At 34.7% G+C, this 144179-nt stretch overlaps 7 protein-coding genes across 12 annotated transcripts in view; 3 read left to right on the top strand and 4 right to left on the bottom strand.

Annotated features, from left to right (window-relative positions):
- LOC113503332 (stress response protein NST1-like) overlaps nucleotides 1–2755 on the bottom strand; it is an 11500-nt gene extending 8745 nt beyond the window's left edge. The window contains exons 1-3 of one of the 2 annotated variants that reach the window (XM_026885198.1): nucleotides 2478–2755; nucleotides 1763–2020; nucleotides 157–1319 (exon numbers count right to left, since the gene is read on the bottom strand). In XM_026885198.1, coding sequence (XP_026740999.1) covers nucleotides 157–1319; nucleotides 1763–2020; nucleotides 2478–2641 — 1585 coding nt within the window. In that variant the 5' untranslated portion in view covers nucleotides 2642–2755. The remainder of the gene's footprint in view (nucleotides 1–156; nucleotides 1320–1762; nucleotides 2021–2477) is intronic. The other variant, XM_026885197.1, reaches the window with a different exon arrangement.
- Nucleotides 2756–10773: 8018 nt separating this feature from the next.
- On the bottom strand, nucleotides 10774–57032 carry LOC113503428 (RNA polymerase II elongation factor ELL). 2 transcript variants are annotated; one of them, XM_026885400.1, is made up of 14 exons: nucleotides 56680–57032; nucleotides 45944–45991; nucleotides 26610–26708; nucleotides 24160–24311; nucleotides 23165–23563; nucleotides 21644–21714; nucleotides 21413–21569; nucleotides 20227–20570; nucleotides 18340–18459; nucleotides 17943–18033; nucleotides 17694–17711; nucleotides 16478–16649; nucleotides 14964–15101; nucleotides 10774–13738 (listed from the first exon to the last, which is right to left on the bottom strand). In XM_026885400.1, the coding sequence occupies exons 1-14, from the start codon at nucleotides 56812–56814 to the stop codon at nucleotides 13685–13687; spliced, it is 1998 nt and encodes a 665-aa protein (XP_026741201.1). In that variant the 5' UTR covers nucleotides 56815–57032; the 3' UTR covers nucleotides 10774–13684. The 2 variants fall into 2 exon arrangements, with proteins under 2 accessions (XP_026741201.1, XP_026741202.1); XM_026885401.1 differs by lacking the exon at nucleotides 17694–17711.
- Nucleotides 26715–45937, top strand: LOC113503430. Its single transcript, XM_026885405.1, has 2 exons — nucleotides 26715–33280; nucleotides 34217–45937. The coding sequence occupies exons 1-2, from the start codon at nucleotides 32933–32935 to the stop codon at nucleotides 34913–34915; spliced, it is 1047 nt and encodes a 348-aa protein (XP_026741206.1). The 5' UTR covers nucleotides 26715–32932; the 3' UTR covers nucleotides 34916–45937.
- A 93-nt stretch (nucleotides 57033–57125) lies between the features above and the next one.
- On the top strand, nucleotides 57126–59304 carry LOC113503429 (tyrosine--tRNA ligase, cytoplasmic). 2 transcript variants are annotated; one of them, XM_026885404.1, is made up of 2 exons: nucleotides 57126–57217; nucleotides 57566–59304. In XM_026885404.1, exon 2 carries the CDS (start codon nucleotides 57586–57588, stop codon nucleotides 59158–59160), a length of 1575 nt encoding a protein of 524 aa, XP_026741205.1. In that variant the 5' UTR covers nucleotides 57126–57217; nucleotides 57566–57585; the 3' UTR covers nucleotides 59161–59304. The 2 variants fall into 2 exon arrangements, with proteins under 2 accessions (XP_026741205.1, XP_026741203.1); XM_026885402.1 differs by lacking the exon at nucleotides 57126–57217 and adding an exon at nucleotides 57224–57463.
- A 2855-nt stretch (nucleotides 59305–62159) lies between these two features.
- Nucleotides 62160–66100, top strand: LOC113503432. Its single transcript, XM_026885408.1, has 2 exons — nucleotides 62160–63311; nucleotides 65905–66100. Exons 1-2 carry the CDS (start codon nucleotides 62920–62922, stop codon nucleotides 66065–66067), a joined length of 555 nt encoding a protein of 184 aa, XP_026741209.1. The 5' UTR covers nucleotides 62160–62919; the 3' UTR covers nucleotides 66068–66100.
- Nucleotides 66101–80846: 14746 nt separating this feature from the next.
- Nucleotides 80847–84003, bottom strand: LOC113503541. Its single transcript, XM_026885571.1, has 4 exons — nucleotides 83995–84003; nucleotides 83203–83897; nucleotides 82896–83108; nucleotides 80847–82810 (listed from the first exon to the last, which is right to left on the bottom strand). The coding sequence occupies exons 1-4, from the start codon at nucleotides 84001–84003 to the stop codon at nucleotides 80893–80895; spliced, it is 2835 nt and encodes a 944-aa protein (XP_026741372.1). The 3' UTR covers nucleotides 80847–80892.
- Nucleotides 84004–85504: 1501 nt separating this feature from the next.
- LOC113503487 (adhesive plaque matrix protein-like) lies at nucleotides 85505–140338 on the bottom strand. 3 transcript variants are annotated; one of them, XM_026885493.1, is made up of 4 exons: nucleotides 140118–140338; nucleotides 89884–90398; nucleotides 88464–88676; nucleotides 85505–86219 (listed from the first exon to the last, which is right to left on the bottom strand). In XM_026885493.1, exons 2-4 carry the CDS (start codon nucleotides 90297–90299, stop codon nucleotides 85928–85930), a joined length of 921 nt encoding a protein of 306 aa, XP_026741294.1. In that variant the 5' UTR covers nucleotides 90300–90398; nucleotides 140118–140338; the 3' UTR covers nucleotides 85505–85927. The 3 variants fall into 3 exon arrangements, with proteins under 3 accessions (XP_026741294.1, XP_026741292.1, XP_026741293.1); XM_026885491.1 differs by lacking the exon at nucleotides 140118–140338 and adding an exon at nucleotides 119397–120114; XM_026885492.1 differs by lacking the exon at nucleotides 140118–140338 and adding an exon at nucleotides 91595–91791.
- Nucleotides 140339–144179: the final 3841 nt, after the last annotated feature.

Here is a 144179-nt window from a genome sequence, read left to right as displayed (position 1 = left end):
AAAAATGAATGAATATAATTTCAAAGGTTTTGCAAGAAACACTATTTAATAGGTACATTCCAATAAATAGACTTGCCAAATTATCCTTTACATTATTATGGCAATTGCAATAATAACATAAAGGCATACACATACATGAATATTTATGATTATTACCTTGTGCTGGCTTGAAGGGCACTGTTGTATCCAATTCTTTCTGGTTCATCAATGACAATGGTGGTGGTAGAGGCATTCCTTCTGATTTAATTGAATTTCCGTCCATTGGTTTCGAATCAGGGTTAGGGAGCATAGACATTGAGTTAGGAGGCATAAACGGAGGCATAGGAGGACCGTTATTATTTCCAAAGTTAGGAGGACCATTAGGCCCAAATGGGGGTCTACCACCCATAAATGGCATGTTAGAATTGTTCATCGGATTAGGCGGCATCATGGAATTAGGCGGACCATTTGGACCCATCATTGGATTAGGGAAAGGAGGACCAAAGAAAGGAGGCATAGGACCATTTGGTCCAGGGCCTCCTGGTCCCATATTAGGTCCACACATGTTTGGTGGCATAGGGCCACAAGGCCCGCCAGGGCCATTAGGCCCCATGAAATTAGGTGGCATTGGGAAATTAGGAGGACCTCCCATAAAAGGCATTGGGCCGCCGGGAGGCATAGGCGGCATTGGGCCTCTAGGTCCCATCATAGGCCCTGGACCCATACCTGGACCTGGGCCCATATTTTGTCTAGGGCCCATATTTGGTCTTGGACCCATATTAGGCCCCTGACCCATATTGGGACCCGGGCCCATATTGGACCCTGGTCCCATATTAGGCCCTGGACCCATACTAGGACCTGGACCCATACTAGGACCTTGACCGATATTAGGACCTTGACCTGGTCCTATATTGTTTCCAGGTACTATGTTAGAACCAGGTCCCATATTGGGTCCAGACATGCCAGGAATAGGAACAAGGTTCATATTAGGAGCCATCTTTGGTCCAGGACCCATGTTGGGGCCAGGTCCCATCAGGCTAGGGCCCATTATACCAGGAGGCATGGGACCAGGTGGTAATTGCCCGGGACCGGGACCCATAGGGCCAGGACATTGCTCTAAACTAGAATCTGGGTCTTCATCAGATTTCGCAGAAAGAAGCCATTGATTGCGATCAGAATCAGAAGATTGATTATTGGGTGGCATTACAGGTATCTGCATAAGAGGCGGGATTGAGAGAGGATTTTTGATATCTACAATTTTCTTTCTGTCTTCTACCACTGGAGTCATAGGACTATGGGGCCTGTTGCGCACCCTTTCATTCCAACGCCGATGCTTATCTCTGAAAGTTTAAAAACATATTAAATTGAATGTCTTCACCAAGACCATTAACAGCAAATCATATTATTTAACATATTGAATGATGTCTAAGTAATATTAAGGCCTATTCAATAAAGTCATAAAAATATAAGAGAGCCATCTATTGATTCAAACTGCCAATAATCTATATTGGCAGTATGTATTGTATGTATGGTACTTCATTACAATGCTAGACCATAACTATTCTAATAACTGTGAAACAGAATATAATATCAACAACAATACAGAATTAGCATTTTGGCCATGATTTGTATTCAGTGAACATCACTTGAGCTACAACAGTGAACTGAAATGTAGGTATTATGAGAATCAATGCTATATTTTCCATATGAGAAATCCCCTTGCCCAGAAGTGGGAGAGTTAGGGGCTGATATTGGATTTCGATTGGCCAAGTGAAAAATTTACCTTTGGTTCCGATCTCCCGATTTCCTTCTGTCATCATTATTATTAGCATAGTCTCTGTCAAATTCATCATCAACAGGAGAGGACTCCTTAAACTCTGTTTTGATAGATTTAGCCTCATCATCACTCTGTTGCTTCTCTTGTTCTTCTTTATCCTGTTTGTCTTGTTTTTGTTTTTCTAACAATGCTTTAAACTGGTTCATGAAGCTGCCATCATTGGAGAATATATTGACTGAACCTTTATCATCTTTCGGACTAGGACTGTAAATAAGAAATTAATACATTTTTAGTAGATAGGTGACAGTGTTATTTCCTTTATCTATTTTCATATGTTAATGTGTGTGATTGGAAGGACACATTTCTTCTTGTAAAAGTTCAATTGTTGTCATGTATTTCAAACATACGAGGCAGTGATATAGTTTTATCAGGCCGTAATACAGACAAAGTGACAAAGATAGAAAGAAAACTGACCTTAAATCTTACCAAAATTGATTAATTTGTTAAAGGCAAATTAAGATTTCACAGTGTAAGTTAAAAGGTACTCGTAGTTGCTAGTAATCAAACAGATACTGTTTATGTAGCAATTAACAAAGTTGTTCTGAACATTTTTTACGACATTTTTTTTATGATTTCTTAGCTTTCTAGAAATTTTAAGCGACAAATGGGTACTGCAAAATTTAGTGAAAATGTACGTGATTATGATGCTTTGAATACTAACTTTGATAGTTTGGCTTGAGCGGCAAGCGCTGCAGCCTGCTTTTGAGCCTCCAGTTTGGCCTGTATCTCCATTTTCTTTCTTTCTATTATTTGTTCTTGCTTCGACATCTGAGCCCATCTTGTACTTAACGCTGATTTATTTTTACTGTCTTTAAAGTGAATCATTGTTATAACATGCTTTTAATAATCAGAAAGTGGAAAAATAATGAAAATAATTTCGTTCCGCTTGACTCGTACGTATACGAACTTGAACGAACTTCACTCTAATAGAGACGTCCATTAGACTAATATTGAAATTGGACATACATAAATTAATACTAATAGCACATACCTTAATAGTCGATTATAAGTATTTATTGTAGAAAAAAAATATCGAGTTTAATATTTTAAGCAAATTAAATATTATGGTAAATAGTATAAGCTAAAAAAAAAATCGTTAGACTACTTCGAATGCTTTAGTTATTTCCCTTAATTACATCATGCTTTGGATAAGTTTCTTTCTGAAGAGGTAGATCTAATTATTTTGTCTTCAGTTTTAAGTTCCTGATCATCACTTAATACTGGAAAGACTAGCATTCATTTTATCTACAGACTTCTTCTAAAGTTGATTACGGTAAGGATACTACTTATTTGTAAATAAAAAAAGTTTACATATTTTAAATCAGTTGGCTTATAAAAAAATCGTGGCGTTTTGTCGCAAGCGAGTCCCAGTCTAACTTGAATTGCCTTTTTTTAAGAAAAAAAAAATCATTTATTCAGTATAATAATATATTCATTTTAAGTTTTAATTATTATAAGTACAATGTAAGGACTTCTATATCTGTCAGTACGTTTTATTTAATATCTATACATATAATAAAATTGAAGAAAAGCGAAAACTGTACATTGAATATTTTTAAAAAAGAATAATTGCAGGGTGGTCTACTAACGATTCCGATGCCGAAAATATAATTTTTAGAATTTTTGTCTGTTTGTCTGTTTGTCTGTATGTATGTCCGGAAAGATCTCGGAAAGTACTGGATAGATTTGATTCAAATTTTCAGAGAATATCACCAAGAGGTCCGGTCAACATACTTTTTACTTATTATCTCGCTTTTCGTTACAGGGGGTGAGCAGGAGCCTTTTATATCTATAAACAAATATCAAATTATCTCATAAACTACTGAATACATTTCATTCAAATTTTGCATGAACCTTATCGTACACATGATACAACAAATATACAAAAACCAAAACGCTACTATGCAGGAGGCATGAGCAGTAAAGTTTTAAATTTTTGGACTCACCCGTAACATCGTATAATACAGTTATGAGGTGTATTTTCACTCCATTGAGTAGTAGGCAGCACGGTTATCAATTTACACAAAAAAACATCACGCTATTTATCTTAATACTTTTGACAGAGCAATAATAGGATTTTTCGAAAATAAATCATTTTCACAAAATTAGTTATTTTATTCTCTTTCAAGTCTGATATGGGCCTACCGCGACTATTTCACAAGTAAAATAAAAAAAAACATAAACTAATACATTTTTTTTATGCAATTGTTACCGTAATCAGTACATTCTTGAAAGAAAGGAACTTAAATTATTTTTATTTTTATTTTTATTGATGTACTAAAATTACTCAAGTTCAATTGTATATGTATATGTTTTTAGCTCGGTAATGTTGGCGATGCTACTTCAAGATCAAAACATTCGTAGTGACACTCAACCCAAAGTTGCATGTAGTTCACATTGATCTCATCTATAATGATGCATAACAAAAAATTACTGAACGACACAGTTAATTATTACCTTGGTTCATCTGTAACAACAAGCAACAATTTTTTTTCTTAAATTTCATAAAAAATAGGCCAAAAGTATTTCGGATAAAAAAGCCCAGAAAACTTGCATAAAAACTGCATAATAGGTATGCAATGTGAAAGATCTATAAGACCAAAGCTATCAATGAATATACATTATGTATTTATTGATAGAATAATGTCTACTGATACCTGGGATTTTTCAATATTTTAACGATTTGATCGGTCTACATCCGCCATTATAGAGACCGCACAAGTGGTCCTTCCAAAAATTCCTTTAACAATTTATTGTATTCTCTACTTATTTAAAATTTTCTTCTTTCGTAGCCTGGTAAAAACAGGGGAAGGAACGAGACTGAATAAGTCTCTGAGATCCCTAAGCCGACGAGGATTAGGAACATATTTTTGGAAATTTCCCCACTAAGGCTGATAATAGCGTGTAGCTATCAGCACTTACATCCGTCATATAATGTTTGGAAAATTCATTTTGGCTGTCGGTATAGACAGCGTAACCTCATAAATAACCTCATGTAGTCTTTATTTAAGTTCCATTTATGCAGTAGGGATGACGGTAGGTATTTTACTTCAATGATCGTCAGGTAGGTTAACGAATAAAATACGTAATTTTTCTTTGTAAATTGGTACAGTAAATAGAACTCATGCACATGAAGTCACTTTTATGTTCATATTTTGCTTTGTCGTAACATCACGAATTACACATACCCTATACTTTAGATTTTTGTCATTGTCAATTTAAAAAAAGGGGTGACTGATATTTTTTTTATTATCACGCTATTTATTTATCAACAGTTTAAAGGCAAATCATGATCAAAACATCAGGGGGCCAAGATAACACGTTTACCAACTTTTTTATTTTGGAAATATTCCAAATGTTTGTGAGGAAGATCAGTTTTAATATTAAGAGGACAATCAAACATAACGTGTTTCAGGAGACCGTTTATCTGGGTGCAATTTTGCAAAATCTTATATCTTATGACACTATGTAAAATCCACAGTTACCGAGCTCGACTCTCACTTCACTAGCTCCGTCACTCTGTCACTCCGAAATATCGTGTGTGAAAATAACAACTGTCTGGCTATCACTGTTCCTGAGAAACAGCCAGATGACAGACAGACAAACGGACACCGGGGCCTCAGTAATATGGTTCTGGTTTACCTCTTTGGTTACAGTACAATCATAATTTTATGACACCTCATAATCACTGTCATAATCCGTCTAGCAATTTCAGGTGTAGGCCGTCCCAAGAACAGACGTGCTCGAAAATCATAACCCACCCAATTAGTAAATGGAAAATTTCGAAAGTAAAACATTTTTAGCAGAAGTGCTAAGACTGTGTACTAAGTGTATAACTCAGTCTAGCTTAGCTAAGACTGAGTTATACCTTCTGTTATTTTTTCCTACTTGCACCCCCCCCCTCCCCTGATGATTTGTCAAACATGTCTAAACGAAAACTAAAATAGTTCTATTCGTTCGGAAGCTATGATGTCACAGACAGACAGGCAGGCAGATATGTCAAAGTTATAAACCCCTCTTTTTGGGATTAAATAAGAAAAAGTCATTAAAACAGCTGTGAAATATTTGACACCAGGATAGTATCGTAAGCGATGAAATGTGTTTGATTCAAACATTTGATAGTTTTTAGGCCGCTCAAGATTCATTATAATTTAGAAATAAAAAAGCAAGCTTGAAATATAAAAAAAGTGTTTCATTTTCAATATTGCATTACATTTTTACTATGATCGTTATTATTAAACTTCATAGTTTTTCACATCTTGAGTATCACGCAGACAAAGTCGCGGGCAACAGCTAGTACTTATATATATTATAGACGTGCTTCATCTTGTTCTCCGCATCGCTGCCACTGTGGTGAAGTAGTCAACAGCCTCGGACGCCCACGGTCTATCATGCAGCCGTAGTGCAGGGCGGATGGCTCGTTAAGCGAATATTAATGGCATTATCCGTCGAGCTCTTGTTGCCGTCGGCGTACCTGCTGTATTAGAACCTAATGGTTTGGTACGCGATGATGGCAAGAGACCGGACGGTATGTCTTTGTTCCCTTGGAAGATGGGTAGGCCTTTAGTGTGGGACGCCACTTGTGTTGATACTCTTGCGCCATCTCGGGTCCGTAAGTATGGTTCCCGGTTCTTCGAGCTGCGCTGGCTCTGCTGCCGCGGCTGCTGAAAACCTCAAACGGCGCAAATATGGTAATCTAGTTGGTATTTACTTCTTTGAGCCGTTTGGGGTTGAAACTTTTGGGCCGTGGGGGCCAAGTGCCAAAACGCTTTTTAAAGACCTAGCAAAGCGTCTCGTTGACACTTCTCGTGACCCAAAGGCTGGCTTTTACCTCGCTCAGAGGATTAGCATTGCCATTCAACGTGGCAATGCTGCCAACCTTTTGGGCACACTCCCAGCCGGCGGCGATGGCGATGAATTTTTTGATGCTTTGATTTAATTATTTTCTTAGATATATTATAAGTGTAGAAGAGAATTTTACATTGAAAAAAAATATAAGTTGTTTTCTTTTCATCTAATTATGTGGCTTTTTCGTGAAATTGCATCAATGTTATTTTTTGCATTTCGTTTTAAAATATGTCTTATAAACCTATTAGGGTTTGCGGACTTCTTTTGCCCACTATTCAGTTTTATGCTCATGGAATAGGCTAGACGTGCTGATACTCTATTACTCAGCAGCAGATGCAGCAGCGTCAAGGAACGGAGTCGTCTTTCCCAATTTTTAAGAAGTCCGAGAAAACAATATTTCTATGATTGTTGTTTTCACCTTACACTTTACACCATACTTACGCACTAAGCAATGACTGTAACCTGTAGATACTGATTTCACCGCATTTATCTTCCGTGCCATATTGAATGTGATCATTATTACTTTTTTGTATTTTGGCCAAGTTAGAACAAAATCTCCTTATAATTTGCATATTTATTTTATACAATATGTAAATAAAGACTCGAATAATATTCCCAATATGTATAAACTTAGTTCGTCAGGGTTCCAAGGCCTTACAAAAACTGTTTACCCCAATGCATAGCAAATAAAAACAGAACGGAAATTATTAACATAAAATGTTTAGGCCAATGGAAACAAATGAAACATCAAATATCATTGCATATTATTCTTTTTATATTTTTTTTCATCAGTTTAAATGGAAAATACATTTTCTTTTATTTATAATGTTGTCATTTATTTATTGTAAACAAATATATTATAAAAGATTTACATATTACTATCAAAACAAAATATTCACAAAATGGCAGACTAACTAAACAATTACTTAGCTGTTTCATCAAGCATGCTAACAATTGCATCGTTTTGAGCTAAATAAGAAGGAGAAAGTTTGGCACTGATCCCATTATTCAAATTAAAGTGAAGATGGCATAAATGCACATTGCAGCAACACTGTGACAGAGCTAAATAAAATTCCTTAGTGTGTACTTTGTCCCTGTCACTGTTGGACTACAAAACGGAGCAAAGCATGCACTAAGCAATATTTATTTACCTCAGCCTATCTGTCGTACAAGATAAGTTAGTCTGTTTGTCCAGATTTTGAATAGGTACCTTTTATAACGATACTCTTCACAACCTCTCTTCAGCTCATGTATTGCATGATCTAATACTGACTACCTATTTAACGTCCATAAAAGCACAGCAGACGGCTAGCGTCCGCGCACTGCCAAAGTTTTCAAAACTATAAAGGGCAACGCCAAAGAGAGCCTACATCTGACTATTGTTTCTGTGGTAACTTGACAGTTATAATAAACTAATCTGCTGCCTCATTAAATCGAAATTCAAATTGACTTAATTAAAAAAAACAACAAACTCTGGCTCCTTTCATAACAATACAAATTCCATTGAATGGATAAAAGTAACTCAATTTAAAACATTCAAACAAATCATCAATCAATTCAAAAAAAGTACCTCTTCACATTTCTGCATTACCCTGCCTTAACAAAATCATATTATACACTTAGACAGTTGACAAACAAAAAAAAGCAATGGAAGAGGACAATGAGCAAAAGAAATCACAAAATATATAGAAACATTCGACATTGTGTAAGGTTGCGTCAACAAGAGTGCTTTGATGTTCTAAGTGAACATGGGTTGTGAACTTACACAAATTATTTCGGTGTAGCAAATAAGCTAGGTCTCGTCCACTGTTACATGAAATGCCGAAAAGAAAAGTATAATTCATAAATTGTACCTATACTTTGTTTATATTCTAATTTTTTTTTACATTTTAATAATTTAAAAACAACCAGTACTTGGTCGAGAAATTTATATCCATTTTTTTTTGTGTATTTTATATTTTGATGAAATATTTATAAGCTAATTAACGTGAGCCGATGTCAGGATTCATAGCTAGTCGTCGTTCGCTCGAACCGGCTGGCAAGTCTGTATCTCTCCGCCCGACTCGAGCTTTGTATAAACGTATCTATACACATTAACACTACCGCATCGTCTCTACATCTTGACTCGTATATAATGCACTGATATTTCGAGGGGCACAAGGAATATCGCAGCATTGTTTCATTGCGCGCTGAGCGCTAAGGCCGCCGCCGCGCGATGGCTCTACACCGACCATAACCATCATTCTATATTCATATAATTTCCCCGTCATATACATTTCATAGCAATTAATAAAAAATAAAACACTAAGATTACATCCCTTAACATGTCTAAATGTCTAATTCGTACTCTATTTACATTTGACATAACACATAATATTCAAATTGTTCGGTGAATCGACAGTCTTGCGAGATCGATGTCGAGCCCGGGCTCGCGGCGGCGGCCAACCTCTGATTACTGTACAGCAAATTTACAATAACATTTGATCAGAATACGCAAACTCAAAGATCTATATCTAAAAATTAAAGTAAGGTAAGGATCATCATGTATGTAACGCCCGCCTTAAGCCGCTATAATATCAGCTATGTTAAGTAATATAACATATTAAGTCTGCACATGACAAAAATGCCACTTGATAACATACATAATAATATTGATTTAAATAAAATAGGCCACATTCATTGTAACGGTTCAAATATAGTGTTAACACAACCTGATTCGACATTTTATCGGTTTAAGTAATATTTTTATACAATTAAAACATGGCGGAAGTAATTAATGCTCGAGACAAACATTGTGGCGCATTTGTCATGCGGCAAAAAATGATACATATTTGGGAATTAGTACTCCTAATATATCACTAACTAGGATTTAAGAAGAAGATGACGTCACTAGATACTAAATATCTTCTACTCTGTACAATGGACTATGATATTTTATTGAGATATTTTTTTCCTTTGTATAAACATGACAAAATACAAATATTTCCGTCCAACTTTATATTAACTTAATCGGTAACAATCGAGCAACATTTGACATTTTATTACTCCCTTTGTGACAGTATAATTAGATATTATATTGTAATACGTTAGAAAGGGATATCTTATTTTTAAATGGTCTGTGATTTGTAAATATAGGTCTAACCTACGTTATGCAGACGTCAATATGACACGACAAGTATTTAGCAATAGAGGATCTAGTGAGTAGTGTCATATTGAATCCGGAACCGAGTTAAACCGCGTATCTCCTATGCATTTTCATTGCCTGTAAAAATATAGTATTCACATTCTTTTAACGCTATCCATGTACTAGGTGCGCCGATGAACAGTGCTAAATCAACGGTTTTGACAAATGGAATGCATTTTTTACAATATCCACTTCAATAATCAACAACCTCCCCGAATAATATTAACAGAAGAAGTTACCTACTATTAATAAACGAATGATTCAAATAATATGCAAGTTATATTCAATAGTTGTTACGAATTACAATAAAACAATCGATAGTGCTTAAACTAGTGGTAACAATAACATTTTTAACTGTTTGTTCCTATCGATTTCAATTGAGTTTATTTTATTACTAAACTTGTATAAATGACATTTAACACCGCGCGATGCAAGTAAGGGCAAGCAAAATGTTTTAAAATGAGGATTTGCATACACGGAAATCTATTTATGATGCGTCTGTCGTCTGACAAGCTGTTATCTATGCCAGGTTGGCAGTGAGCAGTAGAGGTCACTGCACAAACGCTAGATAAGTAAATTCCCGAACAAATTGTCTTACCGAAAACTTGACACAGTCACGAACAGTGCGTTTGTTGAAAACCTTTATTACAACAATAACACATCACTAAAACACTATACTCATTTCTATAATTCATTGTTTAGCAGATTCCTATTAACAATTGGACTCGTCATTAATAAATGTTTCATTTGATAACTAAATATATAATACGTTATTTATTGAATTGTAAATACTAATAAATACTATATTTATGTACATTGAAGGCCATTTTATTGTAATAACGTTTCGTAACAAATTAACTGTTGTGGTGACTGCTACGTTGGAATAATAATGAGCGAATGATTTTGAACAAATAAATAACGGAAATAAATTAAAACCCAAAGCGAAATTTAATCATCTAATATCATGACCATAATATTGAGCATTATAATGAGTAAAAAAGCGATAATAAACCACAAACTATTATCGTGAGCAACAAAAGGGCACTTACGTTTGAATTGACCAAATAACTTCACATCACTAATGAAAATCTACTGTTTCTGTATATACATAAAACAATTGACGATTATAATGAAAAATGAAATACCTATGCCTTTTGGACACATTAATTGACAAAAAACTAACAGAAGTAACGTTATCCTTTAACAAGGCTTCGTAAATCTACGAAAAATGTTCCGAGCTATACTATATAATACGCATATAACAACAAAGAAGTATACAATAGGTGAAAATTAACTTTACAATTACATCATCGAATTAAAGGACGCATATGCCGATTTAAGTTGACTTTAACAAATTGCATTTGGATTTATGTAATGGACTTGCACAAACTGACTTTGCTTTCAAAGATAAAAATCAGAATCACTTAATGCTAAATCATTTTCAAATATGGACGTTACTTTCAGGACATAATATGCAAGACGGCTTTCCATACATTGGACCAGGGACTTTGAACTAAGGTCTGCAGTTCATTTGCATGTTATAAGTCTCCATTACATCTTGTAAGTACTCAAGCTAGGGCGACGAAAATAGTCTGGCCCGAATGTATACTAAATTTACTAAGAATTTTATTGTGATCTGGAGGGTATTTCCAAAAAGGACCAGATAATTTCCTTATTTCTAGTGGATGTTAGACACTGGCCGGTTGTTGCTATCTTTCAAGACGTTATATTTGACAATAGAAAATTAACATTTACTCCGCGATTTTGGCAAACACTATAACCTCATTATGCATTTGTAACTCTGTCGTGTGATCCCCGAATCCCTTCTAAAACTACAACATTAGCCATCACTCTTGGAGGAGTTTACTTTGTGACATACGATGAGTTAGTTTAAAGCCATTACATTATTTACAAGATCTTTACACGGCAATAACACGACACAGCCAAACCTTAATAAATATGTTATTAATATTGAAAATAAACCTGAATTATTACACTAGTCATAACAAAATTTAACAAGAACGTGAATAAATTTCTTTTATAAGATACTACTATGTACAACATGCAAGCCGGGCAAGACAAATAAAATAAAATGTACGTCCAACATTAAAATATGGATGGATTGTTTAAAAGCGAAAGGGACGACATTGGGCGAAATCGTATAGATAAATATAAGGGCAATACAATTGTTATCATTAATTGATTGTTGGGCTTTAAATTGACTTAAGAATTGTCAAAGTCTAATATTAAATTATTTATTCTTTGACCACGTTTTAAGAGAATAATAAAAAATAATTCAGCATACAGTATAAGCGAACATTTGGACAACAATAACATTAGACGGCAATAATTTTCGACTGGAATAAAATGTGGACGAACATATATCTAATATTGGACTATTATATACTTGATAATTTAATTTCTTTATACATAATATACTATTTACAATATAAAAATCAACCAGCAAGTCTTCGATATGGGGAATAGATTCACGCCAATCGATTGACGACGGAGTAAAGTTGCAATTGTCAAAAGAGAATAATGACAATGGCTAATAAAGACAGTTGTAGCAAACCTTGTTTGTTTCTTATCAAATAACTACAAAAGCAAGAAACAAAAGTTAGGTCCGAAAAGAAGAATAAAATATAAATGTATTGCAAAGTATCGAACAAGATTTGATTTCAGTATGAAAACTCACATCAGTTACAGCGAATATCGCTCTGTTTAATCAGATGGTCAAGGTATCGCTCTGTTAAAATTAATGGAAGAACAATGAAACTTAATATACTATTATGTAACTTAATATTTTGTATTTATTAACTACAATGAGAATGACTAAAAACAGAACAATAATTACCTTAACCATGTGTAGTCACAACTAGTGTTCATATTGCCAAGTTGGCAAGTGGCCGGTGCGTGTACCATCGATGCATATTTCAAATACAATGTTCATTTCAAGATCGTTATTGGAGCGTTTATTCAACTAGGCAACGTGCAGCGAACTTTCATTTTCGTAGCGCTTAGAGGTCATCGGTGTACGTATAGTATTCCAATGACAATAAATTGCTGATTAGCATGAATCATGCATATTTATTAAGGTCTTTTCCTTGTAAATAAAGTGTTCGAACAAAAATATTGATTCGCATTATAACTAGTTGAATTAACGTTCTAATAGCTGACACGAAGATGAACAATTGAAATTATCCTTTGTGATCAATTTTTAAACTTGTTAAAATATTTAACAATTGGTCATAAAGAAAATTTTGCGCTTCTAAGAATCCCCAAAAATTTAACACAATATTCTTATTCAATTAATTCAGCACTCACACTTAAAACCTGCCAATTGACAAGAACTACATACAAATCTGCGATTAGTGTCCTAAAACGTTTTCATGAGACGGTAATCAAAATTCCTTACAAAGGAACGTGATCAACATGTGGCACCAAATGTAGGAACTATCAGTTCCACTATACACTATAATATTGGATGATATTTACAAAACTGCTGTGTTAGAGAAAAATATAGGTATCCACAGGTCGATCACAGATCGCCGCCTCAGCCATCGTCATAAGGACACGTCGCTTTCCAAAATCCTTGTGATAAAACGTAGTACAGTCAGCACGACTTTACCAGGACCGTTGAGAGTACATTGAAGGCCTAACGTTATATATATATAAAGCTTAACTCTGTCACTAAACGGGAGACACTGACTCGTATAAAAACTATAGATCTTATAATACAAATGTCTATGACCTGTTGAGATGCTCTGTGTAGGCGTGTTAGTTATATATCAGTACTAAAGGCAGCGAGCGGCGGGCGGCGAGAAACTCGAGTGTCAGTACGCTTGCGTTGTGCTCGCGGTAGAAACTCGTTCCGGTTTCAAGTTTCGCTGAAAAGAAAATAATATTTGTTAGATCCTGAAAATTACTCATATACTTAGTTACTTTAACCGTACTCAGCATCAGGGGCTGCGTAAGAACGAAAAGTCAATATTTGAGACTATAAACGCCCACAAATAAAAAAGTAATCAATTAAGTCGACAAAGTTTATCATTATTACATTCACAACAATGCGAAAGTATTTGCTTCATTCTGCCCTTGCCCTATATTATTCGAGGTCGGCGCAATATTTTTTTCTTTGTTCCTCGTAATACTTATTTTCGTTAACCTGGCAACGAAAGTGAACCCATTACTTTAATGTTTACATTTTTCTACTCAAACAGCTATAATTAAAGAAACATTGTCCTCGGCTGCGAATTGTTGACTGAAGTCGAACAACAGAAAGTTTGAATGGAGACAAAGTTTTAATTAAACTTACACAATACATTCATTTCGAGCAGAATTTCAAATTACACTCAAAATAATGTTCTATTGTGCTTAATGTTGCTTTGACGATAGAAACTTCGAGAAGTGAACAGGCAAAACACGAATATAAACAAGAACTCTTGCTAAAAATACTTTGTATAAAACATGCAAACTAAGTTACCGTTTAGAAACATTTACCATGCCACAGTCATTGTATGTTGATTTGTCGTCCGGTATCAATAACAATCAATTAACAAATAAATCTAATATTAAGGCCAACAAGAAACGAAAATATTAAACTAGTTCAATGTTAAAATTTAATTTTGAATTATCAACTGTTGTGTGTAAAATACTTAAGAAATAAGCCTTAGATAAATATCGCGATTATTTTGTCATTGATTTCGGATATCAGTCACTAAATGACGAGTCACACATCGAACTAAAAATATACTTTTAATCTACTGAACAACACGTGTTATCTACGGTGACATTACAATAACTTACTGGCAGGTCCCCGTAGTCCTTTAAATGCGTTACAGACTTGAAATAAACAAGTAAATTTGAAGAAAAAAAAGAGACTTCTTTATTTAAAACCGGTAGGAGCGATAAAGAAAAGAACAGTCGACGAATGTTTTAAGTCAGAACAACGCCATTCAAATAAAGAATCATTTTCTGAACGATTAGAATAGGACGAGAGGGACGGCGAGATGAAGTCCAGTCCCATAGAATACGGCTTAATAAAGCATATTACAGGGAGCGACGAAGGTAGGTATCATTTAAAAATTAAATAAATAGTTGTTTGATACTTACAAGTTGATCATACTGATAAACCATACGCTTGATGTGAGTGAGTTTACGATGCAGGTAGTTGACGCGCCGCCTCTCCTGTTTGTACGCAGGATCGTTGTTCACGCGTCGATATTCATCCACGATGCGTTGTTCTATACTCTGTGTAACATACAATTTTCATTAGATTAACTACAAAAAGTTGAATTGTATTGTTAGGAATTGTATTTACAGCTCATTCTTTAATAGTGCTTGTCACACCAAATCGAATCGGGCATAATATGTAAAAATTAACAGTTTCTTTTAAATATAATTACTTTTAATATATACAGATAGAGTAAATAATAAGAATAGATAAACCAAAACGAAAATTCTGACTGTAATGTTGGAACATTCTGGAATGTTCGTCAGCACTACAAATTAAAACCATTCTAGAAATTTCGAACACACGTACCTACATCGTAAACGTAACCTTCATTTAATTGGGTTTTAGGAGAACCGCTTATCTTGAGCTATTGATAAATCATCATTGCAATATCATTGATAGCACGTGCTATGTATTTACAATATTATTTTTCTTCAGTAACATATTTTTTGTATTTCATCAACAGCTTATGTTACTGAGTTGTTTATTTTTTAATCGTAGATGTATCTCGCAAGCTGATAGGTTGATGGATACAAAGGAGTATTCATTAATATTTCAATGTTTGCATGCGGGAATTAAGATATATCGTCATTCAAGGGAAAACCGTCGTAAGTATGATAGATTATCCTGATTATAATGTAAATTACGTCTGGGTAAATTACGTCTGGTGGATTTAAGTAAACGAAAACTAATTATTGAAGGCTTAATTTGTTTAGGGTGTCTTTCTGTTTCTGTTAATCTCAGGTGTTACGGGTCGACGGATAATCATTTATGAACGTGTTCCGATGTGTGTATTATACATGAATTGGTGTTATAGGGTAAATTAACTATAAACACTAAAGGAAAGATGTATGTTTATCTGAATTTTGTTTCATAAAAACAACAATTGAATGCACAAGCAACATTGAACTAAACCATAAGGTCACGCTGCGCTTGCAAACAAATTGCACTGTCAATGCCATTTACAAATCATAGATACTTATCATTGAATGTTAAAGTAATAATAGTAAACAATATTTATCTAATGCGATTGTACAAAATAAATTTGTTACTAATAATCATGGTTAATGGTTGAAAAACGCAACTTAATTTGGAGTCATTTTAAAGCTCATTCTATCTTTTATGCTGGATTTCGATTTTCGACCTTTTGCGCAACATCGCATATTTACGACATGCAGTGGACGGGTTTGTCTGTGTTTTGACGTCCCGAATATCACTGATGGTCCATCAGAAGCATCCCGTACCGACTCAAACAGCAGAATCCGCGCTATACGTATGCGGTTCAAACCCTTAACTGTCCTTCGTGGATTCCCTGATATCTCCGAAGCACACCGCGGCTTCCCAGCACAAGTAAGTCTGTCGGGCGTGAGCGCGAGGCCCCCGCCGCGCGTACCTGGTGGTGCGGCGACAGCGGCTGCGCGCGCTGCAGCTCGTGCTCGAGGCGCGTGAAGAGCGCGGCCACCTGCGCCACGCGCGCGTACAGCGACCGGTACTCCGTGTACAGCTCCGCGAACTCGTTCTTGTACGCGCGCCGGATGTTCGAGCTCGTGATCGGCGGGTATTGCCTGCAACACAACCGAACGTTACCACGCTGCCCCTACCGGCTAACACTCTCTAAGATCATTCAGTCGTGTAGAAGGTTCATTCGCGAAATAACCACTTCTCAAAATGACTACAGGTACCAAAATGTCCCCTTCGCACAATATCCCTTTAATTGATGTTTTGATTGACAACAAATCAGACAAACTTGGATTTCTTACCCACATTTTAATGATAAACATTAATAAGACATTTTGCGAATGAGCCGTCTAGACGGCTATACTAAACCGTATATTTGTGGCTTTATTTTTATTTGTCCTTTCTGACTTAAGTTTGTTTTCTATCATTTGAAAATCTTTAAGGGCAATTCTGAATCAAATTGTGTCCAATTTCATACAGCTATCTGTTAAATCTGTACAATATAAAATAAGAATGTAATGTATAAATACATATTGGCCCCCTTTTTCGCCACCATTCTTTTTAAGTATAATACTTATAGTTCAATGAACTGAACAAGGAATCCTATACCAATATAAGGTTCTCTGAAGTAATGACAAGTGTGAAAAGTACTAGGGTACTAAGAAATCTCCTTCGACACAAGAAAAAATAGACATCATCCAAACCCAAAGAAACCCAAATAAAAATGTAAATAGGAAATATATGTAAGCATTAAGAAAGAAAACAAATTACGATATTGAATACCAACAAGATACACCGAGCTTCAATGTGTGAATAAATCAAATATGCATATTCAGAAGACACCAACTGCATAACTATTTATCGACACGAGAAGGACCCCACCATGGCAGGTGTTTACAAAATGCTAATCGAGGAAATATAGTCTTGTATTCACAACAGACCAAACACATCACACGTTTGACTTTCCCACGCAAATTTGACGCAATCTCAGTTTAATTTTCATACAGCGTCGAATACTGACAGTAAAGTGAAGCGATCTCGTTTAGAATCAATGTCGGAACTTATTAAAATTCTCGATACGCATCGTATCGTGTGAAAGATATCGCAAAGATACGAGAACTTATTTGTATAGTTAGTTCAAATTTTGTTACCTTGAAATCCTTGATGATCTGGGGATAAAGAAAAACAAAGAATGTAGCAAATGGATACAACACATGACACATCATCTGTCATGTTGATTGCGTGGTTTAGATTCGTACGGGACACTTTCAATGTGTTATTTAACAGACCAACGCTAACCACAACATGCCTATGACACGTGATTGCGATAATATATTAGTTCGAGTTATTATGTTTGGGACCAATATGAATTTTAATGGTATTATCAATTTACTAATTACCTTTCAATCTCTTCCAAGTCAGTCATATTCTCATCAGGGACAGGCGCTAATTCTGTATTTTCTAAGGGTTCATTATTTGTGATGTCTTTTTCTGTAACACAAAATAACAATTAAAACATCTGAATAAAGAAGATAAAACAATCAGGTGTCAGTAACCTGCATTTGACATTACAATTTGCGTAAATGAATGCAGAACAAATATTAATATTTGTAAACTTGGATAACATAATCACGCTATTAGTGCAATACTAGTAATTGTTTATAAACAAAAATAGTTCAAGTACTATCATTTGTACAACAAGAAATTCAGATAGTTGTGTAACAAAACTGAATATAAAACCTCTTTGACTTTTAAGGTCTAATGTAACGTAGAATGAAATATGTTGATGATACATACCTGTGATATTAGTTTGCTCTACTGGGGGACTATTTCTAAAACCGTTTGCTTTCACAGGACTGGGGCAGAGATCCTTTACAGTATTATAATTGAGGGTGTAGCCGTTGTCCTTTTTATTAACTGTAAAATTAAAACAATTGTCATTAAGTAGCCGTTATTATTCATATAAATAAAACATAATAAGATCCAAATATTTTGCAGTATTAAATAAACATTGTAGAAACGGAATTTTTTCTAGTTAATTTAGATTCATTAACATTTTTATCAAGTTTAGTAGTGAAACAGTTAATGTTCCGGGCTAATAAAACGATGACGAAAAGTGAAAGGCTGGTACATTTTGACTAATCATTATAATCAGTTGTTACTCGTTCTAGATTCGATTAATAGTTTTTTAATGATATGATGTCGTTAACTACTGTTAATACACGTTCTACGAAATAGGTTCGTAGGAGAGCCACGAAAGCGTGTTATTACGTTAAAACCTATTTCCTTAATTCACTTACTTCTGACGTCACTTCCTACAGTTCGATACCAGGGGTAAACAGTACCGTAATTAACGTGTAACGAATTTTCACATTTAATGTTACAGTTTAATTGCTGCGGATTCTATTACCGTATGTAAGCCGATGCAAATGTTTTCGCAAGACAAATTATTCGGTAACACAAACATGTTTGTTTATTTACGCGTTGATTATCATTCTTCGACACCTTTAGATATTTGATATAAATTCATTTATTGTGACGTGTGGGTACAGACAATCGTATCGTTGTCCTTTCTTTGAAGTCACGTTATCTCACCTTTAAAAGACCTTGATCTTAAGTTTAACGTTAGTTCACGACGCGTTGAAACCTTGGTAATATTTACTATTCTGAGTACACGACTGGGTCTAGGGATCAGTGACTTTTACGTAGAGTTTATTGATCTTTAGCATCGATACGTTGAAGTACCGAAATACAGGTATCAACATACAGGATCTGTGACATTAGGGCTAACTATCGTCCGTTCACTATGAAGTTGACATACCAGTATTCTAATTTTAGGCTAAGAGTGATTTTTAATAATAATTCATTATTTCGTCGTAAAACGTCGAGGTGCGTCGGTGATTTATGCTAAACGGGGAACACAAGGTTTTCAAACTTGGCATGTATGTACGACAGTTTTAATGTTATTTATTATACTGTTCATGTTTATTTAAGATTTTACTGTAATTACGTTTAAAGTAAATGGAACCACTGCCGAGGTAATTGGAAACAGAGAAGAAGGCCATGGATTTTTGGATTTATATTATTATCTTCTCCATCAGGACATATTTTAAATAGGGGTTTTTGAAAAAACCCAGCATTTTTAATTAGGGAAAGCCACTAGTATGTTTTGAACACGACGGAAATTGGTATTATGATAAATATTAAAGATAAGATAGCATTATGTTTAATGTGTTTTGCAAATAAGTAGATTTAAGATTACTATGATTGATTACGTAACAAAACATAGGACTTTACTAATATTTAATTTCTGGTACTACTTTCGCATTCAGATATTCTATTAAGTTGTGGAGAATTTCATTATATCTTTAGGTGGTAAATATAGCTTTGAAGCAGACTTATATATATCTTGTACAACAGGTTTAGGCTGTCAGGTGCAATATGTAAAATCTACCTAATTGTAGTATTGACAGACTGTATAAGAATAGATGCTTTAATATGGCGATGTTCTCGACCACATTCTAAAATATTAATTCGGACAAAAAAGGTTTAATAACTAATTATCGTTTCAAGATGTTCAGGGCCTTCAAGAGCTTTGTACTTGAGTTTCTGAATTATTACGATTTTTTCTTCCCATTGATATTATGAAATAATAATACAAATAATAGAGGGTGTGTCATGTACCGGTGGTCCGATCATCCTCGGTGTCGGAGGCCTGTCGCTCGCCCGAGGAGGTGGTCGCGTAGCCGGAGGAGGGCGGGGACGCGCGGCGGTAGTGCGAGATGCGCTGCTTCTTGACGGCGGGGCCCTCCTCCCCGCCCGCCGCACCCGCCACTACTCCAGCTACGCCAGGCACACCAGCTACGCCGGCTACGGCCCCCGCTACGGCCGCGGTCGCCGCCGCCGTACTGCTAGAGCTGAGCCCGCTCGCACTGCTCGGTCTCTTGCTGGCGCTTGGTGACGCTCGCGGTGATAGAGAGTTTGCTGAGTCACTGCTTAGCGGTGGAGTTAGGTTTTGAGGTTTCCGCCTGGATAACAGAAAATTGTTTTTGTCAAATTTCGATTCCGATAAAGGAGGCAGAGAAGAATTAAATAAAATTAGATATGAAAAAAAAACTGTAGACCATTCTTTAGACTTTAAAGTCTAAAGCTTGACCTGCTTGTCCTTGGTTCAATGATCAAAGCTGAACCTTTCTCTACATGATAAGAAGCATTTGTCTTGCGCAAAACTCAAGTTTTGCATTGATAAAGAATACACATTACTGGAATACTGGAAAATTTCACAATATTGGAAACTCATTCAAAATGCATGCGCCGCAGGTATGGCGTGCTTAGGTATTTTTATCGCCTAAATGGTTTTACAGGTAGCCTAAGATAAAACTGGAGATCTAGACAATATTACACATAATATCAGCGTGTTACGTGATTTTCAGTTTTCAAGATAGTGTCATTTTTAAGTAAACAGATTATTATCTGTGTATAATCAAGCTTAGTTATATCTTTTAAAGGTTATGGCTTTATATTCAGAAATGTATAAATAACAATTGTTACCATATTTAAATCGTTTTAAATTATAATTAATTAACATCAATGTACAGAGATCCAACTGAGCTATTATTTACAAGTTCCATTTGACACGATTGTGGTTTTATTCACGAACATTCGAGAATAACTTTGTGTTGTTCGTTTAAGTGGATAGCTAACCTGCAATAAATTATTAACTCTTCGCATTCAAAAGCCTTTTTAGGACTTGGCATGTCTATCATTAGTTAACTTAAAATGAGTCACTTGGTGCGAATATGACAAATTGTTAAAATGTTTATCAGCATGACTTCGATGTTATTGTTTATAAGGTTTGTGTCAGACATACCTCTTGAGCATACGTTTTTCCTCCTCAGTATAAAAGGGCCAGTCCTCGTTGACATCGTTCCACATGTTTCTACGTAAGTGGTAACAGTTATCCTTGAGCGTACTGATATGAGGCAAAATCTTGTTCACCAAACTGCGCTCCTTTTCTTTGATACCCTCTGTAATTGTATGCCGAGTATTAATCAAGTGGAGTTTGCGCGAATGCACAATGTGCTTGAAAATCTCGACTTACCACTATGAAGCCTCGCGTACAATTCGGGCTTCTTGAAGGGTTTCAATGCTAATAACTGTATAAGTCTTTCTCTGGAATAGAATAAACGTTTTTATGTTTAGTTACACGAATATCAAATACTTTTTTCTATGTCTGTGATGTTGGTTACAATAAGAACAGGCATAGAAGTATAGTGCTTAGGTGTGATATAAAAAAAATATGGATAACTACTATATAATATCAACTGAACCATTAAAGGAAACGCAATGAATGTAACATATTAAGATTAATAGTATAATGATGATAGATTATGATTTTCAAGGAAGTATGATTGGGTATTTTACACTTTGGAAAAGGGTATCTCCCTCGGCGATTAATGATTTCATGATCAAATATTGAAACAAACGACAAAAGCGATAGAAAAGACATTTCTGAAACTCGTTTCTCTGTTCGGAGTATTCTATCGTATTATATGACGTCAAACCATTATATATGATACATGTATACATTTGTATAGAAAGCATTATGTAACAGATACGTGATAGGTAAAGAACTAATCTCTTGAATATGGACATAAAGAAATAAACGAGATATTTTCATTGTACAACGACCATATATGCTTGTCCTTGACTCTGAGTCACTTTGCAATTATATTGAATACATATTTGTTCAACTACAAGGAAATAACAAGAAGTAAAGCAGACGTCAATATGTCTATCATTTTACTTTACACAAAACAGTATTCAGGTGTTTCTTTTGAACAAGAATAAATGATATACATAAGAATTTTAAAACGCTTCGTTTAATTAGCAATGGCAGATTTGAATTAAGTGAAGAAACATCATTTTTTAGGTAACAACAAGATAACAAGGTCAAAATATTTCGTATACTCGACTAATTTTTGTTCTGTATCACAATTATTTTAGTGTAAAAATGTATACTAATAATTATTTATGTACATATTGTAACCTAAACCGCCATTCCTTTGTATATCAGCCGCAAATTATCGCGTTGGTTTTATTATGATAACGATATGACAGAATTATTATCATAAGACTTCCAGTCGAAACAACACGAAATATCATTAAGTTGAAACAAAATATGACACTAAACGAATTGTAATTTTACAGTAATTGCTTGGTCTGAAATTGTGAAAGACTGAATGATCTTATGCAATATAGTGGAAACTAAAATACCCATGAGTAAGCTTTTTGTTTCATTATGATGTCATAGTTAGAAATACCCAGAAACATCCAGGTAAAACATTAAGGAAAGGAAAGGATGCTACTGGAAATTTATCAATATAGCTTTCCATGCATTTAGACTAGGTAGTCGTGTAATTAAAGGGATATAAATAATGAATGGAGTTTTCCGACCATTTCTAACAGTTAAATGCAAGAACAGAAACTGACCTTCTTAAATACACATTTCACAACACATTCCAGATGGAAAAGAAAGCACGACAGGTAGAATACACATCTTGGTATACGTGTACTGGTGTATGGTTCTTGCATACAGGTTGATACGTGATGGGAAACTTACTTCAAGGACCGCCTAGTGAGATCCGGGTTAGGGGGTAGCCGCTGCGGCTGGTGAGGGTTGGGCGGGTGCTGCGGGTGCTGCTGATGCTGGGGGTGCTGCGCGTGCGGCGGCGCGGCGGGCGGGGGCTGCGGCCGCGGCGCGGGGGGTGCGGGCCTCTCGACCCTCTCGACACGCTCGGGCCGGTCAGCCCGCTCCGGTCGCTCCGCCCGCTCCGGCCTTTCCGACCGTTCAGGTCGCTCGGGCCTCTCGGGCCTCTCAGGCCTCTCAGGCCTCTCTGGCCTTTCGGGCCTCTCAGGCCTCTCGGCCAGCTGAGTTGCTCCCACACCCGAGTAGGGGTGCGCGGAACGCACTTTGACGCGACGTCCGATGTCCGTCTGATTAGGTTTAATCACGCGCGTGCTGGAATAGGACGAATCGAGTGAGTTGAAAGCGGGTATCGAATCTAAGCGTTAAATATGTGAATTAAATACGTAGTGATTACAAAAAGCATCAAATACATCCAAACTGCACACTACACTCAAGTTTTGATCAAACATACTTGTGTTCAATACGTGAGTACGTCGTTGAAGCTATCACGTGAAACTGCTTTTTTATTAAGGTTTTTTATCAAGTGTTTGTATCGTAGGATTGGTGTTTTAGTTTTATATTATCTGGAAATAAAATCCCCAGGTAAAAGTGAACTTAATTTGTTGTGCTTAATAAGGAAAATACCTATACAGAGTTCAAAGAAAAAAGAAAGCTATTACGAAACTCGGTTTATAATGAACTTCGTGAGTTAAAAGGTAAAAAACTGTCGACGAAGTGTCGATTATACTTTTAATAACTTCGCCTTTGGTGTAGCTTATTCAGAGAAGATCGGCTTATTTAGTTAAATATAAACTTTTCCTTGAATCGCAAAGGTAACTTTGGGAAATTGTTTTGTTTTCTGTGGGATTTTTATATGGTTTCTTAAAGTGCGGGTTCTGCCAGATGGTGGAAAATACTATGCTACTAACCATTTACTCTGTTCCGCGGCGACTGTTCTCGCCATACGGTCCTTTGTGGCCTCATACGAGTCGTCGTTGGCCTGTACGCGCATTCTACGCGGCAGCGGCCCGCACGACTCCAAACGCCGAGCGCCGCCACTCCTGACGCACTCGAACGAACCCTGGAACACAAACGAAATATATGACAAACCATACAGAAAAAATACCACCCCTTCATAATAAAGAGTCCATAAACAACCAAGTTAACATCATAGTCTTATGACTTCCTCAACAATGGTCCAGCGAGATCCGTTGCTGCGACAGCACTGCTCTATCTTTCAGAAATCAATATTCTAAGTTTCGAGACCAATCTAAGGAGTTTCTTTTTCGACGTGCACAAAAATAACCAACATTTGGCAAACTGCATTTCCTTAATTGATGCTTTATTAAACACGTCTTGTAGGAGGATGAAATCATTACACCTACGCGCAGTGTTTCGATAGACGATGGTTTCGGCTATTTTAAATATTCTAAGTAATGCGCAACGTAAGAAATAGATAGTCTACAGTATTTCGTCGGAATTAAACAAAAACTCTTTATTGCATTGTGTGCATTCTGCAACTGGATTCGCACTTTCTAACAGCTATTGGGTAACCGCATTCCGCGTCCACATGAATATTTTTTCGCATCAAAATTAAAGAATATTAATGCCATATTTTTAAAGATACGATTCCAAGTGACATACCTATAAATAAAAAGTTATTGGAACCAAGGAACCAGAACCTAAATAATCAAGAAGACCGACTTTGAATTTGGAAAGTACATGAAAATGAAAGAAATATGAGACGCAACAGTATTTTATCGTCATTTGATGTGAAGTCATTAAATTTACTTCTCGCAGACGTAAACAACATATTATATAACTTTAAACTGTCACTCCTACTCCTATAAAAGATTAAATATAAAGCTTTTGACATGGTCCCACGAAAATATCCAGGGCGTAGTCGGCGGAGGCGCCACACGTAAGTTTACTCTTACGAATTTGTCGGTCACGCAATTTATTATCGGTTCCAACTGTTCTGCGACCTACAAACCCACGATCGCGCGTAACTGCATGGGAGAACCATGGTTAATAATAATCAAACGCCATATTGATCAGCTGATCGACACATTGTAAAACTATATTCATACTTCGATCATGATCTGCGTTACAAACATTGTAGGTTACACGCTTATCTTGGCTAGGTCGTAAAAATTGACCGAGATGTGTGAAAGACGAAAGCGATTGTTGTTTATACATGTAATATCGTTATACATATATACGATCACATCTCGTTGTTACCAAGGGCTGTGTCGTTAACTTAATATGTATACGTTTTATGTGTGTCAAGAGTCTGATAAAACGTCGCAATTATTTATTACATTCAAGCAGAAGCAATTAAAATCCTATGAGCTTATTGAACGTTAGACATATAAATTGATTGGAAAACATGTTTAAAACAACAGTTACAATAAGAAACAGTTAAGATCGAAAATTTAAAGAACCGGTAGCTGAACAAAAGTAATTTTATAACAAGATAAAAGGACGAAAAGATTGTGAACTTCAATAGGAGAATATTACTTTTGCTACTTCTAGCAAGTTCGAAACATTATCATAAATAGAGGCCTTAAAAATATCCAATACACTGCAATTTATAAATCAGGTTTTGAATAAATAATTTGTCGCCTGACGCTGTTTTAACCTTGATATTAAGATGATTGAAGTACTTTGTTTACAGTAAAAACGTTGGAAATATGTATTGTTCAGTAAAGTCGCAAACTTTATTCTTGCTTAAAAAAGTTGTCTAGCAAAATCTATTTTTTGATTGTCAAATATGGAGATGATGAACAATCTCGTATCTAGATATCACATTTTAAACAGAACACAAGCATTGTTTTAAGTCGATTGAGTGCTAGAATATTTAGAATTTATTGTTAAGATAAAAGTTGAAGTAAACACGAGTATTGGCTATGCTTGTTTGATAGAGCCCGCATAAAGCGCAAACCAGTTTTAATCAAGGTGATCTGGGATGTTTTAAAATATTGTTACAATTTTACACTAGACTACATTTAAAAAATGTCTATTCTGATAATCTGTCCAAGTTTTACGTGCATTTAGAAGTAAGTTTCAAAGCTAATGCGCAAAGTATGCAACAGGTCTTCATTTAAGGTCCGAGGTTCACTTTCATTCGGAATGTTGGTCATCTATGGGTGTCAAAAGCTGTGTCCTACATACGCAGTGTGTAATCATGAACTAGTAAACGTAGGTATCCAACAAAGATTGTAGTTCTTGGGAGTATGAAGGCATACTTAAGCTTGGCACGTGGCTTAGTGATTGCTTTTATCAATACAGTAGTTGCTGCCAATATTGATAGCAGCTATAAGCCAACAGTCAACCCTATCTTAAGAGTATAATCGCAGAGTGTTGGGTCTTTTGTTACCTGTGGTCCCTCCATTTCTGCATTACTATTAATGCTGAAGTGAAACGTAGCCTCGCCTGATGGGCCATTTCCACTGGCTGGCGCCGGAATGGAGATTTTCTGGAACAGAGATAGTTAAAAATTAATATGCAAAAAACAAAACGCCGTACTGCGTGTCAAATATACAGTAACATGTTATATTACCTGTTTTTTATTAAAATGACAAAGTCTTAAGCTAATGAATAGAAATTCTACGTATTCTTTATGAGTTACATGAACTCACGTAGTGCTTTCAGTCCTTATCGACGAGCAAATAAAAACAAGAGTCATTCAGTTTGAGCACGTGACTCTTGATTAACACATTCAAATATCAGTAAACACATTTGAATACAGGTTATAATATTTCTTACAAGCGTCCCTTAGATTCTTTAGATTCTTCAGATTAGTAAATCTACATATAATTAATCTGAACAAGACCATCTCAGTAGACCGTTACCAGTAGGTATGATAAAGGCATTCTCAAGTTTTTTTAATGCCCTTGAACATTACCTTACCAAGCGTCGCAATAAATATGTGTTTAATGTTTTCGTTTATAGAGCAAGGTAAATAGAGTTACGAGGAAATACTACAAAAAAGTGTAAAGTATGACGTAAGCAAATGATAAACATAATTTATTAAGGACTGATAAAGTTTTTCTGATCGAAAAGAGTTTAAAACAGCTTACAGCACGTGAATAATATGAAAAGAATCTGTATTATATCGCGTGTCTAAGATGTTAGGAGTTTCAACGTGGGAAATCTGGCACGAGATCACTGTGTGAATCACACAAATAAAATGCCAAATTACTATGGGGACGGTTTGACGAAACCCTGTATCATAGTTAATGAAAGACAAGAGTTTATTGTTATGTACTAAGCCATCTGCTAGGCAATTGTGAGTCGCTGATTATAGAGCTATGAATCCCATGAGAAATAGGTTGTTTCTTGTTACATATCCAAATAAGGCTGACCTGGGCCAGTAGGCTTAGTGCAATTGCACGCGTACTCACGTATGCGTCTACAGACGTACACAGCTTAAGTGAGTAATGACTTTCATCGTCTGGTATGGCAACGTCGCAGCTACGCATTCGATGAACGTATCATAGCGTTTCACTAATAAATGTGTGTTTGTAAATAAATCAAAATATTACAAACCAATATTTTGTTAAGTTTCTGTAACAATATTTATACTAGCATAAGTAACGACACTTGTCATCCAATAACACCCAACCGCAGATTACTTACAAACCCAACTTTCGGAATCTGTTTATTGAGGTCACTGCGAGTTTTTCATGGTTCGCTACGCCAGTGCCAGAAAAACCAAATGAACTCGATTTGTTTTGTCGAGACTTTTCACTTCCCTTCGAAAGACATGCGGATGACTTGTATTTTAGGAAGATGACTCTTTTTGTTACTGGTAGTTTATTGCCAAAAATCCGTTCTATTACAAAATAGTGTAACAACATCACGACTAGTGTCCAGGCGTGCCTCATTTGATGACGCGCACACCTACATGCGTGGCCGCGAGCCGCCGTAAGGTCGCGGCTGGCGATGTGTGCCAGCACCACAATGCCAGACAATTAACCTATTAAAGAGTGCTCTGCGAAGCGGACACCGATGGAGCAATAACCCGACAAGTCCCGCCGCTAACGTGTTAACCGATACTTTGATTATACCTTTCCTAGTTTCCTTTTTGGACGTTTATATCCTGAAATAAAGATGCAGAAAATTCGTAACATGATTCAACGGTATTTGTAAAGCTTATTATGGACATGAGAATGATATTTGATGTTCTGGTACGCGGAATAATGGGCTTTATTAGTACCTAAGCAGTTTTTATAAATAATATTCCAACAAGTTAGGTTCTTCCGTGCAAAGTCATATAGAATCTTCAAGATCATTCTATAAAAACTAAGTCAATAATGCACAAAGCGGCGACGTCCATCACGCGATTCAAGTCTGATAAACACAAGGTAAGACATAGAGTATAATGTGGAATTATGGAGCTAATGAGGAAAAAACCCGCTACGAGCGGTGCGGGCAGCAGACACTGCGGGGGAGTGCGGGGCGCGGCTTTCTCTGCGGCACAGTCGACCGATATAAAGAGCGCCTCGCGATGGAACACTTCGGCATTCGGTGAACAGCCGTCTCGCCCGCAACGCCTGTTCCTTCCATGGTTCCCTGTATTGTTTTGGCTTGCTGCTTTTATTGACCAATTTTTGTGATTGTCACTAATACAATAACATATATGATTAGATAGTTATTTATAGGTAAATGGTTTAACCATCTGCAAATTGTATCATGTCAAGGTCGTTGGTTTCATTGTGTCTTCTGATGAAGGTCGGACAGTGCGCCTCGGTTAGACCGGAAAATAGGTGTACACAAGGAAGTCCGTCGTCAGTTTTTCAAGGCATTATTGAAATGTCGCCTTTTCGATAAGTTTGTAGGTGCTTTATCAGACTTTGCAAGACAGCTGTAGAAATCTTCCAATTACGTCATTCCGTATGCGTAACGGCAGTTTTCAGATGGATTCTTTTCATATTTCAGTTTGTTGTAGAGTATTTCTTTATTGTGTATTGCTTGCCCATCGTGCGCAACGGCTGTTGGTTACCTAATTTCACAGCAAGCGGTGAGCGGTGCACAGACTTGCGAAGTGAGAGGCCGTCACAACCGGTCCGCTCGGCTTGCTCGATCAAAGATATACACAGCTACGTCGCAGATTGTGTTCTCGGCTGAATTGGTTTATATTCATGCGTTTATATAGTCATATGTAGACATAATAGCTCCATAGTTTTTAGAAAACCGTTCAGAAAACCTTCAATATAAATACTACATGTATTACAATTCCACGGGACAAACCCGGACGCAAAACCAGCGGTCGTGTGCCCCAGCCTCGAGTTAACGTGTTGTATCTTATTGACGTAACATCGCAGAGGTGGCACTGTGCGTTCGAGGCAAATTGGACTTTAAATATAGCTAGCTGTTGGTACAATATTAGTTCCACTGATGTCGGCATACGTCAGCGGTGTACGATAATAAATGGTTCACTTCAACACGAATCGTAGCGGGAAATGCACGCGACTGGCTTGTGATCGCCACCATGTTAATTGCTTACCGACTTGTTATTTTCTTTACTTCATGATTTATGATAATGCGTATTAGCAATAATAATTACTATGTTGTTTACAGTTTAACCTTGAACCGGGAAATTTCTGGACTAGATTGGCATTCTAAAGCAAGAATATATATTCTTGATGAGAAATGAAAAACTTTTGAGTTTTTGTTTATTGGCTAATGGCTATGCAGCCTTAAATGTTGAATGCAATTAAGTATAAACAACGTACAGGAAAATTGTTAATTATGGCTACTTCAGTTTTGTTTTGAAGCCATCAATGAAAAATAACTAATAACAAACCAAATAATATATGCGAGTTAGTTGTTAGGCGACTTCTAATACCAAAAAAGTATCTAGTATCTATCAAAAAATAAGGGATCGTGAGAAATCTAGGGCTATTTATAAATAAACAAATGAATTTTAACGTTCCAGAAGTTGACATGTTGATAAACATTGTTCTGTTTAAACAAGATGTTTTCCGTTTTAATGTTACAAACAAGAACTGTGTCTTTTAAGACAGGAAAATGTTAAATTTGCGTATGGAGAACAGAGAATTTGGCAATGCGTCTGCGGAAGAAATTGTTCTAACACAATTTACTAACGGTAATAGTCACTTTCATCGCAGCAGACACATTTAAAGGCGAAGTGAGTGGCCAGTTATTCGTGAGGTTTCTACGATACTATTTGCATATTCGCCGACTTTCTAATGGACGATGCGGCCGTTCTTGTCGCAATCGTCGGCAGCGGTGAGGTAACACCGATTCATTTAATTATATACTTATGTTGAAAAAACAGTGTTCGAGTCTCGCGCATTGTTGCCATTGAACAGTGTTGTGTGTGCCAGTCTAGCTTGGGTTTTTTCGCTCGTTCGGCGCACGCTCATTGGCCGCGGCTGACTTATTAAAAAGTCGCGTTCGAGAACCAGAATACCTTGTCTTTACGTTTATTCGATCGATTATGATTAAAGCAAAGCGGCTACGGAAACTTACTGGCAACATCGAAACAAATAATTAACAGCTTTGCAGTTTTCTGTCCCAACAAGTAAATACCTTTAGCCGCTGATAACGGTTGCGAAAATTTTGCGGTCATACTAAATCAAAGGTTGTAGATAAATAGGTAAATTCTATTTTACGTAAAGCTTCCATTGCGGTGAATGAACTATGTTAATTATTTGCTCGTGGTAAATGATTAGATTAGTACACCCGACCCAGGCCACTTGAACGTGTATTTTGTTATCGCAACTTCCTACACTAAAGATACCGTTGATTACGTCAAAGTCTGAGATTAATGTGTGTTAAAGTGACAAAATACATATTTTCAATGTTAGATACGATAAAACAATAAAGTCCATTAAATATTGCTATAAAATGTGAGTTGCATTGTGCATAAATATCACGAGCGTTGCGGTTGACGGGTGGGTCTTAGCAAGGATTCATTCTGGTGCCGTTCTCCTTCGCGGCGGCCGCTCGCGACCTTCCGTCAGAGGAGGGGCACCTCTCACCGGCGACGTGACTGCAACCACGGCCTTACGTCGCGAGGCTGTATCGAAACCTCTACGTAACGAAGCTCTTTCCAGCGGCGGTTACTCAACGCCCGATAGTTCCGTCGATACATACCTACATACACCTTACTGTATAAACCACCAACAGATCACGTGATTACCTTGCGTAACTAAATATTGCCGGCACACCTTTTGATACAACGTGAAATACATAGAAATCTTTCATTATTGAGACACATAATAATGGCGAAACTATTACTGCAATTACGAAATCAGAATTACATTATCATACTTTCTGATGTTTTATGCACACACGTCAGTATTTATTATAATAATAATATAACGGAGTATATGCGGCGGCTTGAAAACAAAATGAATGTCGATGGTAATACTGGTTAAGCGGTAAGAATGAAAACATGATTCTAGAGATCGTTTCATCCAAAACAATGGTAAGTAAAAGGCGAATGGATGTTCCCACTGCAAGTAAGACCATCCTATTGTATATAAGTAGAGTTACTTTTACTATTTTACAGAAAAATAACATATTGTTACATTTTAAAAACACATTCACCAACATTCGTAGACGCGATGCTATCAAAGGAATCGCTGATTGAATTAAACAACATACATATTTAGGGTCATTAGCATTGTTGTTTTTCACACTTAATGTTTTGACGTTCCGCACACAATAACAAGACTAGATAAAAATAAGGAATCTAAATTTTAAATGATAGGATAAAAAAGTACATGTTCTTGTACATAAATCCTTTTTCAATAAGCCTTTGAGTTCGAAATCACAAACTGTTTACAGAGCAGTTTGTGATTCGATAGTTTATGTCAATCCGGTACATTTGATTGACGACACAATTTCTTGGCAAGCGTAGTCGTCAACTTGTCTAAGGAGCAGGTCAAAACCCAAAATACATTGTTAGGAACAGAAGAACGCCCATACAACGCATTATTTAGACTTGACAACATCTATTTCTTATCGTCGTACCAGTCTTTAAAAAAACAGAAGTATGAAATGGGGGTATTTTCATAGACGACATACTTGAATTAAAATTTAACAGCAGTAAAAAATCTTTAATTGTAGAACAATTAATTAGAAAATAGAGCAAGAAGATTATTTGCACGATTCTATTGGAATTTAAATTCCTTCTGAATCGTATAATAAAAACAAATTCATAACAGGCAACAGCGGAGTTAAGCATCATATTTATGAGATTCAACGCTTCAAAATGTAGCATACTGATGCGAAAGGGTACTGACCGAGGTTATTTCCCCCAGGACACGGCGCCAAGAAAGAGGTTAACCGGAAAAATGAGTCAAATCAGTTCAAAAGTTAGATAACATCTTTATAATCGTTTTCGCATGATGGTTTGTTACCTTAAGCCTAGGTTACACTGTGCGAGCTAGCATGCGAGCTGACCGTGTCAGTTACTGAGGTGCAATAGCTCGCACTGTGTGACCGCATCATACGAGTAACTGTTATGTGCGAGTGGGACAGTTGCTCGCAAGCGAGTTACTTCAACATTTTTTGTTTTTACTCGCAACTGGCCTTCCCCCACCACGCCACTCGCACGTCGCTCGGTCGTCAACTCGCATGATTTCGCGAAATGACAGTAGCTCGTACGCTCGGGCCCACGCCGCCGATGCAGTGTTTTTGTAGGTTTCTTGCGTTGACATCAAAATGGCGGAAAGGTGGACATCCGATCAAAATATAAAGTTTGTGGAGCTATACAAGAATCAAACGAACTTATGGAATTGTTTGGATCCTAATTACAAGAACAGAGATTTGCGTAAAGCGTCGTTAGAACACATCCGCTTGGAATGCAATTTACAAAACATGAATGAAGTTACAAAAAAAATCAAAAATTTACGCTCAACGTATAACCAGGAGTTATTGAAAATTGAAAAGAGCAAAAAAAGTGGATCTGGAACTGATGAGATCTATAAACCATCTATCAAATGGTTCGATTCTATGGATTATATTATGAAAATAATTAATCTTAAAGAAAAGGAAACATCAAGTAATTTGGTAAGTATTTTATTACAAATTATGATTACAAAGGCACAAGGCACATTCCAAACCAGTCAGGGTCCACGAAATTTACTATACTTTATTTTTCTCTTCCCTTTTATATTCTAATTACTACTAGGTAATTATAATTACCTAATCATATAATTTTGCCATGCAACTGCTCCGTCGTCATTGAAATAATTTTTATATTTATCACGCATTTTCTCTGCTATTAATTTCGATCTATTATTAATTCTCGAGCGACGAATACTCGGTAATTCATTAATTTCGGACCTCCACTGGCCCTGAATGATTTGAAAGTTTATGATGTCTTCATAATCTGTAGTTCCTGGTGGTGTATAAGTATTTGATGCAGTAGTACGTAACCAGTTGTGTAATGTACAAGCACATAAGACGATCTTTATTGTAGTTTCCTCTGTAACTTGAATTGGCTTTCCCAAAACACGAAAACGAGATGCTAGAATGCCGAACCCATTCTCCACAATCCTTCTTGCTCTGCTCAACCTATAATTAAAAATCTTTTCTGCGGTAGTCAATGTATTTTTGTAGGGCTTTAGTAAATACGGTTTTAAAGGGAAGGCATCATCTCCAACTAGAATACCATTTTCAGGCAACAATAAATTGTTTTCTAGATAAGGATACAAAGAGCAGTTTTGGAATACCCCACCATCTGCGTTACGACCATATGAGCCTATATCTACATATCTGAAAGTATAATCGTGATCCACAACAGCCATGAGCACTATACTATTTGTTCCTTTGTAGTTATAATATTCACTGCCACAATTTGGTGGTGCTTGAATTGTTATATGCTTCCCATCGATAGAGCCACAACAATTAGGGAAATTCCACCTCGAAGCGAATCCTATTTGGATATCTTGCCATTCTTCCACATTCGGTATCTGAAAAATAAAAGAGTAATGTTAATTTCAGGAACCATATCATCCATCAACGTCAGGAAGCAACGTCGCATCAGCGTCAGGAAGCGAGGAGGCCACGAATAACGTGGACCTTGATGCTAGTGACAATAGCAACAAAGCTGCTCATATAAAAGTGGTAAAGCCACCAAAAACTGTAAAGTTAAAGACGAAATTATCATCAGAACGGTCTGACATTCAAGCAGCCGTAAATGAACTCAAAGAACTAAATAGTAGTTTAGTAAACGTGTCTGCCCCGATTACAAGAGAATTAGAAGATGAATGTGATGTTATTGGAAGACATGTAGCACTGCAGCTGAAACAGTTATCTTCGATTGATAGAATTGATGCGACAGATGAAATACAGGCGATACTCTCTAGATACCGTAAGAGAGCCCTCTGTGGTAGAATTGTGTACACACCTTCTAATTACAGTTCCGAATGTACGCCATCACCACAGCCTACAGTAAATTATGAAATGTCTGCACTCTCTATGCAAGTGGAACAATCTTCACAATCTATACTCCATAATGAATGTACGCTATCACCACAGCCTGTATCCTACCAGGTTGTAGAGGTCGCTACTGAAGCTAATCAACCTGTTGAACCTACAACATCTGCATTCTCAGCGCCACTGCTGGATCAATTTGAATCTATACCCCAATCTAATGATGTACTTGCTGCAGCAATATCAATCTGTAATATTAAAAAATAACGAAGTAAGCTATGTAGTACTGTAGTTATTAAGTATTAATATGTAAAGTTCACGTTTAATATGTACAAAAACTTTACAAAACCATTGTGAATTTGATTATGAATAAAAAAAATACTTACTTTGATATAATCTTTTAGACTTTCATTGATAGCAGCACACACTTCTGGTATTATTTTAATGATGGATGCTTTTGAAACTCTGAAAAATACCGACAATAGTCTATACGATATCCCAGAAGAAAGGTATACTAGGGTTATTTCCAACTTCACCCTCGCAGGTATCGCATCCCTCATTAGTGTATCATCACGTTGAATTTTTGGAGCAATCAAATTTAAAAGTATTTCCACTTGTTCCGTTGTCAATCTCATAACCGCTTTATATTCTCGGGGATCTTCATCATATAGCTCTTTAAATATTGAATTCGTTGCCCCTTTTCTTTGCAGCCAAGTCCTGACCCAAACACTTCTCTTCTTCTTCTTTTTTTGTATAGCTCTTTCAATTTCAACACAAAGTATTTTCGTAACTGCTTTTATAGTGGTATGCACTGTGATTAAACGTGTATTTTGCGACAACATTGCACGAGACATGATACAGACGAACTATGCGAGTACACTGGTGCAGTAGCTGTCTTCCTGCGACGCCAGCAGTTCGCATAGTGTGACCGAGCGAGGCGAGTCGAGCTACTGTCATACGAGTACACATGCACAGTAGCTGTCTACTGTCATATCAGCTGCTCGCACTGTGTAACCTATCCTTTAATTACGAGGATAGACTTGTCGAACATGACACCGTTAAATTATTTTTATGTATAATTAAATTTCAACTATTATACAGTACTTACTTCAAGGCAGTCGAAACTGTCGATGCAGTATCTGACGCACAATATAACGACGAGACCAGATAATGTCGCAAGTATTTAGATCAAGGTGCGAAACACGCGTTCGAGAGTCGAGATCGGATCCGAGGAATTTTTGTTGAAGATCACGCTCGCGCTCATGTTGAAGCGCATAAATTCATTATAAAAACCAAAGCGCAATATACACCAGTAGAAATTAATGTTAAATACAAGAAATTCACAAACGCGTCAATTGAATAATGAACGGAAATACATTTTACATACAATCAAATAGGAAATGCTCACCCGGGACGAGTTTAAATTGTATAACGTTTACTTTCCAAGAAGAAAATCAATCCTAAACCCTTTTAAAATTAATCAATGTTTTTTTAACTTTTAAATTAACAATCTTTCTTTACGTCAAAAAATTCTCGTGTATCCACTTTAGTAGATAGGATCATAAAAAATTCATTAGAGCAACAGTTATCCAAATATATCGACTTCAAGAAGTGCGAATGTAAAATACACTGCAATGCAGTCAACAAGTCTTTATCGATACTAGAATACGGAAACAAAAAACCTCAGTTCAATTTAGTCGGAGAATAAGTTGTGTGCTAACGTTGGATCCAGAACAATCCAGTGGCGCCGACGCGACGTGACGCCGGCCACGCCTCCGACGCTCTGGGTTTATATTACGTCTGGTAGCGACGCAATATTGATGTGGAAGGAACAAAATCCATAGTCAAGCCCTACTGACATTTACATTAGATTAAGGATCACAAGGAATTTGCAGACTGAGACATACGTAAATATACCCATAATACTGCGTGCTTTAAAATTATGGTCGATCCGAACTTAACAATAGGTTGAGCTAAATGGTAATAGCTAAGGTAGGTATATTATGAGAATTGGCCAAGTAGAACTAAAACAAAGGTGCACTGAGAAATTAGTAATCTTTGTTCAAACGAAGTTTGAAGAATGGTTTCTCGCTGTCATTTTGTAATATACAACTGCTAGAATTGATCCTTTCCGAGATATGCTTAAAATTGATTTCTTGTATACTTCCTTTGCTACGAGAGAGAAACAAATTAGACCAAAATGTTTCTAGAATAATGACAGTTACACTACTCTTACTGTCAAAGATAATGTTTCCAGAAGATAATAAATATCTTGACCAGATGTTAATAAAGGAGCCTGTAAGTCAAATGGCGTCGGTATACAACACACACAATAAAGCAGACAAATTGACTGCGAAACCACGGTCGATAGCCGAATTCAATATGCTACCAAGTCGAGTAGGTGCGGTTTTATTGTTTCCAAGCGGATATGTTCCCAACCGTATTATTTAGTTTACCTACCTAAGACGGGAGCAAGGGGGTTCAAATCCTGTGAATAAATTTATCAAAACCTGATTTGCGTTGTGTAAAGCTTTACAAGTTTGACAATAATTGTTCTGTCTTTCATTATCTTTACTGTTTGTACAGTAGTCGGATTCTTTTCCGGTAAATGATACTTTTCCCATAGAATTGGTAGAAGGAGCCAACTACCTGTTAAACTGTACGAATTTGCTAAAGATCAAATTGATCTTTAGCAAATGCGTATGCTGCTATTCAGCCTAATTTGCGTTAAGTTGTAAAATTTTCACTCTCAGTAAACACAACCGGACACTTAGGTGCTAATTTATGGTAGCTGTAAGTTATGCGAGAAAATGAGTGAATGGAACTGTTCGAAGGAGTACAAGACCAAAAATGAATTTTCAATGAATTCATGTTGAACAGGAAGTCCACGGGGCATGGCTAACTGTTGGCCTCTAGTTTAGCTAATAAGATTTGTTGTATAACGGGCATTACGACTCGAGCGGCCAACAGGGCGAAAACAATCGCGGCCAAGACCGGTTTCTCACTAATGCCGTATGGTGTCCGTGTCAAATTAAAGATAGACTCTTAGAATGTTATATGCAAAGTCATGTTATACGTTTTGATAAACTTCGTAATAGGTTTGCAAAAGAAATAAGGCAACATTAAGAAATTCAATCCGAGAAAGGATGGTGACGTAAATCGGCAAAAAAGAACTTTGTCAAACAAAGGGAATGAGCTCGAGAAAAGAGAAAGCTTAAACAGCTCTCTGATTTATAAATATATCTGTATAAATAATTTTCGCTAAACAAAATTTCCTTCAAAATACCTAGTTTCTTGACAAATAATAGCGGCAACGTGATTAAATACTAGCTTCTTACAGACTAATAGAATAAAATATTTTCTAATGTAAAACAGTTCTGAGTCTAGAATTGTCCCAGCTGTTTGTTCCGAACGTCATAGCGGATTGTAAATGTAGATATCGGTTCAATATCCCATATTTTACATTCAAATCGATTGTATGACGATTGAGGCTTGTCTATAGTACTGGGTTACCATTTTCCATGAACTGGAAACGTATTCAGAAGTCTTGAAATTGTACTTATAATATTATTGTTTAAAATATTGAATTTGATCAGAAAACTTGGAATTTCAAATAGCCCAGTACGTGTAGTGTTGACAACAGATACAGCACGTGTCATTAAAGTAATGATTTCTAATATTGGGGCTATCGTTAATGAAGGCTTAAGCAATGCAGGTTTAGTCAGAATTGTTACGTGTCATACATTCATTAAAATAGGTTTTGAGGTGAAGGCCACACGTCTCTCAGTAACACTGGCTTTTTTGGAACACAAAACAGTTTACAGGTCACTAATAGGTTTACTATTGTTTGCTCAAATTGTTGGTCCAATCAATTCTTGATTATGTTTTAGTATAAGGCTATCAAATACCTACGATGTCTTTAATTAAATTAATAGTAATCCGACATATCTTAGAACATTGCAGTGAATCAAAATCTTTACGAGCAGCAACGTCATCTGTTAACTGTTAAGGTAGCACCTGTTCTTTTTTGTCGTTAATAATACGCGTGATGGTTACAAAAAATCCAATTGTCTGGTGACTGCCGACTACTCGGATGAAGTTTGGAATAGTGCTACAAACGAGCGGTAACTTTTACCTGGGTTACGTAATACTGCCAGGCACAATTTATTATCGGCTCCATTGCGAGCTTTCGTAATATAAGCCAGAACAGCTCACTTTATGTCTACTTGTCCTCTTTCCGTACACCCGGACGTTTTTGGCTTCAGAAAGACTACAGTAGCACGCGATTGACTGAAGAATTGAGAAATTATTTCGACTAGATGGAGTTACATTCTTATTAAATTATTTAAACAATTTCTATATCAAGTGAATGGTCTTGCCATAAAATATATTTACTGAAGTTGAGTGAAAGCTAAAACTGTGTGTCCATTTTTTTACTTGTTGATTTAATTTATTTTTGCAGTGACGAAAATTACGTTTTCTATACAGTAACACATTATTAGGCTATGACTACGTGATCGATGCATCTTAAAATTTTGTATTTTTTCCTCCTTTTTTGTTAGTAAATGGTTTTTTTTTCTTAATACTTCGATTTAGATTCGCTTATGCTTTCAAAGTTGAACTTATAACACAAACTTGGAGTCCAATATTGAATAAGGGTTTGAAAATAGCTGCGACGGTCTACAGACTATTTAAAACGAACGATTCGACCGCACTGTTACATATTCTATGTGGAATAAGACAATAAGTAGAATAAAATAAATATATGCTAATGAAGTTAGTGAAGTTGGTAATATGTGACGGATATAGGCCGAAGACTAACAAGCGCAAGCATGATCTTTGACCTTTTAGCTCAACAATTGAAAAGCAAACATAATCAACGGTATTACATGCTAAAATACAATGAAGACCGTTTAAAACTAAAGGTAACAATATTTTTTTAAATCAGCAGAGTATGTACCTTATGCATATCTCAATAAAACTACTAATCGCAACTCTTACAAAGACAAAGATCATACATGTGCGTAATTACCTATTTGTTATTCAACAATAACAGTGCAGCCATTATCAGCGGGTTATAAGTACAAATGGCCTGTGAACTGATTCGTGGCCATGTATCTTATTCCGTAGGAATAAGGTCGGAAATGGCAAATAACTTGGAGCCACGGTAAGTTAGCTGCAATGTCACATTGCACGCATCATTGCATATAGTGATCTCATTCACAGCCAAATTAAGTAAATGCTGCAAGTATTCTAGATTGAGAGTTATACTAACTTAATTTTATAGGTTTTTATTCGAAGAATCTTTATGTTTACATGATAGAGGTAATTAATATTATACAGTTATAGGGGACAAAAAATATGTTAATGTAGTTCGGGTCTTGCCAAAAGGGCGTGTCTATGAATTTATCATGTTTAACATCTTAACGACTCCTGTAACAGACACAATTTATCTTTTCCTCTATTTTAAAGCTAATAAATGTATTTGTTGTCATGATTTTTTATTGTGTCACTCAGTTATTAAAATTGTCCATGTAGCTTGAATTACAGATGCTGAAGAAATTATATAAAGAAATCGTGTAAAATGATGATAGCTTCAGAGTAGGTCCCTGTGTTCTTAAATGTACGTATTCATCACAAGTCGTTGACGGAAAACATCTCGAGGAAACCGGCATTACTGAGGAGAAATTCACTGCGTTTATTATAAGTAGCGACAGAGGCGCCACCCATCACTGGACATAAACACGGCGACATCTGGATGTTCTTAGTGGTAAATGTTTACGACTTCTATATTAGTAACTTCGGCCGCGATATTTAGCACAAAGATGCGTGACTATAACGCCACATGTATTAAAAATAAACCGGACACTTTATGAGTAAACAAACGATCACTAACATTGATGTTAACTGAAAAAGTGTGGTATTTACTAGTTTAAGTGTACAAAAGAGTATTATTTTCACTAGTATAAAAGAATGCAATAAATAATACTCCGTGTTATTTACGCATTTGTTGACTTTAGCGTAGAAGACACATAAGTCAGTGCATTTGAAGTCCACTTCCTCGTTGGGCATCGAAAGCGGTATTAGCTATGTATGATGGACACGCGGCGTCGGCGCACACGACAACTTTCCCTTCTTTAATGGAAAAACGACATTAAAGTGACGGCCTTACGGATAAAACTCGAAAGGCACGAGCGTTACGCGTGGGATACCGGCTTGACCACAAGCTCTACTTATTCAAGGTGTAAATGTTTAAAAAACAGTCTTTCTAAAACAACAAGTTCAAAGACTGTCCCATTTTTCAAGATGTTTATCCAGGGGGAGTTTTAAATAATTCTAAAGAATATAAAGCAAAGTTTATACAAAGACCGTTTGTTTTATTGGAGTGAGCCAATCCATCACGACTTTTCGTATATATTTACATAATTGCTGTAGCGCGGATCACGCTAAGCCTTACCTGACAATCATTTCGACGAATCAGATGTTTGAAGCAAAGATAAAGCGCTTGAGATAGCAAAATACAGCATCAATAGATTCTATATCGATACAAAAAACTGGTATCTGATCAACAGCAGAGAATTACTGCTATTGCAGTGTCCTTAAGATCGAGCCGCATTTGTGCAAAGGTTGTTGATAAAGTGTGCCTTAAAATCCACGTATGTAGTAATAATGATCTTCGGAGTCCATGAAGTCGATTGAACAATTTTCAATACAAAAGTGAAAGCTTGAGAATGATGATCCATAATTTTATTATTATCGAGAAAAGTAAGTCTTTATTCTTTTCCGTCAGCATCATCATTGTCAAACATCTCTATCATCTCTCTAAGCACAGTCGGAAAATATCGGGAAACCAGTTAAAATCTCTTTGAAATCTATAATGCATTTGCATTGTTATCTCTACTATGTTACATAGTTTCATTGTCATCTTCACGAATGCACGAAAAGGGTTTTCCTAGGGAAGGAAAATATGTAAGTTTACTCAATGCTTTTGCGCAGTAGTTGACTTTTATGGATTCAAATCGTGGCGGCCCCAATTACGGTCCAAGATACGCCCAAATCCACATCGGCGTATGCTCGGGTCCAATAGCAAAAGCACGCGCTGCGAAGTGAAAGTGAATAGCGCGCACGTACGGCCGGCGCGCAGCCCCAATAAGACGACACCGCGCCGTCCGCATACTTCAGCAATTACCACGAGGAAATCAGCACCGTTCCGCCAAGACGCTCCCAAACCCTGGCTAAAGACGCCGTCGAAGAGGCCGAAACAGTAGCTGTACCTTGTACAAGTGCGTCCCATCTGTCTACCATTTTGTGTTACAAGAATTATGAAATTGCACAACTTTACAAATATGACTAAGCGAGTCAATATTTTCCGATAAAAAGGATTGTTTATGATGGAATCACCCTCTATCGTATCAGTGGTTTCTCACGTCATAAAATTTCACTTTATTACATGGAGATTTCATTTTTTAAGAAACGCATTTCCTTTCAGAAGAGTTTACCTAGACAATACTTTATTTTATCTATACGGGATAACAAAATTATGTTCTTCCAGCCCTGACCCCAAGGTTCTACGGAACACATTCTACGTACCGGCCTTAGCTATTGATTTTAAGGCTCCTCTACATTTGTTTAGTTCCGGTTCGCAATTGATCGTCGGTCTGAGTGTTACGTGACGATTAGTATCGTTGTTAAACATTGACCACAGTCCAGTCGATTTGATGGTTACTTTTATTGTATTAAAACAAGTTGCGTGTGCATGTCTCAAAGAAAATGGAAAGTATCAAGATTATATTTACGCGCGTATTTACTAGTTAAATTTTGTTATTAGCAAAAAACAAAAGGCGGTGATTAGTGAACAGTCAAATGACGTCAATTTAAACGTGCATGTTAATTTATCATAAAAATACGTAAGTTGCGCGTCATAAGTTAGCTAAACTTTACTTAAACTAAGTTATCGAAAAACTATTAGTTTACTGTAATAAACATTGACGCACATCTAAAATAACTCAAATGATTTCACGCAGACAATCTGAATATATAGCTGGACAAATGCAATCGCATGTTTTAGAAGTATTAGCAATTATCATATTGCAATTTAGCGTATTTTTTTCGGACAAGGCCTCAACAGAGTGGGCCAAGTTTATCGCAAGACATAAGACTTTAAAAACAATAGGCCCGTATTCGAGATCTTTATGAAGTGGACGTAGGTACAACAGGTCGTCCTTGTAGCTAGTGTAAACACTATTGTTTGATCACGTGGCTGCACCCATTATGATCTGATAAAGGGGTTCACGCCAACACACCTTTGTTCTATAGTTACTTTGGTAACAATGTCTATCATAGAAACGCCTATCGTGCTTACTGAATTTGCATTATTTCCAATAAAACTCATTTACAACGATTTTATCGAAGGCTTCAAAACACGTAGGTACTCGAAGTAATTATAGGTTTTTGATTTTATATTGAATATATGTAAATAAATTGAGTCAGTGTCACGTTTCAAGTCAAACAAGGTCCTAGGGAAGGTTATATGAACAAAATCTATAATGAGTAAGCGAAGAAATCGCCAATTGGTAGCAGCTAACCTTCAGTAAGCCAGTCACGCATTACTACAAGTTGAATAAAATGTGACGGGCAAGTTGAGATGAGGAGAGACGCTGGAAGATAGTAATGCCAGTCAGTAACTTTAGCCTAGAATTTAGCCCCCGCAAAATTACGTCACTGTCGTGTTGCTATGGTGCGACTTGGCCATACATTGACTATGCTATATTAATTCCATGTAACTAGTTAAAGTACGTGGCTTACGTACAACAGTCTGAACAACGGTATATATAAATTTTATTTTAAGGTATGTGTCCAACACGTGAGAGTTATCTCTATATCAAAACATTTTGGACACAAACAATATTCGATCCTGTTTTCAAGGACTGCAATAATGTTCCGTAAACCGTTGGTGAAGGTAGTGAAGTGTTGAGAGGACAACGACCTGACCGAGTCAAGACGTATACCAACTTACAATGTGAGGAACATTCAATTTTACAATGCAGAATTGGGTTCAATGTACACAGTGAGGATGATTCATTAGATGCAATGATAACGCCGATACTAGGGTTACTTGTTTTCAATCGATTTGTATTATGAATTTATGATTCAGGCTATGAAATATGCGAATTTTAGATATTTTCAGGACAAAACTAGTATCAAAATTTTTGCAAATTTCTAGATTTTAGTGCTAAAATTACTGAAATGATGTGTAGGAAAACCTAAGTGTTTAATGCGCGTTTAAGACTATCGCAAAAGGGGACAACGGCCGTCGCACCTGTGAGGTGCAATCCACATGTGCCCACTAGCGACTGGAACTGTTGCTATTTTTATACACTCCACTCTATCTTATTTACTATTCTGGTCTGCGACTCATTGAATTGTGGTTATTATGTGCAAGTTGGATATGTGCCAGCAAGTCTCGGACTTAACACACCGATACAGAGATATTCAAGGAATGATGGCGAAGCGTTTTCAAAGAAAAGCATTTATCCCGAACATATTCTTGGGAACAAATAAAAAAAAGCAAAGCCAAGGTTGGCCCGTTATTAGGTTTAACAGTTAAACAATTTACATAATATATTCGTAATCTTCTACACAAAATGATAAACGATATTGCTCTGTCATAAGTGTCTAATATTTTTAGTTTAATTGCTATCAGTTGACTTATTATAAAGGTAGTAGTTTTGAAGCTTGACATTTTAGATTTCAAATAAGGTTGTCGGGGTCGTTTACATTCGATACGAGCAAGTGACTCTCGACGAGCAACAAGAGAAGAGATCACGTCAAACCGGCAGGCGAGTCGAGTGGTGGCAACAAGCAAACCGGTCGAAGGCGCCAGGCGTCGGGCGCGGGGATCGACCGGGGATTAACACCTTGTAAACAAAATTGCATTAGCCACGTTTTTTGCAATGAAAGAACGGTTTAGATCATAAGTTTTATATTGACTGCGGATAATCGAACCAAACATGGTTATCAACGTTCTCTACTTTAATTTTACACGGCTTTGCACAAATTTGCTATCCCTTCTTCACGGTAAATATGACGTAATTTATCGACGAGCCCCACGCGTCGAGTTTACGATCAAGACGCAACCGATTTAAGGAAAAGTAAAATAACGGCGACTTTGGATTGTGTACTTATACACGTCACCGGTTGTGTTAATTGCTTGACAGGCTTAGAGTTCGTGGTAAGGATAAAAGGAGAGTTCTTTTGAGAACACAGACCCATAATCCGATAAGAATTTGTTTACGAAAATAATTTAGAGTAAAAAAGTGTAATAGACCACCGACCGCAGCGTCAAGCAGCAAATCGAAATCGCCTAAGTAGGTCATCATATAATTTCGCAAGCGTATCGAGTGCCGCAAGCGTTAACTGGTACGCTCGAGCCGAGTCAAGGCCTGTGCGACGATGAGGCCCAGATCCTGACTCCATCATTATACAAAAGGCATCTTCACTATAAACATATCCACTTAGCATGGTAATCAGTTTACTTAAAACTACCACTCAAACAAGAGCGTATTTGGTAGAGCATAGTTAGGAATTGGTATAGGTGTTTTTTGCACCTGTCTTTAGAAGATACAAGCTGTTTATGTAACATGTCAATCGCATGTTTACCCGTGACAACCATAGCAAGATACGCATGTTGTTATTAATAAAATATTTCTTAATGTACGCTTGAAACGTCATTAGTGATAAGGTCATCGAATTATGTAAAATGTATACAGATGTACGTGCAAAACAGACAATTGTTATATCAGATTTTTATATTGAGAAATCAAATGGAATAAAATGATTGAATGTATTGGAAGCTTATCGAAGTACGTTTTTGTTAAGCAAAATAAAATAGAATGACATCAACAAAATCCACGTCACATACCGTTTATTGCGAAAAAAGAAAATATAAATTGAGAAGAGGGTAATTTGAAACCCTACACTGAACTTGACTTTTTACAAAGCGATTGTATAAAGAAGGAAAATATTCGAAGAACAAAGAAACAATCGCGTTTAAAGGAACTGGCGGATTCTGGGTAATACACAATATTTTTTACGTATAAAAAGCCTTATAAAGTAATACGGCACCGCACCTATATTTAACTAAGGCAGAGCAATTATTCGAGTACTGTAAATTTTATGATACTACTAGGATATGTTAAGTAGATGGATAAACATAAACACAGTACCGTTGTAACACTGATATCTAAACTTCCGTTAAAGATATTACTTAAATTAGGTAATGGAGTTTAGACTTACCCCTTCATTTCCGGGTAGGAACTGTATTTTAGGTTTTGCCAATCTGTCCTGGAAAGAAGAAAACAATGATTAATAAACAAAAAAATGCGCGTAAATTGTTGAATCCACGTTATTGAGAACAGTTTAAGAACGACCAGTCATCTAAAAACACTTTGAACGGAGGAGGACGTAGGTAATTGAAGTTTACTCAATTCTATTTATAAAATTACGTTGTTTATCTAGCTTACATGTAGCGACATCTGTGGAGAGTCTATCGACATTATTTAGAAAAACGTTAAGCGTTGATATTTTTACATCCTTATAGAAATGCTGTTGTGATAGCTGAACAAAAATCTTATTCAGGCTTTAAGTAAACAATCAATATTATTAGTTACATGTGTTTACTGTAAAATATTAGACAGATGCGAATGTATTGACGTAAGGGAATAGCAAAACACAATTTACGTAGAAAATACGTCATGACGAATCATGGCTCAGGTTAATAGGGTAAAATAATGCAACATAATATTGAATTGTGACTCAACTTTGTTGTAGGTTCACAGTAACTAGGTTATAAGACAATGCATACTATAAAGTTAATACTTTATACCACGCATTAATATAATAATATTGACAACAGTCTGATTTCGTTGATGGACGCAAGCCAGCGTCTGTTATAGAATGTAAATGATATAGCTTTAAGGTTGCCGCATAGGAAACTACGTCACCCCAATCACTCAAAATTAATATTAATATGTAACCTATTTTGGATTTATGCTCAAGTCGAAAATTTCCACATAATTACACTGCATAACCTAATGAAACGTCGTAATTAGACGACAAGAAGCCAAACTAGTTGGGCAACGAGTCGGGTTTGCCACAATAAGCAAGTGTCGGCAAGTCGTGGCGTTGCACAACCGGCGATGGTCGAACGCGAGAAACATAACTAGGCTGGGCGGCAGTGCTGATGATGTAAACTTAAAAATTGCTTTACTTGCTTACTTAACCACTAAATTTAATGAGAAATTCAAAGAGTTTCAATACTGACTAGACTACTGAGATCTGGAAAGGGATGACCTGGAACTTGCCATGGTAAACACCCATGACCATGATCTATCCGCCAGGGTCGAATGATTACGAAGGCAATTAACCTTTCTTGTACTTTTACATTCGACATGGTTATACATTTATATGTATAAGAAAAAATTAAACATAGGAATGCTTTAAATATGCGATAAGAAAATCGTCTACTTTGATTAAGATTGAAATCAGTCGCGAATGTCAAACCAGTTTCTACTGGCAAGGTCATATAAGTTTTATTAATTTTCCTACTTAGACTTATATGTTTAATTCTTTGAAATTTTGTACCACTAGATGCTTTCGAGGGTGAGTAATAAACTGGACTCGACATTAGTTATTACATAAGTTAGTGCAATTATTCTGTTTTCTATATTTTCATCATCGCTGTTTTGTTAGAGAGACCTAAACAGTTTTAATTTAAAATTAAGTGATTAATGCTAAGAAATCACTCGTACAGATAAGCAAAGAACAACATTTATCGATTTCGCACTGAGCTTATAAACAGCTACCTCTAGTGCAGGTGTCACGTTCAGTAAATTCAAATGAATAGACCATTTGTAGATGATAAAGAGATAAGTATAGCTAAACTACATGTAGTAAATAAGTATAATTTTGTCGAATAAAAAATACAAAAGCAATTTTGGCCTTGCGTTGAATTGCTGCGTTGTACAGAGTGAGGCAATAAAATACCTGCACAAAGTGACCTTAGCGGAATATGCTGGTGACCTTTAGCTAAGTAAAATCTTTTATAAGTTTACGATTTTAGATTGGTGAAAACTGAAATTAAACGTCGATATCATCGGATACAATCGACTGCTTTAACGTATATTATAACTTTAATAGGCAAAGGTATTGTGCATGCTATACGCAACGAGGATAGATTAGATAAAAAAACAATTGCTCAAGTATTTCAACAGACAGGTAGACGCAGTTAGCGAAATAATTTTAATCAATAATAAGATAATGGTTCTTTATTATAAGTTTTCTACTCATTCGAATGTTAGGATAGATATCTTATAAGTATAACTATGTGTTACGATTTTTGAGCAGCTTAAAACGTTTAAACTATTAAAGTAACATAAAACAGCACCGTATTGAATTTACAGTTTTAATAAAATACACAATAGATTTGTTTCGACAATACTGTTATCAGTACGGTAAATGTCAGTTGTTAAAAAGGGGCATCTTAATTAGTAAAACAATCAATATTTTAATCAATGAGGGGAATCCTCTAATCTATTGTTTAGCTCAAAAAGAAATCCCCTTAAGGGTTTAATGTAATGAGCTGCTCATTCCTTAAAATGTCAAAATTTAGGTGGAACTTGTATTTGAACAAAATAACATAGGGTATTATGGAGCCTATCCCGACTTACGATTCATTTGATAAATTGGTTACAAAGATGTATTAGAAATTCGTTTTATCGACTTGACGTCAATATTTTTACTTTTCATCAACCGTCGACACTGACTCTCATTATCTCGTTATGTAAAGGAATAATTGTTAGGTGATGTTAATATAACATTCTGAAACATTCAAATTTATTGCCCGTGAATGGTTCCTTGCGAAGAATTTAATAATAATCACAAGTGTCTGGGCTCGCACCTGAGAAGCGGAATCCGAGAACTATAAAATGAAAGTTGTTCTTGCCTAGTTTTGTATTACGTTGTTTAACACTTAAAACTTTTTCCTTAAACCTGTAATTAACTGTAGTTTAACCGTTCTTGCATTTGTTGGCACGCATATGATAAATTATAACATAATTTGAAGTGTATTAAACCGACAAACTAATTCAGTTATCCTAGCACAAGAATAGAACTTCGATAAGCGTAAAACGTGAAAATAAAATCAAGAAAGTAGAATTTTAAGTGAACATAATACACAAAAAGAACAAGAATTTCATTTTATTGAACATAACCTCATTACAGTGAAGCCTTAGTAAACCTAATAGTCATTGGTTACATAGAATAGTGGTACTTAAGACTCTCAAGTTTCTTTTAACATTTACAAAACCTTGTAATTATTGAGTAGTATTGACCGATTTCGCTATAATGGTAGTGTTCGGTAAATTCAGACATTAAAATAATTTCTATCATCATTTGTCTGTATTTTAAAAGTACGCAGGACAAATTTTATGACAATCCAGATACAAACGACGGAAATCTATTACTTATTATCCTACAGTAATAAAACTCTTTCTTTTTGATTATTTGAACAAGTCTTTCTGGCAGCAGCTGATGGAACGGCTAAGTCGACATCAAGATGCATAATTCATTAGAAGGTCATGTAATTTCAGGTGTTTCAATCCAGTTCGTCCCTCTGGAATTGAACTTCACGAGAATCTCGTTTACATTCTGATTAGTATAGTTAATAGTTATAATTGGAAGCACATTGGTTGCCCGCAACACTGCTTGCCGGTTTCTCACACGTAACTTACGTACGTACGTTAAATATTAAACTTAGGAAAGTGAAATCACATATAATTTGAATGTTGTGTAGCATTGAAACGATAGTGTCAATATTAGAATGTTGATTTCTTTGAAATGACACTTCGAGATACATTGCAGGAAATGCATGGCCTTGCTCAGAGTCATCTGTTTACTTCACAGTACTGTGGTATGTAGATCATCTATTTGATGATTTGTCGTTGGAACTTTGTTGATAGTTCTGTAGCTCAGTACGATATTTAGAAACTTCCTATGATATCATTTTTATTTAGCTTTGATCCTGAAGGGATATTTCATGTCAGCATCTAAAGTATATTTTCTTCATTCGTCAAATACTATGATGCACACTGCGCTGTTGTATACGAGTTTAAATCAATTCATGTGACTACATAACACCATTAGCTTTCCTCTACTCATTTCGCACATTCTATTACATTTATCATGTAATGTTCACTAGAAACTCAGGAAAATAAAATCCAATGTAGCTAATGCCACCAGTAAATAAACACATGTCATAAAAATAAGTAAATTACATCTCATAAACAAAGCTGTCGCAACGTATGGACACTAAGTTTGACAAACGATTACTGTCCTTATAACGTAGTTATTCATTTTGACCTCATAGTAAGGCAAGCTATTCTATTTCAATATTAACGAACTAACTACACACACAAACAGAAATCTATTGTACGTTGACTCCAGAAGGTTGGCGTCCCTTAACCGCCCCATTTCTAATCGTCTGTCCTTTTCTAAAACACGTTGCCTTACCGGAGGGCGGCATTCCCTGTCGTAAACGATACGAACCATCATAAAACATCCCATGATACGTAGGATTCATTTTCTCAATTTTACTACCGTTTTATGCCTTTATGGGGCACCACAGTCCATCAACGCTTTATGCCTGTTCAAACAATTAAATAAACCCTATATACATGAAATTGCATCACGTATACTTCGCAGCACTTGCAGCGTCGATTGGCTGACATTTTGCAAACTGGTTTGTTCAACACAAGTAACGTTAGTAAACAAATTGTTGCTAAAAGCTTTATTACTTATTGGATTACTTGAAATAAACAAAGCATCATTAAAACTTCGAGGATAACTGAGTAGCCTTTAAGTTATAGTGAATATATGTCCTCCTCGTTAGTTTTTAGTGTTAAATAAATGAGTTAAGTAATGCAAAACTTATTTGCCGATCAGGAGAGCAGAGCATTCTTACAAGTAAATAACTTTGAATTTAAAATTAAACACAGTCGGCTGACCAAATATGTATGTATATTAGGTAAAATCTATTATGCAATGAAAGGATTTACATGGCAGGATTGATCTGATAAGCAGCTTGAATACTAAATGTAACAGGACCAACATTGAAAATATAAAGATATAAATAGAAGCAAAGGGCGGAGGGATTTCTCGAGAGAGTCTAACATCTGTTCGCGAGTACTGCTTAGCAAGGGACAACCAGGTGCCAAGGCTCGGGGGGATCGAGGGTGCGACGACCTCGGGCCCTATCGCTCGTGTTCACCGTCACGCATACGTCACGACGCATCTATCACGCAAAATTTTACTCTCTTCTAATCAATTTAAAGATCACATTCAAACACCTCCAATCTCTTCAGATTAGCAAATCTATGAGAACATCCTACATTTATTGTTGCAATTCTAAAAGTAAACTATTTTTATCGAGATATTTTCTAGCGGTTACTTTCATAATAGCATCAGACCGTTTTTATTTTACTACTCAGATGACCCTGATGTCAAAGCGAGATGATAAAATTATCTACATTGTGTGTTGCCAATAGGTGTGCTGCAAATAATGTGCAAAATTTTATACATTTATTGTATAAGATTAAGATTCTATAGTCCTAATTCTTTATTTAGTGTAAGTTAACCATTACAAAATGGATGTTGTGAATTATGTATGTTGTATTCCCAACGAAGCAATTATATGTTTGCTTAAAGGCTGCAACAATGATTTGTCGAAATAACCGATAAATTTTCTTTCAAATTCCGGTATCGCCAGTGCAAATATGGCATACATTGAACATGGTGGATATCCGGTACAGATACCTACTTTATATAAGCACGTGACAAATAAGTGCTTCTTTTAGAGTCGCGTGTCGACGATTCACTTTAATCAATTGTAATAAAATTGAAACTAATATGCACAGTTTCTTTTAAAACTATGATTCATTCAATCAAGTAAAGGGCCTTCTTTTGAAGCAATACGCTGGACACTCATTCGGCAGCGTTACAAAAGTGATTCATGGCTTTGAATGTATTCTATGCCCAGGAAAAAAGGCCAGGTGGCACGCTTACAAAGCAGCAACGAAAAAAAAACGGCCACCAAACCTGCCGCATATCACGAGAGAGTTTGAGGGACTTTCAGTTTTGTCTTTATAAAGAGAATGTTGATAATCGTCTAGCAAGTTTTAATAATTGTTAGGTGCCCGTGATCTTAGGCCGACAAAATAAATGTATCGTTGTTAAACACGTGCATGGGACTGGGGAGCCATAATCAGGTGGGCGACTGGCTTTGAGCGACGTTACAGAATTGTTTATATTGGCAACGTTCGAACGTATTTATCATTCAAATTCGCTGCTTTTAATACTTATTACACATTTTATAGCATTAAACTATTTCGTTACGTTTGACGTAACTCGTGCCCAAATAAGGAAATGCAGTTTTAAATATACATATAATTAGTATGCGAGTTACAAATAAATCTAATTTGTTTATTAATAAGAGGAAAATTAATGTTAAACACTAAATTCAGTAACATAATATACCTATGTATAATTTGTTTTAAGGACTTGTATAATTTTGAAGTAGAAAATAATGCCTCTATTACATTTACTTTACATTCAAGTATTATTTATTAATATTTACTTTAAATGCATCGATGACGGTTTATCGTTATTTATTAGTAATAAATAGACATTGCAGGTATCCTATTTTTTCTTTCAATATTAAGTAGACATAAATAAACACATTATTAAACTGTAAATTTCGTTCAATATTTTAATCGCTTTGTCATTCTTCAAGTCAGTCGTATTCGCTATCGTTTAAACTTGATAACACCAAGTAAATTCAATATAAATATTATGCAATATAATGATGTATTATGGGCAAAATATCTCTCAAGTATTGAACGTCACTGCCATAATTCTTAATGATTTAGAACGGTGAAGTTGTTTAAGAGCAATAGGCCGCTAATTATATTATCAACGCTAATGAAAAGCATAACAAACGTTATCACGTTCTACAAAACCATAAGGAACGGAAAATTCTCCTCCATTCGATAATTTCGCTTCATCATTTGATTTGATTCACACTCCTGCGATTAAGAAATGAAATGAAAGGAATTTATAGACGAGTATTTGCAACAGCCATAAGCACATACTTATTAGTTATACTACTACGTCATTAATTAATAGTTCTAGGATTAGTTTTAATTAAAATTTAAATCCTGACGTCATTTAACTAATCGCAGAGATTTCGATAATGATGTACCATCAATGGTAATGTAACAGATGCATGTTAATGAGCTGTCCTATATCACATAAATGAACGAGGTCATATTATATCTATGAAAACTAGATTATGTTTACAACTGTCAACAATGCTTTAAAGTTGAGAAACGAAAAATTACGAAATATTTAGTTAAATACAAAGAGTACGAAATTTTAATATGACAATTTTAGAAGTATTATACTACCAAGCCATTTGTCTATGAATGATTTGATACTTGGTTTGACGAGCAAGTGGGTCCATGAACAAGAGTTTTAGAGTAAAGATTTTTCGTTTCGATAAGTACCTAATCCGGCAGCTGTTGGTACTTTCACCTGCGCGGGCGCCGCCGCCCCAACATTGTCAATGCGGCTATGCACCCGATTCGCTTACCTAATATACGAAGTTTGCGAAACTGGGCCTAAACGGCTAGACACGCGCCGAATGCCTACGATTTAGAAATAGGAGCAATCTAATTAAGTTCAAAGTTTTTCAGAATTGTCTTGGTAAGTGGCAATTTTGGGATAATTCATTGAAATTTTAAATGACACTTAATTAAATACCAAATTGCATTTTAAACATTAATAAAGTTTCGTTCCACATAAAAGCTGAAAGAAGTGTTTATTAAATAGTGCTTATTAATATTCATTTATAATATCAAACTATTCAATTGCATTTTCTTCATGTATCTTATTAAATAGATTAGTTTCCAATGCATATTTGTCAAAATATTGATGTCATAGCTATCACATTAAGTAATGTATCCCAATAATACTAAACCTAATTACCAGTTTCTATTATATTCCTTGACAAAAATAATTAGTTTGCGACTTATATCATGTGATTAATGGCTTCAATTACAATCACTGATTACCTTGCAAATCAACTTCAATGTTGCTTAATAGGTAATTCTTGCAGACAATAAAGTCTTGAATTAAAAATATATTAGTACTGTTATTATGTACTAGACTCACAGAAAATACAATGTTCTTTTAAGTATGGCAAATGAGGTTACATTTAAAGTACCTATATAATTTTGTTGTTAGTTTAAATAACACATTGGTATTTCGTAGCATTATTTAATGTGGAAACACTTTCCCAATTTTTGAATGTAACAATTACAAATTGTATTGAAAAAAGTAAAATTATAAAGAAGTTACATTATTATAATGTTTTATTATAGTATAGATCTAATTCAGTGTATAGAATCTTTATGTTCTTTTTGGTTTTAAGTAAATAACTTTCACCAGCTGCTAAGTAGGCTGTATGTTTATTTCTTAACTTTTCTACTTCCTTGTGGGTCTATGCTAAATGTGCCCGTAATTTGTTTCCCACACTTCGTGCTAACTTGTCATTGTATGTTGAGCATTGTCAAATACGCAGCATAACTTACCAAAACCAAAATTCATTCTAAAACATACCACATAAGTCCTTAATATTTCAAATATGTTTTGAATGTAAAAAGATATTACAAAAATACTTTAGTAAGTTATCTTATCAAGTAAGAAATAATAGTATGAAAGAAATTACTCAGAAATTACAGTGATTTCAGGCTAGGTAAAAATTCATTAGAGGTCTCTCTACTATCTAGAAATTTAAAACTTAAACATGGCACAGTAATACTAGTTTACAGCCAATAACAAACAATTTATAAATAAGGATTTCATGTTATCAGTAAATTCTCAATATGGTTTTAATTTACCAATAAGCCACTCATTTAATAAACTATGCAACATTACCTTGTTTGCAACAGTTATGTGTACATGACTAGTTATTTGCCATTTAAAATGCATGTTCAATGCATTTACTGTCTTTCAAACATTCAAAGTGAAAGATAAAATACAATCTTTATAATGTAGTGGTTACAATATGGCACAGAGTAAAGGAGCATATGATTTAATGCTAATCAATATCTTTTAAACCATTCTGCTGTTTGTCACCTACTTGATGACCTCAATAGGTTTTAACATGCATGCAGGTTGATATTAAAATAAAGTTAATTAGGACAGGCATAAAGGATAGAGTTTTTCATCTATGTAAGCTGGCTGTACAGAACCAACAATGGCATCAATTTTATTTAGTTTATACTTACATAGTTATGTAAACAATAAGGCTTAAAACCTCTTTTGTCTTGAATAGAACATCAAAAAGTAAATTTATTGCCAGCAAGGGTATTTTATGATCTGAAGAGTATTGAAAGGACCACTTCCAAAGATTCAATCACTTCAAAAATTACTTTTTAAAGTGTTGCTATAACTTTATTTTATTAAATAGGTAACTGCAATATGGCTAAGTAAGCTTTTTGACTGAGGTTTTTTTTTGTATACTTCATTTTTTTTAGCATAATAATATCATAAGGAATTAGTATATCATCATGGCAACCAAAGTAAAACATGTAAGAATTTCATATAAAAATAATGGCAGAAATTTATTAATTACTTTTATATATGTTACCTACACCACCAGCAAGTAAACTCAATTGTATCTACAACGCATAAATAATAATTACTCAGTTGTAACATTATCATTAATCAAACATACAGCGCCATCTTTTGTAATAACAAAGGACTACGTAAAGTGATGTTGATTAGTAGTAAGAAAAAATGTTGCCTTGAAATATAATCTTTACTGAATAGTTGATGTTTGTTGTTTTCTAGTAATAAAAAAAAACTGTTAAAATTTAACATTTAATATGAAGTTTAGTAAAAGTTATACATCCTTTGTAATGATGCAACAGATTTGAAGTTTGTATAAAGTTAGTATTATCAGAATAACAAGAAGTACAGCAATATTTTCACACATTGCATGATTCTGGCATTGAGTTTGAGTAGTCAACTCATTTGCTTTTTCAGCTATTATCAATATTACACAATGTATAAATAAAGATAACTTTTTAAAATTAATGTACATTCTGGAATCAAGAATTGAAACCTCTGTACAGTTTTCATGTTAAGAAAATCTTGTTACTATAATAATGTAAAGTTATAATACATAACACAAACAGTTTTTGAATTAGTGGCATGAAATATGATATGTTCCACATAATTTCCAGGTCATAAATTCTTTATTGAAAAAAAAAATATAATGTTTGATAAATCAATCTAAATTGCAACGTGAAATATAGTAAATATTCCCTTACAAACAACTTGTTGTGCTATGACCTGTGGTAATGATAATGCATAACTGATTTCTCAAAATACAATATACGAATTTTTATATCGAATAATACTATTAGAATCAATTACATCGACAAGTATTGCGTGGTGTTTTTCCAGTAGGTAAACCAGATAAGTAAGACTTGATCGTCTTGAATGTTTTTATTCAGAATTCAATTGAAATCTCTCGGATGGGAACAATATCCCCTTACGAGAAATGATAGCGAGTAAAAATGTACGAATTGTAACATAACTCCACGGTAAACGTCCAATTCCGCAACAATAAGTCCGAATTCTCTAATTATAGCCGTATGAAATGTAAATCTGTGAAAATAACAGAGCAAATTTTCTACATGTTGACGTGGCGTGACATTGGAGAGGAGTATATATCGCAATGCTACCTACATAAACTTGTTTTGAAGCCAATTATCATAATTAGAAAACTGATTTGTTGGATTAAAACTTCTAAATTTGCAGTTTCATTTCAATTACTGTAATATAAGTATGGCGCCTGACATTGTTGGCTTATCTTTATTTTGGTCTAACAATATGGCGATTGGACTTACCCTATTATTTCTAAGGAAGTCTTCGATTGCTTTCAGCGCTGAATCCGTTAATTTCACAAACACTAGTTCCTTGTTTTCTTTATAACTAGACTCCGATGATAACCCATACTGAACACCTGCTGGCAAGGCCGCCATTTCTTATTCACTATTCGCACTGTGGACCAGCTGACTCCTTTGCTAGTCGTCACGATTCATATCATTCACACATTTTCTTAACCGTAATCACAAATTCACAACCTATATAAAATTATAATTACAACAACAAAAGGGTTTTAGAAGTCCAAATTAACAATCTTTTTGTAACCCCATCGACTCGGCCTTTGTTGGCAGCGCTCTCAGTCTGCAAGGCCGCACTGACTGTCATGCGCAATGGCGCTTTTGACAGGAAACGCGAGCATTCACTGCGACACTAGCGCCAATAAGCAGTTGGTAACAAGTATTTTGGATTATTGCTAACTTCAGACATGTCAAAATTTACAATATTTTTTTAATTTTTACGAAATAACAAATGAAAATCTGTGAATTAACAGTAATAAATGTAAGCAGATAGTTTACTTTGTTCGTTAAACTGCATTTTAACATAAAAGCATTTGTTTTAAATACCTTCTTGCCGTACTTAACTTTGGAGGTTATGTTTCATCTAGTTTCGTAAGACTGAGACACCTCACATACGTGTACGGTGTTATTGCCTCTCATATCTGTTCATTTCATATATGTAATTACAAAATATTTATGATTATAAGCCTAATATATCAATAATATACACCAAACACTGTCAAATCCGGTAAGTTCTTAGCTTTAAGGCTCTATCTTTTGTGTTTATCTTTTCTGCATTGTTCCAGATTTTTCAAGATTCTAACCTACATTCTTTTTTTATATATTTCAGAGTTAAACTCGTTATCAACAATGGGTACCTTAGAAGAGAAGAAACATCTTATAACACGCAACTTACAGGAAGTTTTAGGAGATGAAAAGCTCACTGAAATCCTGAAGCAAAGAGATCTTAAAATTTACTGGGGCACAGCTACTACTGGACGTCCCCACGTCGCTTATTTTGTCCCTATGTCAAAAATCGCAGACTTTCTAAAGGCTGGATGTGAGGTAACTATACTGTTTGCTGATCTACATGCTTACTTAGATAATATGAAAGCTCCATGGGAATTATTAGCCCTCCGTACTCAATACTATGAAGCAGCAATCAAAGCTATGCTACAGTCAATTGATGTGCCATTAGAGAAGTTGAAATTTGTTAGAGGAACTGAATACCAGCTTAGCAAAGAATACACTTTGGATGTCTACAGAATGTCATCTGTTATAACCGAGCATGATGCTAAAAAGGCTGGAGCTGAGGTAGTGAAGCAGGTTGATCATCCTCTACTGAGTGGTCTCCTGTACCCTGGCCTGCAAGCTTTAGATGAGGAGTACCTGAAAGTAGATGCTCAATTTGGTGGTGTTGACCAGAGGAAAATATTTACCATGGCTGAGAAATACTTACCTCAACTTGGATATGCCAAGCGAGTACATTTAATGAACCCTATGGTACCTGGTCTTACTGGTGGTAAAATGTCAGCATCTGAAGAAGACAGCAAAATTGATCTTTTGGATAATCCAGCAAATGTAAAGAAGAAGCTCAAGAAAGCTTTCTGTGAGCCTGGTAACATTGCTGAAAATGGTGTCTTGTCTTTCACCAAGTTTGTAGTTTTTCCTCTGATGAAGAGTGGTGAAACATTTAAAATTTGTAGGGCACCAGAACATGGTGGCAATGCTGAGTATTCTAATTTTGAAGACCTAGAAGCTGCTTATGCTAAGCAGGATATTCATCCAGGAGATTTAAAAGCCAGTGTAGAGCAAGCCATCAACAAGCTTTTAGCACCTGTTCAAGAAATATTCAAGGACCCTAAGCTGCAAGAACTAGCTAAAAAAGCTTACCCTCCACCGACTAAAGTTAAAGGTAATGCTTCTGCAGCTGCAGATGAAGTTACTCCCGCAAAACTCGATATTAGAGTTGGGCGGATAGTTGAAGTTTCTAGACATCCTGACGCAGATGCTCTCTATGTTGAAAAGATAGATTTGGGTGAAGAGGAACCTAGGACTGTGGTTTCTGGATTAGTCAACTATGTACCTGAAGAGGAAATGCAGAATCGAGATGTAGTTGTTTTATGTAATTTAAAACCAGCTAAAATGCGAGGTGTTGAGTCAAAAGGTATGGTGCTCTGTGCCTCTGTTGATGAACCTAAGCAGGTTGAGCCTCTCTTAGCCCCAGAAGGCAGCAAGCCTGGAGATAGAGTTGTCATTGAAGGGTATGAAACTGGAGAACCTGATGATGTTTTGAATCCCAAGAAAAAGGTATGGGAAAAACTGCAAGTGGACTTGAAAACAAATGATGGACTATTTGCTGTTTGGCAGGGCAATAAACTCATTAGCAAAGTAAATGGTAATCCTGTTACTACTAAGTCTATGAAAAATGCGCCTATAAAATAGGTGGCTTTATTTAGTTTCAAATATTGTTATTCAGGGGAATCTTTTGCATTGTATTTGCATTTTTATTTCTAATGTATCAGTAATATTCTTCCAACACACCTGCTTAATTTATGATTTGAATGTTAATAAAATATATATTTTTAATTGCGTTACTTTTATTTTTGTTTTAGACTATAATAATAAATTGAATAAAATATAAATTCAATGTGCCTAGAATTTGGTAAAAGCAGATCAGTATCGCCATCTTTTTGAAAACTTTTGACTAACTGTTAAATTCGATGAGTTGTCATAAGATGTCGCTATTACGAACATGGTGCAGGGTTGCAAACTTAAAATATATCATTTTTAATTAAAGTGTACATTTTTTCATGTATTTTTACAGATATCATTATATTGATGCTTATAATGAAAATCACTATTCCCTATTCCGTTTTGTAAGATGATACCTTGGGCTTCACTCATTCAAAGATTACTAGAGTAATATCATTATTTGATGATGTAGTCTAATGACAATTGTAGGTCCAGACAAAAACAATTTAGTCTTCTTCGAATACATGTTTTGTTTAATACATAGAGTAAAATAAAAGTTAAATATCTAAGGTTTAATATGTAATAGAAAAACAATGATAAAACATGATTTTCGTTTCATGCACTCGCTTTACTAATTAGTCTTACCTACATTTAGCCCCTACATCATGTATTCCATATTAGTGTTACCGTTTAATGGTACTCGACATTGAGAATTAATTCAAACCTTTATTGGGACTTCTAGACAAGCCATATATATTTTTCATTTTAGAAATTCTTACAGAATACACTTTTTCCCTTTTTCTTGTATAAGAAAGGTATCACTTTAACTTACAACTGACATTGTAAAGCGTAATCATTTTTGGCCATAAAGTATTGTATGACGGACAACTTACGCGCAGAAAAATTATGGTTATGATTCTAACGGGTTTACACTGCACTTCACTGCAGCCATACCTTCTTAATTAATATTTGCATCTAATCAGTAATAGAATCTCGTGTGGCACAAATATTATTGTCTTCATAAGTAATTTGCTGATTCCGTGACGTATACTCGAATCTGACTGCATTAAGGATTCAAAGATTTGATTTTTTTAAGTTGCTTTTTATTATCGCTTTTATTGTTTAGGATTTTGATATTTTCAATATTCTGATAACTATAATGAGATACAATTCATAAGTCTCACTCTCACATCTAAAAAAATGTCGAGGCAGTTAGTTACGTCTCTTACTATTAGCACATAAGAATAATATAAATGAGCATTATATTTGAAAAAAACATTAAACAATAATGACGAGCATTCAACATATATTACTACAATATAAGACTAGATTCTAAAATAGCCTCTTCTCAATCTATCATAATGATCGGAACTTAGGGAAATGTCAATGTGTAATTATCACCATGCATAACGGTTATTCGATCGCGGTTCCTGGGTTGCCACCATCACCTTTTATTGTGAGAATTTGAACGTCGTAAAGTGACGCTGCCGCGCCGTTCTATGTCGTGTTATGTGCTGTCTCGCTTACACAATCGCAACAATCTAACTTTTTTAGGTAGTGGTTGGTCCAATACAAATACCTACTATCTTACAGAACAGCTAAACTTACTCTGGTTATTAGTTGAAACTGAAGAAAATATAGAGATGAATATTCCAATGTTTTATGTATTTCTCATAAAAAAAATATATATCGACGAACCTTAAAATCTAGATGTTTTTTAACAAATTGGAGCCAAACTGGATACAAATATTAATAAATAATAATACTTAAACGTTTGTGTCAGAATACAATATAGGTTGTGGAAACAAGAGCTCTTTATTACGTGCAATCTAAAGTATCGAAGGTACTTCATACAGTAAGTTCAATATCAATGCTATCAGGTACACAATGTCGCTGCACATAATATAACAGCATCAAACCATAAAACTTATCTCATTATCACCAACTGTACATTACGACTCTTTTAAACCGTTTGGAGACTGGTAACGCCATCTATTATTTCAGGTGTAAACTAAGCGGCTTTACTTTTGTGACAACTCGTCGTCATTAGTCGTAATTTACAAAAGGGGCATCCCGGTTGGTCGAATATGAGGAAAAAGGCTTAATATTAATGAACGATCAGATATATTTTGATAACAACAAAATGTACAATTCAAAATATTTATCTAGTTGAGCTTTTGGTTAATTTCTTACATGTTACAAATATTGTAGAGTCGACTACTATTCGTACTTGTTACTTGTTTTTTTAAACTATAATTTAAATTAATACTGTTAGGTATGTAGGAAAACACACTAGATATAAGAAGATTACTTAAGGGGTATTCATATTACTTTAGTAAGGGATTGCATTTTTCGTCTCTTCTTAAATTTATTGCAAACTTACGGATTACGAAAGTACCCACAATGTGAGTGCGCAAACTACTTTATCAGCATCAAAATAACTTACACAAAGCCCATAATATAGTTATTAGGATAACGTGCTACCTATGTATTTTATATGAAAGTAGTTTGATTAGTGGTTGTGGAATTAATAGGTAGGTAAGGGTATCTATTGAGCGAATAAGACAATCAAATGATCACCTAACAAGCTAAGATACAGTAAAAATGTTTCCGCATATTAACAAATATAGTATACAGATTATTTTTAGGATGTATTTAGTATCACGCAGTATATAAAGTCAGTACCTAGGTATGTATATAAAGTGCTGGCTTATAAGGTGAAAATTTTGGTACAATAATTCAGTAACAGAAATCAAAATAAGTAATTCTTATTAATTTTCAGGAAATCAAACTCCCCGATGAGCTACTATGCACAATGGGTAATCGGTGTGTATGGGATATACATTAACACTTAAGATATCTATAACAGGTTTATCTATTTTGAATTGTTGATCGAAATAATAATAAAGAAAGATCATAACGCTCATGATAAAATGAACGAGACAAACAATTAAAAATTAATTGCATTTATTTGTGAATCGAGATTTAGGATTCCTCAACCATAGAAATTAAATTGAATACGATAAAGATAATCGTTTTTTTTTCTTGTAATAGATATAAGAAATACATACTATGATTTAAAATCATTCTTCGTCTCTATACGAGGGTAGCGTTGGGCCTTTGCTAAGAGGATAATAATAAAACTAGGCCATTAATATATGCATCGCAGTTGAATACAATAAATGCATGGCGATAAAATTAGATATTCAATAACGGGAAGGGGTCGGAGGTCCGCCATTTTGGAGCTTCGGTCAGACGGGGCTACGGGCGAAGGGGGACGGCGCATGCGTACAGCTCGCACCCGCACCCTGTTAGGGCCGGGACTTCTGCAAGTGCCATGTCAAAAAACACGTTATTCTCTCCCCTAATTCTACTAACCTAGTACGTCTTAATAAGTGAAATTAATCACATACGCCCTGATTTACGTGATTCCACAATAATACGTTATCTCCGACCGGCATCGAGGAATCGCGAAGAACTCTTGAAATATTTATCAGCCCCAACAATGACAGGGAACGGCTGATTGGACAGTGATTCATTGGTGTTAATATTTATGTGGGAACATCGGACATCTTTCGGTAAAAACCAGTGAACGATTTACAAGTGTTATAAAAACTATATTTTAGTAAACATAGTGGATGTGCAATCAGTGACAACTGTGACAAGTGACTCTCTGGATCTGAATTGCAGCGATTAGTAAGAATAATAATGGGATGACATTAAATACAGATGGAAAAGGTTTGGCGTCGGGTTGGTCTCCATTCCTCTCGCAAGAAGAGGGATGGAAGCGGAACTAGCCGAGAACCGCCGCCGCCATCCGCACCACAGGAAGCTGAATACCAGAACATACATACGCTGAGAACAGCTGACTTGATAAGACAAAGGCAGGGCGAGGAGAAATCGACCCTACGCTCCTCCTACATTATAAGGAACGGGGATAACTTTATACTGGTCGAAAGACGTCGTCGTCGGCGTCGTCGAAGTGGAACCAGAGCTTCATCTGGCAGCCGACATCATACTCCACCTGTGGAGGAAAACGCTCGCGCGGAACAGAAGCGACGCCCTCCAGCCAGATTGAAGATCTTCGGCATACAATGGCCATTACATTCCAGCGACTCTAGGTAAGCCTTCATCATTTACATTAGAATAATGCTGGTTACTTTATCAGCTAGGTTCATTATACTGCAATACGGTAGATTGCACGACATGATTACAGCCTGCCTTATGTAAACTTGCAGTTACTCAGAGTCGATGCAACAAAGCAACAAGCGATCAAGGCGAAGTAATTTATAGTTTGAGCATAAAAAAATAATTGTAGGCCTAGGCAATGTTGAATGATTAAATGTAAATTAAATTCTTCAATGATGCAGATCTTTGATTCTTACGTACTGATTATGTACTATGTTCTTTAGGATTATAAACGTATTTGAGGTTAAATGTACATTCTATAGACATTAAGTACACTTGAATCATATCCGTACCTACATAAAAGATCAATGGCAGTTCCTCTCTCTTTCCTTGGGTGTTGTTTAGGGATATATGTACCTATATCCGTATCATTTCAATGATGCTTTGTGTATATCCTATTATACATATTTGGGTACCTACAATACACCAGTCATTCCTAAACATTGTATACCATGTTTTGTCTTTAGTTCTTTTTTAATAATCACCCTGTTACTAAGGCACCACTGTCTGTTGTGATGTTTGTCAGAAAGCTGCATTTCATGAGTCGAGATAAAATTTCCACACATGATACGAGTACCTTAGAGCTATAGAGCTTCTAGAATGATAATAAAAAATCTAGCTAAAAGAAGAAAGAACGGTATATATTTCTTTCTTTTTACCTACATACTTGTACATAAACAAATTGCAATACGCGTCGCGAATAGCAAAGATAAATAATAATAAATATATATAATTATAAAAAAAATGTTTATTTCATAAAAACATGAGCACATGCACTGTTATGTAAAGAAGTTTGACGATGTTTTTTTGTTTTCATGCGCTGATTATAATTTGATTATATCAGTCAGTGGAATCTATACGAAAAACATCGACAAAGTATTCATATCGTTAGAATCATACACTTATTATATAAACCTAGTTGTTGCCCGCGACTCCGTCTGCGTGGACTTTAGTTTAGCGTTCGGTGGTCCTCGTTTCCATGAAAATATATCCCCTTAGTGATCTTATAGCTTTTACACATTTTTTTCAATTTTCCCTCGGGAACTATTTCAGAAATCGGGATAAATGGTAGCCTATGTTCTTTTCCATGTCAATGGCTATGTGCATGCCAAATTTCATCCAAATCCGTTGAGCCGTTTTGGCGTGATTGAGTAACAAACATCCAAACATTCACACTTTCACATTTATAATATTAGTTAGGATTATGTTTATGAAATATTCTTACAGTGAAACTGGAAAGATTCACGTGCTAACTCACGAGTGCTTATCCCGTTGGAGATAAGAGTCATTATTTATTGATTCAGTTTTATAACAAGTAATTACGATAACAAATTAAAATGTGATACGATATCGTTGAATATTAGAATTAGTTGGAACTGTTGTTACGAGTCTATGAAGGATAATTTCAGGTTTTTCCAGCAAGGATGAGTAACGAAGGATGGGTTTTTAAAGAACCGATACTTACGCTTCATTTCTTTAGTCTACGGAAGAAAAGTTCTAAATAAGCTAGGTAAAGTACGCTTTACCTAGATTATTTAGAACTTTGTCTTTTTTCGACAAAACGATAATTATTTTTCTTAAAAATCCCATTGAAACTATTTGGTATAAAGTTGTGTTTACTTTTTTGTTATTTTTTGGTCTGGATTTATGAAATAATAAATAATATTAGCACATGTTGAGTAATAAGGAAAATAAGGAAATAGATTAAGAAAAGTTCAAAATAACGTAACGTAGATTAAGATTAGATAATGATTCATTAAAGCACTCTCCGCTGAAGCAAAATAGTAATTAACAGTACATAAACAGTAACTTATTTAAATTAATAAGAAACAAAATGTTTACTTAATGTAGATCAATAACGGTATATTGCAAAACAATAAACTAACACTTTTCTTTTCCTGATTTCCTTTGTGCTTTCCTGTTAAAAAAACAATTGTGTACCATAAACACTAGATGTAGCCCAGAAAAATAACTCCCTAAAAAAGCAGTTTCTACCTTCAATCAAAATCCAGCCGCAGGTTATGACGAATCGATTTGTTTTGATAAAAAAGACAACCGATTGGCTGCTATCCATATGATTTAATAATAATTCAAAATAGACTCTTACGAGGTTGACCGAGGTGGAGGTGTCGAGAATATCTGGGCCTGTGTGCCCCAGGTTCTCAAATCCTTCTGTTAGTTATGCTGTGCTACCCTACCAACTTGTGTGTAGAACACTGCAAGTAGTATATTCTTTTTCCATAAATCGCGCGCTCTTGTCAATGAAATACATTTTTACGTTTCGATAAGCGTCAGTGGATGGAGACTTCTTAACTTATCTTAGGAGGATTTTCTACTGTACTAAGCATTGTATCGCATTACCATACACTGATACGAACACGCGGGTGACGCTGAGGTTTAGGTTTAGTCAGGAAGAGTCTGACACTACCCGTACCCTCCGCCGCGCCGAGGCAGCCTATGTCCATGAGGAAAAAGCTTAAACATTTTGATTCTAAATAATCTTTATCATTATTATTTTATTGCCAGGCACACGTCAATAACTCGTCGATTCTGTCGCGGGAGGCGCTCCCGTGAGGACAACGAGCTCTACCGCTCCAACAGCTTCAAGTTCGAGAGGTTCGCCAGGGAACCGCCGGCTGATGAGTTCGCTTCAGGATCACAGGTATGTACACTGCCACCATCATCCTAGCCTGTGCCCAACTATGTTGGGGTCGGCTTCCAGTCTTACCGGATGCAGCAATATACCAGTGTTTTACAAGGAGCGACTGCCTATCTGACCTCGTCAACTCAGTTACCTGAGTAGCATGATACCTCTTGGCCAGACTGGTTTTCAGATTTTCTAGATAAACTTGTGTGGGTATATCTAAGTCACGAGCTACACAGCCAAACATTCTTAGTAAGAATAACTACGATTAAGTTTTGTCAATGACGACATCGCCTGTCTTACGACTCACATACCTTGAGTTGAACACAGACACCAAGTAGATACCTCTTAAGACTAGAGAGGGATGCTTTAAGGCGGGAGAAGGGGTGCCCTATGAGTAACGGAATTAATGTAATTAGTTACAATAGTTATCAACCTTTGTTCTGAGCTGGGATTTCCAAGATTTCTCTAAATAATCCAGTGAAGTTGTCCAAGCGTGGGCTTAGGCTAAATGCATATATACCTGAAAAATACGAGGCTAAAACAATCTTCAGTCAAAATAAAATAGAAAGAAACTTGAAATAAACTAATATATGAAAACTAACGAAAGACTTATTTATCTGTAAGATAGAGACAATCTGACCCCACGTAAGCATACGTGCAATGCCTAGTCGATGTGTACGATAAGTGTCTCTATTGCGTAGTTCTTCATATAAAACTAAAAGCCTGCGTTTCATAGTTTGCATATGAGGGATGACTTTGAAACGCCAAGACTTTATTAATTTTATCTGTGGCTACTCCACCCTTCAGTAAGAGAGATAGTATGTGTCATAAAGGACGACTAGCCGAGTGGTAGATGTCGTCACCACGTAAAACGCACTGCGCGACGTGTCGTTAGTTCGATCTCCGCTAAGGATAAGATTTTTGTTATCCAGAATTCTTGCCGTGTCTAGGTGCGTGTGACTTGTATATGAGAAAAAAATTTAAGTGCAGGCGTAGCTTAAAAAAATGACAATACAATAACAAATTTTAAGTGTCATTAGAACAATATTGTTATCTCATGTTGCATCTAAGTACAATGTCCAAATGTTTATCTAGGTAGAGCTGATAAAATCTATAAACTAATGACTTGCAATACTTTAATATATTGTGAGACCTTACGTACGGATGAGAGGGCATTTTGTTAAGACAGTCATTCAATATAGATTCCATCTTATCAAGAGTGACTCGAATACAATAATACTAGTAAACTTATCCTTACTTCCAAAAACACCGAATTAAATCAGACTTGCATAGGTACAGTTAGTTTTTGAAGGGGTAACAAACTTATCAAAATAACTGTCACTGAAAAACCAGTTATAACAATTTTTAACAACTATTAATTACATTTGTCTGTTAAATAATAAATCTACTGTTGGAAAATGCAAATACTTTTGAATTTTTAAGAAGTATACGGTAGGTACCTAATGTACCTATATTTATCTATATTCACCTGCGGCGTCGCCTCTGAAACGGCGCGAAAATTAATTTTGGCGCCGAAGCGTTTCCCTATCGTTGTTAAATCGAGTTCCTTAGAAAAGCCGTCTGGAGTGTCAAGGCTCATATGATACGGCCTCCGTCGCCATGAAAGCGTTACCCACTTATCTAGATGAACCATCTTCGCCACAAAGGACCCACTTTACGAAGTCTGTCAGAAAGGATTCCCGGTAAAAGAACGCCATTGAATATCAACAACATCAATGTTTTGAAGAAATTGTTTTAGAGTTTGTTCGGAGTTTTATCTTGTCAAAATTTCGTGGAGTTGGGTATCTACGTAATACATAAAATATACGATAGATTGTAATGTTTTCCTCATGTTTTCGTGGAAAACGGTTGAGAAAAATGTACACAACTTTTTGTAATATTATTTAACTGTTGAATTATTCATATTTAGTGGTTGAGAATTATATTGTTGTTTAAAGTATGCACGCAATTATGAAATACTTCTAGGTGTCTACACGTATTGTTAGAAAAATAATTAAACATATGTTTACTTTGTTTCAAGTAACAGATGGTTGAACCGATGAACTTAGTTGTCTTAATACGTAAAGTTCAGGAAAATTACCTTCTTTAAGTAGGTACTTACCGGCAATAGGGTGAATAGAGTATCCAGTTGCGAATAGAAAATAGTGTTTTTTAAGGGGGTTTGAATACGTTTACTGCTTACATAAAAATGCTCAAACACACTTTTTTTATAAAATACTTGAGAATTTTTATCTAATGTTTATATTTTGTCTTGTTAAACGTCCAAATCTTAATAAAACTCTGTATCTATCCACCCCAAAAATATCTCTGTAGTTCTTAAGAAAAGTTAAGCATCTCTACCGATTTACCGTATGTATGTGTTAAGTTACGTTAAAAGAACATGAAAATACGATAAAAAACCCGAAGGACAAAAACTTTTCGAAGTATCTATGAGTAAATCATGAAAAACATCTAATAAATTAAGCATCTAATTACAAAATGTTATTGCAACCAAGTTAGTACATAAATAATTTTTATACAATAACTAAGCATAGCCCCGTATTGTGTAACGCATTATTTTTCTGTCCAATGAACTATTTATCACGTGAATGGACGCTGTTATGCTATTGGCACGTTTTGTAAATACTGTATAAACAACCTGTGGATATAAACAGTGATGATTCAAGTATAACGATGACTAATAAATTGAGTATGAAAAACAAAATGTTTCATGAGTTTTCAACGAGAAAGTACTACTAGCGCCATCTAACGTTGGGTTTCAAACTACAAGAAGGGAAATGAATGTCAAATTAAGTGCTTCGACCAAAGTCTGTTAGATGGCGCTGTCATGAAATTTGGTAAGGTTCCCTGCTTAGTGTATAGATGTCGCTTTAGCATTTGTTTGGTGTTTTAAGAAAACATTCAGCAAAAGAAAGACGAAAAGTTATCTATTAAAGTATATAACTTTATTGCACAGCTTTTTCACTTCTATAATAAGCTTTAAAGTATTATCAATAAAAAATAATTCAGTGTTGTTAAAAATGGTCAAGATTTAAATTTAGCTTTGCTACTAAATTTTTTTTTAATTTAATGGAAAATCATTCAGATTCGCGATCACACCTCCGTTTTGCATTAAAATACTGCTGAATATTCGTGTACAGGGGTGGATGTAGTTAGTGTGGTATTGCAACATAAATTGTGTGCACACGTTGTGTGTGGGGGCGGGACATTAATATCATCTGTCCTATCAATTACAGTCGCGGTCACCGACGCGCCGACAGCCTATCGAAGGAAAATACGTGAAAAATTTGTCACACGACCCTAATTTATCCTTAGGATATGATGGTAGGGTTGTCGCAATAAAGGTTCTGATGAATTGCATTTTTCTTGTTGAGTTTACTTAGTTGTTTGACAAACGTAAAAGGTTAAATGTGAATCGTAATTTGTTTATCTTAAGTAATAATTAAAAAATTAAGTCATGGGTAACTATTACTGTACTTAATACATACTTCTAGAAATTGCGAATATGAGGCTTTCGTGCAAATAGGCTAAAAATGAATTGTTTTGAACTCTCGAATTGATTTGTCAGTCACCACCACGTGTATGCTTAATCTTGTTGTAAGTAATAGAAATGCACTTATCTGGGAAATATTTAAATTAGCTATAGCGATTCATAAGATGGAATCTGGTGATGAAAAGACATGAAAGCGGACTGTCAGCGTCAGTTTAGTTCCATTTGAGGACTTTAGACTGATTCACAAACTTTTAAGCAAAATTTCTTAAAAAAAAACTATCCGGTGCACAAACAACCAACATACACTAGTCACAACCACTCAAACATAAAAAAAAAACTATCTACATGACAAAATTGAGTAGCGACAACCCTACCCACGATATAAATCACGTTATCCCCGCCACGATCGCGATTGCCTCATCAACATACTAATGCGAACAGCAGATGCGCCGCCAGACTTATAAAAGTCTAGCAGACTTCGAAAATGTTGGAAAATGTTGGAAAGTGCTGGAGAATAGATTTCCTCGCGTCTCAGTCCCCGATAGTTTTATATAGTCGCATTTAACATACAGTTTCGAAGTATTATGGATATTAAAAGTTTGTTCTAAGACTAAGATACCGGGTAGGTTTAAGTTTCAATATAGTTTGATGTGTTGGATTGAAATACTTGCGTGTTTTAGTTGGGATAAACCAGTTTAAAAGGAAACGTTTCTATTAAAGTAACTAAATAGAAATGAAATTTGCTTGGTAATCTTTTTTATGGATTCTCTAATCAATTTCCAAATTGTCGTGAAGTTTTCTTAGTTTTCTAATGCCGTCATTTGGAGTCTGTGCCCCAAGAGGACATTTTAAAAGTGTCATTTCCACCACGTCATCGCTAAAGATGCTTTGTTTTATTATAATGTAGAAAATGTACAAAACTGGATATGAAGATTAAGACTTTATGAATCTGTGTATAAAAAGCAATTGGTTCGCGAGTTGAAATAATCAGCAAAACGTTTCTGTTAAGGAAAATTGACATGTATACAGTTAACATAAACCCAAATTAAAGTTTAGCGCGTTAGAACGAACAAAATCTTCAGCTCAATAATATTAGATAGCAGTATAGTACGTGCATGTCCAAAGACTTTTGTTGCTGACTGTACTTACACATAAAAAGGAAAGTCAACAAAACCGCAGTTCTGAGTTGAAACCTCTCCACTTACGTTATGAGAAAACTTGGGACATTCTGTGTGGGTATGCTAGTACCTGTGGACCTTTAAAGTTTACAAGTTGAGTCATTCTGATTTTCATGTCATTCATAGCTGTTAAAAAATGTGATGCTGTAAAGAAATATTGGTTAAATATGTTTGGTTATTAGAGTTTCGTAGCCATGGTTTGAAACGGAACTGTTTTAACCCCAACTGTTTTGGCCCCATCAGTCAATCATCAGTCTGTATCTCCAGAACCGAGATAGCTAAATACTTGTTTTTTTTGGGTATCTCCGATTTATCACATCACAAGTAAAATCTAAAATACGCAGTTCGAATTTGCAGTGCAGGGTTGAAAATGTGATGGGTTATATTTTCTTTGAATATTAGTTTTTTAGCCTGTTTGTATGGAGCTCTCAGCGTCTCGAGCCCGACTTTTTAACGAAACACTCAATCCAATAAACACCCTAACCACCCAACCAAAAATACTGTTAAATCTCTTTAAAATCCGTTAATCACACGACTGGGTAGTTTTTAACTAGATTACAAAATGCGTATGAAAATCGCTCGACTATTCCCTTCGGCTAGTGTAATCAAGTTTTGGCTGCGGGTTTTAATTGAAAATGTTGAGTCGTACGATGTTCATTTTCCAGTAATTAATCGGTGTGATGACATTGCACCGTCCCCCATACCCAGGTCCCTTGGTAACTGCGTATTGTTGCGTGCATCTCGTTTGGGGGATCGGTAATTTTAGATAGATTAAGCTGGTGCGATCAGGTTAGACTACATAGGGGTAGGTTTTGGTAGAAATGGGCGTGAGTCTTCGTTGTCCCAAAGGCGGAGAAAGTCCATGAGGATTTACCCAGGTAAATAAGGTAGAAATAGAAAAAGAGTTTAAAATATGTTAAAACGATGTATAAGTTCAAGGATTAACTGTTTAAACAGATGAAATTTTGATTCGTTTGTACGAAACTTTCGACTTTAAATTAGACTGAAAATTCCGTGTAGGCTAAAGTCAAATTAACTGAAACATATCCACCAAATTAGAAAGTAACCCTTACAGTACGAGATTGCATTGATTACTAAATAATAAAATAAATATTTGACGTTTTAATTAGCAAACATGTTGCTTATTCGACACGAAATTTATTATATTCGGTGTTAAAACATTGTCTGAATATTAAATACTCTTTCATACAAAAACACAACTTAACCGAACAAATACACGGCTTCACACGAAGCTGGCCGTTTGAGGTTCAAGTTCACGATACGTTATTCTAATTTACTTTTGTCTTTTGGCGTTGACTACAAAGATTTTATCTTACTGTTTTTGTGAACGGACCTGTTTTAGTACAGTCATCAGCAGAAGTCGTTTAATATAATATTATTTTTATGGTTTGGTTGACGGTGTCAAAGTTAAAACGTCAGTGAACTCTGTGCAGTTGTTTAGGTAATGTCCTGCTTTCTGAAGGAACCTCTCGCTCAACCCAAAGTGGGAGGAGCTATTTCATGGTTTCCATCCAAAAAATAGGTTCACACACAGATTTTAGTCATAGCAACTGTACATTTTCAAATTTAATAAGCTGATGTTGTGCTATTAGATAACAAGTAATACGCCTGCTATTAAGCTTGACACCTCACACAAAACATCAATTCATGTCAGTTTTTAAGAGTTCGGAGAGCCGATTGGTTTTGGTCACCCTGTCCAAACCATATGGTGCGTGTCTCGGGATCGATCCGCCAGCAAGCGTTTGTGTAATCGATGAATGCTTGTCCTGAGTCTGGGTGTCTTTAAGCATGTGACTTAAATGTTTGTAAAACCCCCGCAACACAAGGATTAAATTCCTTAGGGTAAAATTCTGTCACTTAGTCAATCGGATTATGTTAACTGACTTCTGTAGCTGTCTGTACCTATATGCTTATGCGTGTATATCTTTGGTTCGTAAGCTAAGTGGTGGTTGGACTTTTTGGGACTTTTGCATTGCTTTTGTTTTACTAAACTCTAACCAAGGTATTTTGCAGTCAGGATGTTGGTGGAGTTAAGAGTATATTTTTCACACACAATTGTTTTTAATGTCTCTACTCTTCGATTTATATCTAAGAACTAATCCGAAACAATATATTTCTGGTTGTTAATTAGATGAAGGTTTTTTAACTTAAATAAAAAGGAGTATTTAAACTTGCATTAACCCTGGAAACATTTTCAGTTTTTTTTAGATGTCCTACGAACGTTATACAATCGATGAGAGTTTACAAAAGAAAATCATTCAGAACGTGTTTCGGGAGAAAAAGAGACGCCGCTCTACAAAACATAGTGTGCTGTCTCTTATCTTCTTTACAAATAGTCTACCTTACTACGTCATCTTAAGGTAGACTGTCGTACGATGTTTATCTATGCCTGCTTCAGTAGCGAAACAAAAAGCTGTCGCCAAAATTATATAACGAACAATGACAACGATTATAATCAGGAAGTAGTATATTTATTTTCATATTTTTTTATTCTGTTATCAAAATACTTCGAAACATGTCACGATTTGAGTTATCGTATTGTCTAAGATAAGTCTTATTAAGATTAGACATTTGTGAGAACGCATTAGATTATCTATGGTTCCCATATACATCACTGCTATTTTTAAAACTGGTCGATCATTTGAACATTTCAAAATGATAAAGGTACTAGGATACTAGGATAGATACTTTCTTAGAATGGTAGATTACAAAGTTTTCCGACAAATCTTAGGAACTGTCTGACATAGAATCCTACAGTAGAATAGCCTCATTATTTCACAAACGTAGTTTGAATGATCCCTGGTAGATGCCCCATTTCATGATACATAGATAAAACAAGGCCTCAGCATGTTGGACTTGTGTTGCCATGCACGCTTTTCAAAAAGATCAGGTCTTTTCCGTTGAAGACATCCCGAGAATGAAAATAGATACAAAAAATAATAAAAATTGCTATAAACCTTTTAACCAATAATATAAAATCTACTGAGTTCTTCTTCTTGTACCAGAATCTTGTACCATATTATGTCAAAACCATAAACCTACAGCTTATACATAACATTATAAACAACCATTTAATCTAGACGCGATCTTATTACGATCACGGTAATTCTCGTGGGAGTCGGATTCGTGTTTGAATCATTAAGTATTTTGACAGTAGCTGAGATGGTTCGATCGATATAGCTACTAAATTAAGTTATGCTCGCCCATCAATTATGCCAGATGTGTTATGTCAGAGCTGATGGAGTGATAACTTATATAATAGCACGACCTTGTGTCCATATTATAAAAAGTTGACTTATGACTTAGTCAGTATGGTGTTTATGAGAACCTGGTGTTATAAATTGTGCTTATTCTTTGAAACTTTAATTTTATTGTTGATAGTTGTACATATAGACAATGTGCCAGCTACTTTCTGAGATTTTGTCTTAACTAGCTGATGTATCCTTTTTTTTTAGCCTAAGAACCTTCTAAATAACGTGTCGATTTAATTTTTAAAAACGGTTCCTGAGATACCTGTTTTTCAACGACACAAATATTGGTATAACAGAGCAATACCTAGAATTTCTTCTTGTTACAAAAGAATAAACAGAGACAATATATGCAGACACGTCACAATAGTACACAAAAACAAAATTCAAATCCTTTATTTATACCATGTTTTTCAACAAAATTCAATAAAGCTATCGAAGAAGTCGCCAAAACCCATTCATTTCAAATTTCCGACGCAGCATCAAGCAAATCGATTCGTATTTGTTTAAACAACGCGTGTAAATTGATTCGGCCGATATTGGTAAAGTTTGTTCCCGTAAATCCCGGGCCGCGTAAATCTGGCTGTAGTAAGGGGAGAAGTCACGACATAGCTGACATGTCCTACGGTATTTGTCAGTTTTGTTCTCCGTTTGTTTCTTACGAATAATTTGGTAGGATCACGGATTGCTGCTGCTGTTTATTGCTTGAATGATTTTAGGTTTCGTTTAACTATTTAAACTGATTTTTATTTTATTCAAACGGTTCCCGTTTTAAGGAGTTTAATCCTTGTGTTGCTTCGGTTTTCGCAAACATTCGAGTCACAGTCACATATGTAGATACCCTGTCTCAAGACAAGTATTTGAAGATCACACCAATGCTTGGCCTAAGCGGAGATCGAACCCGCGAAAGGTTGCTCTCTAAATTTTTTAGCCCAAACAATAAAAGCAAGATAAATAATTAAGTACCTTTCATTATTCTTATTTAAAAATTGAGTTATAATAGGGACTCTCTTTTATAACACCTAAAACTTCAGCCAGTTTCCCAACCTTATATATTTCTTCAGCAAAAGCGGAGAATTTGCCAAAATTATGTGGTAAATCAGTGTAAATACCTGTCGACACGACAAAACCACATTACGCAGCCTTTGTTGAACATAACAGTTATAGGCTAAGTTTTCTCGCTCCCATACCCTTAATGGGTTTAATGATTAACAGTCTATAAACCGGAATAGATTCTTGTTATAACTGAAAACGGTCCCTAAAACTATTACGAGCCTTTCATTTGTATAGATAAGGCTTTACAAGGGATAAGTGTTATTGTGGATACATTTTGATACCTCGTTTGATGTTTTTGGGTGTTTTGCAAACTCATTATTGTAATTATGTTTGGAATAGATGAAAACGTTTAGGTGAATGGCGAATTACTGGATTGTGCTTGTTAAGCGAAATTGTTGACAATTTTGTTACGTCATTATTGTTAGCTTTCAAGTCCCTTACTTTGCAAGATCAAGACTTTATAGGTTAGGATTTTTAATTGTATTTGGACTGGGTTTTCTACGGTATGGAGTGAAAGATGAGTTTTTGAGGGTCATTCGATACGTAGTTGCTTTAATGGAAGTCGGAGTTAGTATGCGCTCTCTTTTAATTTCTATTTTTCGGAAGACATTTTCTCTGTCGAACATGTTTAAATCGAATTGGAGTTTGGTGTTTTTTGACAAATAGGTTCAAATCAGGACTTCTAAGACTGATGCAATGGTGGTGTCATGTCAGAAAAAATAAACTTTCACAACGCTTAATATCATCAAACTACAGACTTTAAAAAAAAACGAAACCAAGAGGCTAGTGCAAGCACACAACAACAACTTTAAAAGCGTAGGAAATGAAGAGGCCTTTCACAATCTAAACAAAAAAGTCCGGGGAAAATCAGTAGGTTTCCGCGGCTTCTGAATACTTTGATCTTTTACTAGCATTAAAATTTACATATTTTCCATGTGTATATTTGCTTTAGCACTTTGATGTCCTTTGGAATACGGCTCGCGTTGAATCGATGTAGGTTTGATAAAATGTTGTTTATGCGATGTCGGGACAACTAAGTTTATAGTCCTTTGTTTTGTTTTTTCCGCTGGCTTTTATGTGATCTCGTGTTTGAATTCTTTGATGGTTTTGTTTGAGACTAGATACTCGTAAGTGTTGAAAGAAGTGCTGAATTTTGAAAGATTCTTTCTTATACTGTAGCTTGTGCAATGTGCCTTTTCAAAGTAATGTGGACTTTCTTTATGATTTTGTAAGTTAATGTCTCTTCTCAAACTATTTTACCCACCAATGTTGCAATGTGGCTATTAAAAGTAAAAAAAAATATACCACTTTTTTTTATTTATTTGCATACATGGAGATGAATGCTCAACTCTTCTGTATATGTGTTGAGGCTGGTAGAGGGATAATTGCAAGCTACAATTATAGTGTCAAACTCTCAGAAAATCTCCTAACTTTGTGCCTCAAATGAGTCAATAGATTATCTACACAGCCTACTACTCAGCCCTTATTATCACTGTTCAATACCTAGCTAATAAAAAACCTTCAGACTTGAGAAAATCGCTGGTAGAAAAATCTTAAATTAGCTGCGTCTTTGTACATCCTTTAATTTTTCAGTATTTTCTATGTAGTTACACGAACTAATAAAACAAACCGATTCCCAGTATTCTAACTCCATTTTTCCATCTGTAGTCTAACATTACCGTCTGGGCCCATGATTAGAAGACATCTCGCACAAACAAGGTTTGCAACACACGCGGTGTAATTTGCGTTCAGCTCGACGCAATCAAGCGCGCGTATTGTGCGACATCCTATGTCTGCACGATTTCCAAGCCTTTATTTATCCGAGCTAATATTGTGAAGGCGAAGTGAATTTGTCTGTGATTTTTGTATGGAAATATTTGAATGTATGAATAGGGAGAGTGTTTTGTAAAGACGTGTAAGTCTGGATAAATGCTAGATTATGTGTAAATCTTGGTTATAAACCATCTGTGTACTAAGTTTCATCTAAATGTTTCGTAGTTTTTGCGTGAAAGAGGAACAAACATCCATACACGCATACATCCATAAATACAAACATTCGCGTTTATATTAAGAAGGATAGTATGTTCTATTTTGAAAACAATTTTACTTCACCTCATTTATTTAATTTTACTCTGTGCAATCCACCTCCTTTATTTCATCTACCATTAATCGATATCAATAATGAACGTGGTCATGTCATTTTGTTCACGTGTATCGATGGTGTAATAATCCTAAAAGGTTCGCTCGTTCGTTTCAGCTAATTGGTTCGTTCCCCACGAACGGATTAAAATACCACCTGACTCCGTTTCAGCAGATGCAAGCGATGCGCTGATGTTATTGAATATCTACGTACTTTATGTAGCCGACGTATGCAATGTACGCCATGTACAGTACGTACACTACGTACAGAGAGACTGGGGTATAATAAAGTTCAGAGTTTATTAAAATTCAGCGGTTTGTTTAGTTAGCTTTGTTTTTAGCAAACAGACAGTATTGCATGTTGTGATCTTAAAGCAAAGTGTGTAATTAGTTGGCGCTATTGTAATCGTTATATTTTTTTACCAAATATCGTCTAAATGAAGTTTGATATGAAAACTTGTTTCTTTGGGAATAATTTAACATAACCTTACTTATTAAGTTGTACCATGTGTGAATAAATCTTAGCAATACCTACATGGTATTGCTAAGATTGGTAGTCTAATTGATAAAACATTGATTTACCTTTTTGAAGAATTTTTTTTTCGGTTACCTGTCGTTTTAATATCTTTGCGCCGTTTTCTTTACTTTCATCTTTCCAAAACATAAACAACATGATCATTAAGAAATAACAAATGTTCAGTCCAAGACCTTACAGATTAATTTAAATAAATCATAAGTCCGTATGAATTCTCCATACCTTTTGTTAGCCGTCGAAAAAGGTAAACTGATACAGCAAAAAATCCAAAATGTACTTTAACACTCAGAACTTAGAGTGCATTCTTAATAAATTAACTTATTAAAACAAAATTATGTAAAGTTTCGAAGAGGTTTTATGCGAAGTCGAATGTTTAATGAGGAGGTAGATTTTTGTTTAATTAAGTTTGAAATAAAAGCAAAGCAACGGAATTTGCATTACAATAAGAGTTTTCGGTCGCTTGTTTGAGAATTCCGTTCTACTGATTAGCGGCTGGCTTTTGTTTATTTACATAACAATTGTTATGATTTATTTTGTTTTCGACAACAGACGTTATATTTGTGTATTCTTCAAAGTATAATTATTGATTTCATAAGCTTTGTAGAGCTCACACAGTCTAGCTTTGGGACCTACGACCACCATTTTAAGAAAGAAAATTGTTGACGTGAAAGAAAATTATTCAACGGGAACAATTGAGATAATATCTATCCTGTGTCTTAATCTAGGTTATAAATCAGTTTCTCTTTCCTTTCAGTGATTATTTCGTGAAAGAGTAACAAACAACCATACATGCATACACATTTATGATGTAAGTATGATTATTAGGAAAGTAAGATTTGTTAACCATGGAAATTCAAAATGTCCAACAAACTTGCAGACGGAACAAAATCATGAGCACTAAAAGATAAATTAAAGGATCTTCAATACAAACTACAATAATAAAGTTGTACAAACTGAGATAGCGAATTGGTATCTACAGTTAATATAATTCTATCTCAAAGCTTTCAGCAACAATGAAACAGAATGGGTCTGAAAGACAAGTTAACAGGGTTTTTAATAGGTTCCCGCCACAATATAGACTTCTATTGTCCGAGGATGTCCATTTTATACAATACTAGCTGACCCCGCGAACGTTGCTTTGCTATATCAATTATTTCTAGGGTATACAACAAAAACATACACCTTCAAATAAAAAATTACTGACCCCTTTATGAAAAAAACCTTCTTTGTGAAGTCTGTTGAAAATTGAATAGTTAACGGTTCTCGAACCTAAGATTCATAAAATATCCTAAATATTGGTCAACTCCTTTCTGAAGAGCATGGTTACTAACATTGTGACACAAGAATTTTAGTTGTTCTATATAGCAAGGTCGATGATAATGTTACCAGTCACAATAATGAAGATAACTCTCCACTAGTGCGCCTTCCATCTTGAGGAGAATAAATAGGCATCCTTGATTAAATTTTTTGGAATTCAAACGTATGTAAAACTCCTTCACTAGATGTACTTTTCTTAATATTTTGTAAACTAGAAATAAGAAACAAAAATTGTACTATGTGAAATAACATTAGCAAGTGTTAATAAACTTTTCCTTACCGTAACATTCAACAGATTAATTGTAAGTTCACTGAAATCATTGGCAACTGTCGGTTGGTATTCCCAAGTAATTTAGGTGCGGTGATCAGATAACATTAATTCTTAATATACGGAATGGCATCCTGTTTGTTTAAATTAAGAAAAGATAAAATTTTTATTAGTCATAATAATAATCAGCGTACCCTGAACAAATAAAGTGTGTCATAAAGTGTTTTAACTGCAAAATATGAGCGTTTTTAAAACTGAACGGTATTAATGATTAAGGACTGAATTATATCTTTCAAATATACAGTTATTAATTCTGTAACTTTAACATAATTGAAAAACAATTACTCTAGACCAAAAACAAAATCAACGATATATATGTCAATGCCAGTCTGACATCAAACCAGACTTTTTGCTACTTCCGTTGATTTACATGGACGACAACTAAACCGTTCCACCATTTCCTTGATTGTCTGCCGCAGTCCCACATCAAATTTCGATCTACACTTCTATATCTATACTTCTATACTAATATATAAAGCTGAAGAGTTTGTTTGTTTGCTTGTTTGTTTGAACGGGCTAATCTCAGGAACTTACAGGTTAAAATTGTCTTTTTGTGTTCAATAGACCATTAATTGAGGAAGGTTTTAGGCTATAAAACATCACGCTGCAACTAATAGGAGCGAAGATACAATGGAATATGTGGCAAAACGGGGAAAAATATTAATCTTCGAGGGCTTTCATTCAAAAATTCCTGACTTATATCTTCTAACCACGCGGACGTCGCGGGCTAGTAAGTGTATAAAAAATAATAAAAGTGCTCCTACATTAAAATGTTTATCAAACATGCCTCAGGACATTCGCACATAGTATAATTCATCTTTAATACAAAAAAAATCTAAATTGTATTCGCTCAATCCGTTCGCTACGACACGCTACGTTATGATGCCACAGACAGAAGGACACGTAAAACTTTACCACGCCACTATGAGTCGGGGGTTAAAAAGAAAATGGCCGTCAATCCCGAGCGTAATGTATCATATCATACTGCAAATCAAACGCACTAGAAGATTAATCCTCATTCTAATCATCAATTAAGAACGTATGATTCTTAGAAAGTTTTTCTCGTTACGCTTTCAGTACGGACGGTGAGATGATGCATCTGAGATGAGCACGCGATCTTTACTTATGCTTTCAATTATGCTCTTTAATTCTTTAATTTTGTTTGAATTGGTTAGTACATTGTAGGTATACCTAAGTTACATGTCTTGGTGCAATATTACAACGAAGAAAATGAACTGACAGGTAGTGTAGTAGAAAATGTTTGGCTTTGTATTTTCCAACTGAATGATAAAAAAATATATAATTAGATGTGAAATAATTTCTGTTAAGTGTTTACCAATGATTTCATCACGCTTGCTACTCAGCAGTTGTTTGGCTTTAGATTTCATTCGATGTTATATTATAAAATGAATTCTTTATTTTTCCCACGTAACTTTTATTTTAGATACTTAAACTAATAAATGCACGAAATAAGATATTTACAAAATAAATTTTAAAATAACGAAGCATCTAAATTAATCACAGGGTTTCGCTAAACGTAAATTGGCGGCAGGTAGCTTTTCATTGACGGACCGGCGCGGCCTAAAGGTGGTAGATTTACAGTCTTCATTGGTGGGGGACTCAAATTTCGTCTAAGACCATCAACATCATCTTGTTCTTGGTTTGAATAGTTATTATTTCTGTGTAAAACTTTGTAATTTTTGATAACACCTCGTAATTCTTCCTGCTGTTGCATGGTACGGTGGTTTCTATTATTATCCTGTATTACGTCTAAATCTTCATCAGGCGCATAATAATGTACTTCGTTTCTTGTCTGTTTGTAAGTATTTGGCGCCTGTTTCGGTTTTGATTTCAACTTGTTCGATTCGAACTGGTTTCTTGTCATGTAGTTAAGTAGTTCAGACAAATCTATTGGCTTTTTCTTCGCTAGTTTAATCTCGTGTGGTTTAGCTTGATATTGTATGTACTTTGGATATTTATCAGCTTTTGTATCGATTGGTTTTACTGGAATAGGTTTATTGTCTTCCATTATTTTGTTACCTGCGTCCTGACTGTGTTTAGTGTGAACGAATAGATTCTTTAAGAATACGTTTTCTTCAAATGCGTTTTCCATACTAGATTCTGTTGTAGTTGTGGTAGTTTCTTGAGGTGGTTCAGTGAATTTAAACAGTGGTTTAAAGTCACTTTTACCTTCAGGTACTATAAAATCAGCGAATTTGAATATACTACTGCTGGTTGAATCTACAAATTTGTTATTACTGGCGGTAGTAGAGTCTATAAATTTAACTGTACTTGTTGTAAAAGGTGCTTGAGTTACAGTTATTTTAGAATCACTCTTTCCTTCGTCAATTTTAGGCTTCTGGTTGTATTGTTGACTTTTTTCGTAATTTAAGGGCAGAACATTCAAATGCATATTCTCATGTAAATTCGAGGCATCAGTATTTAATATTTTGGTTCTCCTTGATTCGAAATTGTCTTCGTCGTAATTGTACGATTGAGTAACAGTTTGGCTCTGAGGATAGAAGTCATGTTGGGTGATGAGTTTTGGTCTAGAAGTTACACTGCCTTCATTGTATAGCTGCCTGGTGTGTTCACTTGAATTTTCTACATATTTTTTATTAACGTCATTTTGATTTCTGTACCAGTCGTCTGGGTTAGAAATTCTTTCGGTAGAGTATTGATTATTTTCACTTACTTCCAAGTTTGTTTTAATGTTGTCACTGTTAATTTGGTAACTATTTCCTACATTAGAGTTATAAGAATTGTAACTATTTTCTTTGTTGTATGATGCCTCTTGAGCTTTGGGCTTTTCAATCATTTCTTTCGTGCTAGGTTCCAGCTGATGTTGTATCATTTGTGTGTACTGTTCTGGGGTCATGTCATTAAAATTTATAACAATATCGTCAGCGCCAAACGACCTTGAGATTGAATTTTTCTCCATATTTTGATTTGCATTAGCATTTAAACCATATTGCCATCTCCATAAAGCTTTGTTGCCCTCTTGGTCGGATTCTTTAATGTTCGCTTCATAATTTACCAACTGAGGCATTGTTGACTTCTCAGTTGTGAATATTCTACCTATTGTTTGTTGTGGTGTGTTCACAGAGGGAACGTGAGCGCCTTGTGAAGCCAGAAAAGTTATTTGCGGGGAAATTGTTCCACTGTTTTGTTTAGTTTGCATTTGATCTCCAAAATCAATAGCGGTTTGTATCGGAGTTTGCGAACTAGCTGCGGCTACTAAATTATTTTGTGTGTTCGATGCTTGTGAAAAACTATGTGAAAACGAGGACGGAGTTTTACCGGTAAATAAACTGCTAAGTCTCGGTGGTTGAACTGCAAACTGATGGCGTTTCTCACTCTCGCTTACTTCGTTTTCTTTGTCTTGCTCATTCCACGATTGAAGGTGGGGTGGCTTTTTGGATTCCTCTGCTAAGTTGTACTGAACCGCTCTGTAAAAGTAAACGAAACATAATTTTGAAAAATTATAAGATTTATATAGCTTGAATTTGTTTAAAAAATACACATTGTACAAACCTCTGTATTATTTCTGGTATAGGTGGAGCAACTGGTAAATGGTCACCGCTCGCTCTAAAACCATTTGAGTCTGCAATGTAGTGGACTGTGTAAGTCTTTCCATTATCTCCAACATAAGAATAAGATCCTTCTACCACTTGCTCATCTTTGCCAGGACCAGCGTTTTCCATGCGACTATGCTGCACATAATGGGTCTGATCTGCTCCTAAAGCTCTATAAAAAGGAGAAATATTTTTTATATATTCTTGACGCAAAGATAACATAAGATAAGGATTTAACAGCATTCAATAACATCTTATTAACTTACTCGTAACTAAAGCTTCCATCTAAATCCATTTCATTAGATAAACGGAGAATGGGAATGGCAGTTTCTGTCGTAGAAGATACAAAAACACCTGGTTGGGGCACGTACTGTAGTCCCGGATAGCTGCCTGATGCCTTCATAGGATCGACGTTATGATCTCTTTGGAAGTCCGAAATCATTATACTCCGTGATGTTCCACTTTGCGTCGAAGGTTCTGGGCTAGTATTAAACTGAAACGGCATTTTTGTATCTATTCTATCTAAAGCATGTTGGAAACTCTTTGGTATAGGTCTCATTTCTCTTCGCTCTGCTCTTTGGTTTTGCATTCTTTCAGTGTTATTTAATTTGTTACGTAGGAAGAGTGGTATCGGGGTTGTTGGCTTTTCATCTTCGTCGTCATCATCATCGTCATGTTGTTGTGGTCTCATAGTCGATGACATCATCATGGTGTATGGTGACGGATACCCAATTGGAGCGGTCGTAGCGGATGCAGGTAGATATGGAAACGGCAGTTTATTCATATTGCTCATAGGAAAGTATGGGTGTGGTGTGTGGGACTGTGGCGGCAGATAAGGATTTTTCTCAGATGTGAACATCCCGGAGTGAGGCGTTTGAAATTGCGGTGGAAAAGTAAAATGTTCATGAGCTTTACTTTCCACTGCCAAACTTATCGTCAAAATTATTAGTGGTATCTGAAAAAGAACGTTAAAAGTTTAATGCAAACACCGACTTACGTTTTTACTATCCATATAAAAATCCAATTTCACTGTAACAACACAAACACTTTCCACTTACCAGCTTCATTTTTCTTGAAGCTGTTAATGTTTTTGATAACAATTTTCACGTCACACTACAGCACTTGTGGAAAATAGACTGGTAATGAAAATGAATTCCGCATATATTTATACGCACGCGAGATGTGTCCAGGCATTCGTGAAAGAGATCGTTTGGACAACGTTTCTCTTCGTTGATGCACGCTTTTTGCTTCGTTGTTGTTTTTATCACGTATCCGATACTCGGTCGACTCTGGTTGTAATTACTGTTTCGCAGTAAAATCTTCGTTGAACGACGTTTGATTGGTAGGTTTGACACAACTGTTTTCGTAAATAGTATTTATAAATGCATGTTCAGTTATTCACCTGTATCTCGAAACTTTTTATGAAAATAATTTGTTAGTCCATTGCCTCGAAAATAGTATACTGCCTTATATCGGTGCATGAAGCGATGACACTTGTTTTAAAGCTACTTAATTATGTACGAGTATGATCTCCAGATTAGAAGAGCAGTTTTCTCTTGTTTTTCTCTCAATACAATTTGCGATATTACATCACACGCTACGGTTGATGCAAAACGGGTTTCAAACGGAACTGTGGAAGTACAAAAGGAACGAGTGAATCATGAGCTTTAATTAATTAAAAGGATCGAAAACCACCAAACCGAAGTCGGATGCAAAGGGGCAGCGTTCGATAAATGGGACGATAAATTGAAGGTTTTTATGCAGCCATCTCGAATCTGTATCGTAAAATGATGCAAGTTTGGTAATGGTCAAAGTCGAGTCAACGGCCCAAGGAACCGGTTCTGAATGGCCAAAACTGTTGGTTAAAGTTTGCCGCGGTTACATACTTAGTACTGTGTGCGAAATTTAACCTTTTCTCAGCGGACAATTATTTTGGTAACTCCCATTTTAAGTTTTGTGAGGAATTTATAGTACTTTTTTAGTCTTTTCCTTTAACGGTTTTTGAAGAATTTACTAAAGCAATCGTTACCGAGTACGCCTGCTTTATGTGTTTAAATGATACTTTAAAGTAGATTTATAAAACAACAAAGCTGAAAAAGGTTTCTTTGTAATGTAAGGTAACTTTACTAAAATATGAATTTTACGCTGAGATTATGTTAATGTTATTAAAACCCGGTTTGGCTTATTGTCTCATAAGTTGTATTTGCCTTTTATTTATTGTTAAGGACCTCGGGCAACAAAAATTATTTTGAATTTAATCTTTTTTTATTTCAAAGCGCTGACATGTTTTAAGAACGAGATGGGTTTGCCAATCTCTCTCTTTGCTCATTTCGACAGCATAGGTTAAACAAGAAAAGTGAGTGTATAAAAACGTGGGATAATATCGCGAATCTAACAAATATTTAAGCTTAATAAAACTAAGCTAATATAATGAGACACTTAACAAAAATCTGCCTACTTCGTTGTCAAATGGAATGTAAACACTATAGAACTTCATTCAGACAAGTAAAAACTTAAAGAAACCAAAAGGTTCACATATAGAACATTGGGATACAAAAAAAAACATGCTTATATATACAAAACTTATTTATTTATTGATTACCAATACATCACATATCATACTTTGAACATACAATACTATCAGACCTGTCGTACCCCGATCAGTAATCGAATTCACAATTCATAATCGTGACTAAGATCACTGACTTATAATCGAATCGATTTACATTAAATCGATTAGAGGTAATTCGTATACCTATAGAGCTAGGTGTCTTTGTACATAAAATTTATCGAGAGCTTACATTTCATTGTCATCCTGAATTAAATCGATTACTATCGATTCTAATACGTAATCGATTGAATCTATTATCTCTGGAAACGAGGAAAGTCTGTCTGATATTTAATGTACAAGACTGAGACATTTAAATATGTAAATTAAAACTATGGTCGTTGTTCAAATTAAATTTAAGTAGACTTACTACTTAATTGAAATTAAGCGTAGGTCTGTTGTTGGGGGTAGTACGTCTGTTGTGATGGGTAGTAAGTCTGTTGTGGGTTGAAAGTCTGCGGGGGGTTGAAGGTCTGCTGGGGGTTGTAATTCTGTTGGGGGTTGTAATTCTGTTGGGGGTTGTAGTTCTGTTGAGGGTTGTAAGTAGGTTGGGGGTAAGTTGGTTGGGGGTTGTATACGGGGGCCTTTGTCGGATAGTAGACTGGTGCTGGGGTCTGAGTAGGATAGTCGTTCTGTGGCTTGTTCTTCTCAGCTTCCTTCTGCTTGTCAAGAGCCCTGTAATCAAATAAATCAATAAATATTACCATTGATACGGTTTTCTTTAGCAACATTTTTTGTTTCCTATTACATTATCAACCATCTCAATAAGAATGATTGTCTCGTATAAATAATAAAAAAAAAATTGTTAACATGGATTTGACCTTAGCAATAACTAACAAAATTTTTACGAAGTCCCAAATCGGAGATCTTAAGGTTAAACAATTATGTCACCGGTACTGCCTTTTATAAAACGACGGAAACACTATTTTAATATTCAAGATAAAGCTAATGTTCCATAAAAACTAGCCTCGCTAGGTTTTCACCGTCAAACAGTTATATCAATATGCAAATACTATATCTATTATTTACTTCCAAATGAATTTAAAACTCTATTCAGTTGTTTGGCTGAATAAATAAAGTATTTTTGGCGTATATCCGAACTTAAAAAAGTAATCGCTATTTTTAAAATCAGTTGCTCTTTAAAAATTGGACGAAATTAAATGGAACGCCATTTTTCATTCTATTCCATTTATGAAAATGAGTATCAATCTCGAAATAAATTTTAATATGGATGCTTTATTCTTGTAAGCTTATTAATGGGACATTTTACAGTCACTTAACATTCTTGACCTATCCATAATGTTATGTTAATACAAATTTGAATTGATGGATTAAAACGGGCGGACAGATGTCGCTTTGTTAATAATTCTATCTTTATTTTACAAGCCATTTGTTATTCTGTGTAACTGTTCTTTTGTTTAGACTGGTGTTTCTATGCAAATTGACGATAGATTTCTAGATTCATTACACACTTACACGATTGGTATTGTTGTACCCTGATATGTGGGCGAATAAATTAAATTTGTGGTCATTTTTTAAGTGTCTATATGAACTACTCCATGCTTGCATTTTCTTTTTAATTTTAAGCTGAACTCACGGCATGCTAACATAAATGGTCGGGTGTCATACAAATATATTTTTTTCCTATCGTGGGATATAATCCTTAACAATTTAAAAAATATACACAGATAACATAACGGTACGAAAATTTGTGTTTTTGGGTCAAGATAATGTTCTACAATGGTCTTTGAACTGGATTTTTATTCCACTTTTGGGGCAAACGGATACAGTAGTAATATATGGTCACATTAACATAATATAATATAAAAAAAAGAATCTACTCTATGACTTTGAGGGAATGTTATGTTCTTTTTTTAATTTAAACTGTTTTACTCTTTTAATTTAAATACTACTTTTATCCGGAGATAAAATTTAGAGCTGTCTAGTTAATAAATAAGCTTCGGTACTTAACATTTTTTTTTCGTATTGTTATTTTTTTTTGTTAACCTTTTGTATAAATAGGCTATTGTAAGCTTTTCTTTCCCGAAGGAAGGTTTAAAGTTCCTTGCAAATTAGACTTATTGGATGAAAAACGAATATTTGTATCAGAATATTTTACGGAAATGGTACCCACCAATAAGGTCGTCATAAAAGTATTAGCACTTCATAAAGTACGTTACTATAATTCGTAACGGTCGACAAACTTGTAACTAACGTTAAATTCCCAATGTTTTCTTCGAGTTGTGTTTGTTTTATGTTGTTATTATTTGACGCCATTTGTTACATACAGTAACAAGTTGGACCCATAACTCATTCGGGTCCCTTCGTAAAAATAAGGGTGGCCCGCACCACAAAGTCCTCAACATAAAATTGATTCGCCGAAAAATAGTGGGTTTAATACTCCTTTTGTTTTCTGTTTATTTGTTTGCTTATAATTATTAATGTTGAAGTAGCCTAGACCTTGAAAGTTTATTGAACTTTGTTGCTGAGTTTTGTAGATTGAAACTGAGTTTTTTGTTATAAACAATTTTTTATATGTACTGAATAATATTCTTAGATGAAAGGGAAAATTGACGAAAATAATTTCGATCGGTGATAATCTTTATGGGGTTCTTTCAAACCATTACAGGTATAATTGTACCAATGCAGTGGCAATACTGCGAACTTGCAGTTTTATTTTTTTATCGTAGTTGTTCTACCTACCTCATTTGTTGAAGAGGTGTGCTCTGAAGTAAACAAGAATCCAGCACATATAGTGCCGTCAAGTAAACCACCCATTGTATCACGTGACTAATAATATTCAAACTTTTATAAGGCAACGTTCTGCTCACGCGCATGTACTGATCGGGATCGCCTAGAGTCAGAATTGACCACGAAATCTCTTATCATGGCTTTCTAAAGCTTCCAAAATATACTCACGCTTGGATAGCGGGGTGAGGGGTGGGTGGTGTGGGCAGATGGTCTCCCGTAGCATGGAAGCCGGTCTTGTCAGCCCAGTAGTGCACGGTGTAGGTCTTGCCGTCGGCGCCGACGAAGGAGTAGAAGCCCTTCTTGACTATGCTCTCGTCAGTCTGCTTGGGGTCCGTGTAGTAACCTTGTTCGCCGACGTGTGTGCCGTCAGCGATCTGGTATCTGGAGAAACAGAAATCATTAGTATTTTATTAGGTAGTTGTTTTGAATCAGTCCATTTTTATTAGGCAATAGTAATGTTTATTTGTCAGATTAACAGTTTATTTGTCATTAATTCAAAGATTTAGGTTCTCTTGGTTGAGGAACGTTATTCTCGACTGACGATGACTTATAAGTCAGATCTAAATTTAAATAATGCCGCGACGCTTCACAAATCTGTGGCAGAATATTTACGAAAAATAAAAGTAGCGGAGTCGCGTTATCTGTACCCTTTTCACTTGCTTCTCACAAGCCCTCAGAATACTTATCACACAACAGATTCTGTTCAACACGTGCACATAAAGTTCATGTACAGTTCAGTACAGTGATATTGTTATGTTCCGTGTGCTAGTTTTTTTCAAGGCCTGCCGCACTATAAAGATTGGAATCACGCGGGATGTGCTTACGTTTTTTATCAACCCTACTTATATCTTCCGTTACTTAAACAACCTATTTTTGAACAAAACAAGTATATTTAAATAACAATGAAGGGTTTTAGATCAATAGGTTATTCTGTTAATGTTTTGCGAATTCTGCATTTGTTTTTACCACGATGCGGAAATGTGATAAAATTAATTCAAATGAAGCCATCATAAAAATTATGAGTCAATAAATTTCGCGGATAGTTTAACGGTACATTTTAAATATATTTTACCTGCTGTTTGGGTATTGAACAGTTTTTGTGACCTAAAGGTGTTATTGGGACCTTTTTGGGGTATTATCGTGGGTCCAGTTTTAAAATGACGTCTGACGGTGATTTTCGGACGACCGTTAGGGTCCGTGTCATATAACAGAATATTTTACATAATATTTGCATTTCGCACCGAATTTTCGTTGTCACGGACAATGTACTCATTTTTTTATTTCTGCAGTCGATGTCAAAATTTGTTTGACAATAACGGTTGCAGCTGAAGGTGTGAGAGGTGTGTTTTATCAATAATTGGGTTATTAATTGTTTTATTTAGTGCTAAAATTTGAGAGCAATGTTCTTTTAAGTATTGTTGCTTTTTTTTAAGTGCTAGATACTTATACTCACCTACTTATCATTAGTATCATACAACTTTAAAAAGGTTTCGGTAAATGCTTCAACGCCTTTGAAAATGTACACATTTAAGAGGTTTACTCATATGAAAATGTTCTTAAAGTATATATGTAGAAAAAATTTACTTACTCGTATTTATAGTCGCCATTATCACCGTAGTACTGCTCATTCTTGATAACCGCTACAGGTGTGGTAGTAGTGGGTGGCTGGTATGCGGGGCTGGTCCACTGAGGAGCCTGGGTAGACCACTGGGGAGCCTGGGTAGACCATTGAGGAGGGGGCGTAGTCCATTGGGGGGCTTGAGTCGTCCACTGCTGTTGCGGCGGCTTGGTAGGCCACTGCTGGACAGGCGCTGGGTAGTAATGATGATGATGGTACTCATCGCTTTGAACCTCAGAGTGAACAGGTTTCTCCTCTTTAGGCGGGATCCAGTTGTTCTGGGGAGGAATGTAGTTCTGTTGGTTCCATTGAGGAGGCCTCTGGCTTGGTGGTACGTATGAGTTGTAAGTACTGGCTGCGGGCTTCAGATCAGCTCCTTCTTTCATCAGCTCTAAGGAGTCTGATGCCTCAGCTAGTGAGTCCTCGATGATCTCCCTCTTCTCTTTCGCGAAAGTGAACGCCAAGATGGCGGTGAAAATTATGAGCTGTAGAAAATAAAAAAGGTCGGTTTAGTAAAGGACTGTGAACTTTATGTCAACTGCAGAAATATCAAAATTAAATGTCGATATTGAAATTGACTGCACTGTATAGGTGACCAAGCATATCGCGAGTTAGATTCCCGCACAGGTCAGGCACTTGTGCGAATCCCCAAACGTTTGTTCCGACTCTGAGTGCCTTGGGCAGGTGAAGCCCGTCGATAAAAAGATTGAATTCCGTTCTGTAGAAGTCAGTTTTTTTCAAGAAAAAATAACATAGTACCTAAATGAGGAAGACTGACGTATTTGATGCTTCGGGTGGAAAATTAGCGTGTAGTCTTAGATTTCAGACCAAGATATGATATTCACAATTGTAATGTTTACATTGTTAAAAGCACGTTATAGGATGAGGCTTATTAATGTATATCCTTTTGCGAATTCCGTCCATTATTTTTTAATATATATTTTTAAAGTCATCATCATTGTCACTTCTTCTTGACAAAAAGTTCATTATTAAAGTACAGTACAGTAAGATACAGTACATTAGCAGAGCTCTCTTTTGCAAAAGAAAGAGTGCTAACATTTATTAGCAATCTTGCAAATATATTGGATTCGTAATTGTAATCGAGTACGAATGTAATTAATTGATGATACTCAGAACGGTCGCCATAATTTATCTTACAATCGTTTTTAAACTTTTACATCCCATCCTTTATTCAAATTGGTTTTGAATTATGTCATAATTTTAATTAAATTGAATGTTCATATTATTTTTCACGAAATGAAAAGGGTTAATGAAAATTGTTTGAATTTAAAATGAGTTACTTCGAATGAGATCAGTACTTACTCAATTAAAGGCTTTTTCACTTGTTTGTATTTTTTTGTTACATATTTGTAAATTATTTTAATTTTGATTGAATTTTGGTGTCTCAATGAAAAGTTTAGATTATGAATTTAAAATCTCTAAATTGAAAGTTAAAAACGCAAAGCTTAGTATCGAATTGAATTTAGAACACGATTGGATTTTTTCATAATAAATATTATAATTTCTACAAACATTATTTTAATGAATATTATTTTTTTTATAAATAATTCCCACAAACTGTTTAGAATTTAGAACACATTTTAAAAATTCGAAAAAAATATTTTTATTTTTTAATATTCGGTTTCACACGCACTGGCACTTTATAATTCCAAGGACTCACCAGCTTCATGTCTGTGTCCTTTCGAGTCAGATCCCCGATCGATACTGTGTCCAATGGGGGTCGCCTGACATTTTTATAGCAAAATGTCCTGCGTCCTCATGCGACGTCATGCGTTCGCATCTCCGCGCGCACAATGACCTCGCTCTTAGATCCTTCGTTATTTTATTAATAAATTCAATTTTTGGGTTATAGTTTAGAATTTTCATTTTTTTTTTGTATTTCCATATTTTTAAATACATTTTGAAAAATCTATCCATTCTTCTTTGCAGTGAAGTTCATTTTATTAGAAGTAGGTTACATTCTTCGAAGTTGACTCATATAAAATTGAAAACGGTTCAAAGAAATTTTATTGTTGTTACACTTTCATACTTAGGACCTAAAGATACCGCCATGACTAAGTAATTATAAGTAAATGTTAAAAAAATATCTGGTCTACGAGTATAAAAAATACAATAAATATACGATTTTTCTTACTTATTGTTATATTTTATAAATTCATACTATGATTTATCTATCAATGAACTTGAATAGAAGGCAGAGTTTCATTCATAACTCGTTGTGGGCGTTAGTTTAGTTAAGTCTTTTACACGACCTAAACAGGGTGATGTAAATAGTGATAATTGATCTAAAAACATGATTCATTTATTGTTACGTTACTGTTTGACCATGGGTTATGTAAAAAAAGGATTTAACAAAAAAAAATGGCCGTTATTGTAATACTGTCATTAGCCTTCCACAAGACCAACCTCCTCCTGTCACAAGCCTCAACTTCCCAACTATGTTGAGGTCGGCTTTCATTCTAACCGGATACAGATAGGTAGGTACTAGTGTATTACAAGAATTCTTAAACTTAATTCTCTAAAGAAACTGTTGCTAAGAACTATAATCTTTGTTTCAATTAAAACTTAGAAAAACAAGTGATGTAGGTCAAAAACCTATAATTCTACAATTAAGAATTGTATGAGGACTAAAAAACTGAATTCTCACGGTGTGATTTACAAGTCAGTAAACTATGTAGATAGGTAAATCAGTACGTATCGGTAAAAAGTATAATGTGCTAAATATATTCAGATAAAAAATGTGGACAGTGAATTGGAAAGAATAATCTAAGATTCTAAGCTTTTGATTTTGAATGACGCCTCATGTTAATTTATTTTTAATTTAAAAATTGTTCTATTTTCAAATGTCCTTCAAAAAAGGAGGTGCTGAATTCTTTAAGCACCGATTTGAAACAAGCGATTTCTTAAATGAAATATCGCATTCAGTTTTTTTGCCGAAATGAGTTTGGTATTAAAAAAGTATTGATATCTTTCTGATGTAGCCTTTCTACGCCATTTTTCATCAAATTCTTCTTTATATTTGTTCATCTAACTCTGTAATTAAATGTGTCATGTATTTATGTGTGGTATAAGGCAAGGCCATACTCATAATAATTGCATCTTTAAGCAAATGATCAAAGCGACCGACTTTATGCCCTATTGTACTATCTACATCATTTATGCATTTTTGACTTAATACAAAACAATGGGACGTGAACAGAATTGTATGATCTCATACAGAACATGTCATACATAATCTTCATAATTTCATACAAAATACTCAAAAATTAGGACTTTTGTATCCTCTTAATTCCCAACATTATGAGTAAAGGCATGCTAATCTGACATTAGCATATAAAGTAACGGGAAAATGTGGATTTTTATGATGTATTGACGTCATAAAAAATATGTTTATTGCATTAAGAATAAAAATTTAAGCCTTTTTTTTAACGTAACTGTTTGTTAGTCTGAATCAGCTGGGGAAATACTATTCTTAAAGAATGGTTTGAGTTAGAGACCGTTTTTCTGTGTCACCGTGACCAAACAAATATTTCTAGTAACTAGATAGGAAGTTACAAAGGACTTAAAGATTCCATTTTCCAAATAGTCAATTGGTCTAACGGAATGTTTTAAAGTAAGAATATAGTTCTGGAAGCGTGATAGCTGTTACACGTCGTAGAGCGCCATCTCTTTTCCACAGTTGCAAAAGTTTTAATTTAAAATATGGTATCACGTTCAAGGTCACTTGAATCCGTGCCAATTATTCGACATACTTTAAAAATGAATGAATCAGACATGGTCAAACTATGGATTGGTATAAAGCTTTACTTAAAAAGTGCCGAAAAAAAACAGTGTCTAGACAGAAATTGATATTGTTAATTGTTGCGGAAAATTAATATAGTTTATTATGTAAATATAATTGGGAACATGGCAATAAGTCCTATTGCGACTCTGGCATAAAAAAACATCCGTCTAGCATACAACGCAACGTAGCGTAGCTGTAGGTACCTACATACCATGCTCATGTCTCGGTTTTTTTTTTCAATAATATCTCAAGCAATACCTTACGAGGAAACAGGATAAATTAAAATTAGAAAAGAAGTGATTAGTACAAAAATGAACGGTATTTTTTCCTTAAATTTTCGGTCCGGAAAGGACAAAGTAAAAAGCGGCTATAATAAATTGACAAAACCATGGGATGCTTAGCAATCTTGATACAATCCGATATTCAGACAAAAATGATGCCGGGATTCCCAAAATCCAGTACCTGCAGTTACATATCATTAGGGATGTTATAGAGCTTCATAAACGTAACCGAAATTATCGGATATCCACTTAAGAACTTATCCGCAATTTTACCCGATGTATAAGTTTCGAATAATTGACGGATAGGGGTGGAGTTTAACAGAATACACAATGATAGTCTATTGTCATCCGAATTTTACAAAAAACCCGAGACGAATCGACGACTCCTTAAAAACGAACGAAGAAATCCAATACCGAGAATATCCAAATAAAGGCATATTTCGTAATTTAAATCTGTTACCTCAACCGAAACCGATATACTAATATTCGTATATTCGAATCTGAACATCCCTACAAATAATCGGTCCAGACAGCAAGCAAAACGCATTCGATCGCGAAAATGTTTTCGCGGTTTTTTGCGAACATGTAGGTTGAAAAATTCTGGGTTTATTACCTTACATGGCCCGAGAGACCTATCGCCACCTCTTAAAGTAAGACGATTACAAATGTGTGAAAGAGACAAAGTACTACACGTAGAGCTCCGTCTTTCTTCCACAACTGCAACGATCTCGCTTCAAGATATGGTTGTAGGGTTGTACTCAGAAGTATGAATCACAAATACCTTTTATAACGGTCCAAAATTTGTATAAACTTGAGTAAAGTAAAACAATGAGGTTGGATTACGCGCTAAGTGTAAGGTGAAGGAGTTTGCTTATGCAATTAAGGGCAGAATTATCAAATATTTATTTTGGTATTGTGAGAATTTAGTGGGTTCGGTTTTATAAAGCTTTTATCAATTATGAGGAACGGTCTGGACCTAATCAGACTTTTTATTTTAGATATATTAGAGATTTCGTGTGAATAAATGTTTACGGAATATATTTGTGTCATACGATGAAAGCATTTACTTTATTTGATTCGGTATGAGTAAAAACATTGATCTATTTTTCTACTAATACAAAAAAGACTATAATTGGGTGACCACTAATGATACATTTTTTATTGGTTACAGGTACTTACTTCAATTAATGATTAATACCAGTCAACAGCTAGTAAGTTCGTGATATTTCTTTTTTGATTTCAATGTTATGTGTATTTTTGATATATGTATATATTTTTTCTCCTTAATCTAATATGACATGACGTAATATGAGATACTTTTTGATAGCAAAATACTGATGCTGACACACGCAAAAACGTAACGTACCTAAAAGTATGTTTTCGTATACTGGCGTAAGGGAAAATATTTTATTAAGAAATTCAGTGAAGCGCGTAGTGGGATTTCAAAGGACGCGAAAGCCTTGTAAGAAAAACAGGATTACTTTTTAAACGTTTACGTTCTAAGTATTTTCGTATTTTTTGGTAGAATTGGCGTGTAATTAAAATCGATTACTTAGTTAATTGTGCCCTTTTGTGGAAAAACAAGGCTTTTAACTTGGTCCTTAAAAATTTCGGCTTTACAGCGTGGGATGGAAATTATGACCAAAATTTTAAAATGTTTGACCTTCGGAATCTTGATGATAAAAAGCTTACTAAGTATTAAATCAATGTTATTATGGAAATCTATTTCTTAAACGAAATTGGACATATCAAATCTATAAGCGTGTAATTGGGTATTCGGCTGAACCAAAGCTTGTCGTTTCATTATTGAAAACAAAAGTCAAAATAATATCCTTGGGCTACAATATCTAAATTATCAATTTCGATTAGGTATACTTGTCAACTTCGAGTCGGGCTCGTGATACTGAGGGTTCCGTACAAATAGGATAAACCTCCATTTTTTTACTATTAATTGTTATAGCGGCTACAAAAATACTCATCTGTGAAAATTTATGTCTAGCGATCCGGAGTCAATGAGATATAACTGGTAATAGATGGATAGACAGCGGCACCTCATTAATAGGGCTCCATTTTTGCCCAAAACCGGAATAAAAACAAAACACGCATGGGGTTTAATAAATACTTTTTCACTTATTGGAAAGATTGTTGGCGACTTGTTAACACAACAAAATTGTTATCCAAGCTTACTTAAGGTTCCTTGAAAATTTATCTAACTCCATTTCTTTATTGACCTTTCGTACAATTTGTCAAACAATCTCAACTAATGGTTTACGATGTGTTTTCACTTAAAAGTTTAATGTGAAATGTCACGTACCTTTACTAATGAAACACATAATTCGATTGTTTTTATCTCGAACGTAAGTGGATTTTGAATCATATCAATAAAAGGTCTCATATAAAGGATTAAAACGTCAATAAATCTGATTCATTGGTTGTGACCGTTTCGGTTATTAGTTATTACTCATTGTTTTTTTTAAAGAAATAAGTTGTTTATTTTTTTATGGAATAAAAAGTAAGCACCTAAATAAAATTGAATTTATGATTAGTGTTTGTAAAATAATTACTACATATTTTGTGTCGCATAGTTGTGTGGCATGAGCTGTTGTATTAATAAAGAGTCGCTGTTTGCATAAAACAGTTTTTTATGAGAAGTTTGCAGTTTTCCGACATAGGTATTTATTTTTTAAATTTGAAAATCCAGTTAAGCGTAAATAAAATACTTTTACAAATAAAATAAGTCACAAAACTAATATTGTGGAAAAAAGTGAAAGATATAAATACGGTAGCCGTTTCCAAGATTGTTATTTTAAAGAGTAGGCAGAAGACATTTCATTTAAGTTATTAGCAGTAACTTCAAACAATTTATAACTGCATCTAAGTTTGACACATTATTTAAATAACCACAGACTAATAAATATTGCGATTTAGAAGATTATTGACCCTCGACGTTTGAGAACAGTTTTTCGGCGCGTGAGTCACTTTTGACTTTGAGTTTAAAATCAATGGTTTATATCTTATATTAAGTGCTTATTTCCTTTAGGTTATGTGTTCTTTGTGAAGTAAATTTAGTTTATAGTGATTCTAATGCAGTGGTATATTTGATGTCAGTATCGTGTACTTTTAGCGATTTATAAAAGTTTAAATGTCAGTATAAAGCAATTTTTAAAATGAGCTTTACCGCAGCATTTGCTTAGTAGAGCTTTTCATTTATTCGTAATAAAAGCCGTGTAATAGTAAGAATGGACTTGCATTCTTCTACTTAAGTACTGATGAAATCAAGCTACTACTAACACTTTTCTATTATACGCTGGATATAGTTGCGAAGGAGAGAGGAAGCACCACACGGCCTATAGCGGCATCTCTTTCTTTAACAACTGCAGCAACGTTTTCTTTAGGAGCAGACCAATTAAACCTATCTTCTTATCATCTATCCAATTGAATTTCACAGTATATGACTAATATTCCCGAAGCCAACCTTAATGGGAAGAGAAGACAGTTATTCATTTGTCGTCAAAATATTCAATTGATCGAAACTTAAAAGACCATCCCATCAGTTTCGGAGAAATTTCAACTATAACAAAAGCTGACCCTTCATGGCAAGTTTGTTAACTAATGATTGGTTATTGATGTCATGTTGGTATATGTTTTTATAATCCTTTGATCTTTATCGATCGATGTTTGTTCAGTGCATACAGTCTGACCATTTCCTTTCACGCTCTGATATACCTACTTAATCCTTTGGTCCAGCCTTTTTCTTGGGTTGGAGAATGTAATACCTTTTTAAAAAAAATAAATCCTTTTATGGTTTTAGTTTCTGTAATAGAAGGAACTCTTTCGAGTGGCAACTCCATGGCTAGTGTGAATTAAGAAATCGAATGTGACAAGTTTCGCTTTTTGAATCTGGAAAACATAACTTACTGGCCATAAACCAGCTATGATTGAACACAAAAAAGAAATAATACGGACACAAATTAAATCATGACTGTTGAGATACCAGTCAAGGTGGAGGAAAGAACAATTTCAAAATTTTATTTACCTATCCATTCGCCCAGCTAGGTTTTATAACTGCGACCGGGAATTTTGAACGACTTCTCAGAATCAAAATGATCTACTAAAGGAATGCAACGGATCTGTGTGATTCAATATTCAAGGTTTTCATGACACAACTTATTTCATGCAATTTCTTTATTACGACCTAAATAATATGACGATCATTGCGTTTCTTGGTGTCATGCGTCACGAAACTGACAGACAAAACAATGTTATATAGTGAATTTGTTTTTTGAGATGACTCCGTCAAGCGATTGGCTCAATCAAATGCTTGTCCTAAAGAAAGAGGGATCGAAACCGTGCCACGTTACGCACAGTGGGTTTGGGGTGGTGACGTTCATATACTATTCAGCTATCCGTGCAATCAAGAATTGCAATGAAGTATTTGGGTATAACTTGTCAATTTAGTCCATTTTAACGATTTGACACTGGTGCTCGACATAAGAAATGTTTGCCTCTAAATTCACATCATTCTGCAAAGAGGTCGGATCACTTGATTAAATACTCAATAGAGAGAGAACCTTATTGGAACGTAATGTAGTTCCTCATGCGGATATAATTTCTCCATTTCAATTGGGTTTCCTATAAAAGGAAAGCTTTTATAATTTTGTATGTAACATGCGAAATAATAAAACATGTCGGAGTTTTGGGTTTTGGGTTATTAGATGCGTGGGGTCCCGAAATATGATTGAATTTTATATATCCTTGATCCTATAAGGATAAGCCTTTGTAATTTGTTGGTTTTATTGTTTTTGCGGGATTCTCGTGTTTTCATTATTATAAATTTTACATATAATGCTGATGTTCGAATTAAAAGCTTTTTTTACTTCCTTTTTTTATTTCCTTATTAAGTTCAGAGCGAGTTAGGGTTATTCGTATTTTATAATAATTAAACAGTTTACGGTGTCATTGTTTGTGTTAAAATGAAAATGCTTCAGTTCATATTTCACATTAGTGTAGAGTAGACAATTTGAAAGGGAGTTGAAAATATATATATTGTGTTTCAAATTATGATTACGCTTTTGACCTATTTGTTTCAACCTGCCGTTCCGTTAAATTCCGATAAAAATACTCTGAAAACGATGATATTAAACAGCTCATAAAAATATTTGCAAAAGGCAAGGAAACCCAAGCATGTTAGCACAAACATCGTAATACTTCTCGAGAGCTCCCGTTTTAAGCAAATAAAACCTTTTTGGGTTATTCTTTTGTTCCTCGAGTACCGTAATCTTGGGTTTCTTGGATAAAGGTCACGGTATTTAGGTGTACCGGCTACTGTACCTAATAAAAATACAGTCGGGGAAATTACTTTTACTGTAGCGTTAATGCGCAGGGAGAAATGTATGCGTAAATACCAGTTCATTTTTACAGGTAATAAGTACTGCGGAAGTCTAAGTAATGAGAGTACTGTTTGGGAAAATATATTTTTTGCTTTAAATCGGCTTTTTGCCGTAAATTTGATATTCAAGCGTGGTGTCAGAGTGTAGGCCCGGTTTTGCCCTTGCCAGGCCAAGTACACCGTTGGTACATTTTGAGGTGTATTGGTTTCCTAACGATGGTTTCATCACTCTATTTTAACAGGTGATCATTATTTTGCGATATCTACAGAAAATTGAAAAGACATTGGTGAGCGCCAGGAGTCGATTCTACAGTCCTACAGGGTTATACCTGCTTGTTCTAAATAACGTAAGCTATATTGAAACAAACATTTATCTTGCATATGTGAAAGCCTTCGTTAAAAAAAAGCAAAAGTAGGTGTGTTCAAATAACAAGTCTCACTAATTCCAATTCCTAAGTGCTGACGTCACCCCCGCCGAGAATGCAGTGTAAATTTTTCTTCAAATCCATAAATAATGAATCCCTAAAGAGATATATAATAAAGTGCGCCCACGTCTGGACGGAGATAACTTAACAAGTCACCAAACTTTGATATATTGTAGAACAGATGATGCCCGAAAACAAATAAATCTAAACTCCGGTTAAAAATGCGAATGTTTAAGAAAGTTGTGTAGATATGTTCCGGTAGGTGTAATTAACCTACTATTTCGATTTATAATTTGTATTTACATGCTTCTTAACATAGTAGGCGAATTAAGGAAATTTATTTGTATAACTACTTAAAACACCTATCTAAACATGTCGTGTCGAGCTGAGGTTGAGGTCACCACGCCAAACTCGTGTTGCGGGTTCGATCCTGCGTCCTCGTATAGACAAACGTTCCTGTGATCCAAGAATACTTGTTCTGAATCTTGATAGTTTTCCAGACTATCTTGTACTCGTCGCCTCTGAAACCAGTCAAGGACGACATCGTAAGGAACCCTGAGTTCCAAATAGGGGAATCTGAAGTTGCTATCCTACATTGAGCTATCGAGGTGTGCTCCAACCTTTTCTCATGTGGGAAGAGGCTTTTAGTGAGAAGTGCGACGTCTAAAGGCTGACCTATCTAAAAATCCTCTAAGCAAACAAAATATATAATATCTGACGTCACCGTTAAATTAATAGGAGCATTAATCTAAATTGCACTAAGTATTTTGAATATAATTTTATATCAGGTACCCTTAAATCATTTTGTCAACGAAGTGATTTTTTGTTCGTTCTTTTCAATGATTTATAATGCATTCATTAGCCATATCGCTCAGAGTGAATGATGAATTCGCTTCGATAAATAAGTAACAGTTCGTAAATTTTTACATCTTGCAAACTTGTCGACGGGTCCAATACAAATTCAATTAGTAATATCGCTGTAAAAAATTGTGTCCCTTGCGTTTATCATTGGATGTTTTTTATTGTTGCAAACCTTTTTAATTGTATATAGTACAATTGTGCATAAAGTACCTACGATTGTAGCGGATGTGATGCGATTTTGGAAAAATGAGAATTGAAAACTTATTTTTCTACCTGTCAATGAATAGTTCATCATTATATAGGTATGTACAGAAATAAATACAATTTGATTTTACAGTTTAATTTTAAACATTTTCCTTTGAACTAAAAATAAGTCGACATATCACTTGAATATTAATTAATTAATGAAACAAATTACTAGGAAACAATAAATCTAGTAAAAAACATGAAATAATATACACATTAACCTCCATACATGTATAGTTTATCAACAACTTCATAACTTGTAGACCACATACTGAGATGACATTAGACAAAATTGTGACCACAGAGTAAAAAAAGTTTCACCGTCAAAATGCCGTTACTTCTTGACCCACTCATAGAATATTGAATTCTTTTCTTACAAATAATCTACGAGGAAATTATTCAAATAGACTGTGGTTATTGAGAATTTATATCAAAGTTTGTCTGGGATTCGCGATGTACACTCAGCGATAAAAGTCCTAGCAGATAACTTCCACCACTCAGGCCCCCAAGATACAAGCTTCCAGCTTAGTTTAGGGACCATTGTCAATAATTGTAATGAACATTGTAATTTGAAAAACAATAAATTATTCTTATTCTTATTCTTATATACCGAATTATATCAGATTTAGGCATGAGTCTCTTTATATTAAAGCCATACAACATTAATACTAACTTGCCAAGCTTGATGATACTTTTATGACAGCTAATTCAATTTAAATGAAACGTATTGAAAACCTCCTTCTTTTTGAATACGGTTTAAAATAAAGTACCTTGATATTGTGACTGAGAAGGAAATTAAGACTCATTAGAGAGCAGATGAAACAGATTTCGTGTAACGACCGTTGATGTTGACCGTTCTTCATCCTAATGCAAATATTTACTTGTGTTTGTCCTTGACTTGGTTAGTTTTTATTGATTAGCAATGTTTTATAGTTCTGTAATATAATATGGTCCGCATTCGTGTGTTTGGTTTTCCTGTTTTCGTCTCCCGTTGAAGTGCTTTATAGTATATACCAACTCTGATCACTCCCTAAGATATCTATCAACAGTTGTTTTGATCTACAAGCTGATGTTTGGTATGTGTAAGACCTTGACCTCAAAATTGCTGAGAATATAATGTTGATGATTATTTTAAAGTAGTTGCTATTTTGAGCTTTAAATAATGACTTACCTAAACTACTGCCCTGTGTCTTGATAAACATTTGTTATATTAATTAATGACACGGCAGGAGAACACATACGAGTAGTTCTCGAGAAATATAATACCAGAACTTACGAAACAAATAGTTTCCTACAACCAAATTTCAGTGAATTCCCTGACAAAACAAACTTAACCCTAGGAAAGCTAGCGCAGGCTTTGCACATAATTAATCCAACATACAATTCCGGAGTTACATTATTAGGGCGGAACGGCACGGAACGGAACTGGCACTTCGTAAATCCCTTAGGATTATTTCGTAATTAAGTTTCCGAATCGAATGTACTTACGATACCGAAAATATGCGACGCCATCGACCCGTGATTTATATTTGCTCTCGGACCGGGATAATTTCTTTTAATTGTGGTTTCGTTTGCGGTTGGCGGGTACCCTGTTAAGTCTGGTTTGAAATATTGGATATAAATTGGATTAAGATTACATTTAAGAGAAGTGCTCTTAAAAATATAATATCTTCATCACGAAAATGTTTTGAGTAACGTTCGTTTATATTTTTTACCTTAATTATTTTCCAATTCATATGCTGTAACAGCTGTCACAATACACTTTAAAAATCGTTTATAAATCATTACAAATTTTACCGCTTATTATTCACAACGGCTCACGGTCTCACCTCCCCGTATATATGCACCAATTTCTTAAGTCTCGAGGCATTTTGCCACCATAGGGTTGACAAGATGAGTGATGTCTCTTTTAAAACAGAGTCGTTGACCTATTTTTTTCTCATGTAAATTTTAAACCAAAAAAATCCAGGAATAATGTCATATTTTTGACTAACAACCGAAAAAACATCCTCACGTTTTAAAATTATGGTGTTTTTGTAACTGGTTTCTTGTGTTAGTGACCCCTGGTGAATCATGGTGAACGTTTACCTTACCTCGGCGAATTCAGGGTTAAGAGGAGATTACGCCTGATTAATTTCTTATAGATAAGACCCATTTTAAACTTCTAAGTGTTAATTGGGTAAATCTCCTTTCCAGGGATCATTAAACTTACTTGTCGCAAAAAAGGTTGTTTTTCATTGTTGTTCTCTACCAAATTATCCCATTTAATATTGTGGTCTGTAATTAATATTGATGTAGACGTCTTTGTTATAGTTTTGGTAACTGCTTTTTAATTTATAGGTTCGTACACCTGCCCTAAAGGCTTTATTTGTTAAACCGGAGGTTTCTTAGAACGATTGTCTTCATTCTACCTTGATGTCTCCACCTACATTAAAACATTTTGTTTTAAGATTAAAGGCTTCGCAAATAAAATTATGGGTTTGAAACGAAAACAGTCCAGACTTACAGATTTTTTACATATAATCCGTCTTAAAAATAAAGCCTGGTAATCATTTGGTACTTAGATGATGGCTTATTTCACAAATAATGGGATTATTCTGCTTAACGCTTGTAAATTCAGGTATGATGCAAGCATTATCTCAATAAGAATTAAAACCAGATAAATATGAGTCCGATTCGCGACAGAGTTCCGTGCAAATAATTTGAAGAAAAACATTTTTTTTTACAAAAATGAAAATGCTCAGTCCAAATTTTGATGTCTATTACTAGTTGTTTTAGCGGCTTTAGAAATATAGATCCGTACAAATTTTAACTGCCTTGCTTTATTTGGGTAGTTTAAATTTTAAAATATGCACATTTTTGTGATACAAACTGATGAGAGACAGAAAGACAGATTGTTTTTATCCTTTAACTACAGAACCCCAAAAACGAACATAAGGAATACCGAAAATGCAATGGAATGTAAATAATATGTTCAGACCATAACATCTTTGAAAGTAAACTCGCATTATAAAATATCAAATTATATTGATATAGCAGGATTAAATTCAACTTGAAAATACCAAAATTAAAAAGTTCACAAATAAGTAAAAGGGAAAAGTTTGTATTAATTAAAAAAGGAAAGCAAATGGACAAGCAGAATGGACCTTTCGAAAAAATCTCACAACCAAGGTCATTTGATGTTATTGAACTTTGCATTAAATGTAAAAATAATATTCATTTACCTGCCAAAGCTGAATGTAAGTTGTTAAAGAGAGATAGAGAGAGATAGCTCTACATCGCGTAGTGCGCCGTCACGCTTCCACGCTTACAATTACGTTACTTTTAGAGTCAGCGGTGGGCCTCCATCTATATTACTATAATTATTTTTAACTAAATATTTAATTACCGCTAAAAATATTTGATTTAAGATAAGATAAGCTTTAATGAGATACGCCATCCCTTAAGAGATTGGTTAGCGAAGCCTGGTATGTAAACGTTGTTTTAATTAATTTATGAAAGAAATCTGCAAATAGTAGCTCGAAAACTTATTTTACTAATAAAAATATATTGCATCTTGCTTTAGATAAAAAAAAACTGTTATTTCCTGATTCATCAAAACTTTACGTTTAATTGTTTTGACATTTACAAGTATTTTTTGTGCATTCGTTTTTGATAGGCATGACAAACGCAGCTAATCGATAAAGATTATATCGATATTATTATATATATTACTTAATCGATTTCTTGCTAGATTGTCTTAAATATAACATCGATATTGTTAGATTTGTTTTCGAAGCCTCAATTCTTACAGATTTTTTTCACGTTAGTTCCATTTAGATTGGTTTCAAAATTGATTTCCATTTCAATGTCTTTATTTTAAACTTCTAATTGTGTGATGTGTGACGTTTGTTTTTTTTATCTGTCTCGTGTCTTGTAGGTAAACATTGATTCGATTAGATTTGGACACAGAGAGACATTTAATACCTGTAACCCACTCAATGAACACAATATCTTTATTCTGTTGATTCTGTAGGTTAAGGTACTTTGACTTTTCCTACGCTTACCTGCAGGTATAGAACAATTGCTCCAAAGATTGAACCAACGTTTGATCCAACCATGGCCCCAACCATTGGTCCAACTCAAACTTTTTCACCTCACTCTCGTCTCTTAGTTATGTCCTATGTCCACAGTATTGTTGGCGATGTAAAAAACATGGTTTACTTTGTAACCGCTTAGTTTACCGCTTCCAGCGCTGACGGTTTCCTGTTCATTTGCATAGGCTAAATGTAGGCCAGCGTTACGAATGCCTTCAACCATGAATCTCTTAGTATTTGTTGGTTAGTTGATAACTTTATGAATATCTTTAGTTCCATACCAATATAGTAAGTATTCCCGAAAAGAGGTCTCACGGTTTTTGTTAATTTTGTAAAAGTCTTGCTTGTCAACCCGCTTTGATCACCTGGCATTAGAAATACATATAAGCGTTAGCTTAAGGTATCAGAAATATCCTTGTTAACTTTTACTATAAATTTCATCGAAATAGGTCGAGTCGTTTAAGCGTGAAGAAGTAATATAAAATTAACATCACTCACAACCTTTCCCCTATTGTCCCCTATTAATAATATTAGTGTGATTAGCATGTCGATTCTTTCTGGCCAAATACCAGAATAAAAATAACAAAATTGACTAAAAGTAAGAGTTGTTTTACGATATATCGGACCGCCCGTAGTTTTATTTATTTTATTTCTACACTACGGCGATTAAAAGTAAAAGTTAAAATTCTAAACAACAGTTTCCAAAGAAAACGTAAAAAAATATTTCTAGATCCATTCGAATTCTTTTCTTTAATTATATCCAAGTTTTTCCTTAAACAAACATTAAACCTGCACCGTTGCGTTTTTATTTGTCGTAATAAATCGATGTCTCAGATTTAAGTAAAGATAAGACTACATTTAATTTTAACACTTCCTATAATTAGATTTACGTTAACGGTACTTGAAGCGTAGTAATATTTCATTTAATAATTGAATTACGGAATCTGGCCTATCTAAAAAAATACATATTTGACATCTATTCTAACGGTATAGAAAAAAAATGTGAAGAATTTCGTTTTACTGTAAAAAGGTTGATTTTGTTTAAATTATTGCAGAAATTGTTAGAAATGTAATGTTTTAGGTCAAAATAATATTTTGTGGTTATGAGAGAAAAATAATAGTTTGAAATACGATAACATTATTTATAGCCACTTTGACCAAAGTCTCTTCCAAGAAATTTCATATCAACCATACACACACAAACAAATTAAATTTCAATATATACACAGCGCCTAGAAGAACACAAAAATCATGCTATATGTTATGAAACTCGATCCATTGTAATCCATACCAATTCCTGAACGAATGAATTCTTATTCCGCACAATACGCTCCGAACATAATACGAGCAAATGAAAGAGGTTTTATACCATAGCAGAAAGCTAGACTTAAAGTTATGCTGATAACTTCTGGGAATAATGAAATGTTAGTTCGTCGAGAAAGAGGTTCTACGTAAATGTGCCAACGTGAATCTTGCATTCCTGATGCTTTTGAGTTTCAAATGACAACCGAGTACAAATTTATAGAGTTTTTTACACTAGCACGTAACGTTGACGGCTAAAGTCGTCCAGTATCGGAAACTTGCATTGATTCGTGTGGAAAGGGTCTTAGCTGCGGAACGAAGTCTAGGTATTTAGTTTGTATCTGGAAAACTATGATGTCATCTACCATTGCTATTTATCAAGTATTTCAAAGAAGTTTTAGATGTAGACTCTATTGTCAAGTTCAAACTTGGAAATTGGCAAGAATTTGTGGTTTGTACAATATTGAGTTTCGGAATAGATTTTTCTTTGAAAGACACCAAATATTTTAGAGCTAATATAACAAATACTGCAAGAACAGCTATACAATCATATTTCTTTATTTCCATATGAGACTTGCTCTTGACATTGAACAAGCAATCAATGAATCACCATAGAAAGAAACCATCGATTGTCATTTGTCGCATACCCTTAAAACTCGATATCGATTATTTAAATTACACCGTCGATGACATGAATATCATCTCCGTCGTAATTATCCACCCAAAAGCAATTTACTTTGTCATGTCAAAGTACCAGATTAAAATGCTCGGAGCTGACGTGACGAGATTACCATCCTATCTCACTTTCTTAATATTTCTAGACACGTAAGAATTCTAGATTGTCATCGGTGTTATGTGCTTGTAAGACATACATACATGCTTTGCGTGGGCTTCTGCAGGATAATAGATGCCCTTGGGGATTCGAGGCACTCCTACAATATGGGCTATCTTTAGTGGATGGACATGTAGAGAATGCCTGATTTTGTAAGATTCTTGTTTAAGTTTTATGGCATAACAGTATGAAGAATTATGCTTCTGATGCACTCATGCAGCGAAATGCAAGCAGAGTACGAAAGCCATGTTCCTATTTCAAAAACAGCATGTTTTCTTGTTAAAACTTAGTTTAAAAACATCTTCAAGGAAACGCCAGTTTCAAAGTCGCTTGGCCATTTGAAAACTCCCAAATTGGCAGAACCTCAAGGTACAGCGCGTTAATGCTGGTTGGCACGGCTTGATGCCATGTTATGCCTCTCTTGACACTTGTCTCGATGTAATACAGTTTTATAAGCTCATACGAAGTGTAGGCATGAAACATCTGTACCAAATTTTATAGCTGAATTAAATTTTGAACGGTCATGCATATTTGAATCGTGTTCAAGGTATTTCTGTATTGAGATATTTTATTGTTCCTCCTACCTCATTACTGTTATCTTGGTTTAAGGTAAGATGATGGTGCAAACTTTCGTTGTTATTATGTTCAGTATATTCACCTTCCAAATATGTTACGTGAGGATTAGTATTCCGTATTGTAACAACAGTTTTATTAGGAGAATGTGTACCACATTGGTTTGATTACAACTTTTATTTTAAAGGTCATTTCAGAACAAATTCTTACAGCGTTGTTACACCCGCACTGATCCAATTTAAAGAACGAACTCCTAACCTAACCGAACCTAATTGTTCTTTTTGTGCACGAACCTAAAATACATCGTTAAAAATATATAATTTATGACTTAGTATGTATATGGAGTTAATAAATATTTTACGACGTGCTAAAGATCACATTATTTATTAAACAAATTAAATTTCTTGCTGTAGGCAATATTCTACCATAACCATTTAGTTTATTGATATATTTTATAAAAACAGTGTAGGCATCACATTTTTTATGCTCCTTTTCAACCGACTAAAAAAAGAGGACGAGCTAAGTTCGAAAGCTTTTGTTTTTTTTATCGCAGAACTTCGAAATGGATGAACCGAGTTCTAATTATATTGATTATTTTTTAATTTAACGTAAAATGAAAGTCGGTTGTATCTTTTTCTTAAAAAAAAACAACTCTCAATTCCACTAAGGAATTGAATCCTTGTTGCATTGTGGAGAGCAAATAAACCATTGAGTATTGAACCCTTACGGAGACAGATCTTGTAGTCTCCGAAGTTCATGATGTGGAGAGGATTGACCTTGCTTTAACACAATGCCACGTAATGATGGCTCCATTGTCAACGAACTTTGGTCTGATCATCCGTACAAGAAAGTCTTATGAACCAATAAACCTGACAAAAGAGGAAAAACTACCTACTTATTTTGAAGAATCGATAATTTTCTCGGATGGATAGCGATTTTAACGGTTAATCTTAAGGTTTTTTTTCAATATTCTCTGATCGTTTTGATGGCTTTATTGAAATCGATTTTAATCGTTTAAATTGCTCAAGTTTGAATTGACTTAACATCTTCTTTGACTTTACTCACTGAAGAAAATTACTTTTTCAATAAACAAAAATCGTACTCTCTTATCTGACACGAAAATACATATTTCATTACTCGTATAGGAAACCGTTTTTATTGGACCTGTTTTTCTCTTGACCGTGTGACCTTGTGGCACAACGATAGGATTTATGAATCATATTCATAATAATAAAAGGAATTTGGGACTTATTTTATGAATAACGTCTAGCTTTCTTCATCAGATATTTGGAATAGAATAAATTCTTTTCAAGTTTGTCTGTATTACTATCACTGATACCGTTTTCTGCTGGCTCAGTGCCTTGGCCGTAACTAGGGGGTCAATTATCATGTCTTAAAGTTAGACTGTCGTAGTGCAAGTGAGATGGAACTCTACACGGCGTACTTACTAAGAGTTGGTAATAGGCCCCCAGTTCTTTATAAAGTTCTCGAATGTTTTTTTTTCATATTCCCATGACGTTGTAATTTTATCGATCGTTATCACTTACTTGTTCGCGTTTGCGTTTTGTTTGTTTAAGTCGCCGTCAGAGATAAGTGTGCTTTGATTTATCTGGAAATGGTTTTCGAACTAGATTTGTTCATTTGTTTTATTTTTGCTTTGTGTTGGTGGATTGTAATTTTTATCCTGTCACTCACTTTTTGTGGCATGAGTTGAGAGCAAAGTTATTTTTTGGGGTTTTTAATTAAATTTCTACTACTACGTGGCTATGAAATGCGAATCAAATTTAGAAAAACAGTTAATAGTTTAAGGTTAAATGTCTATTTTAATTAAAATCTTCAAAGATCCTGGTCAGTTAATGAATAAATTAAACATTCATATAAAATATTAAGTATGATCTATTCATTGGATACGCCCATACAAGTTGACAATTATGGCGAATCTACAGACTTGACAACGACTCAATAAACTATGCTTTTGTAATATGACACCAACGGTAACTGTTATGGCAATAAAAAATATATACGACACCTATTTTGATGGAAAGGATAAAAAAGACTGTTTTTCAAAGTCCTAAGATAATACTGAATACATCATTTGAGTGTTAAAATATTTTTCGTTGATAAGATCTGTGCGTTTACTATTAAACCTTAAAGCAGTTTTTTAAGGTTTGTTTCTATTGTGAGAGAGAGACAGCGCTATATCCGTGCATAGCCGCATTTAGTTTCGACAACAGAGATATTTTTTTCTCACACGGTTTTAGTATTCATTGCTCTTTGACCCTAGACGTATATGGTTTCACTTGACGACTTCTTGATTTACTACGGTTGAGATATGAGTAATCAACGCGTTTTAAAATTAAGTGGTAACGGTTTATTTTAAATGTACGCATTTAGCATCTTCGGTGAGATGTCGCGATGATGTTTTGAGTTATTGGCTAGTTTAATGCTTGGTAGAACAACTTTAAACGGTAAATTAATTATAAATAGGTGTTTAAAGAAATTACGGAATTATTTAATTAATTACATCGTTAGAGAACATTTTTTTCATGTTGAGATCAAATAAATTTCTTTAAAATGATGACTTTAATTAAAAACGTATATAGTGATTTCTTAGGTTTAAGCGAATGTTAGACAATGAAATGAAACTACTGTTACGGATTTTATCGCGGTTTAATTTTAGATTTTAGTTCCGACGTTTCGACACCTTTGCAGGATCACGGGAGACTGAGCTGGCGTCTGTCTTGATAGATGATGTTGCTCGTTCCACCTTCATATTTTAACTCAATAAAATAATTCAAACGTATACTCAATATGTATAATAAAGGGAATTAGTCTCAAATCATCACATACATATAGAACAGTTACCTTAACCTGTATTACATTTCCAAAACAAAACTAATATATTTTACGGTTTTAAGATGGCTACAAATATTATGAAAAACTTACGAACTGAGAATCTTTTTGCAAATCGTTTAAACATGACGTCATTTTACTACTGTTTTGAATAATTTTATTTGGGTTACAAGTAGGTTAATACCCTTCACGATAATGTTTATATTTTTATTTTACTGCAGGGTCATGCGAAGCTCAACATAGCTTAGATTTATCATCCTTATTTGACATTCATAACGCGTTGGGAATAACAAACAGATGATACATTTTATATCGCTGTAACTCGAATACAAACACAGAAAAGAATAGTTAAATAAATGTGTATTGTTCATAGGCTTGTTAAATACTAATTGAATGCAACGACACGTGCATTGTTTTTACGAAAATACCTGAAAAGGCCTTTTAGGAGTGTAAACTAACAACAAAAATATACAATAGACCTCAGATAAAAATAAACTGCTGAGCCAAAATTGATGATATGTTTATTTATGTTGTAAATACAGAAGAAAGGAGAAAGTCCTCTTTTAGGAAATCGATAGAAAAAAAAATACACTTAATATTACCCCTCATTACCTTAAATATTTTAAAGTATTTATGACGTATAAATTGCATTCCAACAGTTAATGATAAAATAAATCTCCGAGATTTCAGGGACAGCAAATTTTACCTTCTGATGTAGGTCTATCTATATACATGTCACTGTGTGTATCCTTTTAAGTCATACGTTTCACCATGATGTGTGATAATCATCACACATTATCATGGGTGCAATAGAAGACTGTATTTGACAGCTATTTTTTCGATGGCTATTTCTAGACGATGAATAATATCCACGTGTCATCGCTCAACTGGTTTTATGTCGCAATCAGTAGCGGAAATCCGACATGCATTTAATTGTCAAGTTGTTTTTAATAGTACAATAATTTTGTTTTATTATTGTAATAAAATAATAATCCGTTTCTTAATAACCTAACCTTTATTTTTTTTGTTTGAGATATCCTTCCTTTCCTATACAACATACAATGTCCGTTCATAATTTGTATCTAAGTTTTACTTATGTGCATACATATATAGATTTAGATCTATAAATTATTTAGGTTTAAATTTCATAGCAGCTATCGCTCGCAACTTAGCCCGCCTGGATGTAAGTTATAACTGAAAAAAATCCTTTAAAACAGCATATCAAAATATCTTGTGTGTTAATCTAAAGCGTCAGCTACCTCCATACCAAATTCATCGAAATCGATCCAGCCGTTTGAGCGTGAAGAGGTAATAACCATACACACTTAAAGAACTTACAATATTAGTGAATAGTGTGATGTTGAGTACATGTATGTATGTACATAAAGTGCAATGTGTTGCGGACGAAATAATTTCCATGACATCCGCAACACTCAACAGCTACGTAAATTTTAGTACACAAAACAAAATGTAAGTTTAATGTTAAAGAGTTCAAAAAAAGGACTTTAGCCAACAAAGTATACTAACTAAATATACTAGGTGTAAGTTTAACCGTAAAAAGTGGGTTACATTTATAATATATCTTATTTAAAAAGACTAATATCCTCCATCTTGAATAAAATAATATCTTACACGTAAACAATCATACAAAATTCATTTCTCATATTTGTAATTTCGGTTCCTGCCTGTGGTTACCGCAACAGTTTTTTTTTCATTTTACGCCTAATTATTTCCGTTGGAATCGGCTGAAGTCTCGCCGAGTGCGGGATAAAATTAATGGTATATTATGAGCGAGTTACAACCAAATTGCAGTGACGTGAATTGATGGCAGCAATATTGTGGGTTGTTTACCAAAATTTAAAATATATGTGGTTTTATTTTGTACTAAAGTAACTGTTTATGTTTATAAATAAAGTTAATAGGCATAAAACTTTTGGTTACATTAATAAAAGGTGATGATAAAACAAAACTATAGTTTTTAATGATGGTTCGAGTTATAATTTTTTATCTATGTGGCGTATTAGTATTAAGTGTAATTATTGTCTCTTTGCGTTTCTTTTCACTAAAGATAAGGAAACAAAAATCTAAAAATGATCGTTCTGAAAAAATAAAGTTCTAGAAATTATTTAGAATGCCCGATTTCGTATAGTTTACCGCAACGGTTATTATCAATCAGTGAACTTGCAATAATAAGGAATGCTTTCAGCCTTATTTATTATTTTCTTTTGGCGATCAATCGGTTCTTTTGTTATAAAGTCCCGTGCGATTCGATTCATCTGAATAGTGATGTGGCAACAAGTATTATGTTTGGTTATCGATTAGATCGGAACGAGATTGAATGGAGTTCCACAACTTTGTTTGTTTTACAGCGTTTTGAGTAGAACTGAATGTGTTATTAATTATTCAAAGTATTCATTATTCATGATTATATTTTTTATGAGCTATTATATTTTTTATTTCTTTAAGGCTTGTGATATTTGACGGCTACTTCAGACGTATTTGCTGAATTAAGACACTTGTGTACTTTTTTCTTTAAAATCCTCTCCACATAAAAGTCTGTTCCTTTGCCCACCTTTTCGATACGCTCGTGATGTATCAAAAACTCATTCCGTATGTCATACGGTACTTTAACTACATAATTTTCATGTTACTACACGATTTTATTACAGCGAATAAAACCGTTTACCTTTGAGAGCTTGTCCCGGATTTTGGGACCGGTTTGAAATATTTGGGAGAATTTAGTAATCCCTTTTTCGCGTATCCATCGATGCAAGCTAAGGCTTGATGTCCATTACGCTTTGTATACGAACATTGACTGTCATCATTCGCTATGTAAGCAGTAATGGATGTTGATGTGACATTTTTCATCGTATTCATTTGTTTATTTGTGGTTGCGGTAAGAACCGGGATAAAATCAAGATGTTAACTGTTCCCGCATCAAGTTCTGAGAAAATTTTAATAATGTTTTGACATCGATTTGTAAATGTGATTGTTAAACTGGATAAAGTAAAGTATGGAAAAGGAATACGTCAAATTAATGCCAAAGTAATCATGTTGTTTTGTTCCTCATTAATAACGATGTGAAGTTTGTTGCACATAATATAGTTTTGAATCTTGTACTATATTACAACAACTTAACACATTTTCTTATAAGTAAAAAGCATCTTGCAAATTATACTCTTTACGAATTAAAACTTTGTAGGTAATAGAAGATATTGTTAAGAGTTAAGATAAGTTTTAAAAAGAAAAAATGCAACCAATATTGCTATCGCTGAAAATGAACCACTTTATCATATTTAATTCTAGACACATATTAAACGTAGTCTTTAATAAAATTTTCTACTTTAACGACATGCAATATGTTCATTGTTTACATTATAAGGATTTCCAATATTTTCTGCCGCGCTTTACCTAATTGAGGGATAAAATTAATTAAAATTGACGCATCATGGATAATAATTAAGTATATCGCAGTGAGCGGATCTACGCATATGGACACATTGGAAAATTATGAAAAGCCTTTTTTTGTTGTTCGGGAAACTAAAATCCGGTATGAAAAGAGATTATTGTTCCTGCAGTACCCAACCGGTACATCAAATGGGCTATGAATGGGCACAAAGAGGACTACTTATAGGGATAATTATATCCTTTTTTAATTAATAAATGATAAAACAAAATTTATAGTTTTATTGGACACTGGCTTTTCGCCCGCGTCGAGATCGGTTATATCGCATTTCCAAGAGAACTGTTCAAAAGTCCGGGATAAAAACTATCCTATGTTCTTTCTCAAGGTCAACTCTATCTCTATACCAAATTTAGTTATAATCAGTTCAGTGGTTTAGACGTGAAAGCGTAACAGACAGACAGAGTTACTTTTGCATTTATATTTAGGATTAGGATATTAGTAAGGATTGTATCATGTTCCGTTTAACCAAAGAATAATCTTTTTGTTAGATGTGGGGAACAAATAGCTAGGAACTGAAAAATACAAGGAAGTTCGAATCAAGAATAGGGAATTTAACAAGCTAAAGGATGTTAAAGCAAAAAAATGAATCACCACGAAATACGTCATCACTTCAACAACAAACACTCGATTTTATTCACAAACAGACTCAGGTTTTGGAAAATGGTTCAATTTATTTATTTAATTATCACACTAATCTACCATTACAGGTTACTTAACCTAATGCGGTAGCTAGGACTAAACAAAGGTCTAAGTATTTATGTGAACTAGGGTTTCAAAAATTGAATAATTATGCACATAGTTGCAGGACTAAATTCCAGCAACTGTTTTAATATGTAATTTTCTGATAGCTCTGATATGCACAGGCAATAAGTTAGCCTGATACACATGCCCATCATTGCTCCTCCTGGAATTGCTTGTTGCTTCATCCACTTTTATAATAAAGTTAGGTTTTAGAATTAGTAGGTACTCTCTCACCAACCACGTTCTTTCGTAATCCTGCACATCTCGCGTCGAGCATAATAGAGTAATAATTTACGCTTTGTTTATTGAACCCTCAACCGATACATAGACGTTATGTGTTCAACCCTATTGTTCAGGGATGATAAATTAGCCGAGCTTACCTGCCAAGGATTAGCACCCTCGCGGACTCCATCGACACCCCTACAGTATGTAGATGTCGTTTGTACGTTTTTATTTGTATTTGTACGTTTTTATTGTTGATTAATCTGTGTTCAAACAATGGACGTTGTGTTCTACAGGTGGAGGGATTATAGAGGTTATAGAGGTAGGTGAATTGATCATTGTTCTGTTGTGAATGGACGTTTTTACGTGCTTAATTATTGGAGTCCAATTTGGAATGTGTGTTCGAATTTAAATAGTAACGGTACTTATCTTACATTCGGAGTGTGTTCAATAAGCATGCATTCTTTATTTGGCAATGTTACTTGAAATCATGACCTCTGTAATTTTTACAAATCAGGGGTGAGTAAGAGTTAGTTCACTAACAATTAGTTGACTAATGTGAAGGGCAATGTTAGTGGACTAAAGATTTTCACTAACCGATTTCCATAATTATATACAGAGTTAAGTACCTAGATATGCAGGGTTAGACTTTACAAGAAGGCCCAGAGAGAGACCATTCCATAATACCCAAAACACAAATAATTACATAAACATAAATCATCCTAATCTTTCCGCCATCTTTGTTAGGTCAGCCAAAACAGTTCCATCAAAATATCTAAAAACAAAATCTAATTCTTTAAACGCCAACACGAAGAAACGCTAAGATATAAAAGTCACAACAATTACGTCTCACTTATCGGCGTGTCTCGTCGAGTTTTTGCCAAGTGCTCGAGTTCTCGAGTGCTCGGCTCGTATGAGTTATGACGTCAGCTATCTTCGTCGAGCAAGCTCGGGCAATCTCGAGCCAACATTACCGGTAACGAGCTTCTTACCTTTGGAACTTTGGTCGGTAGACTGAAAGTAAGGGCTTTAGTTAGGTATCTGATATACCTACTTATTTGATGAATGACGGTGCATTTTAATGGTTGGTTTAGTTTCCAACATATGTATGTTACTTCATAATTGATTATTTGAGTCAAATTAATATTCGATTTTGGTTTTGAGCAAGTAAAAAGCAGATTTTAGTTTGCGTAAAACTTAAACGGCTTCGGGTTGAACTTTTCAGAGAAAATTATTCTTCTTTTTCTATATCATAGAGAGGTCTACGTGAAAGCTGTTACGAAGGAACTTTTTACCAGTTAAACTCGCGAAATCGACGCGGCAGTAGCTTCAGATTAAGGATTCAAGTTCTGTACGAAACAAGTCAGGCAATCATAATAAATAACCGTAAGTAAACCATTTTATTATTTAGGTGAATTTAATCTGACGTACTGGTATGTTTTAGTAGCAGCAGTATTTTGTCTAGTATCACGTGTTATTCTATATTCTATGCTATTATTAACCACTTAAAGTATTCTCAGATGGCTATTACCTGCAATCCTTATGCTTTATCTAAAGTTCCTTGAAAAAAGAAAATTATAAGAATTTTCTATTTACATTGTAGCGAGTTATTTTTCTTTTCGTTAATAGCTAACAATATGCAAAAGAAAATATTATAAAATATAGTGATTAAGGAGCCTGACTGATTGAAAAGCATTTATTGAGATCTAATCACGTTTCTATTTACCAATAAATGTCAATAAACGTCAGTATAATGGCAATCGCGTGCAATACAAGAATGCGTCAGTGTCAATAAATTAACGCCGACATATTGAATCTGATAACCGTCTCATAATTATGGAAAATTGTATTCAGAACGTTGTTCTGTCTGTTATAAAATATAGGCTAGAAAGTGACTAAGTTTCATTAGCCGTTTACTAATATTTAATTACTAGCTGTTGCCCGCGACTTCGTCCCCGTGGGTAGAAGATATAAGTTATGATTTTGTACCTGCCCTGTTTTTTTTCACATTTTTCATTGTATCTTCGCTATTATAAGTCGCAGCGTGATGGTTTATAGCCTAAAGCCTTCCTCGATGAATGGTATATTCAACACATAAATAATTTTTTGGACCAGTAGTTCCTGAGATTAGCGCGTTCAAACAAACAAACAAACTCTTCAGCTTTATATATTAGTATAGAAGAGTGCGACGTATCGCGGTTTATATTCTCGCTCTGGACAAGCATTTTTGTGATTCACAAATTTTATGCTTGTTCTGTGTCCGGCTTGTTTGTTAGACTTCAGATAGGAAGATTAAAATGCTTAGTGCCAGAGTCGTTTTAAAAAAGCAAATGAAATACAGACATAAAAATAATCAGTCTGACTCTGTCTTACTAAAGTAAACGATAGGGTTTGCAGAATGAATTACTCATTTTTAAATAGTACTGGTCTGTAGTCCCGTTATATTTCTTTTAGCCATCCAACACCCATTTGTAAGCTGTAATAAGTGATGTTTAATAATTCACCAAGAATTTAAAGAAACATGTTGAGATTAAAACCAAAAATGTAAACATAGTAGGTTCGAGCCCCAGCTCCAGACCTCCAAAAAATAATTTTAATTTGTAGGGGGTATTTATCTTTGCAATGTAACATCTACGTTCTCTAATAGGCAGTTGCTCTATAATAAATACAGTAAAACATTTCATAAACAGTGAAACTAAAGCTAAGACCACATATAATTTGAGAAAAAGACAAAGCAAAACCGTCTCAGATTTTTCCGCTCTTCACTTGTTAGCTTAAAAATGCAAAATTTTCTAAACCTATTTATAAGCTCGCTTATCCTCTACAACCTTATGTGCCAAACCATAAAGTTCTAATTCCCGTAACAAGGAACGCGTAATCTAATTTTAGAACAAAAGTTAGGTTTTGCAACTGAAATTTGCTCCTGCAACGAGCATGAAGTTAGTTTTAAAGTATGCTACGTACATTTGGTTTGCGTGTAACTTGTTACTATGTTGCGTTATGTAAGAATGTTGTTCATGTATGTGAGTCATCGTAGTAGCATAGCTACTGAAATTATGTGAAAAAGGTGCATTTGATTTTGTGTCCTCCGACGATAGTTGTAATGTTCAATATCAAAGTAACTTATTATGCTTTGATTTAGGAATTTACAATTAAATTTTATTTAATAGCGTTCTATTTTTGTTATTTTTCAAAACATTTCCGAATAATCTTCAATTATTTTATAAAATATATATCTTAGTAAATACATTTTGAATTCTGAATGAAATACTATCGAAAAAGTAATCGTATTTCATAAAGAATTGTAAACGATTTATGGTTTCCAAATTTAAAATCTCCATACTAATAAAAAAAAAAGTAATGATAACTTTTTCGATACAATGCGTGCATTCGCACATAACTCAGTATTGTACGAATGTAACAAAAAAAAAAAAACAGAGCACAAAGTACGAAACATCAACAAATACTCACTCCAGCCAATCACAATGCGATTACGATCGCTAGGCTTGAAGGGAAATCTGTTGCTAAGACGGATGGCGAATTAAACACAGCCCCTGTACCGGTGATCGAGTATGAAAAATCACTTCAGATCGCTATTCGATTGCCACTTATCGATCAACGTATGACGATTAGAATTAGATTGCGAATTAAGGTGTTATTTTGATTTTAGGAACATTTTTTTGGATTTTTGTTTGTGTTTGGAAACGAATTTTGGATGGGAAAACTCTACAATTTTGGTCAATGACTTTACTGATTGTTAACTATTGAAAAAATAACGTTTAGATACTAAATGGATGATATTTCTTGTGTAATTAGAAGTGTCCTGCAAATGTTATAAAAATAATTTAGAATCCTGTATCATGCTAACAAGTTAGCAAAAAGAGTCTTTGCAAGATCATACTATCTTGTACAGATTTTTGTTAACTTTTACGTTTTTATGTCATGTTATTTATGAACGCCATACAATATATATTACAAACAAAAACAGTAATAAAGTACCTGACTAATGGTGCACATCTAAAATGAGATATATTAATTAATATTTTCGTAAGGGCCTCGCTAGGGACGTACCCCTTTGCTGTTTACATTTTTTCTACTATAAAAAATATCTCGCTCCCTTACGGTTAAACATTTGACTCCGCGAAAGGGCAAATTAAATCATATACCGGTCGTCTCAATTATTCGAAACGCGCGGTGTACGCCACCGGCAGTTACAAAAAGAATGGAGGCGCTGGTCCTTTGAAAAGCCCATCGGGGGGTGCTCTCAAAGCTGTCACCCTCAGAAGCACTCTTCACTACGATCGTAAACATCGAAATCGGCAAAAACGCGCGCTCGAACATCCACTACGGCTAACGTTCCACGAGCGCTACGAGCGTAAATAACTAAACCAGCAATGTATACATCATATACCGGCGAAGCTTTCGGTGTCGCTCGCCGCCGAGGTAGAGGCGCCGCGGCGGCTGGTACGGCGCGCATGCGTGAGAAATCCCACCCCATTGGTCTAGGATGACGTCATCGGGGTGAACCCGTAGGTCTGAGTGACACTAACAGTCACCCCCGAGCCATCGCAGGGAAACCTCGCGTCTCCTGTGGTGATACAAAAACAAACGTTGAATGGACAATCTGTTACAGACAGTGTTATCGTACATTAAATTGTGTTGACAGTGATATTGGTATTAGTGATTTCTAAATAATTGAAGAGTATTGCTGGGAAAGCGAGTTCTTCGTTAAAAAGGTAACGTTATCTCCTGTTGTTTACAGTTTCAGGCCGTGTCAGTGTTCTCAATGATGCTAGCTCATGCATGACTTTGTGCGACGTGTTTTATCATATTTTGTAAATTTGCCAAAAGCCCGTTCAGTGAAGGCAACGTTCTAGAAACACTTTGTTCAGCTAGCAATGCAATTTAATCATAATATGGTTTTAAATTACGATATTTTGTTTATCTTCCTTGGAGTTATAATTTCGCGCGTACTAATAAATAAGATTGCTCAAGTTTCAAGTGATATAGTAATAAGAATAGACAGGGAAACTATGTGGGTGGAGATAAAAGATCGCTCTTGCAAAGTTTCGTCGTAACCGCTGTTATTGTGATGAGGTATTCTAGCATTGTTATTAATTATCCTAAGTTTATTTTTGATAACGACTGGGTAAAATGGGGCACTTCTATCAACCTCTTAGTCAATTTACCAGTCAGGAATACCGGGTTAAAAAGCAAACATTCACAAATGCGTATCAAATGATGTAGCTTCAGAATCTTAAACTACACCATATGCATAGAATTTGTTTACATATCTTCTTTTAAGAAGTCTTTAAAATCTTCCTACCCTAGAGATTAAAGAAAAAAGAGAGTCCTTAACAAATACTTACTAAGAAAACAAGTACTTTAGCATTCTACCATCCGACGCTGTGTTAAACCATAATCCTCTGGTGTACATAAATTTTAAATGAATGCTCTCGAATCATAACCATCTGCTAACAGTTGAGACAACAATTCTCACTCCTACACACCAAAAGTTGATTTCATTATAAGGGTTAAAGTGGAACTAAAAGTCATGAAATTTACAGTAAGTATTATGGCGTTTAATAGGCCTCTGTCCAGCTGTGAACTCTAAAGTGTTGTATTAAGGATTAATAATTTATTTTTGGGATCGCTTAGAAGGGAAACTGCTGGTATAACGGGTTACGATGCTCTATTTTAGTATTAGTATCACGAAACTAAAGGAAACCTTTTTGGTACTCGGAACTTACTATAAGATTTTGTACTTGGACTTTTATACCAATAAAAAATAAAATAATGTTAATGAGGTTCCTGCAGAGAATTTATATAAAAAGTTATTTTTTTATAACAGGAATAATATTATTTATTCCCACAAAATGAGAACAAAAGCATTTATTTTCAAATAATAACGACATCAAGCCGTTTATTTACTCAAGTTACATACAACAATGTCGTTACCAATTTGAATCAACATTGGGATCACGTTTTAGATATTGAGTAGACTCCTACCACGTAATCTAATACTTTACATAAATTAATGTCCCCGCAAGCGGATACATCTCCGATGTAACCAACCATTACCGGCTTTCATATCTTATTTGAATATTTAGATGGAACAAAATGTGCGGTGTAAAGTTGGCGCGTCGAAATTGTTTTTTGTTCGATAGACATGGCGGTTTCCAATGGGGACGGCATTTGAATAACCCTTGGGCCGTGGGGATAATACGACGCCTAAGTTAATTTGTTATGTGGTGAAATACAAGAGATATTACAAATTAAATAGCTGCAGATTTTAAATTTGTTTATTTCACATTATGAAAAAAATATTCGGACTGATTTTTAAAGTACTCCTTTTTATCTGTACTCATGAACAGTAATTGGAAATATTCTTTTAAACTGTTAATTTGTATGTTAAAACTTCAAAAACGTGAGGTCAAGGGGTTAAATAATGGCATCGCAATGAAGAAACAATAACTGCTTTTATAATTCTGTAAACGACTCTGGCTTAATTGATTTACTTTACCTATCTGGTTTAAAAAGAACAAATGATGAACAAAATAATGTGTTCTTCAAGATTAAATTTGAAATCCAAGCTGAGTAAGACTATAGAAATGTATAAGTACATATAGTGCAAGGGAAATGCAAGGGAGATGTTTACAATATGTATTAATAATATGTTATCGTAACCTTAGAAGATATTAAAGATTAATTATTTATTAAGAAAGGTCAACTGTAAGTTGGGCCGTACATTAAATTGTTGTAAACTGTAACTATTATATACATTACAGTAACGACAGATTTTCTTGACCTGATTTTGAAAGGACCTCGAGTTTCTGGCCATCTCATGGTGTTGGTTTTGTTCTTCACTATTTGGCACCGCTACCTATGATGAGGAAATCTTAATTTATTACGTAATTTGTTTCTTTGGCATTAATTTCTTCCCTGTCTCCGTACTGAATAAATAATTCCAGAAATGCATATCCAAAGTTACAGTGATATGTAAAACCATAATATATGGACTCTATATTAAATGAAATACAGACCGATTATTCTCTTCTAACATAAATTACGATAATATCAACATAAACTCAAAAATAAAGTATTCAAAAAAGCTCAAATCACTATAAACAAAAAGCACGAAAAACATAAGACTACCTAAAACAGTTTTTTATTTAATAAAACTCGAAACTTATGAAAAGAAATAATAAGTTAAGCGTTGTCTGTAACACAAGGGCTTGCGATTTATTGCGCACAGAATACACTCAAGATATTTTCTTGTTTCATCCTTGGAACGTCTAAGCAAACTTCAACTTTCACTAACACGTTTTATATGAAAACTCAACATGGGTGGGTCTAAATATAAACTGGGATCTTCTTAAAGATGTTCTCAGCTTGTTGTCGCGTACGCTTTACGACTGGCCTCCATGCTACGACTTTTCAAGAAAACATTCGGGTTGGAAGTTCTCAAGTATTCGCTTTAAACGATGAGGTGATAATAATGTGAACGTTTCAAGTTTTCCGTTTATAATAAGACTTGGATTTTATTCAACAAGATTTTTCTTTAAAATCACTTCGAGATTCAGATTCATTTCCAAATGCGAAAGAGAATTCTGTATCCATTTCTAGTTGTTTCTTCTCATCCAATTGCATTAGACTTCGAATTACCAGAGACCAATACACTGTAAAACAAACATCAATAAGCTATTTTAAACTTAATTTGCGAGACCACAATCCAATACTCTTCGAAACAAAGAGAAAACAATTCAGCAGAACGCTTGCTAAGATCTCCTGAAAGAAAGGCAATTACGAAATGGCTGGTCGATGGCTGGCCGCATGTGCGTCGAATGCCAATAATTGGAACTAATCACCGATACGAACTCGAAAAAGCTATTGGATTTAGTGGAAAAAATTGCTCCAGACCTAACCAAAGAGTTTGTAATAAATTGTATCTACAACTAGTATTTGTTTTCAAAATTAGTCTAGCGGGAGTCGGTTTGCTTATTTGGGAAACTATCACGAAAAGCAAATATTGGCTAAGCTAAAGCTTAGCGTTAAAATAAATATAATATGTGTCTTCTTTGGTTGTTAAAAGAAAAAAAAACACGATATCCAAGAATTAATTAATCTGACAAATTCAAAAAGGTATCAAAAATAATGTTAAACAAAAATCTCGTGTTTTAGAAATAAAACCTCATCAATTCGGTCTCTTACATAAGGCTTCACAAAATCAATTTCCTGATAACACAAAGGTATATTTTTACAAATTGTGAGAGATTACATGAAATCCCTGTGGCGATTGAGTAAAAGAATTTAATCCGTAGATTAGCTTCAGTGGCGATCGTTCAAAGCAAGTCCTGATCGGCATCGTTCGATAATCGTTCCTAATTTGATTGGCACCCGGCAGCTGGGAACGATGTGAAAACTCTATTACTCGCCAACTTTGTAGGGTTTTACGGACCATCAAAGGAAATTTAGTATATTGATTGGCCTATTTACGATTGCTTTAGTTAAGTTGCAGTGTTAGTTTGTTACCTGTTTATGGCAAGGGTCTAGATCGGGTCGCGTTTCAGTTTTGGGGAGTTTGGGGCTAAAAGTTAGCCGACGGTGTGGAATACATGTCGAAAACCTATCAAGTAAATATGAATCAATATTGATAGGTACATTCTAATAGGTATATGTAGAATTTTAATTAAAACATATTCAGAAACAAAGTAATTAGTTTCATTTGACTAATTAATTACATAAAGAGGTATTTATATCAATATTCGTACAATGTTATTAACTAAATTAGTGGCTTTTGTAATTACGCAAATTAATAATTTATTTCATTCATTCATATAAACTACCTAATTATTCTGATTAATTAATGATTGGAGACCAATGCATTCGAATATAAATTTGTAAAAAGTCACTCATTATAGCTAATGTTAATCGAATCCTTTGATATCAGTTGTTTGCAAAAACAAGTCAAAAAAGAAATCATATTATTGACAAATAATTTCGAACAAGGATGAAGTACTTGATCCCAAAAAAAAGCACATAATTTCTGAGATTTTTTTATACCTTCAGCCAATAGCTTTAACAGATAGAGTTAACTAGCTAATTAAGCATCGGAACATCGCCAAGTAAACAATGAAAGTGGTTTTTCGTGTTAACTAAAAGGGGAACTATTGTTTCCTTTTCACTGATTTTGTTAATTGACTTATACATTCCACAAACATTCGCTCAGAGCTTCGTGCTTGTGTATTTATACCGATTCTCGATTACTCGTATTTAATTAATCGATATTCTCTGGAAATGTTTGCTCTATTTTAGAATACATACTTTTTGGAGTACATTGTAATTGTTTTGGTACATATAGATATATTGTTCTCCTAGGTTCAGTGATTATTATTTAATATTTGGGCTTGTATCACGTTTTTACGTGATTGTAGGCCTGAATAATTATATACCATTTTATATTTGACGTAAGTAATTAAAAACCGACAATTTGCGCTTTGGGGTATTTTTTCTTGATAAATAATTTCTTCTGACCATTCAATCTAATTGCATATTTTTTTCCTTTAGTTATTTGAACAAGTATTTCTTGTAAAGATCTACAAAAGTCCCTTTCAACCTTACCCAGACTAGATAATAAACTCATTACACACGTACACTATACTTACACCATAAAATGAATATCAGATGACCTAAACATCCCCTGTTCAAACGGTAATTGTGATTTACATAGGGGCCTGGACACAGGACAGGGAACGTGTGTCCACTGTCACTCCCCTTATTGAAGGCTTTATGACTGTTTGTGTACACTTATACTTATAGATGTTGATTATGATGATATTTTGAAGAAATAGAAGCAACATATTCGTAAGATGTACTGAACATTGTTGGACTGAATATAGTTTTGTATTTTAATGTATTAGTAAAGGTAAGAGGACGTGAAAATTTTAAATAAATAAATTAGTGCATAATATTGTAAACAAATTAAATACTGATAAATTACTACTGATTAAATACTGGTAAATGAATGAAGTTATGGTGTGTTTTTGTGTCGGTTTTAACAGATCGCCAATCGCCTTATAAGTTGAACATAAATTAGAACGTATTTAGAAGCAAAGTATTCAAAGATAAAACTTCCCTTTTAAATCATATCCAATAAAATGAATTCTTAAAAATATAAAGATCTGGCTAAACTGAGGGTGACATTTAATGAACACCTAACTCTTAACTCAGAAGTCTCGCAAACAAAACATAAACGCAAACGTTGACGTAAACGTTAGAAGAGGGGTGATAAAATATAAATCATTTTTAAGTTAATGAAAAGAGAGAATATATCAATCTTTTGTCTCAAGGCGTACGCGGGGGAATTAAGACTGAAAAATGGCCTACCCATTATGGAAATTATTATTTGTTTCTAAATAAAACGCTGCATTTAAATAATGAATTAACGCCGGTAATATGTTCACTTTGTGGAATTAAAAAGATGGTAATAACTGTCATTAAGTTGTTTGGGTTTTATTTGGGACGAGATTACTTTGTAACTGTCACAATTTTCTTTGTCGGTGTTTTAGTTTACTAGCCGTAGATTCGATTTTCATTTAGTGTAAAATATGAAATGGAATAACGAATATTCAGACACTACAATTTCAAAATTGAAAGCTGGGTATGGGGTCTAAAGTAACTACTTATTTTCTTTCTCTTATTTTTGCTGCACTACGCAATTCAATAGCGCAATGTTATCTACTCTGGCATGAAATGATGACACGTACTGATTTTAGTCTTGTTAACTTCTTTGATGAAATATAGTTCTAATTAAGTACATACCGAAAATAAAAAAATACGTTTTTTTTTTCTCTAAATATATTGGCTTTTACCGAAATTCAGCTAAATACTATATACCGCAAGGAACGACTTAGAAACTAACCAAAACAAACTTTAGTTCTAAACACAAAAGAAACAATTGAACTTGTAAACAAAGTGTCAGACCGGCAAACAGTTTGATAAACTTCAGGAAGGTCCGTTTGAATAGCCCTTAATTACTCTTACACAGTAATTGTGTTGATGTATTCGAGTAAATTTCCGCTTCACCAAAGCCCGCCATTTTGCATCCTACGATAAACCTTTGGAAAATTAACAGCGCACTGTGTGCCCTAGATATGCATGTTTCAATGCAGCAAAAAGTTTTGGGTCGCAATAAAATAGTAAATTGAAAAAATGCTGCACTTTTCTAGTCGAAATTCAATTTTGTGTGAAGTTTATTTTTAAATCGAGCATTCCATTCAAACCTCACTTTTGTGCTAAATTATTTTAAAATCTGCTTTTGTATAAACTTTTTAAATTGTTGTCCAGCTTTGGAGATAAAACTCTGTTTTTGGTACACTGTGCACTGGTACGGGGATTAACGTTTCCAGCCATTAGAGAAAATCTTCTATGACGCAACGTTGCCTGCATGTGACCATTTTTACAAACGTTTCTATACTAGCGAGTTGCCTGTATATCTAAACATGAATTACGAATATCGACCTTATTACTTCAAGAATAATGCCAAAGATAAATAATTACTTCATTGTGACAAATTAAATAAATTCAATTAACATACCATAAATACCATAAACCTTTAAGGCACGACTGATTAAGCATAAATCTAATTAAAATCCTTTCAACCCATTAAACATTAATACCTCGATTCATTGCCTAAAAAACATAAGACACCTCATCGAACTCTTAAATTATGACTAAACATCCTCAATTTAGTGGGCGAAGTGCTTTAGCCACAGGCGATATGCGATTGAAAAATTGTAGCGAAGGCTTACGTAATTTGGTAGTGCCTGTGAGGTTTGATACGGGCGGAGTGTGGAGGTGTGTGGAGGCGAGTGGAGGAGAGTGACAGAGAGCCTCGGGCTGATGTGGCTACACGAGGGGTGATGGCTACACGCCTGGTGTCACTGAATTACTTGCAAATGACATTGCATAAGGATTAAGTGCCTATCTGTACAGATGAGTAGACTTTCGATGGGTTTCTAAATTAAATACTTTCGTAATTATGGCTTTATTGATTTTACATTTTGAACCTTTAACGTAAGCTATAGAAAGAGATTCAAAAAAGCTGATCGTGGGTCGCTAAAAAGTCGTCTTTATTTCTACTATTTTGGACGTAAGTATATCCATCATGAGACTTACCAAGTACCTTCCCCTCAAACTAAACTTCAACTGAACGTTATATTAAATACAAACTAAGTACGTAAATAAGATAGTTTGTGTAATAATTAAGTCTGAAACCCAGTTAATAGTCTCGGAGAAGGCAATGTAGTGCACATGACGTCAGCGCTTAAATTTGTCTTCCTGACTTACCTAAACTGGCTCTAGATGGTAACAGGTGATACACTGCACTTCGTTGACGGTATCTTAAGTGTGGTGGAAATAAATAACCCTTTCTGTTGTCTCATGCTATGTAAGCGGTGTAAGTAACTTGTGAAATGTGCAAGAGATTTGTAATGGGTTGGGTAAATCGGGATGCTATGACAAGTGACAGTGCTACCTGGATAGCACTTAAAAGAAAATATATTTTGTAAGATTTCCGTATATTCCATTCCATGAACTTTTACTTCTTTTGTAATGTATTGAATTTGGTTTCAAAATGTTATTCGAAACGGTCCGTTTAAATTCTCTATATAAAGAAGGCATTTTGCGGTATAACATGAAGTATGTAACCTTTTTCCCATTGCGAAGAGTCCGATAAACAAGAAAACATTGTATGAACTTTGTTGTGTCTGGTGGCTTGTCGATGTGCGATTCCGACTGCATTCGCATCGACGTCTCTAGAGAGAGCAGAGAGTGTACGAGAAAATACAAAAATAAAAACAAGGCAGCTTGTGGCCAGTGACTAAAAATACATTTGCTAGCTGTAAATGCTATATATATGGTCAAATTTAGAAAGGGAAAGTTAAATGAGGTTTTATTCCATTATAAGTGCCTCTCCAAAATGGACTATTCTCTTAAATTTTCAATACGCAGGCACCCTGATTCATCGCGTTTGGTACTAATAAAGGGGAATAGAATCGGATTAACTGTGGGCCAGTGTTGGTTGAGTGTACGGCGATACCGTGACGGATTTGCTTTTATTGTACACACAGACCACCCTTTCACCTGACTGCGAGTTATTTCGAGAGGTACAGGCAGCCCAAAAATATCTGGCCATTTGCATAATTAAATTTCAGTATTATTTCCAGTTTTGTGAGCCGTGAATGTTTGAATTTTATTGTACCTTAGTGCTAAGCTTAGGTGTTTCGTTATGAATGAAAATTGTGAACAAAGGTTGACGAAATAGGGGTCTAAAATTACGAAAATTAATTTCTTAAAATAGAATGGTTAATTGCTTTTCTCATTCGCACAAGTTCATTGAAAGTGGAGGTCATTCGGTAACCTTTCATCAACTTCCAAACCGTTTTTTCATCGACCGTTTTATACCATATTCATTGATCAATGTCGAATTTTGGAAACTTTATTTCAAACTGTGATCTTTAAAGAAACTTTTTAAAAGAAAACGTAAAGAATGTCCAACATCTGTTTTCGAATTACAGAGACAGACCACGTGCTCTCTCGGGAGCTTTGGGCAAAGCACACATCTTATATATTTATACATTAACACAACTCAAAGGGGCTTGCCAAAGAAATGTTTTGGCTTCTCAGACATTCTAATGAGGTGTTCTTAATGCAATGAGAATATTTTATGGAGATTTTCAACTATTGTTTTCTTGGATGTATTTCAAGTGGCCGTTGCCGAAATTAAAAAAAAAAAACTAAGAAGCCTTTGAATTGTTACTTTTGTCACTGTTCACCTAATCGATCGAAAAAATGTTCTGCGAAAAATAAAACATACAAAGAATTAAATCAACTGTCCCAAATGTAAATAAACCTAAATGAATTAAACTGCTCAACGAATCTGCTCCTTAAACAAATGAACTAATACGAGATTCCACTAAAATACTAAAGCAAAATCATTTCACGATCCCGACGTATCCAAAAACGTTCCGCAGTCGACCCCATGTTGGCTCCTCTAGTTTAAACAGTACACGTAACTTGCATGCAATATTAATAGGAATGCAGTCGCACCCCTACGGAGGGATGCCGGTATACCTACACTAAATACATCACTAGTATTAGCGGCGGATCTCTTTACTAGCCGGAGATTAATTAAATTTATTAATCGATACGTTGGAACTAAATATATGCAAATAAGCATGTCTCGTAACTGGATTTGATATTTCTGTTTGTCATCATTCTGTAATAGGTACGATGGGGGTATTAAGTTTTGTTTACTGTTTGTTTATTTGATTGTCAATAGTACTTAAAGCCTTTGTAGGTAAATAGTAAAGATTTTGTAACTTATTGTTGTTAATAAAAACAAGATTCGGAAGCTCCGCTTTTAATAAGGTTCCGAGAATTTTGTTGAATAATTTTCCAGAAATCCTCGTGTTCTTGCTTTTGCAAAATTGTTTTTCTCAGGATTAGAGCATAAAATGAAGTATAAATAAGTTTCTGTAATGCTGAATGAACGTTTTATTTAGTTCTGGTTAAAATATAATCCTGAATACTTGACTTGTAATCCTGTAGCTGTTTTCCAAACTTACTAAATTTAAGCTTCTGAAAATGAACGCGTGCTACCAAAAGAAATCGATTGAAACCGAGTTCGTTGAAACTAGGGCAGTAATTTAGACGGACGATGAAACATCCTGCTTGGAATCCGGTTCAAACTGCTCTCCAAATATAAAGTAGCTACTCCTTTCAAGTACTTGATCCCAGTCGTGTAATCATGCAGATGGTTTTCTAGTCAGTGTCGGCCGTAATAACCTAATCACGTAATTCACTTGTGTTCGCGTGAATGTGCCCTCTCCAAGCCACTCACTATTATGCGATAGTGATTGTAGGATCACTACAAGACTCATTAGCATCTGTTAGCCAAATGAATACTTCAAAGCACAATTTGCGAGTACAGACTAAAACCACATCTACGCGATGGCATCTCATCACTATTCAGTATGAAACGGTCCTCGCCTGTATTTTCCAACGGATCCTTCATCCAACCATCGCGCATTGTTTGTTTGGAGTGTCGTTGCACTGTTTTCATGATACATAGCATTAAATGTACGATAGGTAGCCGGTTTAAGTGGATTACACTCAGCATTGGACAATGCTTTAGTTTTTATGACCGTTTAAGCTCTGAAACGGGTGAGGGACGGATGGGTCGTTAGTACTTTTCTGTTATGTCCTGAGGGTGCAATTTACGACTATTGTTTACTTTGAGAGCGTTAGATCAGGATTTTGTTCAGAAAATTTAGGCATATATTCACTTTTGCTGGGTCGTTTGATCGTGTCAGCAAATTTATTTTAACACTATTTTGACTGCAGTGGTAAATTCTGACGCGGCGTGATTTTATTCGTGTTGATTTTATATTGTGAGGTTAAATTGTAATCAATTGCAAATATATATTTAAAACAGATTGTTTTTTCAAAACGATTAACTATTACCTATATGTTTACAAACTTTGTTACGATATACGAGTATTCTTAGCTTACCAAAATTAGATATTCTGCATCCTTCATTGCCTTTCCTTTGAATTTCCATTGACCCTTGAATTCAATAAAAAATACTATGTTTATTTAAATTACATTTGCCATACGTCTCATTCCTTTCAGTCCCGTCGTGTTATGAAAATTCATTCTGGTTCTTGGCAGTACGCCTGAAGCAGGCTTTATAATACAAATCTAGAGTTGCGCGACACGTGTCAATATATTTTATTCATGCGCACAGGGCTATGCAGATTGCGTTTTGTGCAACACCCACAGATTTCGTAGGGGTAGCTTTGTGCCCTTGTTGGGTATGTGATTGAAATGGGGTGTCGTGCTAATGTTCGGCTGTGCCATATGCGTTCTTGTTGGAGTTAGAAGTCGTTTTTTGTTTTTGTTGTTGTGTTTTTTTTCGTTCGTTTCAGGCGTAAATGGACTTTATTTGTGAGTGACTTTTGGTTTTATTTTGTGTATCAATTGAAGAAGACCTTTATATGTAAATGCAGTTAGAAAATTGCTTAGTATCGTATACAATTAGGCTTGTAAATTCCAGCAAATATGTTCTCAGAAACGGTGTTCTATAAAATGGTCATCTTAATCTTCCAAAATCGTAAGGCCTTTAATTGAAATTAATATTAGTCTCTAACTTTCTGAAAATGTTAATTTAGGTTAATGATCTCTTGTCCAATTTAGTCCTGACTTCTGTTTAGTGTCCGGTCCTCGAGACAATGTAGTTTTATGACTCAAATTATAATTGAAGCAAACCCAACGAGTTTGCGAGTGCTTTATGAACTAATTAGGACCTATATCAGCAAATTGAAGGACTCATAAGTAGGGACAGGGAACGTAATACGTCGGTAGTAACTTACAAAGAGCTCTGAGTTTTAAGACTACTTAATTCTGGCTAGAAATGTTCAGTGGTAAATAGGACAGTTGCAGTTTTATTAAAGCAATTCTAGCTTCATTTGTTTTAGCACAATTTTGTAAATTAAACCTCCTTGCTTAGTATCCTTGTCTCTGTAACTGGCTGGTTCGTTATTTGTTTGAGGCTGAATATTAACTAAGTTTAGTAGGTAAGTAGCTAAGGTAAATATGATAGCTGATATGTCATGTCAGCTGAAAAAATGGAAATGATCTGAATAAGTGTTGTCAACTTAAAAGGTCAACCTACATATTGAAAATAGAGGATCTAATAATGATTACAAGTAATATCGTTTTCTCTTTCACTCCTTTATAATCTATTCACTGTTTCTCCCTCTTATCTTTAAACGTCATAACACATTCTTCAACAAAATTTATGAACTACAGAATTGTGTTAGTGATGTTACTTTATGCATAATGAAACCACAAACATACCTACAACTTAAATTCGTATAAATAGTATAATATATCACAATATCGATTAAGATAAGTAGTTATCGGTTAGAATTTCTATGTTCCTTTCTAAAAACATGCTCAGCCCGTTATAACTACAGTAAAATGATGTTCTGTGTTCATCTTATTGATTTTTTTTACCTAGAAACCATTAATTTATATCCTAAGCGTCATTTAAATGTGTTTTCGATGTAATGATACGACTTTTTTATGTATTTCGGTTTCGCGGTCTAGATGATTTCACGTCAAAGTTGATTTTGGGTTTTACGATTTTTATAAATAATATTTTTTGACTTGAAAAAGGAGTGTGTCTGCTTTTATATCAACTATCTAAACTAAATAAATGCGGTAAACAATCTTATTTCTTTCCTCTATCTAAACGATATATTTCAGTGGGATATTTGATTTGGTTATGTTTATTGTTATTTTATATATTTTTCAGTCGTATTTTATTTTCCAGTTCACTTTTACCTAAAAGACACACCAAAATGTTTTATCTTTTTAAGTACCTGAATAAAAAATGAGTCCTGCTGAAGGCGCTACTTTAAATATATTTTTCAAAGCTTAATAACGTCTGTCTTATTCGGCGCAGATAAAAAACATAACTATGAATCAAGAGATTTTAGATTAAGATAAAAATTTGCATTTGTTAGCAATACCAAATCTATGTCAAAAATATACTACGTATGTATTTGTACTGTGTTATATATGTCAACTTGATGAATGCTAGTGTAAAGTTAAAATATTGTAATATAGACTATTAATGCAAATGCTTAAATCCCACGATAACGCCAAAAACATATTATATTCAATCAAAATGTTCTATTATACATGTCCGCTAATAAAGTCATTTACATAAGTGAGTTCTGAATCTTTTTTTATAATATAAATGTGGACTTCATTTGTCTTTTTTGGTAGGCCATGTTTTAGCGTTTCGTATCCAAAGGGCAAATGTGGAACTTTACTAAAGCAAAACTGTCTCTCAGTCTGTCTGTTGCCAAGATATGTCATGAGTCGTTATAGCTATCTATAGTTAAAATTTTCACTGATGATAATTTCTTCTGTTGTCGCTGTAAAACAATTACCTATCTAATAAATTAAATATTGAGGCAAGCATCGATGATAAGGTCATGTATGCCATGAATGATCAATTTTTTTTCTTCAGTTTATTTGTTTATGCGTACCACAAACAGTGGATGGCAAAAGCAATAGACCGGACAGAGTGGAAGTATCTAAGGGAGGCCTTTGCCCTGCAGTGAGAAAATAACGGCTAAAAAAAAAATTGTACGGAACCCTTAGTGCCATGGGTCCGAATAAAAAAAACTTACACATACACTTTTCTTGTGTTATTGTTATATATAGTTTTTATAATGATAAACTAGTCCCTAAATTAGTTTTCAAGTGTTTTTTAATGTCTATCTCATTAGGATTTTATGTAATAGTGATATATTAGTTTTGGCTTTTAAAATTTGCTTTATTTGGGAATGATTAGAGGAAGAACCCACATGTTTGTTAATTATGAGAAAAATATAGAAATGATTATCCTGTTTAAAATTTTATTGTGTCAAGTCACGAACTTAATTAAGGAATGTGTATTTATTTAAATAAAGGATTACCCTGACTGATACAAGTCTTGATAGAAGGCACAAAACTTAGTGTTTTCGTCTTTAAAAGGTGATAATTAAAAATGAGTTATACATTTTAATGTTGTTTTCATATAATGATGTCCGTTAACAACAAGATAAAGTCATAAAAAAGACGTATATCCATTTAGGTTGTTAAAAGATGGGTTTGGATTCATGGTTAAGTTAGAGGAGTAAAGGTCACGGCCAGATCTACGATACGCGACGTGTCGCAGGTTCCATCCCCGCATAGGACAATAATTTACGTGTGAAGCCCCCGCGACGCAACAACTTAATTTGCGGTAACCGTTAAAAAAACCTAACTGAAATGATTAATCTTAAAAAATACAAATTCATAAACTTTTTGAATAAACAAAAAATTGGTATAAGGAAGTCAAAGAACCAAAATATATTTCGAAGTACCCATAACATTACGAGTCACTCACTCACCAATCGATAAATAAGTGGCTAGACAGCAACCTTCGGATAGAACGTATCAAACCAATCCGGATCATACGAAAACTTTATAAATCCGTTCGAGTTTAACGAAAGACTCGAAGCAATATAAACGAAGTTTCAGTTCTGCTACAAGCTGCCTAACGAGCATGTGTAGTTCAGAATATGTTCCAGGTTACCTTCCGTAGTAAGATTGTTGATGTCGGAAAGAGATGCCGCTCTACGACGCATAGTGCGCTTTCTCGCTTCCACAGTCTATTTTCTAACTTTGAGAGTTGGTGGCAGGGCCCCAGGTAGTTAGGTCCTTGAGTCAACTGTATTCAGATGGCTCATTTGTATTTTAGATTTGAGTTTGTTGAATAGACGAGAGAATACCCAGAGACGATTGTTGTTTAAAACATAGGTACGAATCATTTTATTCATTTGTTGGTCTTAGTAACTAGCTTGCGTTTATTTGTATGTACCTACAAAGGTTTGTTGAATTGGGAATGATTAGAAAGTGTAATTCAAATCGAAAACAAATGTTTGTGTGATGAGCATGATCATTTGTTCTGGTATCTGGGTGTAATTTATCTATAACTAGCTGTTGCCCGCGACTTCGTCCCTGTGGGTAGAAGATATAAGTTATGATTTATAACTGCCCTGTTTTTTTTTCACATTTTCCACTGTGTCTTCGCTCCTTTTAGTCGCAGCGTGATGGTTTATAGCCTAAAGCCATCCTCGACAAATGGACTATTCAATACAAAAATAATTTTTCAATTTGGACCAGTAGTTCTTGAGATTAGCGCGTTCAAACAAACAAACAAACTCTTCAGCTTTATATATTAGTATAGATATGTATGTATTTAGAAATATATAAGTAAGTTTATCAGTTGTCTGGTTACCATAACACAAGCTCTGCTTAGCTTGGGATCAGATAACCGTGTGTGAGTTGTCCCAGGATATATTATATTACAATCATGTTACCGTATGACGTTTCTATGAAGCGCCTGATGGAAATTTAAGACAGAAGCAAATAAGTGCTGTTGCTACACATTAAGCCGCAGGCGCTCTTAAGCAAACTTTAACGTTCTCCTAGAGTAGGTTGTAAAATGGGGGTAGGTTTAAATGATGCCTTTACTTTTAAATTACAGTATTTATTATTTCAGTATAAATTAAAGGAGTATTTTTTTTGGTTAATAAAAGAGTTATTAAATAGTTCCATTCGCATCTGCATTACTCAGTTAAGAGTTAATAAAGTATTTATTTGTAAAATATTATTTTATTTATATCGTTATTTTATATTTGCAAAATTAATTTTCTCAAATTGAATTCTAGATAGGTACTATCCCAAGACTTGTTGAAAAGGAGTTAGTAACTTTAAACTGTACAGTAACAAGCTAAACAACCACTTATCCCGATAGTCTTGGGAACACGTCCAAACATAATTAGTAACAACGTTAGGCGCCGCCGGATGAGATAAGGGTCCGTTTGCGGCGAAACTTTAATATTGCCACATTCAGTCCTTTAGAAAACCAGCGAGGTTAAGCTGGGGTGCGTATGAGGTACAGTAAATCTTGTGAGAGGTCTATTGCTACGTCTTGAAGTAATATTATTGCTGTGAAAGCGTGGCAGCGCTTTACAAAAGCATATATCAGCGTCTCTTTCTAGAGATACACCTTCCGGTTCAGCAAGGAGGCCGAATTAGGACTTAGAACCTTATTAACGACTATTAACGAGTAACTATCAACATGTTTTGCATACAGTTTATTGAAGGACCCAAAGGAATATCATGTTAGGTATTCTGAGAATTGGAACTTCTAAGTATCATCTTGGCCTAGTCTGGAAATTACACAATTCCAGTTCTAAACTGCGCCCGCTTGATTAAAGTTTGTCCGTACTTAGTTCTTAATTGATTGCGTTCAGTTGTCGGCAATAGGTACTAGCAACTTATAGTAATGAAAATATAATATTATTGTGTCGAAAATATCTCAAGCTTCATATTAAATTTTAAGTAGGTAGGTAAACAACACGTCGTTTAAACAAAGGTTCAGAAAAGTGTCGAGCGTTTGAGTCATGTTGTTTACAGGCAGCGCCTGTTAAAAATTACAGAGCAAATCAACAAAAACTCGTTAATTTATTCGTGGCTGCAAGGGGCTACGGGGGTTAGCATTAAAATTTGAGCCTTGTCAGGTGCTAAGTCCATAATTTCCCCGGGGAACAATCCCGCGACCCGTTTAAGGGTTTTCATGAATGGCAGTTCTAATTTCTACAACCGGTCGTCTTCCCATTTGTTTTAAAGGCATTGTTTACATTATTATGACCCTGAAATCTTAGGAAGGCAATGAGTCGGCGTTTATGCTAAGTGTTTGCTGCTATTTATTTGGAGGTGAAGGAATAATGAATACTTGTAACATATATTTATGTTTTGTCTAGCAATATTGTTTCCACAGTGAATTTTGTGTGCATGGTTCACATCCACCAACTTTTTACGAGAATCCCTCTAATTATACACACAAATTCTATTATTACATGTTCTTAGCACACTAGCCTTAATTGTGTAACAGCCTAAACAAACAAAACAATAATTGTTAGAGGTACTTACCTATTTATTTTTACATAATAATCTTATAGCTTTACATCAAGAAGCTAACAAACCTTTTCTGTTTCAGGTAAAATAAAATTCACTACACAGCGTTTTGGTAAGCGCTACAACAAATATGTGGTTTTACGTAGATTTAAACTTCTATGGAGTCACGATTCTCGCCTCGTTTGTATGCACAAGTTTTACATATGTTTGGTCTCGACGAAACACATAGGAACGAAAAACGGTCTTAAATTGTAAAGCTACTGTAAACGAAAGTACCTAGGTACCTTAAAGTCACTTTTATGGAGACAAACGTTTTGCTGTATTAGGAAAACACTTCAAGTAGGAAATATTGTATTTTATTCTGTTCTAATTAACTGCTGCGGAGTTTAGGACTAATTTTATTTAGTTTCATCTATTCAATTCTGCTAAAACATTTGATAAGCAATAACTGTGTACAATTAACGCTATGAATTTAAATACCAAATAAAATGAGAGTATTTTGTTTAATCTGTTCCATGTTAAAAACATTTGATAAGCTTATTTGCTTACAAATTACGGATAAACATCTTCATATATTCCGGAAGTTATAGTTTCATGCTACAAATTTCGTAACAAAGTTAACGACTTGTGGTTTCAAAGATCAGGCCCGGATTTTGCATAAACAAACAAAACTCATACAGTTAGGGAACTAATTATGGTTTTAGTTAAGAACAAATGTCGTGATCATTAGGAATTTGTGGTTATTTGGGAAAAGAGATATAGCTTGGGCTAGTTCTTAATGAGTTATTGATACTAATATTACTGGATTGTAACCACTTTTCCAAAGGTCTATTAGTTATATTAAGCAACCTGGTTCTAGAGGGTATTCCTCTGACGTGGCTTTTAATACAGGCTAAAAAAACAGTATTACCTAAATGCAGTGGCCAAAAGCCAATTTAAGAAGTCTTAATAAAAGAAGTAACTGATAGCTCTGAGACGAATACAAAATAGAAAATTATCGACCTTGTTGTTTTATAGCAATTTTTCAAGCAAGTATTTTCATCATCATAATAAAGTGAGAGTCGACAAGCGATAAAGATTAATAGTTAAAATGTATTGTGGTGCATAGTATAAGGGGATAGGTGTAGGCGAATAGAAAAAAAAAACATGATTCCACCATTATTTTTTCGCTAATGTGTCAAACGACAACATTAGCATTTGATTTAAAAAAAGTGTTGGCAGAAAAACAGAATAATAAGTAATAAATTGAAAATATTCGTTCAATAAATCTACGTTTCAAATATTAATCTATAAGTAACCTTTATAAAACATAGCTATGCTATTCTTGTAAATGAAGAGTTTCAGGGAAAATAATAATTTAGAGAATTAAAACTTATCCCAAAACATCAGCGTTCTTAACAATAAAATGCTAAAAAGTTTTCTTTATTATGTCATCAATTTACAATAAAGATCTTTTCTATTGAATTATATTTTCATGTAAACTTAAAAAATACACTTAACCGTTTCAATTCTGTATTGATAATGTCGTATCCGCCTACTATACATAAACAATAACTCGATTACATGCTGTTGCCCATTATACTTTGACTTTAGTCCGTGCGGTCCGTGAAGGTTCGTTGCAGATGCAAAACTTTGTCGGGTCTCGATGGAAATTTTAGAAGATCTAACTTTGCTTGTCGTGACCACTAGTTCACCCCCCTACCATCATCGTTTAAAGTAAAACGATACCTGTAGGAGGAGGGACAAATAGGTACTATAATATTCCACAACTTTGACAGAATCCCATCTAGTGTCAAACTAAGTAAAGCTTATATTATGAGTGAAGACAACTGATAAATATAGATAATTATATATTTCTAAATACAAACAATCATCAGGCAAACAATCGTCCTGGGTGGGACTCGAACCCACGACCTCCGGTATAGCAGTCAGGGCCATTAGCCACTAGACCAACATGCCAGAGATTAAACTCTACGTTATGTAGCGCCATCTCGCTTTTACGAATGCAAAATGCAGGAATCTTACTTGAAGCATAGTGGAGGATCTTCTGAACATTTACTTAGTGTAATGTTAAACAGCTTTCTGTAACGGTTGCCCAACGATTCTACCAAGTTAGGAGTTTGTCACGCTGTCATGTTGGTACAAGTTTTCTTTTCTTCGTAAGTTCAATTGTGTTCAAGTTTTCAAGAATTCTTGTTCGGTAAACCTTACATCTATACAAGAAGTTTTGCTTTAGAATAACAACTGAATTGTTAAACTACATGTAGTTTGAGTCTCTACAGGACTTATTTAGAATTTTTTCCTTTCAATAGAGAGACAGAGTCTATATTTATTTATTTTTAAGAAAGCTACAACTATAAAAATATCATTAGAAATGTTAAGACAAACAAGCACAAAATATAGAAAGCACTTGTGAAAGATGCGAAAGTTCTGGTGAAAAGAGATATGAAGTATTTTTTACTTGTGTGCTGGAACATTTAATAGAAATTGTATATAGTCTATTTAGATGTAGTTATAAATTCAAAAGTGTATCTTTAATGTAACTATGGCATTGTACATATCTCCAATAAGCGTAGGAAGCGAAATTGAGAAACTACCTATTAGTAAATATAGGGATATTTGGTAACTCTATCTTTAGTAGTTTTGTAAATGTATATTTGCTTTCATTTCATCATAACATAGAGGTTTCAATATCAAATTTCCTTTTCATTTGACCTTCACCTTCTTCGATATAACAGTGCCTTCTCTCGTCCTTTGTATCGTTTTCCTAAATTTAATTTGATATCTTCTTATATGACTAAATCTCGATTCTCAAAGCTGGCCTTCTTAAATGAATACTAAATCCCAAAAGTACGTATAAACTTCTAAAATTGGTAAACAAAACATGTATTCAATAGTTCCAAGATTCACAACCAAGGAGGTTCATAATTACCGGTTATAATTAATTTGTTAGAGGGCCCACCGAACTGTGAAATGCATTGACCCGTTTTATCATCGGTAGCGATTTAAAACTTGGATTAATAACTTCCCTTTTATCAAATCAAACTTGATGAATACTTGGGCGACATTGCAAGGGGACGAGTTCCGTGGACCTTTAATTACTTAACTTGAGATATAGCTAATGAATTTTTGGACAGTTTTTCGGAATCAAAAAGTTTGTTCTCGAGCACTTTACGATTTGTTTTCTAAGAAATGAAAAGAGAGTTTATTGTTATTGATGACGATTCTCCAAGTTAAGATAAAGGGAATTGGGTTTTTATTAAGTTCAAATTGGAGAAAAGGGCCTTTTGATAATTGTAGGAGTTGATTTAAAATTGATTTTGTGAAATGTGATAAACCTCCAGAATATTGAAAATAGAGATTCCTTCTAATACGGGTATCATCGTCGTTGTTTATTTTCTTTCGTTTTCTTTACAAATCTGGCAAATACTCAAAAGGTATCGATGTTATTCAAATATGCTTTTGAGAATATTTAAGTTATCCAAAAATAAGGTACATGCAAAATAAATGCTTTCTAAAATCAGATATTGGAAGCGTAAGTACTTACTCATGCGAGGACTTACCGAAGATTCTTCAAACAGGCGGATGAATTGTCGCCTCCGGGATCCGTTGACGTCAAGCGATCATTTTAATCTGTCAATCAAAAACACGTGATTGAAATCGACTATTAATTTTATGGAGTATATTTTTTTTCTATTTAGTAGCAGGTTTTCTTCTTCTATATCTACCAATATATATTTTTTTTCAGCCGTTACCGTCCCACTGCAGGGCAAAGGCCTCCCTTAGATGCTCCCACTCTGTCCGGTCTATTGCTATCTACGAATATTGATTGATTTGTTTATTTCCGTTTGGGAAACAACAGATTAATTGGAGACTTACAGAATATTGTCTAATTTGAAGTAATCTATTTATTACAGAAGCTCATAAGTATGTTTTTCTAACCAAGAAAATATACATCTAAACGATACAAAGTAAATCCTATCATAAAGTGTTAGAGCACAAAATAACGTAACAAACATTTTTAATCCTAAAAAGCAATTCTGAACGGTTAAAACGTACCGCAATTTCGTGGTTCTAGGGAAATGAATGAAAGACTTTTGGGTACACATATACAGCGCACTAGATCGCTTGGCAGGTCAGACTAATTAACAAATACGTAATGTTTTAGAGAAATTAGATATTGGTCGTAGAGTCAATAGTATGTGTGTGTAAAACACTCGTTCGAGCTTCTTCTTTTAAATGGTTGTTATACAAAACAGTGTTGGAGGTTTTAAGTCGCTAGTAAACTTCTAGCGTGGTCTTAGAACACGCCGCTTCTCACACTTCTTACATTATTTTCAGTAAGCATTTTGGGAAGTTCTTACTAAGACACACATAAATTAAGAAAAACGTCGGTGCGTGAAATGATAAAACCTTCGGCCTTTATCTTTGCAGTCCAGCGGGCTATCACGACATCACTGATGTCGTACCATATCTTAACATCAGATCTGTCCGTCTATTCTGAAATTGTATTGACCTGTGGAACCATCCTTACAAGTTCACCGAGCCAATTTGCGTTGTCTATCTACTAGATGCATTTGTAACCGATACGCCTACGCTCTGGAGGCCAATTCTGCTATTTACAAGGGCCGATGAATGAATGAAATTTGGCTCACAATGACAATTTTCTTATTCTCTTAAGCATTTTTCTACGCAATAATTGTAATATCAGTACGGGGCGTTAGACCAAAGGTCAATGCAAATTACTTCCAATTATTTTATTGGCAAAAGGCTTAAGAGAATAGGAATAATTTCAAATTTAATCCAATTGCCAATCATTCATCGGCCATTGTAAAATAGCAGAATCGGGGCCCTGTATATGAATAGATCATTTCACTTTAAAATCTAATTTACTTCATTCCGGATATTTTCGCGAACACGTTAGATTTCATTTTAAATTTTACGAATATATTGGGACAGTTCGCAAATGAATTGAGTTCTCCAATTGGAGCACCTAGCTAATTTGATTTGTAGCTTGAATTTTGTTGCGGAAAATTGAATTAAATTCATTTTAAGTTACATATTTTAAAAAAAAGTAATATAAATTTATAAAAAAAATAGTATTTCAATTCTTAATGCTTGCACTTAATGATCAAACGAAACTAGAATGCTTGCATCATAATTATAGCGTCTTCATGTTAGGTGGAGTAAAAAAAAATGACAAAAAGCATTAAGAAATAGTGTTTCATACTTTATAAAATAATATTGTAGTTCCATAAATACAAAAGACAGTCATGATTCCTTCAATTTATATCAAGTGACGTCACTTTCCTTCACGCATAAAACCTCGTGTTAAAGAAACGATCCCATTTGAATATAGAACACATCGTCCTGATACGTCACTCTGGCACGTGCTCGCCAATCACAGTTTAGACCCAAACTTTTTTTTATATCTGGAAGCAAAGTACAACTTTACGAGATTCTCATAAAATAGAAAGGTTTCATTCTTCTATAAGGTAGCATTTTATTTAGGAGTGGGGCTGGTGTTTTGTTTATTTGTCAAAAAATATAATTTTATCCTTCGAAACTTACTTTTGAATCAAAATATATTTTCACAAAGAGCTGGTTGGTGATTTTTTTTTAATAAAACCTGCGTTTAAAACTTCTTGGTTCGAAGTTCGGTCTGTTTGGCTGACTGAGTGTTCTTGCTAGGTTCTAGACCAATGCCCAACTTAGAAGTTTATGACAATATTCTGCAAAGGAGCGCCTTTGTTTAAACAATAATGCTCGCATAATTTACGGCTGAATTATATCTAAGGCATATTTAAGTCAGAGATGAACTCTACATCACAAACTCTAAAAGCACGTCTTAGCTGTTGAAGCGAGACGGCACACTATACTGCACGTAGCGCTGTCTCCTTTACACGACTAACTCCTGCATTAAGAGATTATAGTAAAAGCAATGTTCTTGGAAATCTTTGTTTGTGATATCACACTCATTAGTGCGGCCTTCAGGCGTTGTTTGTGAAAGATAATATGAGAAAAGACATATATAAAACCATGTGTTTTATATTGTGAATGTCTATTCTCCCTATAAGAGTATTATTATTATCATACATTAGCGGTTTACGAAGATTGTTTTTATGACAGCATACAAACTTACTTAACTTTATGGCTTCCAAAAGTTATTTACAACCAAACTTCGGTATGGAAGATCGTCAGCTTTCATTAAACATGCCATGTTGAGAATATTAACGATTGAAGATGTGGGTGAAATACGGCGTCATACGAAGTCTGTCGAGTTTTCCCGAAGACGTATATTATACAGTTTCGTCAAATCTTACGTTAACCCATTTAAAAACTATTTTTTTTTAGTTTTGATTTTGATTTTAATAAATTTTGGATGCTTCAGTTTTTGTGATCTTTTACTTTTTACTTTGCGTGTTAAAAACAACTAGGTCTGTAAATGCCGAGTCACCTCGATTCTTGTTTACGTATAGTTTACTATGTGCAAACTGCTATCAGAGTGCGGGATATCCTTTAACAAAAAAAAAAGAGTAGAACCTCTGTAAGTCAGTGGCGTGCCATAGTTAAGAAAGACTTAGTGTGCTGATTTTATCACGGTGCTTTTTTCACCGTTTTTAACATGTGACAGTTAGGTACCTACTTAGTAATTACATATCAAGTTGGAAACACATTGTTGTGGCGAGATTCGGTAATGGTAACCGAATTCAGATCAGCATATTTGTTATCCACGATTCATAAAGTTTGCTAACACCATAATATATATTACAAGAGTGTTATAATAAGGTGGAGAGTAGCATAAAGAATACAGAAAATCCTGAAAGATCATATAAAATCGGTTTTAAACTTTACGTGAATACAAAACCAATGATTACTGACCTCTAACAATTGTCGTATACATGTTCGATGTTCATAAATTCCTGTACTCACATTGTATAGGTAAGCCATTTGAACGAGAAAGTTTGATTGTGTTTGTTATTCGATCACGTTGTTACAGTTGGTTGGTTCCGTATCGAACTTTAATTTATACGTACAATATATTCTCTGGTATATGGACTTACTAATTCAATTATGAAACATTTGTTTAGAACTAAAGTTTGATGTCAAACGTTTAATATTGTTCAAGTTAGGTGCTGTTGTGGACGCGGGATGATTGTATTTATAGAGTAGTATGCTGTCTTGTTTCTAGAAGGCCAGGTAACTGCAAGAATCTGTGGAAATATTCATGAAAAATAAAAATATTAAGCATCCTATCCTGATTAACTTTTAAAAGAGTAACTTTTGGAGTTTCTTGCCGGTTCTTCTCCATCAGAATTACACTTTTGAACCGTGAAACTAGAGTCACTACTGTAACATTTTAAAAATGCTTGGAAACCTGAAATTTAATCACTACAAAATATTTCTACTTCACATTAGATTCTACTTTACATTCAAGTACGCTAGAGAAATGTATTGCAAACATTCAGCATAAAAATAAAGGGTGACAAATCTAAGACTGCTTCCCATGAGGAAATATGTTAAGTATGGCAGGAAATGTGTGTAATGCACGGTTACCTCCCAGCGGGGAACATTCGTGTGTATTCAGAATTATCTCAACCCGTTCAGT

This window comes from Trichoplusia ni, chromosome 19 (genome assembly GCF_003590095.1).
Source record: "Trichoplusia ni isolate ovarian cell line Hi5 chromosome 19, tn1, whole genome shotgun sequence".
In the NCBI taxonomy this organism is placed as follows: domain Eukaryota; kingdom Metazoa; phylum Arthropoda; class Insecta; order Lepidoptera; family Noctuidae; genus Trichoplusia; species Trichoplusia ni.
The sequence above is the reverse complement of the archived record's forward strand: the minus strand, read 5'-3'. Positions and strand labels throughout refer to the sequence as shown.

Bases quoted from the DNA above. Each gene is read 5' to 3' on its own strand.
- LOC113503428 (XM_026885400.1), bottom strand. From the start codon at position 56,814: ATGGCGGCCTTGCCAGCAGGTGTTCAGTATGGGTTATCATCGGAGTCT. The intron at 20,571-21,412 runs GTATGTCTGACA...TCTGTTATCCAG, and splicing joins GAAAAACGTATGCTCAAGAG to GCGGAAACCTCAAAACCTAA. The intron at 15,102-16,477 runs GTACGCGCGGCG...TATGTTACACAG, and splicing joins CGCTGTCGCCGCACCACCAG to AGTATAGAACAACGCATCGT.
- LOC113503487 (XM_026885491.1), bottom strand. From the start codon at position 119,483: ATGGGGTGGGATTTCTCACGCATGCGCGCCGTACCAGCCGCCGCGGCG. The intron at 88,677-89,883 runs GTAAGTAAATTT...CTGTTTCTCCAG, and splicing joins AATGGCGACTATAAATACGA to ATACCAGATCGCTGACGGCA. The intron at 86,220-88,463 runs GTGAGTATATTT...ATTTGATTACAG, and splicing joins CCTCACCCCGCTATCCAAGC to GGCTCTTGACAAGCAGAAGG.
- LOC113503429 (XM_026885404.1), top strand. From the start codon at position 57,586: ATGGGTACCTTAGAAGAGAAGAAACATCTTATAACACGCAACTTACAG.
- LOC113503432 (XM_026885408.1), top strand. From the start codon at position 62,920: ATGGAAAAGGTTTGGCGTCGGGTTGGTCTCCATTCCTCTCGCAAGAAG. The intron at 63,312-65,904 runs GTAAGCCTTCAT...TTTTATTGCCAG, and splicing joins TTACATTCCAGCGACTCTAG to GCACACGTCAATAACTCGTC.
- LOC113503541 (XM_026885571.1), bottom strand. The intron at 83,109-83,202 runs GTAAGTTAATAA...TCCTTTTTATAG, and splicing joins GATGGAAGCTTTAGTTACGA to AGCTTTAGGAGCAGATCAGA. The intron at 82,811-82,895 runs GTTTGTACAATG...TTACTTTTACAG, and splicing joins ATACCAGAAATAATACAGAG to AGCGGTTCAGTACAACTTAG.
- LOC113503430 (XM_026885405.1), top strand. From the start codon at position 32,933: ATGGCGGAAAGGTGGACATCCGATCAAAATATAAAGTTTGTGGAGCTA. The intron at 33,281-34,216 runs GTAAGTATTTTA...TGTTAATTTCAG, and splicing joins AGGAAACATCAAGTAATTTG to GAACCATATCATCCATCAAC.